Source organism: Polyodon spathula, chromosome 25 (genome assembly GCF_017654505.1).
Source record: "Polyodon spathula isolate WHYD16114869_AA chromosome 25, ASM1765450v1, whole genome shotgun sequence".
NCBI classification, from domain to species: domain Eukaryota; kingdom Metazoa; phylum Chordata; class Actinopteri; order Acipenseriformes; family Polyodontidae; genus Polyodon; species Polyodon spathula.
In genome coordinates this window covers 7,230,843-7,375,021 of record NC_054558.1, presented here as the reverse complement: position 1 = coordinate 7,375,021, position 144,179 = coordinate 7,230,843, and the positions used below count along the sequence as shown (strand labels likewise).

The 144,179-nt window shown below is 39.4% G+C and overlaps 5 protein-coding genes and 1 pseudogene across 14 annotated transcripts; 1 reads left to right on the top strand and 5 right to left on the bottom strand.

The window, feature by feature from the left end:
- Positions 1-36,939: 36,939 nt before the first annotated feature.
- LOC121299521 (transcription factor EB-like) lies at positions 36,940-73,286 on the bottom strand. Of its 9 annotated transcripts, none has more exons than XM_041227286.1 (12): positions 73,067-73,285; positions 70,993-71,145; positions 70,338-70,607; positions 61,182-61,272; positions 51,775-52,018; positions 48,881-49,135; positions 47,388-47,480; positions 43,189-43,306; positions 42,662-42,718; positions 41,909-41,984; positions 41,371-41,518; positions 36,940-41,002 (listed from the first exon to the last, which is right to left on the bottom strand). In XM_041227286.1, the coding sequence occupies exons 5-12, from the start codon at positions 51,967-51,969 to the stop codon at positions 40,568-40,570; spliced, it is 1,377 nt and encodes a 458-aa protein (XP_041083220.1). In that variant the 5' UTR covers positions 51,970-52,018; positions 61,182-61,272; positions 70,338-70,607; positions 70,993-71,145; positions 73,067-73,285; the 3' UTR covers positions 36,940-40,567. The 9 variants fall into 9 exon arrangements, with proteins under 9 accessions (XP_041083220.1, XP_041083221.1, XP_041083218.1 ...); XM_041227287.1 differs by having other exon boundaries at positions 73,114-73,285; XM_041227284.1 differs by lacking the exons at positions 70,338-70,607; positions 70,993-71,145.
- Positions 73,287-75,849: 2,563 nt separating this feature from the next.
- LOC121300232 lies at positions 75,850-80,934 on the bottom strand. Of its 2 annotated transcripts, none has more exons than XM_041228729.1 (5): positions 80,627-80,934; positions 79,889-79,967; positions 79,402-79,511; positions 77,968-78,020; positions 75,850-77,495 (listed from the first exon to the last, which is right to left on the bottom strand). In XM_041228729.1, exons 1-5 carry the CDS (start codon positions 80,895-80,897, stop codon positions 77,325-77,327), a joined length of 684 nt encoding a protein of 227 aa, XP_041084663.1. In that variant the 5' UTR covers positions 80,898-80,934; the 3' UTR covers positions 75,850-77,324. The 2 variants fall into 2 exon arrangements, with proteins under 2 accessions (XP_041084663.1, XP_041084664.1); XM_041228730.1 differs by having other exon boundaries at positions 79,889-79,964.
- A 2,052-nt stretch (positions 80,935-82,986) lies between these two features.
- On the bottom strand, positions 82,987-89,360 carry LOC121299964 (prolargin-like). The gene is made up of 3 exons (XM_041228257.1): positions 89,121-89,360; positions 84,496-85,446; positions 82,987-84,023 (listed from the first exon to the last, which is right to left on the bottom strand). Exons 2-3 carry the CDS (start codon positions 85,433-85,435, stop codon positions 83,854-83,856), a joined length of 1,110 nt encoding a protein of 369 aa, XP_041084191.1. The 5' UTR covers positions 85,436-85,446; positions 89,121-89,360; the 3' UTR covers positions 82,987-83,853.
- A 10,438-nt stretch (positions 89,361-99,798) lies between these two features.
- On the bottom strand, positions 99,799-105,665 carry LOC121300206 (annotated as a pseudogene).
- Positions 105,666-116,545: 10,880 nt separating this feature from the next.
- On the top strand, positions 116,546-120,174 carry LOC121299965 (fibromodulin-like). The gene is made up of 3 exons (XM_041228260.1): positions 116,546-116,776; positions 117,277-118,207; positions 118,942-120,174. The coding sequence occupies exons 2-3, from the start codon at positions 117,301-117,303 to the stop codon at positions 119,091-119,093; spliced, it is 1,059 nt and encodes a 352-aa protein (XP_041084194.1). The 5' UTR covers positions 116,546-116,776; positions 117,277-117,300; the 3' UTR covers positions 119,094-120,174.
- A 1,241-nt stretch (positions 120,175-121,415) lies between these two features.
- LOC121299962 (acidic mammalian chitinase-like) lies at positions 121,416-126,142 on the bottom strand. The gene is made up of 11 exons (XM_041228255.1): positions 126,077-126,142; positions 125,587-125,616; positions 124,385-124,586; positions 124,154-124,210; positions 123,885-124,050; positions 123,468-123,592; positions 123,021-123,144; positions 122,683-122,868; positions 122,285-122,404; positions 122,035-122,176; positions 121,416-121,757 (listed from the first exon to the last, which is right to left on the bottom strand). Exons 1-11 carry the CDS (start codon positions 126,099-126,101, stop codon positions 121,486-121,488), a joined length of 1,449 nt encoding a protein of 482 aa, XP_041084189.1. The 5' UTR covers positions 126,102-126,142; the 3' UTR covers positions 121,416-121,485.
- Between the last annotated feature and the right edge of the window lie 18,037 nt (positions 126,143-144,179).

Below are 144,179 nucleotides of genomic sequence, written 5' to 3'. Positions count from 1 at the left end.
CACTGTACATGCTCTGGGAATGGGCTCCGTTCAATAGAGAATAATATTTTGGTTATCCTGCTAAGGGACTGAGTTGCAATTTGGCAATCTGATAATGACTAGAAGTGAGTTGAGGCTACGATTAGGTTGATGTGTAGATGATCTCCATACGAGAGCTCCTGGTATTTCAGAACTTTGTATGCTGAATGGCGTTACAAGTTTGTTTGTAAAGGAACCAACGTATCTTATTTTTTTCATAGTTTTATTTACATCTCATGAGTCAAGTCAAGTAGAGAAACATTTCGGCTCATGTCTCATGTATGCTTGTAGTATACGAATAAATTACTGAGAAAAATAAGTAAATAATTGATGGCATATTTTCTCAAATTAATAAATCGATACCCAGGTAGTAAAATTGGACCCAGGTCATGTCCGGTAATTTAAAACCCAATGGGTATCCAGTTTTCATAGAATCAATGCCGACCTCTATCCAATGTTACATTCACATAGTCTCGCTGTATGACCTACTTGGAAACCCACTGCATGCCACTGGTGCATGATATTGTATAAGTCATGCCAGGTACTGGCTGCTGTAGACTGCAGACGGAGGACAGCGTATTGCAGCCAAAGAGCAAGATGTCTGCTAAGCAATACAGTTTTTGTCAATGTGGCCATCTGTGATATTGGCTAGAGATGTTGTAATGACCACCATGGCCAATGGAAGGCATGTAGAGGAGTATCCATTACTCATGAACCCATAAGGCATGCTCCTTGTCTGAAACCATGTACAGGCTAATGTGTGACTTACAGTAGCCTGTCATTGATTCTGTTATCTTCATTCTCTTAAGGACAGTAATGGTGAGTCCAATATGAAGCAATGCATCGGTGGTTCTTTATTTAGATTAGTGGTTGACTTGGTTTATAAAAAAATAATAACCTTAAAATGTATAGAGTAGCATAGATCTACATTATTACTCCTATATAAAGCTAACTGCGAGGATTGCAATTCGTATGTGACAGTATGTGTAATAGACAGAATCGTTGGCTTTTATGAAGGTTTTGTCCCAATGATTGACATAAATTAAAACATATGGTACAGGTGGAGGATGAAAACAGTATTTAAATCAGCTTTTGAATTGGTGTGCAGGTCCTGTATATTTCATTTAAGTTTAATGAGGACCAGTGGTTGGGTGACAAGTTGCTTTAAATTGAGCAGAAAGAACCTTTCTCTTCTTTTAAGTACTAATCGGTCTTGTCTTGCAGACTCAGGTTAAGGTTGGCTAACTTTGTGATGAGGTCTATTGCAGCATGCAGTATTACTGCCTTACTTTAATATGGGCTTCAGTGGCTTTGTTGGAAACAACCCAATTAATAGAGCTATCCCTGTGTTTATAAAAACTCCTCAAATGGGTTATGCAATTACAACAAACTGTATAGTAGCTTAAAAGACTGATGTAAAGCCATTGGCAATTATGTGATTCTAAAACTGCTGAAATTGCCAGAATCAAATACAATTAATAAACCCTTTCTAAAACAGTTGAAAAAGGTTTAATGAACCTCAACAAAAAAAATCTTTCAAAATAGTTCTTAACGTTATGTGAAAATGGCCCTTTATTTCAGCTTTATTGACTGTTTCGTTAACATCAGTTTGCCGAACACATAGAAAAAGGTGCTGGAAAGATGTCTGCAATAGACAGTATTTAGATAATTAAAACAGAGTCTATTGTCACTATATAGTCAGTGAAAGCTTGTCGTGTTGCGCTGCGGGTTACCTGGATAAAAAATGTGATAAATGCTGTATGATTATGGTCCCCATTACTCCTGCTTTCAGTGAGGTTAAAGAGCACAGATCTAAAGTATACCTAAGAGAGGTTTATGTTTCCTTCTGCCACAGTTAGACAGCTGCTATTTGTCACTGTGTTTGAATGGGACTCAGACAGATCTCTCTTTAGCACCTCATGCTGTGAATGCAGCCCTACCTCCCAGCCCATCTCCATGCAATAAATCTCTGGCATTCTGCCTTTTTTCCTCTTTTATCTTCCTGTTTTACATCTGCACTCTGCTTACAAGACACTAATCTCGGCATGCAGACAACAGTGATGAATGCCTATCCATCACCGCACACACAGATTACAGCCTCTCTAAACACGGATTCGCTCACTTTCATTTAAACAAGACACAATATCACTGGCTGATGGAAGACTATAGCTGCTGATTTTTCATTTACAGTACAGTAGCCCAGGGAGGAGTGGTGGAGGGTGTGTGTGTGTGGGGAGGGGGCGTCCTCTCTTTGTCAAATAGGACAAACTCAACTTAAATACATAAAAAAACAAGGCTTTATTTATTAACAATGTGAAGCTGTTAGAAAAACTAGTGTCGCACCCAGTCCTGGGTTTTCAGTGCAGACCTACCATTGTTTGCAATAGGCAGATTTTTCTTACACTGCATGAGCCTTCAATGCTTTTCCTCCGCCAGTGGATTTCCTTTTGGCCAGGTGTTGATGGCTGAAGTGTAGTGCTGGCTGCAGGGAGCAGTCTATTTGTAGCCTCCCTGGTGCATCAGAACACACAACGCCAACGATGCTGGCTTCAGGGATCAACCAAAGTGTGGCCTCACCAGCTCCTCAGCATGGCAACTGTCTGGAATGGGCTGGCAGATTATTATTAAAATGATAAGGCTGGTGTCAGAATTGAAGCAATCAGGGTCTTTCAAGGTCTGCTCTGAACTGATCACACTTATCACAGCATGCTTAAGTCTCACCTGGAGGTTTACTATGAGAAGTTGTGAAAGCAGCAACTGTCCAAGGAAGGAATTGATTCCTCAAACTCCTGGCTTTTGATCCTTTACATAATAGATTTTAGTACATTGAGTTTCTTGCTCTGTGTCAAGCAAACTTCCTTGAACCAGAGAGGAAAAAGCAAGGGTGACTTTGACACACTTAAAATACATGTCAATTTGAAAAGCTGTTATTTACAGTATATAAAATAAGGGAACTGTTATAGGACAGTGTGACTGAAAATGCGATTGCGCAGAATTACTTAGACCTGTATTTAAACTCTTTACCTGTCACCTCTCTCGCTGCAATTCATAATCATTTCTCCAGCTCTGGTTTAAGCTCTCGGGTCAGAATCCAGAGCAAAATGAACAAAGGAGGTAGCCCTCAAAACAGCAAGCAGCTGTTTGTCTGCTGGTAACAATTTGATACCTTTGTGCTCTTTTTTCATATTGGCATCTATTCAATTGATCTAAATGATACATAACAGCGGTATGTATCGTAGATCATCTGCTGTAGAGATCAGTTGAACAGACCCCTTTGTGTTTTTATCTTTTTTTAAATTATTTTACTTTGTTCAGTAAAAAGCCTATTTTTTGAGAGTGGACGAGGTGGTTTGGTTTTGTTTACAATTTACAACAGCGGTACTTTACTGCAATACTGTTGTAATTATGAAATGTTTGTGCTTGTTGCACTTTGCCATCTAAGATCACTGGTTCCTATGCGTTAATATACAGCTGAACTTCAGCTGTGCAGAAAAGCTGCTCATCTATAGAGCCATGCATGCTCCCACTTCTGGCTAGCTGTGGTATTACAGAACAATCCAGCCAGTACTCTAGTATTCTGTCCCTTCTCTCTCACTGCTCCACTTGCTAAATAATTAACAGTAATGTTGGAGATGCATTTTATCCTGTGTTTGATTAAATAATTGATAGCAGCTTAGAGCCTATATCAGTTCCCACGAAAGCTGAACAAGATGCTTTATGAAAAGCCAGTTATATTACAATCATATTTACACCTCCTACTCGTTTCAAGGAGCAGTTGTTTGAAAATGTAATGTAGTTTCAGTTTGCACAGCCGCCTTACCTTTAATGATGTGAGATGCTATGTGTGAGGGACTGCTGATCTTATTTCAGTCCTTCGGAAGGGTACTTGGGCTGCAGTGAGGATGCGAATTGGGCATTTCAAATTAGAAAGAAAAAAACAGGTGTAAAATTCATCCTATTTTTAACCCCCCCCCAAAAAAAATCTGTTAGCAGCATATATTTCCTCTTTTTTTATTCTTCTGTAGTTTATCTGAAAGCACCTCATTGATAATCTGAGCTGTAGCAGGTAAAATTTGACTTTGGTTCATTTTAATAAACGGGAAGCCATTTCTTTACATCACAATTACTATAGCAAGGTTTCAACAAACAGCATTCTACTGGGGTGTGATTTAGAACATGTCCTCAATCAGTAACCAAGGTGATGTTCAATAGTACTACAAGTCACAACATACTGTACAGAGTCAAGACTGCACAGTACAGGTACACTGCTGTGAAATTAAGTGCTGTGTTTAGATCAGTCCACCTGGCTTAATAAAGCTACAACACAAAAACAAATAAAACAGGAGTCTGGCTGAACCGTTGGTTTGTTTGTTAGGCCTAGGGCCTCATTATAGAGTGTAAAGCTTCTGAGGGCCTGGGGTTCAAATTGTCAAGCTCCAATTAAGTGTGTCATGGGCATTATTGTTAGGGTAGGTAAACTTCTGGAGAATAATTGGACGCAGCTGTCAAAAGCAAATGTCTTCCAGAGCTGCCAGGTTAATTATGCTGCTTTCTCACACCGGGTCAACCCCTGTAAAACACACACACAAAAAAAAAATTAGCCCACATCATGCCATGTTCACAACGGCAACATCACAGATGAAGTTTTGCAAACCCTTTCAGGCTGTTTTTTTTTTGTTGGTTTGTTTTTAATTATGCTGCTTCGATACAACCTCTCCTCCAACAGGATCATCATTCAAAATCATGAATGAACAGCGACTGTCAACACAACAAACCAGCATTGTTTTAAAATGAAACCTAATAAGGCATGTGCGGCCAAATAGGACTGTTAACCATTATCCCCACCTGCAAGCCAGTAAGGATTGGAGGAAGTCATAGGATATGAGTGGTGTAACGACTACCTGATGTTCATAGCACAGCTACCGAATAGAAGAGTCTTCATATCAAGCTGTCAAACTGGCTGTGCTCCTGCAGCATCACAACAAGCCCCTTTATGGTTAATTAATAATGAGGTCAATAACAGTTAAAAAGCACAAGTGCCATTTAACTTACAGGACCGTCTTTGTGACAGCTGGGCCTGGGTAATTGGCACGTGTAAAAGTCGTTCAAATGGAAACAGAGGCTTGGCTGGTTCTGTGTTTCTAAACTGCAGATCTTCCTTTCTTTTTTTTTAATTGATTGTCAAGACTTTTAAAGCTTTTGCTTCAGAAGCAGGTTCCCCAGAGGTCCTTGAGAAACGCTATAAATCAAGCATCTCCGTTTCCCCATTCCCACACGCACACAACCCCACTGCAACCTGCTGCAGTGTATCCATTATCTTACTCAAGCACTGCCTAATGGTTTAGAGTTTCATTGTTTAATCGGTATTCCAATGTTAAAGGTTTACGACTGGTTTCATGCAGTAGACTATGATTAGCCCTGATCTTACTGCCTTACCTAAGGCTGGGTTGTCCAAGGCTCGTGCTAATCTGAAACCACACCTTAGAATTTTATCAAAACATTAAAATGTTATGAGGAATGTGCATGTGAAACTTGGATGTTGGTCTTAGTGTTTCATGCGGTGTAAGGATATTTATTTAATATTCCGTATTTAATCATAATCTATTCCATGTACACACCAGTGTAGTCGTGCACACACTAATGCCGTATTGTTCTCTTGTTCTGTGTTGTCCGAGCGGTTACCTTACCTACATTCCAAACATGTTCAAGTTGAAATGTTTAAAGGGAATCTAGCACCCCTGCTGTCTGCAGGCGAATGCTGCACCTCCAGCATCCTTGTAGCTGTTTATTCCTAAGCTAAGTAAATGATATATTGCACAACTTTTGGTCCACCCTGTCTACAGCTATATCTATATTGTTAACACTGTGACTATATCTCTCATCTCGATTATGGCTCTAGTATACTGTACTTGACTGCCTTGAACATGCAGGAAAAGATGGTAAAGATACCCATTCGATTGATAATGTCTGTTATCCACACACTCACAAGCCCCAACCTTCAGCTCTGTTAATTAGCCTGCTGTTACCCTGTGCGGGATTTTGAATAGAACTCACTGGGTTAGTCTTCCATCCCTTGGGGAAAATATTGTAAAATATTACAATAAGGGATACAGAACTCTTTTTATCCCCCCCCTCATGCTCTCAATCTAGGTCATTGCTCCTTAAGGAGAACCAATATTTTATAAGGCGCTAGTATGCTGGCAGTACTGATACAGTACAGTGCTTGAACCCTCTACACCTCTCTCCATCCTCTTCATTTCCCAGTCTGGGACGATTTGAAATGATTTCACACCAGTCTATGGTGTTGCATCCATTATCTGACTCAAGCACTGTCTTCAGTTTTCTTTTATTGTTATATTTGTTTTAATAACCAATTCTTACTTTAAGAATGCGCTAAAATGTTTTAGGCCTTAAATATTACTAAGTCTGTTTTTTTCAAGGAGTCAATTTTAAGAACAGGCTCCTACAGTTTAAATGTATTTAAAGTTATCCCAGTACCTCACACATTCTCAAGCACGCTGCCTGGTGTTTCCTGTTGCTAAGATGTCAGCAATGAAATACATAATGCTTTTCAGTGAAAGAGAGAAGGTGAACCTTGATACGTGACAGAACGGTCTCCTGCACTTTCAGCAAAGCCTGAGAGTAACTCACCGGCTTCATTTAAACACTCTTTTAGCCATAATCATTTTCATATAATTCACTTTCATACAATTCTTTCTCCTAATCATTATCAGAGCCACTAACGTCTTAATGACTTCATAAATTTAAGCTATAAAAAGTAATGGAGAAAGACAAATGAGATAATTAGGAATAAATCTTAGTGGAACCCCATTTATCAAAACATCGAGAGCCACTGAATATTCAAAATCATTAGGCCCTGTCTATAATTAACAAAGCCCCTCAGTTATGAAGGAAACCTGTTTCAGAAGATATTACGATCCAAACGGCTCTGTGTTATTAAATTGACCGATGAATCTGCTCAGTATAATATGATGTGGATTATTAGTATCATTTTTAATTAAAAAATGTGTTAGACTTTTTATTTAAATTTTTAACGCTTTCATCGAAAGGTTCCATTTAGTCTTTTAATCACAGTGCATGGAAACTAACTAGCAGGCACCAGCCCAAAACCTTTTCTTTGCAGGGTAAAAAAAGAATGCCAAACCAGGTCTGCAAAAGCCCCTTTTTGGTTTTTGAGCCCAAATGCATGATCTTATATTCAATTTCTACTAATGATAGTACATACGGACAGCAAATGCCTTTTAATTTAACACACATTTAATTTGTATTATCCTAAAATGAGGCTCTTATTATTAGAGTGATGAGCTCTGATTAAGCAAAGTGAAACTGAAAATTTCATTTTTCCGAATTAAGGTTATTTCCCATTTGTTAGCAATAACAAGACAACGATGTTTTAATGACCTTGTTTCAATTGGCTTTTTAAAATCAGCTCTGAAACTGCTTAACTTAAAGGCGAGGTCATCTGTACGGTTTTTAAAAATACGATAAAGAACTATTAAAAACACGATTAGTGTTATAGGTGGTTATGTGTACAAAGAATGGATCCCCTGTGTTTTCATTCTTGTTTTGCTTCCCTGATCTTTAACAGATCTTACATGTGTTACTCATACCCCCCCCCATGCTGCTGCAGGCATAGCAAGTGGGTGGCTCTTTCATTCACAGAGTAGCCAGAGTTTCAAGGAGTAAGGAAGCTTGAGAGATGCTAAAACTACCTTGTAAGCTAACTGGATGCATCCATGCAAATAAATATGTTTAGGTAAAGAAAACAAATAGAGTAGACATGAATTTCCCTAGGGTCAGGAATTGAATATAGATCGAGTAGAGTGGGGTGATAAGAACAGGGGTTTTGACAATAGCATCTCTGTTAAAATTCAAATGCACTAGACCATTTAGCGAAGCGCTAAAGCCATGGGTCCTTGAAGTCACATCTCCAGGACCGCTGACTGGGTTTCCTCCCTCACCCCCAGTGCTACCCAGGCCCTGCCACAAATGAAATAATATTTCATCAGCCGGCCTATCTCTCCATCACTCTCTATACACACAGATTATACGTGCTTATCAGCAGAGCACACAACAGTCCGTCATTAGAACGATAATTGAAAAAGTGTAATTAATCCAGCTTTATCAGGTGACTGGACCCTTGCCAGAATTGTGTAAACAACTGAAACATCTCAACAGCTGTTCTGGGGAGAGCGTGGATGAGCAGAAAAGATCTGTGACTCGAGATTGCCACCCGCTGTCGTAAAACAGAGCTGCAAATACGATTGCATGGCACTGATAAGAGCAGGGTGCAGAGATATGGAAAGGGCAAGCCATGTGAAGGAAACAGCAGGAATGTGCAGTATCTTCAGCTGTACCTTACAAGTGTGGCATTGGTTCATACACTATTAATTTACATGTCGGTAAAATGCATTCATGAATGTGGCTTCTTTATATACTTACTGTACTGTATGTCCAGGGTTCCCAATCTGGCCCTGGTGTTATGTGTTCCACCAACACAAAAATACTGAATTGAACCAATTTAACCAGGTCTTAATTAATTATTTTTACTTATAGCTATAAAACCTGGATGATTCCTGGATGACAAAAACTTTTTTGTCTTTATCTCCCCCTGCAGGAGGTTCAACTCCACACACCCACCCTGCTGGACAGTGGAAGCTGTGGGCAAGGTCTTTGAGTTCAGAGTAAAGTCTGGGTGAAGAGAGGGTCCTGTTTGTGGGTTTGTATCATAGCAGTCTTCATCAGGAAACGATTTCTTTTGTTAGCTAAAAAGTGACAGGGTTAGCATTAGCATAATCCAGAGGTGTCCAATCACAGTCCTGGGAGGCAGATTCCACTCCAGGTTTAACAGCTAACATGAGATAATTAACTACTTCAGGGTCTGAATAGAGGTTTTATTGGTTCAATTAAACAGCCATGGCTGAAAAAAAAGAAAACCAGAAGTGGAAGAGCCAATGCTGGCCACTCCTGATCCATGCTGAAACATCGGTTATAGCTGTTTTATTTTTTTATTGTTTTTATTATGGAGTGTTTGAAGTTATTTCAAGTCAAATTTGTTTATTTATTTTTTTTTAACCAGGATCAGATATGAAATCTCATTTCAAAGAGGTTGTGAAAGACAGCAGCAGTAGCAGCACACAGTCACGCTCAGTCCCCAAGACTTGACAAGTGAATCCGAAGTGACTGTGAAGGAGGTTAGGGGTGTATGCTTACTATACAGTAGAAGTTCGAGGTAGTTATCTTGTTCACCTTTCTGACAGTGTTCACCTTGTTGAGTGTGAGTCATGGCTAAGTGTTCACGTTTTAAACTAACTCTTACAAACGTACAAAAAGATTGAACAAAACCTGTAAGAAATCATAATCACAATAAAAAAAAAACACCATATTCATTGCTGGCTTTAGTGATACTGTTGAAAGTGTATTACATGGAGGGCAGGAGGCTAGCTCTATTATTACTATTATCTGCCGTGTTAGCTCTGTGATCATGCACAGAGACTTGTTGTTTCTTTATGAGTTTGAGGGTGCAATTTACAGAGAGTCTTGATCCATGAGACCTGACCTTTGTAAATTGCCTATTAGCATGACACCAGAGCCTAGTTGCGTTCTCACGTACTACTTTTAATTCGTGCTTAGTTTAGGGATGCCACTGGCTGCTATCCTGATGCCTAATTTACACTGCATAAACCAAAACATATACTGGATATCTTCGTCCGTTCTGGGATGAGAGCTATTTAATTGCTTTAAAGTGGGGAAAGCTCAACATCTGTCCCAAATCACACTAAACATTACTTAGTCTTGCCTGAAACATGTACGTCTAGAACTTAGTGTTTTGGAAATCTGCCTGCTGTTGAGTATTTTAAAACAACATAGCAAATTGGAAATTCCGATTCTTCTTCTTCTTTTTTTTTTTTTTTTTTAAATGATTAGATCCTTATTTATTTTTTAGTGGGTAAAGTTTTGTTTTTTTTTGGGAAGGGGGGGGGGGTCTAATGATGCTTGGTCCTGTAACCCCCCCCGCCCCCCCCCCCAGTCTATACCATGTATTTTAGGTACAGTATAGGCTGATAATGCATGAAACAGCTCTAATAAAAGCAGGATGGTGTACAGTACAGTAAAAAAAATAGATTGCTTTATAACAAACAAGACTGACTGCTGAGGCGAAAGCAGCACTGCGGATCACAACCATGCAATTAGATAACCGTGACATCTGACGAGACTCTGCTTCTTGTCTTTCTGTAAACTCAAACACAATGCTGTGAAAGTGTAGCAGGAATGGCAAGAGGTGTTTCACACTGCACTCAAACAAGGGAGCCCAGCTGAAGTTCCATTACCGTGTTCAAGAACTCGTCCTGTTTCAGAAATACTAGTGGATGCAGGCGATAGAAGAGGAAGGAGTCTTTGATATCCGATGCACTCCAAAGTACTGCACATTAGCAGAGCAATTCAAAATGCACCTAAGATTAGACTTACCTACAATGTGTTTTAAGATATTAAGAAATGGATAGGTTGATTGAAGAAAAACAGGATCTGGATGTTTTGATGCCAAATCTCTAATTTTAGATAAAAAGCGTCTGTTTTATAAATATTCATGAAAAGCCATATATGGTCCACCTGCCTTTGGGCGATTTTAGTTCTAGTCTTATGGCAGTTCCATATTCTGGCAGGCAATAAACTGAATCTGACATTGATGAATGAAAGCAGAACAGACAGCCGATACTCTACAGTATTTGTTAAATTAGGCGTGTTTATAATAGCTATGGATTCAAGACCAGCAGAGGGTATTTTTGTATTTTATTACTTCGTTTTCCTTTTCGAGTCATTAACCTTTAATTGCTGACATTCATTAAAAGACACCCATTCATTTTGCAAATCCGGAAATGCAAGGATTTTGCTCTGATTTCATGATTGGTGATATCATAATCTGAATTGTAGGAGACACAGCGATTGGAAAACTCTCAAAGACAACTCTTCATGCGTGGCCTGCGTTTGTCATGCTGTAATAGGCACCTGGATTTCACCAGGAGCCACATTTCTCAGCCACAGGACCTCAGTTTATTGCTGATATTCAGACTAAAACAAAGTTCACAACAGTAACCTGTGATTATTTTCACCATAGCTATAACAAAGCTACCCCGATGACTGATCATCTTTGAAAGTTTTATCACAGGTCTTATTTTACAACCTCGGTGAGGATCCAACGGAGGCTGCTGCTGGTTTCTGAGTGAAGTTTAACAGCGAGTCTGCTTTCATTGCAAGAACCCCATAATAAAATGATGACATATAGCGCCTTTACCAGGGCACCATGTTTAGCAGGCATGAGCACTGTTGCAAAACTGTGGGGAAAATCCACTATTGAAAACATTGTTGCAGCAGCTGACATTTGAAAACAAGTGCCAAAATCTTGACTTGGCAAGTTATACAATGCTAAGAAAACTATTGAATGACACAGTAGTGTATAGATGCCCGATGAAAATAGTTTAGCAATGCTGTTTCTAATTATCCATGTACTCTATGCAATTCTCAATACATTCCAACTATGATTCAAGGCTGATTCTAACCTCAGGTGTATATTTTCCAATAGTAATGTATTTTCTATAATGATATGATGTGTTGGCAAAAAAAAAAAAAAAGGATGTGACTTTTGCCTACTTTTGATGTTCTTACCAAATGTTAGCTTTTAGCTTTAGCAGACAATCAATAAAGGATCTCACATTTACACAGGCTCACACTTACAAACAAAAACACACACACAAGTACGCACGCACACACACACGCGCGCACACACGCACACGCACACACGCACACACACACACACACACATGCGCACGCACGCACACACACACGCACGCGCACACACACACACACACACGCACACACACACACACACACACACACACGCACACACACACACACACACACACACACACACACACACACACACACACACACACACACACAGTGTCTCTAAATCAGGTCATTGAAAAGCTTGATTGACAAGCCAAAACAAAAAAATGGTTTTGAGCCAAGGCTCTCTGTCATTAATTGAGTAATGGCATATTTATGACAGGTGTCACTTCTTTTCAAAACCTGAAGGACAGCACAGGCGGGAATGAAGGGGAGAAAAAGGCAGATGAAATTAATGATAATCTTCATGACTGAAAAACACATCTCGAGCCATTTTTCTTTTTCCCCAAAGAGTCCTGTTAGGCAGCATATGTCTCATGCCAATCAAGGAGCCTCCAGCCCCCATAGCTCGCTGATGAAATATGGACAACGGGGTACAAGGTGGGCACAAGGGGAGGAAGAGAACTTAATGAGGCAATTTCTCAGATAATAAGATTGGAGGATATGCTAATATTTCTACCTTAAGGAGATAATTATGATGTAGCAGATACAAAAATCACCTTCCTTAAAGCTGCAGTACCGCTGACTGCTTTTGGAGCATTTATGTGTGCTACAGTGCTGTATGATTGGGAATACCAATAAGAATACCTGTTTTAACCAGCATACCTTTTCTGTCTTACATTTTCTATTCAGCACTAATATGAACCATATATGTGTATATTATGTAAAGAATATCTACATGTTTGTAAGTCTTTAAATAACATGTTTTTTTTTTTAAAGAATATATTTTTAAAGGCTCTTGCACGCATTTTGATAAACGTTTCAAATAGAAGTGTTTTCAGTGCCTTCTAGTCAAAACGTTTGTCTTTGAATTGAAGTTTCTTTCAGTATTTCTATATTCAGCACTAATGTTGAATTTCATACAGCGTTGTGTTGTTTGTATACGTTTGCTGTGTCTTTGCCTGTGAAATCTGAAATAGATATTAGACAGTAAATAGACAGTATTGAAATGTATGCAAAGTCCTCACAAAAGGCAGTTCACAGATGCCAGAAGCGGCTAATAGAAATTTGTTGGAGGAGTGAACACAATGCCCAATTAATCACAATCTCTGAGGTGTCACTGATACTGCAGCAATCCTCTGTGAAAAATGAGCTGCCTGACAGATCTGTTTGCAGAACCCATACGCGCCATGGGGTTTTGAATTAAAGTGAACTCCGAATCCTTTTAGCAGACTGTCTAGTCCCTAACGCTGACCCCGTCATTCACCGTAAGTCACTTTTAATCATGTTAGTATTAACCCATGGTCTTGTCAAATCGTCTTTTTTGACCAAAACTCAATTCTTGGCTCACATGGGTATTGAGTTGATTATAGTTGATCAGTTATTTTCAAAGGACAGAGAATACTGTCTATCTATCTATCTATATATATATATATATATATATATATATATATATATATATATATATATATATAGAATAATAGTTTGAGCTTATCATACATTAAAAGTGTTCAGCGTGTTAAAAATGTATCAAAAGGTTTTTAACAAATTGAATTTGTTAAGTTAAAAACAAGGGTTAGAGAGCCTACTTTTCAAGTTTCAAGATCAGGTCAAATGTATTCTTCCAAGATGAAGACCATAGAAACCAGAGACCTCATTTACAGCAGGGTCTAGGGTTAGACAGAGGCTGTAGAAACGAGGACAGGCAATTGATGACTGTAAGCACAGAAAAAATACATTTAAAAAAAGAGATAATTAGATAGCATGAAATAAACAAATTCTGATGCAAGGATGTAAAAAATGCAATTAGTGAATATTTCATGCAAATAGTGAAAATCCATCTCACCTTTTAACAAATGGATCACTGCCAGCTAAGGATTATTCAAACATATTATATTAAAATGTAATTCCAATTTAACATAGGCAAACAAAATTATCATTTCTTTCTATAAAAAATAAATAAATAAAAAAACTTGGCTCTTAAAGGCTTAGTAAAATACCATAGGTAAGGAGGTATCCACTTGGCTTAAGCAAAGTGTTTATGTGCCCATATCATCAACACTGCATTCAATCCTGATAATTCTTTCTGAGGAGTTCTTCATCACTGCCAGGTATACTCTTTCCAATATTAGAACAACTTAAAAACCTGTTCGCACAAATGCCATCAAATTGAAATCATGCATTGATTTAGTTTTAGGCGAACTGATCTCCATCATGTTAGTAAATGGATATCCCCCTCTAGATGTAAATGGAAAGCCTTCGCTGTGCGCTGGCATGTTGCTTTGTGATACCATATACATGAAATTCATGTATATTTAAAATCCATGCATGCTATTATATCTAATAAACTACCCCTTTATCCTAGCCGCCACATGCATAGCTCCAGTCTGTGAAACACACCCTTTCAAAATCAAATTTATTTAGTTAAAACTGGTTTCAAAGGCATTCTTGTAAGCTATCGTGTAACACTGTGATTTGAATACAGACAAGCAAAATCTCATTCATTTAAAATTCAAGCAAGCCTCGGTGCCTATTATACTCTAGTATCAGTAAATTGTAAAACCTCCGTTGCGACATTACAATGCAAACAAGGCTGGTTTTCAAACACCTGATTTGAATAAGCTCAACAAAAAATCAGGGAGAACCGGCTGAATACCCTTTGTGTCAGGAGAGAGAGGAGGGGGGAGGGAAGTACTTTCGGAAGCGATTGTCCTCCGATAACGACAGAGAAGCGGCAGTTAATTTCAATATGGCACCTAAAGCACAATTATTATTATCATTGCCGAATCAAGGAAATAAATTAAAAGGGTCTCCAAAAATAGCTTCCCCACTGCCTTTTGTGCTCAGCAGGTACCCCCTGCAGGAATTCACAGTGATGACTTCTACTCATTATTAGGGGGCTCAGAATTTCATTAGCGTGGCAATACTGGTGCATTTTCATGTTTTCTTACAGGAAAAGAAAGGGGACCTGTAATTGTAATGACAGTGGGGGGTAATTTAAACAAGCTGCTGTCAGATAAACCCAACACTTTATGTGAGGAGCTGATTAACACTGGACTGCTCAAAGGGAGGCCTCAGTGTCTTCACCTCATTGCTATGTGGAGAGCCCTCTGAAAATGATTCACAGGAACATGAACCGGCTCTCAGACTGAAGGGGTTTGAGAATGAATGTGCACAAACCGGACACAGCCTTTCGAAACTCAGGACTGTTCGTGTTTTGGAGGGGAAACCTTTTTATTATTATTTCATTGGTGGTAAATGCAAGGCTCCTAGTTTATAGGTTGAAACACGCCACCTGTATCAATATACAGGGATGATGGTGTGTGCAGCCTTTTTTTTTCCAGACTGAATTACATCTTGTGCCCCAAATTCCAATGCTTTTTGGAGGTGGTGCTTGTGCAGCACAGGATGCTGCGAGTGTGGGCATGTGGATGGAATAGTCTCACAGCCGTTGACTGTTTGACCCAAACCATTGCCCATATGTCATTGCCCATTATATTGACCACCTCTCTCGTATCTGCTACATGGTGTTGTATACATTTTTTGTTTATTATCATATTGCTTTGAATACCACGCTATTGTGTTTTTATTGTGCATACAGTTGATAGCTCTGAGTAACCTTATTTGATTGTATATTTGATTGGCCTGATTTAAGAACATTGTTAGGGTGTTGCACGTATTAAATCAGACCCGTTCTGAGAACCATTTAAGTCGTTTCGTTTTCCACAGGGGTTAAAAACAAAGAAAGCAGGCTTCTTAGGTTTTAATCTGGTTGGAAAATGTTAATATCAAAAACCAAACAAATACTGGAACAAAGCCCAGCTGGCCAGATGGTAGGATTCCTTAGAAATGGAACTTCTCTTCCATTATGACATTTCACATCTCGCTCCCATTCTCTCATGATTTTTTTTTATACTCCTGCACAGAAACGTGTCTGTTTGCAAGCCCCCTGAAGGTATACTGTGACTCATCTTTCTTCTTGTGATTCATACAGTGCAGGCCGATCTCCCTGGAGAAATTAACAGCGATTTTAATTGCAGAGACATCTCCAATTCATTACCGCACACTCACGCAAATTTCCACCCTCTTAGGTGTCAAATGGCACTTAACATCGCTGCCAATCACAGTCTCCAGAGGAGACCTGAAGGATAAGGTAAGCACATTTAACAAGCCACTGGAAACTACACAGACACACACTGACTGCATTCTTTCAACCATCTCCAGAAGGCATAATGCTCAGGAGTGCGTTTGTGCCTAAAACAGAGAGGTCAAAGAATGAATCATTTTAGTCACTATCACGTGCCTTGTAAAGGCAACAAAGGATTTATTTAGCGGTTTAAGACAATTTCAGGTGCACATTACATATGTTTACAGCAGAAGTCTTTCTCGTTTTAATCACCAGTCCTTTGTCATGACTTCAATTTGTCTTTCACACGTTTGAAGTTATGCTCACACCGCCACTTCAGTGACATTATTTTTTCAACCCAGTCCTGAATTTTTTTAATCACAGCCTTCCCCCTTGACCTTAACCCCCACACCAATCATGAGACGTTTATTATCCATCTCCCTCGCAGGCAACCTGGGAGCAATTAAACACATTTCAAAACCCGTCCTCGGCGTAACTCAAATTCCCCCGTTTCAGATTAAAAATGCGGCTGCATTTTTTAGTCTTATTTCACATGGATCTGAATTTAAATGTTCTGCCACTATATTTTACAAGCTTGTGTCACAGAATGTTAATAGCATTCCGTCTCTGTTCAAGGTGAGGAGTGGCGAACGGAAACGATACACTTTAAATAGACAGAACCAGTACTGCGCAGAACAGAGCAGTTTTCTGGCAGTGACACGAAGAGGTCTCGGGACGAGCTGCTCTCTCGGTCTTTTTAATGTCCGAAACACATCAAAGGCAGAAGACAGAGTTTGATAACGCTTTGTACGCCTTCCTTAGTTAATCAAAAAAAAAAAAAGAAACCCTCTTGTCATTAGTTATTTAACAATAATACCTTATAACAACGGCTTTATCATACGTTGTCAGCTTGAAATTTTACAATTATATACGTGTACGAAATTCAGTGGAAGAAATTGAATCTATTACATCTCAAAAGAGCCGGCAAAAACAATATCAAATCGCATATATTATTTCACTGCACCAGTATAGCTCCTGCATCACACAAAACGTAATACAGTTCATGTGCACCAAACTATGGTAATATTTATTTGCATTGTTCTGGTAGTGTGATTGGACCCAACTCAAGTACACTGGTCTTACAATTCCTGTGCTCAAGATCCAGAGCCTTCCTGGTACCACTGAACCCCAATTCATTTAATTAGAATGACATAACCACCGTCCAGGTCTTTAACAATACCCATGCAAACCCAAGGGCTGTTGAAACAGACCCCAAGCTTGCTTCTGCCGTCATGTTCAATGGCCGATGCAGGGAAAGAATAGATTTGCATTTCACAGAGTATTAGAATGAACCCCATAGAACTATAACAGTTACAGCAGGAGTCTCTTTCAATCTGCAGGGAATGAGGAATGCTGTTCTGGACATTTGCCAAGCACTGGGCCAAAGTGTGACGCAGACCTTCACTGATTCCGTGCTCGTTCAGGGAGACGTAGCTTCCCTTATGATCCTTTACCTTAGCTTGCTTTCTTTTTTTTTTTCAAATCAAGGGAGATACATCTTTGTGTAAGTGGAGTTCCTTTACAATGCAAGTAGTAATGTTATGATGGAAATGTATATCTATCAAACAAACCTAATGCAAACAGCACTTAGTCTGTACAGGGTAAAAGCCGCCTTAGTTACATGATGGATGTTGTGATGAAACATGTTGACAACAAGCAACATTATGTCACATCAACACGCAGCTAACAGGGATTTCAAAATAAGAAACATGAAAAAGTTCAATTGTATGTCTACAAAGAACACAGCCCTGGAATGGAGAAGCAACTGTACTTCTAATAAAGTATAGCACATCACAAAACTTTTGAGGAATGTTTTAAGCCCATTTTGCAGTTCTTGAAATCTTTTTGTATACCTTTTAATGGTTTTAAATAACAGCTTAACCTAACTTAAGTGAATGTTTCTAAAACCTTTTAAAAATCCAATATAACACTTGCTTTGTTAATATTGGCCATTTTCTTTACCACTGTAAATTAAAAGATACATTGGTTTAATTCAGGTTTTGCAATTTGTTTCGGTAAAATAACGCCGTACCATAGATAATCTCCTGCTTCTAGGCACCCAATCATGTCTTCAGCTGCAGGTCACATGGTCTTATCGCCATTAGATTCTACTGGACAAGAAGTAATTAGGTTCAGTGCCTGGAGGAAGCAGGAGCTTTTGATCTATAGAGTTGGATTTTAAAAAATAAATAAATAACAATTCTAGAAAGGTATTATTTCAATAAAGAGCTTATTGCATGTTTCATTGTAATTAACTCCACAATTTGTCTCAAGTACTAGAACGGATGGCTTAAAACAACTTTTAGTCAATAAAAAAATAAAAAATATTGACTTTGCAGATAACGCCAGTACAGTAAGCAAAATCAATTGCTGAGACCGCTGACTTTAGTAAACGAGGTGGAAACATTCAACTTGGCCAGCATCTTACCAACTACAGCTGCAGCAGCAGCAACATCTATCTGGAGCCATGAGCAAAGTTATGCTGAAAATGTCCTGCCTGCAGTATATTTATATATTTGTTTTTAATGTTCACGGTTGCTAAGAAGCCAAGCTTAGCAGCCTTGAATGAGTGTCTGTTTTAAATACTGGGCTCTGACTACAAGGACCATTCACAGCAAAAGAAAATCTCACCTCCTGGCAAAGAGCAATTATGGAATTGCAAACCCATGATTGATTACTGTGAAAACTGGAAAATGCTATAAGCATAAGTGGATTTCAAAACATTCCTAATGGGGACGTTTCTCAGGTACTGTACATGTGTACGCATGAATAAAGATGCATGAAGCATGGTTTGACTGTTGAAAAGCCGCACTTTGCTTATGCCATTTGGAGAAGGGGGGTGTGGGGTGTGTGTGTATTATTAAGTGCCAATTGTGATGGCCTCCAAAATACAAGAAGCAGGGAAATAAGACAGAAACCAAATGAAATGTTCAGCATAAGCAGATTCATTTGTTTGTGGTTTCCTGCAATCATCCCTCTTTGGTCTGGTCAGTGCATGGATGGGAGACCTCCAATGAACACCATGTCTGACAGATTTGAAGTGGTATAGGTGGTGTAGTTGGAGTAGACTACAACTACGCCCCACTGGAGGTGCCTGTGCCTGGGCAGGCTAACTCAGTATCCGCTCGTACTGTCCATTTCACCTCTGGAGGGCTGGGTTCAAATCCACCTCATGTATCTTAGTTTTCAAAACACACCACACCATGAGGTCCAGGATTGAATGGATGGGGCTGTTCAAGTCAGGATTGAGGTGCACTCACACAGCTAGAATGGGAAACTGTTATGTCGCCTAGTGACGGTATCCAGAGCTGCTGTCCTTCACAGGTTAAAACAAGGCATCTGAATGCATTGACATCATGACTGCAGTCCTATCCCTAGTAAAAATGAGAATTATAATAGATTCTGTTACAAAGCTACTATATAGCAAAACACAACTGAACCTGCGCAGCTGTTTTCATTCACTGTGCAGTGTTCTCAATTCCAGAAAAGGTGCAGAGCACAAAGAGGAGCGATGTAGTAAATTGGGGATAATGTCCTTTAACGCTTTTTACAAGCTCCCATTACTCCTAGAGCAGCTCTTTATTCTATGAGGTATGACTGCCCAAATCCCAGTACAAGTTTAAATAGCTTTTGTTCCCCACCATGACTAATTGGTAGTATACTATCTAACTATACTCCCCACAAGCTCTGGGTTATTGTTTTAACCAGTACATTATGTAACAGGTTAGTACCCTTAGTCTGCCATCCTCTGCATTATGCACAGTGCAAAGTAACTGAAGAAAGTCATCTGATGGAATATGAAATGCAATCAATTTCTCATTGAAGCGATACCAGGTACCAAATCCAATCAAAGAAAAGCTAAATATAAATATTATGATGTCATTTCCAAATGCACAAACTAGATATAATAGCTTCCCAGGTTTCAACATTTATAATAATCAAGAGGAGTAAAGCTAGAATGTAATTGGCCATAATGAGTGGAATTTGTCAAGGAAGAAACAATTTTCTTGACAGCTTGTTTTTCCGTGCAGATGTGTGTCTGAGCTCGACGAGCACGACTTTACAAGCAACTCTTCCGATGAGCCCAGATGGCTCTCGGGTTTCACCAAAGCAGAACTTTTCAGCATGTGCTAAAGATTAAAAGGCAGCCAGAGAACAATCTGCAGCTTACACAAATGTTATTAGTTGTGCACCGAACAATCACAGTCCTGTGCCAGGACTGATTGTTTAACACGGAAAGAAATGCAGTAATTACTAAATTACCACTGTTATTACTGTTCCCAAAAGAAAAGAAGCGTGAAGATCAAGCTTTCTGGGAGCCCAGTACAGTGTGTTCAGTTTGTACAAAGAATGAATGCCTCATATTAGAGGGAGGATAGGCGATCCATTTAAAAATATTGTTTTTGAGAAAGATAAAAAGAAAATATGATGTTTCTGCAAATACAAACATAGAATAAGACATAACAACCGAGACATGAAATCAAGAGTCGTTATTAAAAATAAATAAGGTTTATAAGCTATTTTGATTGGCTATGGCTCCAGTCGGATTGGCGGAACGGATTGATGGATTTCAATACATTGAGTGTGGGTAGCGGTTTATTCCACCAACCTCAGACCCGTACACTCACAGTTAATTCCAAGCCGCCTCTTTTTGCCTGCCAAAGCTGCAGTTCATTAATGCTTGTATGCTCTCAAATACAATCTGCCAAGCTGGAGTTTATTTTCACATGACTATTCAATGTGTTTAGGGTGGCATCTTTTCAAAACACTCTAGCACTATTGCATTTGATGACAAACAATTCCGTGGAATAGACAGCGCACAGTGTGAACTGCTACAGGTGTAATTGCTCCTCTTCCTTCAATGAAGTGCCAAATAGGTATCACTTGTAGCAAAGCACCCTGTGTCCTTCCTGTAGTGCTTATTTTCTGATTTGCTAAATGAGAGGATTTGCCCAGTGGGTTACCAGGAATATTAATTACCTGGCAGGTTGGAGTGTTTGACATTTCTACATTAATAAGGCTTTCAATTGGATTTGTTTTGTGGGCGCAGTTACAGCATCAGTGATAGTTATTCTTTACGGGGGAAAAAAATGGTTAAGAAAAAACAGATTGCATTTGTTTATTTAAAAAGTTCCCACATTCCTGTATATATTTATAAAACCATTAGGTATTATACAGTCATGCAGACAAAGTGCAGCTGTTTATTTATTGCCACTGACATTGTTTTAGGTCTTCAGATGCTGGCTGCAATACTTGCCTACAATGTTTTAAGCTTACAGCTAACGAGTTTCCTGCAATTTCTTTAAAAACACGTGTTCAACATTTGATTAGTGTGACTCATGCACAAGAAAAAAAATGGTAAAAAAAAACCCATCTAAAATGCTACAGAATACAATTCATACAATTGGAAATTCATCATCACCCTTCTTCATGTGAATACCTCCCACACATGATCAGCGTGAACTGTGCCTTTTAACCACATCTCAATGGAGTTTAACCAAACTGTTTCACACTCATCTGACTGGGGCTGATGATGTGCAGCTGGGATGAATTATGTATGCCACCAAAGAGCTAATCAAAGAACAAATGGAATCTGGTTCAGTTAACACAGGGAGAAGCCTCTAACATTAACAGTCTTGTTCTAACCCAATTACACTCACTGCTGCTCAACCTGATTCAATTCAACTGTAACCCAATAACACCATATAAAACTTGATGTACTGGGTAAACACACAGGGCTCTAGTCAAGAGAGCGGAGGATCACAATATTGCCGTGCACTGTCTCTGACAACGCATGCGAGTCTCTTTAGTTCGGGTATTTTGTGAATATAAAAGAAAGCACCTACATGATTGCCATACTGTTCAACTTGGACAAATAGATAGATAGATACAGCCATTGGTAGGTAGGTAGGTAGATCGATAGGCCCAAAGTTGAAGAATATATAGAATGTATTCATGACTTTTGGGACATAAAAGCAAAGAGTTTTCAAGAATACATTTTTAATCACACCTTGTCATGGTAGAATCAATGTGCGTTGCAAAATAAATTAGACAGTTAATAATAATAAGTCATTTAGCAGACGTTTTTATCCAAAGCGTCTTACAGAGACTAGGGGGTGAAATGTGCTGCTGCTGCAGAGTCGCAATAGGTTCTCGGTTTTACGTCTCAACTGAAGGGCTGAAGATAGATCCTGTACATTAAATATAGCAAGTATGCTGCACTACTATATAAAATTAAATTAAAGTAAAACTGATTTCTACAGAATATCGAAAAATTATAATAACAGAATCCTTTCCTTGCATCCACGGACCCGAACAATACCAACAAAAATAATAACAAGCACCAGCACAGTAGCAACAACCCTTTTAATAAAAAACAAATTCATAAATAAAGCACAAACCCCACAGCCAAGGTCACGACGTGTCGCTCACCCCCATTAAGAGATCACACAGGCTTTCAGAACGAGTGAATAATATCCTTGCAGCTATTTTCAGCCCCAAATTAAAATCTATAGAACGTTGAAATGAGTAGAATGTGCACTGGGGGTATTCAAAGTAGACACTAATGATGCTTATTAATGACGTGAATGAAGCCTTGACAGGTCGTGTGTCACTTTACGGGTATGCTCCAGTAGTGTAATGGCTACCGTAAGTGGATATAATTATATATATATATATATATATATATATATATATATATATATATATATATATATATATATATATATATATATTATACCCTGTCTTATGGTATTTTGGCAGCAGTTTCAGAACAGCCAGGCAGTTAGAATGACAGTCAAGGCAGTTAAATTGCAATAGAGCTGTGTGAAATGAAAAAGAAAGAAAAAAAAAAACTTACAGGATATTCTTCAAGACCTCAGCAGAATTAATTATTGCAGCTTAAAGAAACACGACTATTTATACTTTGCCATCTACTGTACGTTTCCAAAATTATATTAATGTCACAATATGTAATGTCCTATCTGCAAATAGCTAATTAGCTCATGGATTTTGCCTTACCCCTTGCATCTGTTAGCTAATGAATTCATTAAAGGCAGGATCTTTATACATAGACTAGTATGTCATGGGGAACACTGACTTATAAAGCACAGATACACTTGTGCTTTTAAATGAATGGGTTGTCATGCATATCACTTTTTTATATAACATATATGTTCCTGATGATTTTAGCTTCTACAGTACAAGTCAATTAGGTTGTTTGAATTCCCCAAAGTTACAAAGTGCTACGTTCATTTTTATTATTAATATATTGTTATTGTATACATTACTGGTCTCTCTTTGTTATATATAGTATGTATAGTAATTGTCAGCTATTTTTCAAAACAATTTACATGTAGAAAAACAGCCAAGTTAGTAGATAATGCAAAGTTAACAAGACACAGTTGGGACTAACTCAAACATCTATTTTTAAATGCAATTTTTTTAATGCCTCTCAATGCCTGAATTCAACTAAAATGATCTGAATGTATCCTGAAGAAATACAAAATATTTCAAATAGCACACAGTTCAAGGAATGTGCATTAGACTCCAACATTTGTCATCACATTGTTAGATTGTTGACCTCCACAAGACAACCCTCCACATTCTCTGCATGAGAAAGACTGCGGAGCGCCGACTGTAAGGTTTACCGGCAATCGCTAAAGACGATCACTGCTCACTACTCAAACGAGGGAGATGGGGTCTGAACCAATCAGCGACCCCTTCAGTCTGGAGGCAAGCACTTGACATGCAGATCTGGAAGAAACATACTTTTATACAGTGACTTGACAGGCTGGTTCATAATGCATTACATTTATGGACAAAAATGTAACTAGTGCTTGAATGCATTTGGTTTTTTTGTGTGTACTATTTTCATTTTGAAAAACTCCTGGAATTGCGTTACTGAATGAAATATCTTCAATAACTCTAACACCAAAGACTAGCATGGAGATCTTGTACCATAGGAGAGATTGCATAACTAAACAGTAACAGTGAGAATAATGGTAGGACTTGATTTTAAACATTAGCTACCACGCCTTGAAGAGGCATGATATAATTTGTGTAGGCAGGTTCTGCATGCTTGGCACCAGTAGAAATTGTCTGAGCTGCACCTACTTTGTAATCTTTACAATGATGAGAGTGCTCTAGAGACTGTATTGAGAAGCGAACCCTATTCATTCATCCAACAGCTGTTCGATTTACATAGATTTTCATTTAATTCAGTCTGGAAATTAACAAGAATGTGTTATACCTCCAAGCCTCTGATAAAGGGGATGTGAGTGTGGCTCCTCTATTAGAGAATACGTGATCTCATACTCTTGTTGGTTTAAGATGAAGAATTAGGCACACTGGGAATTAACAAAGCACTTAGTAATTAAATCTAAACTGCATTGCAGCAATTAGCCTCTTAATTACAAGGAATAACACAATTAACCACATACTCTTTGCTAATTGTTAATTAGCACCAGCAGAATGATTGTGTGCATGTGGAACAGAGGCATGTATGTGAGGAAGTGTTAATCTCCCGTTCAGATGCACAGCTTCGTAGACAGTGTCGCCCTCGCTGATGAACCTTGGCTTGCTGCTTGTTGTTGTTGTTCCTTGGCTGGAAGTGGAGCTTAATTATTTAAAACACTTCTGAGCCTATGATCATTTCATTGACTAAAGGTCCCATGTTTCATCAAGTGGAATGATGGTCCAGGGTATTTGCTGCTGATGAGCGTTGGTGTGTGGTGGGTGAGTTTGGACAGTGGGAGTGGTGAGGGATGGGTGGAGGTGGTCGTAGGGGGAACGGGGGGGGGGGGGTAGTGAGTTGTGGTGGGGGGAGGGATTCCCCTTCCTCGAGAACATTTTGGACAATGATTAATCCGACCTAAATTATTAAAATTACATTTCAAATCAATAAAAGAAAACAACAACATTGGTTACTTTTAAAATGATGTAATTTGCAACTTGAATTAAGAGCCAATGAATGGAGTATATATACAATGTTCTTCTCTTCAGTTTCTGCCGTCACCCAAACAGGGACCTCAGATCTAAGTTTTATTTCGCGAGGTATTCAATAGCTGTCGCGGGTCTGTGAGTTTTTAATTTGCTGGTCTGACCTATGGAATGTGGGTCACTCGTGTGGTCTAGGATCAATAGACTGATAATGGTTCATTTAAAAATACAGGAAGTTTAGTTAATTTCATTGACATTTATAAACAGCCATTATAAAAGTTTGTCTAGCTCAAAGGGAACTGTTTTAAGCTTGAAGAAGCTGTGCATGTTAAAGCCAGTCCTTCTGATTCTAATCAAGCTTCTTCCTTTCATTGAATTTGTGAGCTGGATTTAAGAAGCTATACCTCATTATATTAAGCGAATCATGCAAAGCGAATTTTAAATACCTACACTGTGTGAAGTAAGACAAATGTTGGCTGAGGCCTGGTTGTTAGGGAGACTATTTACAGTGACGCTTATCAGAGGATGATACGCTGTATTAGCAAATTAAAATTCTACCCACCTTGTGTCAAAATCATTTAACAAAGTTTGTTTGACCGCGGCTTCAATTGAATACAAGTTTACACTAGTATAACCTAGAGTTATCTGAAAAAAAAAAAAAAATTACAGGAATGGATGCCTTTGTAGCAAATTCTCTTCCAATACAGTAGACCACAAACACTCTGTAGTGAAAACTTGATGTCTTTATCAAAGACACACAGCAAGAAAAGGCTAAGTGAATGGGTTGAAACAGCCACGTGGGGTGGTTTGTTGCCAAGCCCTAAGTGAAGGCTTTCCTTCAAATCCCAGCTCAGGCACACAGTACAGTGCTGTGAATTAATTACCCATGTGTAGTGTAAGCCAAGGTGACATTAGCCATTTGAAAATCCTCTGGCGGTGTTGTCATCTTGCAGTAGAAACTGGAGGCAGCCCCATAGTTTCCAAGCCCAGTTGAGCTCGCTGTAACTGCGCTGCCCTGATTACACTGGTGCAGCCCCACGGCTAGCTGAATCCCTGGTAGCTGGTGAAGCCATGTGAAGTGGAGGCCTGTGATGGGATGGAAAAGGCTGTCAGAGTCACAGGGGCACTGCTATAGCATCAATAATGTTTCATGTACAGTAATTAGCAGTCATAGGCCAGACTTATGGAGGTTTCAGGCAGTGCCAGTCCCTTTAGAATGTGTGTAAAGCACAGTTATAGTACTTTAACTTGCACTTATTTGCTCCCTGTTTTACTGTATTTAATCCTGCACTGAACCCAATCTGTAGTATTTTGTATCGTACTGTGTTTTGTATTTGCTCTTACTAGGACTGAAGTCATTGTATTTTGTATCTTGCTCTTAATTTTACTGTAATTCTTGATATGTATTTTATTGTGTATACAAGTGTAATTAGCCCTGGGTAAGGGAATCTGCTAAGAAATACATAAGAACATCACTGTGACAGACTAAGCAGCACTTAAGAGCTTTCAAAAAATCACCCAAGAACTTTGTCAATGTGCACTAAGTCATTTGCCCAAGCCTATACCTTTGTATGGAGCGGGGACTAATCCCTGCCTTGTTTTGACATCAAATTAACTTTTTACAGAAATGTCTGTAATGATTTTCTAGGGACCCAGTGCCGACCCATCAAGGCCCCTGTAATTCACTGCAATGAAAGACCGACTCCATTATCTGGGGAAATAGTGTAGCAATGTTACAAGAGGCATCACTGTTTGTGTGGAAGAACCCTTCTTTATTCCCATTCGGATTCTCTGCTGACCAATGCTGACTGAACTCTGAGTTAACAATTCCCCCAGTTTTAACACCGTGCATTCACAGTTACAGCATGTACTGCAGACTGAGAAACCAAACCCTAATCGTTAAGTGAAACACAGCAATTACAAATTACTAGCCTGATTAGAGCTGACCCCTACATAGCCCAAATGCATGAATATTCATTAAAGGCAGTCCACTTTCTCAAATATTAATTATTTTCTGACTGGACTGTGAATAAGAATGATTAATGATTTTTTACACATAGAAATGTATCATTCCAAGTAGGGAAAATGGCAATAAGGATCCAATTAAGGCCACAGTGGGGGTACGGCTGCAGGAGGATGGCATTAAGCATCCCGCACTGGTTAGACCAGGGCTCCCATGGCACCACTCTGACTGCTGTAGAAATATTTCAGGACGGGGCTCGGGAAATTAAGGGTATTTAAGGAGGAGGTATTTAAGCACACACACAAATGGCAGTTTCATGTGTATCATCTTTTTGTCATGGTTCCAGTTTTTATATCCCCTTTGTTCATGATTTTTAATATAATTTTTTTAACTATTTATGTCTATGGATGTACATTAATAATAAAAAAAAACAATAAAAAAAATATATATATATATATAGTAATGACATCATCCACAGAATTCTTGAAAAATAATGTTTACTGCAATGTGTTTATTTATTTTTTCTACACAGCTGAAGAAGGGCTTGAAAAGTCCTGAAATAAATAATTTTTCTAAAATCATTTAAACCTTTTGTGTACATTCAAAAAAACCTTTTCATTTGTTTCATTTTTGTACACTGCAATTCCAATTTGTGTTTTCTATTTTTTTTTCGGTCAGATTTGCAGGTCCATGTGTCTGTTTGTGTAGCTCAGTGATTTGCAGGTCCATGTGTCTGTTTGTGTAGCTCAGTGATTTGCAGGTCCATGTGTCTGTTTGTGTAGCTCAGTGATTTGCAGGTCCATGTGTCTGTTTGTGTAGCTCAGTGATTTGCAGGTCCATGTGTCTGTTTGTGTAGCTCAGTGATTTGCAGGTCCATGTGTCTGTTTGTGTAGCTCAGTGATTTGCAGGTCCATGTGTCTGTTTGTGTAGCTCAGTGATTTGCAGGTCCATGTGTCTGTTTGTGTAGCTCAGTGATTTGCAGGTCCATGTGTCTGTTTGTGTAGCTCAGTGATTTGCAGGTCCATGTGTCTGTTTGTGTAGCTCAGTGATTTGCAGGTCCATGTGTCTGTTTGTGTAGCTCAGTGATTTGCAGGTCTGTGTGTTTGTTTCTGTAGCTCAGTGATTTGCAGGTCCATGTGTCTGTTTGTGTAGCTCAGTGATTTGCAGGTCCATGTGTCTGTTTGTGTAGCTCAGTGATTTGCAGGTCCATGTGTTTGATTACACTATGTAACACAATTTTTGTTCCTGGGTAGTAAGTATTATTTCCTAATTGCTTATGCCTCAAAAGTATAGAAAATGGCTATTATTCCCCACAAACTTTGCTTTTGTGACTAGGACAGTGATATTTCAAAATATCACTATTTCCAATGGGAAAACGGGCAAATGTGTGTCTTTTCGTTCACATAAAGTCAGAAAAAAACAACATATGAATCCAAATTAACATTTATACTAAAGTAATACAAAGAAAGAAGATGTATAGGTCATTTTAAAAAATAAAAAGATGTATAGGTCATTTTATTATTAATCAACAAATCTAACTAAATGCAAAGTATGGAGATTTTTATTTTTATTTTTTTTTAATATCCTAACCCCAGAGGTACGGGTTTGTTTGAAACACCCATTAGATTTTGCCGAAATACTTAATTGCACTGGAATGCTTACCAAGGTCAGAGAACAGCATGGCAGTGCTTGAGGAACTGTGGAGTTTATAACAGCGCTGGGGAGCACGGACTAAACCAGCAACCCGGGACTCAAAATGAATGCACAAACTACGGCTGGAGGCTCCCATTTTACAGACGAAAAAAGTAATGCCTAATTTGACTTTGATCTCGAACAGCAAAGTACACTTGCTGTGTCACATTCAAGAGACTTTGGTCTTGGGACGGGTGATTAGGTGGCCACAGTTATGAGAGAAGAAAGTGTGTGTGTGTGTGTGTGTGGTGGGGGCGGCGGGGTGTTAGAAGTAAAGAAATGAAATGTCTTCACTTTTCTTTTAAAGTAGGACCGGTGTAAGTGAAGTTATTTATGTTGTACTCTTTCACGTGAGATATTCTACAAATGTAAGGCAACTGATCTGTATAGATCTAACTTAAAGGGTAGGTATATCAATACCGTAGGCCCTCCCCCTATATATATATATATATATATATATATATATATATATATAGAGAGAGAGAGAGAGAGAGAGAGAGAGAGAGAGAGAGAGAGAGAGAGAGAGAGAGAGAGAGAGAGAGAGACTGATTCTGTGGTTGCAATATACAGTATGTCTTCATTCTTCACTACACTGTTTTTAAATAGATAGATAGATAGATAGATAGATAGATAGATAGAGATAGATAGATAGATAGATAGATAGATGTATGTATGTATGTGTATGTATGAATGTATTATATGTACTCAACATATTGGCCCAGAGAAAATGAAAGCTTGTACAATATAACAAATAAAAAATAAAAATAAAATGAAGAAGAAAATAATTTTGGGGGCAATTTTAGCAGTCTAGCATAATAAAAATCATCTCTATGAAAGTGTTATTTGGAATTGTATCAAGGGTTCATTGGGTTTAGTTGGTGACACTGCTTCATACGCTTCCCCAGATATATAAAATATGGAACAATAGCCATAGAATTGCATTTTATAACTGCTCTTATCTGTAATGTGATATTTTTTACTGTGATATTTTATAACAACTGTAAGTCACCCTGGATAAGGGTGTCTGCTATGAAATTAATAATAATAATAATAATAATAATAATAATATAATAATAATAATAATAATAATAATAATAGTAATACTTTGCACAAAAAAAAAACAATCAATGAATTAAATTTACAAAAAACATTCATGAGGTCACTGAGTTGAGTACCCGTCCAGTGTCGCTAATAGAATTGTATGCAGGTACTCATTTTCTTTAACATGTAATATTTTCAAAAAATCATACCTGGAGTTCAAAGGTATAAAACCCTGGAGATTTAAGAAGTCTTTTAAAGGTATGTGTTCACTTAATCACTCAAGAAAGGCCTCCCTTGAGCACGGATAATATTATAATTAATTAATTCGGCAAAAAAAGGGTATTAAATTCCCTTCCTCTAAGGATATTATCAGAATTCATTGACCTTTCGAAAACCACCCTCTAATTGTAACCAGGTTCTATTGCATTTCCAGACTAACACATTTTCTACATTAATAATAATACTAATAATATAATGGAGGGGTACTCCACTGCAGGGCTTTAAAGCCTCCTTCAGTCTACTTAACACTCCGTTCATCTCCCAGTTCCAATGCAGCATAACAAAGTTTTCTTCTTGCAAAGGAGGACAAAGAGCATCCTTCTCCAAGCAGCCATATGCCTTGTGCAGTGTAGATTCTTCCCAGGCTTTGTGCTGCGAGTGGAACGTTTTGGGGAGACTGCGTCTCAGCTTGGTCCTGGGTAAAGTGCTATACAGTGATCCTTTGCAAACTTCAAGAAAAGACTAGAAGGGAGTTACTGAAAGTACTGCTCTGTGCATATAATTAGGTGCAACCCCCCCCTATGCTGCCTCCTTAGAAATGTGGATGTTTGAAGCACAGAGAGGGTCATGTTTAAAATTGAGTTTGGGCACTTTTTTGATGGTGTCGGTGCTTCTCCTGGTAAACTGCCATTTATGCCTGTTATAATGTCTTGTGGTCTTGCTGTCAGGCTGTCATGTACAGTGTGGCACCGTGGATTAAGACAGAAATCCAGCACAGGTATAGTTATGTGGTGTCAGAGAAACAGTATGTGAGAACACAAGGGTTAAATACAGTAGCATACAGAGCAGGCTGTTCTTTAAGAGAGGTATGTGGATTAAAAATGATCTTAGGGACCTGCACCTTTTAATGAAGCTGCAAAATTGAAAAAATAGGATTCCAAGAATTGCACAGATAATTGGAAATGGGGGTTGCTATAGTTAACTTTTAAAAATGGGTGTTTTTGTTCAGATCAGAAGGTTCAAAGTCAAGGAAGCTGAAGACTGTAGGAAAACAAAGCCACGACTTTCACTGTGAGAGTTGTGTTGACAACACAGGCCCTAGCTCATCCTGACCTTGTGCGTTCTACAGGCGCGTAGGCAGCCAAAAATTGTAAAGGTGTCTATTATATTAAAAAATGAGGTAAAAGCAACTCAGACAGTGCCATAAACAGTAAGAGACAAAGACAGGACTATGAATTCAACACAGGCTTATAATTCGGGGATATTTAATGAAAAAATAAAACTTTTTGCTCTTGGATTGAAAAGCACTTTCATTTTCTTTGGCACTGGGCAACAGCGGAATGTAATCACTAAGCTTTTATCTGTGCAATGTCAATGACATGTCAACCAATCCTAACAAGAAAAAATGTCCAGTTAGAAAAGATGTTTTCTTTTTTTTTTACTGCTGCTGCTGAAGACGGCTCATTGCTGTGTAATGCAGTGCCAAGAATTGAGTAATATAAAGGGAGCAAATCTGTTTATTAGGGTCTTTAATATAGACGTGGGTTTATTTTAGCCAGATATTTGTATTGTGATACAAAGAAAAATCTGATTTGCTATGATATTACAGCTATGGCCAAAAGTTTTGCATCACATAGAATTTTAGGATTGAGATGTATAAAAAAACATACCAAAACAAAAAAAAACCCTCTATGAACAGAATCAAAGAAACTACAAAATGATCTCGCAAAAGTCTACTTTAATAGTAGAGTATTTCATGTTAGATTTTGAAATGTCACGTTTTTGTCAGTTTTTTTCGTTAAGTAAATGGAAAACTAGACCGCGGTATGTAATTCAATATGTTAACGTAACATTATTTAACAGGTTTCATTTGACTTTATAAAGCAAAATCAGTTCATTCTATAAGGTGATGCAAAATGTTTGGTCGCAGCTGTACAACGTGTGCTAATCAAAGAAAATCAGTTATAACACTGGAAAAATCCAAGCTATGATTTCTTGTATTTCTTAATTCTTAGAATATTTAGTAAGTCTTTATTTAGTGGTTATAAACCACCTATAAACATGTTATTATTGATGTGATAAACAGTTACATGCATGTAAACTGCTTATAACCCATATAAAGTGTTAACGGATATTAACCAGATAAATCTCTTAAGAGGCCCGAGCAGACTTGGCCCTGCTCCTCTGCCCCTTCACTGTGATTCTTAATGAATCAGCACCAAGTATGCCCGCCCCCACTGAGTGCTGCTTTATCTTGTAGCATGCAAACACTGCAGCTGTTTTCAGTACAGTGCGTTGGTGTGTAGCTCGGATGCGAAGCAACAGACCTCTATTCCTTTGGCTCAGTCTCAGGATTGGTTTTTTGCCAGGGTTAAATCAGAACACTCTTGTTTACTGGTTATCCTGTGCTTCATTCTCAGTTCACAGAGCCGCAGTAGGAGTATTTAGCCCCTGGGATATTGGCAGAAGCAGCCTTACGTAATGATTCTTCAGCTCTTTGCTCGGCCCTCTGGGTCAAGCACCAAGTGAATAAATATGAGCCTTTTTAGACTAACAGCGGGGTCAGGCATGTTCTGTTTAGATTGGATTGCTTCTCATGTCACTTGCTAGCTACTGAGAAACGTTTTGACCCACTTAAGGAGCTCTCTTTTTTTAACCTCTTTACTGCTAAAGTTTAGCTCCTTCCTTTGGTTCTGTTGTTGTTGCAAAGGCCTTCCTGTTAGGTGCAGGGGCTAACAGCTTGCTGCGTTGTTGCAGAGGAACCCCCAGCTGAAAAGTCAAGGTAGTGGCCTGTAAACAGAAAGCATTCATTAGCCTTCTAAAAGGTTTCCATGGTCATTTCTCTGTCTAACTCTGTCTTACCCATGCTTGTACCATATGTTTTATCCCATACCTATTTTGCCACTCTGTAGTTGCCAATTTAATGTCAACGCCAACGATCAACGATGTTGTTCTGCTGTGTAATCAAATGTCGCTCTAGGCTGTCAACGACAAGTGAAAACGTTCAGACTTAATTTTGTACAACCTGATTAGTACATTACCCATTCCAGATGAGTACAGGGGGATACACGACACAATTGAAACACACTCCTATCTCTTTGAGGGCTTGTGGATTTTAAAACAAAGTTGAAAGGAATTTGAAAACACATTCCGGTTAACAATAGAGAACACAATATATCTGTAGCCCGGCACTGTTTGGAAGAGCCGGTCCTGTACAACATCGATTTGTGGATCACTACCGCCCCCTGGAGGCCTGAGAACAAGGTGCAAAGTCTAAATAGAAAAGCAGAATGACGGCTGGGAACAACACGCTCCAATGCTAAGCTTCTGCAACAGCAGTATCTATCTGGTTATAATTTCTGATCACTTCAGTTTATTTGGTTTAGGGGTGGGTTCACAGTGATTAACGTGTAAAAACAACACAGCTGGAATGGAAAGTTGAAAGCGGAGGTCTCTCGGAGTCAGGACAAACCTCACTAAACAAAGAAGCAGTCTTAATTCCATGGCTAGATTCTGTCCACGCCTATCCAGTATTCGGTGTACAGTACAACGTGTGTAGCTCGATTGTATCACAGAAAAGTCATAGTTGGAAAATAGAAAATCTGCATTTATTAGGGTTGCACCTTAAGCTTTTCCAATGAATGATATTTGTACTGCTGTAATCTTGTCCGCTGTTTATCTGTTTTTTTTCCAGCAATTAATCAATAAGAACATGCAATAAGATGACCTGCAAGAAAAGAATCAGTTTGATAGGCCAGTATTCTGGCTGCATTACAACAAAGGGTTAATGTCAGGAGATTTCAGTAGTTGCTTAAACTTCATTTGCATTTAGAGAAAGCACATATACATAGATTTGAGTGCCCTTTTATTCTCTTGTGAGTAATAGCTGAGCCGGATATTATCTGCGTCTCAGTTCGAAATACAAAAACGTCAAATAACTTTCTTATGTTAGGTTGTAAGGTTGCTATATTAATTAATTGGTACTACACTTCAAGGTCATCTTCAGTTGCATATGACCTTCAAGTTAATCCTTTATGGCTCTAAAGTACGGTATTAAAATGAAGGCCTCGATATCCTCAATCTCTTTTATTCTACTCTCTCTACACATTAATTGCTCCTGAGCTGATTTGATCTCCCCATTTTGTGGGTTGTAAATTGGCCTCTTATTTTACCATTTTCATCCCAGGTACTTAATTAGGCATATAAAAAAAAAAAAAAAAAACTTGAGCCAGAGAGGTCGCAGGCCGCATCCAGGGAATAAATTTTGATCTCTGCCTGATAAAGAGCCAAGTGCAAACCTAAGCTTGAACAATGTCATCTATTCTCTAGACGTGGAAAGGCCGTCCATCTCCCATAGCGTTAATGTAAAAATTATATATATATATTGTAAGAAGGTGTTCTAATACAGTATTACGAATTCTGGATCCTATGAAAGATTTGGGGTTAAGCGAGTCAGTTTTGAAATATTTAATACGTGAGGCTAAGGCTCTTAAAGTATATCAGTGAATGGTTGGTTAATCTAATGCTGGATCTGTTCCTGGGAAGTTTCATGCCTCCCAATGTAAATCTTACTATCACTCTGCTATCAGCTGCACTAGTGCATCAGCTCTTGTAAAAATGTGTGCATCACTAGCACTTGTGTTACACACACACACTTCTGTTTTAGTTTCACTGTATATGAAAGAGCACCGAGGTTGTGATGCTTAATATGTGGAATGGCTCTGTACCCATTTGAAGTGAGTGGCTGTGTTGGAGGAAGATCATTAGTTGCTCTTGGCACTTGTTTTTATAAATACACTGGTCTTGCCTAGGTTCCATATACTGTATCTGAGGCAAGTAACTTCCTGCTCTCAGGTGAAAGCACATTAGCGCCGCTTATAAAGGGTTACAGTGGTGTTTCTGCACAGTATGCTTACACTTTTACCATGCTTTTCCTATGATTACACTATGCATTTACCTCAGCTTGTCCTACTTTCTAAGGGGACATAAACACAGGCACTTGTAAACCTCTGCAGACAAACAATGCCTTGAATCTGCTGCCTGGGACTGTAATTGAAATAAAGCCACTGAAACAGAGGCATCATTCTAAACAGCCCCCCCCCAACTCTGGCAAGAGGAGCGGCCAGCAATTTGAGGAATGCTTTAAGAAAAAAAAAAAAAAGTTCATTTGACATAATCTAATACTGTTCACATTCCCCGCCGTGAATGACCGCTCTGTTCTTTGTTTGTTGGATCAGTAAAATGATCGGCCGGCTTGTTTTCTTTTTCTCTCGCTGTTCGCAAATCTCCTGGCAGATGTGCTCCTTCCTTCAGCCAGCCTGCTACTGATAGAACCCAAGTGAAACAAGCAAGGGAATGTACAAGCTGCTGGCTGCTAGTCTGGAGCGGACACACCTTTTACCTCTGGCATTCAAACCAAAAGACCCTCTGTGCAAGACGTCCTCTCCTGGCTCTTAATTTATGTTTATACATATTCAAAATATTTATATATATATATATATATATATATATATATAAATATATATATATATATATATATATATATATATATATATATATATATTTTTTTAAATGAAACTGCTTTAAACGATATGCAAGGCAAACCAATTCTTGCTGCATTGAGAAAATGCAAGACATAACATTCGTGCCGCTGCATATCTAAAGGGATTTATTAGATACAGAGCTATTAGCATGATAAAGAACAAACGTGAAATAACTTTCTACATGCAGGAAAATATGAGTCACAGCAATCGGATTGCAATCGAGGCTAATCAGCTCTCATTAAAGGGCATTTACAGTGCATTTGTTTTTGTATTTATTCGACGCGGCACTGTACAACATGTGTGGTTATTTTTTCTGATTGCTTGGCATGGCTTCCATAAATCAGAAGAGACATTCTTAATGTCTCATCAATTTTCTTTAATCAGTTCTCCTTTTCACTGCCCCCCTGAACATCGTGTGGTCTAAGTTTCCATTGCTGCAATAGAGCAGAGGAAATAAGCAGCTCTGTCATTAAATGGGTTCTAGCTATTCAAATGAAATTCCACAAACCTCACCTAGCTGCGCCCTTCAATTTGCACCGCATACATGGGACGTTTTGAACAAAAGCCAACAGCCAACATGTATTTTTAAAAAAGACAAACTGCATGTGCACAGTGAATGGAAGGAGGATTTCTATATTAGCTGTAATAACCCTTTCCCTCTCAGAGTGGCGCATTATGTGCTGTATGGGAGAAAGCATGGGGGAACTGCGTACTCTTCAGTGCTGTACCCTCAGAGACAAACAGCAAGAAGAATGCCCGCTGCTAGATATTAAACCATTATAAGAGGGGCAGTGAAATTGATACTGAATCTAATTGAAGGTTGGGAGATGCATTACAAACTCTCATTTACTGCAGCTTTAGCAGACTTTTTGATTGGACTACTGTCGTTTCAAGAACTGTTTTACATTAAGACTATTTTTAAACACCCGATTATCAGGCAACAGGGGTTTGCTCAAATAAATGGGTATTTTAAAATAGGCTAATTGCCGTGCAGCCCTAGTTTATTTAATTGTCATAAAACAAATTAACTTAACATCTTCTTGCCCACGTTGAGTGACAGGCGTATTCGTGAGATGGATAAATGAGAATGCTGGGTCTCTGGGGCCCTCTAGTGGGGAGTTGTGGAATTACAGAGGTGGTTGGTTCTTTTTACTGTTTATTATTAAAACACAAACTGTATATTATCTAAGAGATATTGTCAGCTTTGTTGCTGTTGGATTTTTTATTAAAAAATGTAGCACCCACTTATGTGGCTTCAGACATTATTGCTCAACCTTCAAGGTAACAGTTCTCCAGTCATATGTGTATAATGTTATGCAGAGACCAGTGTCTAGAATGAAACAATTCCTAAACCCTTGCAGGAGGATGATAATAATAATAATAATAATAATAATAATAATAATAATAATAATAATAATAATAATAATAGAATTTATACAATACAACAGAACACATGAGGCTTGCAGGCTTAATCCTTTGGTGAATGGCAAAGTTTATTTCAGTTATGTCTAGCACAGAGACTTTGGGGTGTGGTACAGTAGATCCATCTTTTTTTTATACAAGTAACACAACAATAAGCAGAAATAATACACTCAAAATGACTGCATTTTTAAAATGATTTGACTGGGAAATGTCTTTGTACAGAGTGGAGATTAAAATTAGGAGCAGCTCCCTGTTTAGTATTCACTGCTGCTCTGTGGGGACTGAAAAACACTGCAAGTCACCCAACACTGCTTTCCTGGCAATAACTAATTCAAACTTAAGTGCTGTAAACAGTTGTAATGTTCCAGGGCTTGGCTGTTTTTTTTTTCTTTTTCTGGAGAAAAACAAAGCCCCCATTGCCTGATCTGTTCTTTTTTTGTGAGCTCGGAATTGTTTATCTGAGATATACTTTTTATTTGAAATGCTTACAGTTGTTTCCCCATTGCTTTGTATTTGCTGACCTGAGGCTATCATGCATTTGCGTCTTCCATGTGTCCCCATATGAAGACTAGGAGAGGTTTTTTAGGCTCCGTCCCTTTACGAGGTCGCGGTGCATGAAGGGTTAGTGTGCTATCTAGAGGGCTGAGATATTACAGGACAGCATGGGACCTGATACAAGCTCTGGTTTACAATGAAATCAGCTTTCTCGTTTTGAGCTCCAGACACTCAGTTCCAAGACCAACTGTGTTCAGAGCAGGCACCAACCATGCACTCGAGTGCATTGAAGGAAGAATAACACAAGTTCTGATACCTGATCATATATCAGAGTTGAAAGAGGAACAGCATGTCCAGTAGTGGCTTCTGTGAATCTCAACCTGGCTCTTTGATCCTGGGTCTCACAGGTCTTAATGCCCAACCTTCATTTTAAACAGTGCTGTACAGTTCCATGCCTTGACTTTCATCAAAGGGCTTGCTAAGTACAGTGCCGTACGGAGACTGCAAGATATTTTGTTTTAACTTAGCAAGGATTACAATATGCAGTCAGGAAGGCTGTAGTTAATTCAGTCTGGGTAGAAGACCCAGGTGTACATCATTAGCTCAGTGTAGGTCAGATTGTGGAAGGAAAGCTGAATATTGTTGCTAACATTGCTTTGAGTTCTGGGTCGTTTTTTCACTGTGTGCTTCCTAACACGCCTTTAGTTCTGGAAGTGCAAACAATGACTAAACAACCAAATGTTATTTTATGATGGGGCAATGATCATCCAGTGGGAATTGCCTCTCAATGGCTCACACAGTGTAGCAGATAAGAATATTTCTAGATCAAAGCCTTTTGTTGTAAAAAAATGACACTGTCCTCTTCACATTTCAAGTCACATTTATTAATTCACACTTGTCCAAAAGTTGCCTGGCTAACCTGAGCAGAGAAGTTAGATCAAATACTGTATTTAAATACACTGCCAATCCTCTAGCTCCGAATTTATACACTGACTACAAAATAGAACTCCATGAGTAAGAGTTACAAATGAGCTGCACTTAATAATGAGCAGGGTGTCACTCACGAGTCATGCAACTGGATTTGACTGACAGCGTTAGAAAAGGCTCAGCTTCCACGCAGACCTGTCACAACAGCAAGTCGCTGAACTGGTTGGATGACTCTCTCTCTCTCTCTCTGTTATTCTTATCAACTCAATCCAAGGGGTCAGTTTGTCAGCATGCTTCTCCTTTTTGTTTGTTGTTTTATATATATTATATATATATATAAAGACTAGCAATATTTAAAACCTTTAAATATAATATACATCATTTAATATATTAATATTACAACTCGGGCTGATGCTGTCAAGTCAGATAACTAGATTACATTCCAGCACACCTAAAAACTCTTTATTGCTTTGCAAAAAAAAAAAAAAAAAAATTAAAAAAATAACCATATCTCCAAGATACACCAAGGCAGTTAATATAAATGTGCAGGGAAAGCAAAAAATAGAATCCGGACTCCCCTTTGAAATGTTCTGTTGCCACAACAAAATAAACTTGGAAAAACATTTAGCAGCGATGCTAGTGAACTGCATGCAGTGAGGCAAACTAGCCACTGGGTGTCACTGTTGCTACAAGAAAACTAACAGTGGTTTAACTGGGGACTCTAGTCAGTTTTCAAAGTTGTTGTTTTTCCCCCCCCCAAACATTTCCTTTTCATTGGCATAACATTTATTTTAACCACGTGTATTTTAAAGCTCGGTATTTTCGCCCCTTTAATTACACTGCAGCTCAGTAACTAGATCTCCCCAGCCTGTCTTTCACAGCTGTACATAATGAATGAGGCTGTTGGTTTTAAGCATGGAGTGTATGAAATGCTGTAATACTTCAAACATTTTTTTTTTTTTTTTTTTTTAATGAACAAATTTAAAAAATAATGTTGCAAAGTATTTTTCAGATGCTAAATTAAAGATATGTTATGTTAGAAAAAAAAAATATTCTGAAAGAATATCCACATTTTTGTTTGCCTGGGATGCCTCGACACCACTCGCTTCAACTGGTCAGTAACTAATAGTATCGTAAAAAGTGTCACCTGCTGTACAAGTGACAAGTTGATACGTACTCTAAATGTGGAGTTACTTATTACAGAATCTTTTTTGTGCATCTCAAAAATAAAAACGGGAAGTCTTGAGTACTTGGGCTTCTAGCAGTTCTATCACGAAACTTTTTGTGCTGTGGTGCAGAACCAAGAAAAGCATACTGTGGGTACTTGATTCCAAAATCTTAAGCTATACCTATTGCAATTTGATTGCTATCTAAAAATTTACATTCACAAAGCACATTTAAAATAGAATACGATAAAATAAAATTTTAAAAAATCACCCATTAATAAATTCATTTAAATATCTACAGATCGGATCAACATAAAAATAACTAAAAACAAGTTTCCTGCAAGGCATCTTCTTGCCACATGAGGTCATGGTCCTTTGAGGGGAGGGGGGAGCATTATGGCTACCAGAGCAGCAGCTCCCCCTGCTGTTGAGCGAGGGAACTGCGGACTAGCGAGTTTTACAATGGCAGTCAACGAGATTTAAAAAAACAAAAATTACCGAACATAAAAATGAAACACAATTAAAAGTGACACACCAGAGCCTTTTTTGTACTTTTTTTTTTAAACAACTGGATAGATATAAAATGTCTTCTGTAGTTTTTTTTTTTTTTTTTTTTTTTTTAGATTTCCAGTGCTTTGGGAGAGAAATGCTATAAGGATTTTAGGTCCAAATAGGTATATATAATTAAATGTATTTATATATATATATATACACACACTGACCACAAGGTACATGTTACCTACTAATATCCATTATTTTGACTTCAGCTACCCAAACTATTTATTGTAATCTATGCTTACCCCTACAGAAAGTAAAAACAACAAATAAATTAATTTATTCTCGAAATTGACTATTGCCTTGTTTCCACATTCATGATTTGAAATCAAGTTTATATCTTGTAAAATTTGGACATGGAACCTTTTAAATGTTCACCTTTTAAAACAAACAGTCTAGTGTAAGAAAGCATACCTTTTTTTAAAAATTTGTCAAAGTGTCAAATGAAAGCGGTCAATGGTAATTGCCCTTCAGTGCACGCACACACACACACACTTGCGGTGGGAAAGGGTGTGGAGGAGGGGTGGTGGGGGGGTCACTGGACATCAGAATCTTCCATGCTGAAACTGCTACGGCGGCTGCTGACAACCGAGGGGTCGGGGGACATGGCAGAGAGGAGGGGGTCCCCTCCGAGGGGGGACAGCGCATCCTCCATGAGCATATAGTCGTTTTTGTGAGGGGAGGTGAAGGTGAGGTCGGTGAAGTGGGAGAGCGGGTCCTGGAAGCCGATTGCGCTGTCACAGAGCTCCAGTGTCTGTGTGAAGTCGAGGTGCTGAGGGTACTGCTGCTCGTGATGGGAGAGCTGCTGCTGCTGCTGGTGGTGCTGGTGCTGCTGCTGAAGCGCCTCCAGCGATGCCTTGTCCTCCAAGCCGGACTCCTGCTTAATAAGTGGCCCCAGCATCTCCACCCCGCCCAGTCCCGAGGGGGAGCTGGAGGCGAGGCCGTGGACTCGGGCTTGCATTTCCAGCTCCTGAAATTTACAGAAGGTCGTCATCAATGGAAGTACACTGATGTGCTGAAGTGCACTTGCTGAAACTAGTTTGATACTTTAACCTTAGAATTCCGATTGAGCGCTTTCAAGTTATGGATGATCCCTTTAAAATCAACACTGTGTCACTTTTTTTTCCCCCTCCCGTTATAAATTAAATGCTTTACTTTTTCTTTTCAGTTTGCAATTCTGTGGTGGAATTCACCCTTTTGTTTGTCTCATCCTGACATGGCTAAGAGGCGCGTGGAGCTAATGTACAATATTTCAGTGAATACAGAACAGCAGCAGCAGTGCGGTACTCGGAGAGTGGAGGATTGCCGCGCTGCTCACCCCTGGAGCAAGGCCCTTACCTGAATCCGAACCCACAGCTGCTTGTTTGTCATTTCCATTCTCTTTAAGTTGGTTTCTACCTCCCTGGATCTGTGCATGTCTTTCTGCATCCTCTTGATGTAATCCACAGATGCCTTGAGGATCGTCCCCTTGTTCCAGCGCACATCCCTGGAGGATGACAGATTCATTCGTTAAAATGGACCGTCTCAATTCAGCATCTGTTCCTTTACTTCTTTATGTAGTTTTTTTTTTTTTTTAAACCAAGATGTTGGATCGCTGTGGCCAGTTGCATAAAACACAGAGGTCAACCCGCCCTCCAACTCAAGTGCTCCTTGAGTTTAACAGTCTTACTGAAAGCAGCTCAACACATTTAAGTCAATAGACTAGTTAAGGGAAAATGTGACCTTAAGTCTTATCTTAAGCTTAATACTTAAGGCAGGGCTACCCAACCCTGGTTCTGGAGGGATTCTGTCCCTCCTGGTTTTTAAAAAAAGTAACAATGCATTCAGTGTCCTACAGTATACCATGAAAAAATAGATTATATTTACTGCAACTCACAGTTCATTAGTCTTTGGGATCATGGTTCCTAACTCCTTGATGCGATCATTGATGTTAAATCTCCGTCTTCTTTCAACTGATCATTGTAAAAAAAGAAGAAAAACACAGAAATAATTACGATAAATATAACCATGAAACAGCCATGGTGGCAGTAACTGTTTTCCTTACAGTGGATTCCTTGTGCATGTTCTGGCATTGCTTAGCTCAGACAATGGTAACTTTAGCATAACTGAGTGCAGCTAAAACCTGGTGTAGACTGTACCTGTGCTGGGTATTGTATGGCAACACTTATAGTTTTATTCTCCTTGAACAAAATCCTGCAAACGGTTACTTTGGTGTAAAGACCTTGGTATATCTGTTCCAATGTCCTGTAAGGATTAGCCTGGTTACAGCATCAGAAAAGGTATTTACTACACCGGCACTTTGAAAGCAAGGTGCTTCTTTCAATGCAACTCATACAGCATTTTAAAACATAATGACATGAAATTCAAGTTCGTTTTTAAGTGCTGATAACAGCTTGTTTGGAACATTTCATTGGACCCTGTCCCTAAGTTAATAGTGCTATATACACAGTTTTTTTTTTTAATTGTTGTAAATAAAATGTATTTTTGCAGCTCTTGCAAGTACCCTGGGTTAACTTTACACCAAAGTGCTGTATATTGCCTGTTAAATATTTAGGGAGAAGTAGAATGACATTGCCAAGCCCTGTCGATGGCAATCCTTTATACGGTAGAAGGCAATAAAGAAACTCACTCTGGTTGTGATTATCTTTCTTCTGTCTCTCCTTGGCCAAAGCACGGGCTTCTGCATCTTGACAAAAGAAAGTTCAGTCAATCAAACATGCCTTTCCCAACCTGCTGTTACACAAAGAAGGTGATCAGCGGCTATGTGTCCATTAGACACACGAACACCAATGGTAATCCCAGCATGACCAGCTCTTCAGTTCTGGGACTCTCTCCATCTGCAAGACATGCTAGCTGTGGCTGTGATAAAAACTTGTGCCGCTACCTTTATAAAAGTTTACTACTGTATTTTTTGCAGTTTTCCCATGCTTTTCCCTTGGTTATACTATATTATGCATTTTTTTTCAAATGCTTTAACATATATACTCAATACTCACCTGTGCTAAACACTATGCTTTACTACACTTGGCAATGCTTTTACTATACTTTTATAATGGTATCACTGCATGGTTTGCATCTCATGGCCCACCTGCTTCTTCGTTCATGTCCAGGATGTTTGATCTGCTGCCTGAGCCGACAGCAGTAAATTGTGCTTACCTGACATTTCCCTTTTGATGGCGATGTTCGCTGGGCAGGAGTTGCTGGTCATGCCAATGGTGGGGCCAGCCATCCCAGGGCCAGTGTACACATCTAAGTGACTGCTGGAGAGGGGCAGCTTGAATAAAACAAAAAAGAGCATGGGTCTCAACGGTCAGTGCACTGTATCACACTGTCTACTGATCCAGCTCAGAGCAGTGCAGGGTCCCACACAAAGACATCGCTGTGGAACCAGAAAAGGCTGCAGAAGCCACTTTCCCAATGAACCCCACATTCTAACACTGTGTGTTTTTTTAAATGTTTTGTTTAAGATATAGAATTTTAGTGCACCCTTTCTATACCCTATCTAATCCATCATCTTTATATACGCTATTCAGTATCTGAGCAAGCAATAAAACAACACGATAAAAACAAAGCAATCTCTTCTGCACCTTGCCAGAAATGTAATGATTTACCTTCAGAAACACTGTGAAATAAATACCATTGCGCCAGACCTTCAAATAATACTGGGAGGCAAAGAGAGGTGAAGAGACTTTCTAATAACAAGACGGATAGGTTTAATTTTATTTAGTTTCAGTGGTGCCAAATAGATCATCTTTCAGATGATTGAGTGTGGCTGGCTGAACATCACTCGGAATGCTGTGGTCAGATTCCAGCATTCTAGCACAGTGAACAGAGGCAAATAAAATACCAGAACTGCAGCTTATAACATGAACAGAGGGGGTGGCCACTTTATTAGGAACAACTGAGCCCTGCTAAAGTGGCCTGACCCTGCAGCTGTGTTCAAGTTAAGATTCAGCACAGTGTTCTTCAATACAGATTAAACTACTGAACCATGTAAGAGTATTAAGGAGCTTTAATCTACCAGTGATAAACACACAGATTTGAGCAATTAAGTCATTTCTTAGAAATAAATCATACATATTTTTCTCCCTGTATTTATTCCTCTTATTAAAAACAAATCGTATTTTGCAAAATTGCAGCGTTGCTGAGAAGTGCAACTATTGTGAAAAAGTGCAAATCCCTGCCACCAAACAAACAATAAACACAATATTAGTGTATTTAATACAACAGGATCAAGCCTTTTCAGAACCAATGCAAGGAAGCAGATTTTATTAAAATTACAAAATGCACACACAGCTTCAAAAACGCATCACATTTTCTTTACAAAAACGCCCTTAATGCTTTTTTTTTTTCAGTTCCACTCAAACATTATCCTGGCCCCTTTCTGCAGACCGTCAATTCAAACAGAGGCAAACAGGACACAATTATCATGCAAAGCTCTCACTGAGCAATACATCTCGTCTAAAAACTACCAGAAGAAACTCAAGTCTTTCAAAAGGAGCCACTGGCAAGCGCACATCATTACAAAGACTAATGCAAATTACAGTATGCAACCAGTTTACCAGTACATTACTGTGAACCTGTGATTTTGAATTAGTGTGAATGGAGTACAAAACTAGATCATCCCATCTGTACCTGCAGTTATTTGCAGTAATTTGCAGCATTAGTACTGCATGCTTACCAGCTGCATTTGTTGCCCATCAACAACCTCCACAATTGCGTAAGATTTTCCTTTCATAATGGCTTTCTGCTGGCTCACTTACTGTCTCCTGCTTGTCTTGACTAGACTAAGAAGGCGATCAAACCCAGATGCCTGTTTTTTTTATTTTTTTTTAGAGAAGAGAGTGAACTTTTCCCTCATTGGACTTTCAGCTGGCCTTGTTTGCATCTTGGGCCAATTCTCCCCTTAAAAAAGTGTCTTGTAAACAGGTTTAACCTGCGCCGGTTTAATTGTTAATTTTGTTAGCAGTCAGTTTAAAGCTCCCAGTCAAAGAGCAAAGTACTGCACTGAGATCGCTGAATTTTCTTTATTGGGAAAGCACACCGTTTTGTTTTTAGCAAACAGGTAAGACTCATACAGCAGTGTAAACCAGTACAGGATTTACTTTGAGCTTTATCAGGCACACCGAATGCAAGAGTCGCACACAGTTTAAAGCTACTCATGTTTGTTGGATGCGTTCCTTTTAACTAGAAAGCATCAAAAAGAAACTTTCAGAAGGCTAAACTACATTCGCCAAAGACTGATATCTTAGTGCAAAACTGTACGCGACTGTGGGGTTCTGCTGCTTTAATCAAACACTTCAGCCATTCTAAGGCAGACACAGAAAAGGCACAAAATTATACCATATGGGAGTCAGCTGTTTTTAAATATTTTAGCCACAGATTTTTTTTTTTAATTCCAAGGGTATCCCGGAGAATGAACCGACCAAAACCATCAGCCATCAAAAATATGCTATGGCAACAAAAATGGCAAAATTATTTTTCATCAGTTACATATTAGATCTGGGCTTTATTGCTTTTGCCTCCATTTTAAATCTATGATTAGTCTGTTCGACAGCGGTATGCACTCTTAGCGCATCCAATCCGTTCCATTCCAGCCCTGTGTTCCGACCAGACATATAACTACTGAAATGACCTCCAACAGGGTCAATTCAATAATTATGCACCGAGCTGGAACAAAGTCCTGCAGTGGAATGGATTGGAAGATCCAAGGCTGCCTAACCCTGCTGCAGGCAATCAAAGTAAGACAATTATCCCAGGCAGTACCGGAGTGGAGCGCACTGGGGTTCAGCAAACATTAACGCACAGCTCCTTATTTCCTCGTCTTTAGCAAGCCATTTCAGAGAAAAAAAAAAAAAAAAAAGAAATGCATGACTTCACTAAAGGGTTGCAATCGGAGATTAGCCACAAACAGGTGGCTTTCTTGAATCTGTACCCTGCGGTGTTATTAATAAGTGACAGTGGTGCAGCTGAACGCCTGTCCTTTCTGCTCAGCCGTTTCGGAGAATGTGTTTAACGATTACAGTCGCCGCTACTGCTGTTCACATTCCAAACAGGCAACCAATGAATTACCACAAGGGTCTAAATACTGTATTTATTGAGTATGGAGAAATAGCTGGGGTCTGAATTGTCCAAGTGAGTTCTTTTGACAAAGGGTGTAACGATCCGCAGGTTTTGATATGAGCTGCATCTCAATCAGTGGTACAGACAAACCAGATCTCACATAATACTCAGCAAGCGAAGTCACATAAACCCGCGCAACTGCCTGACTCAGTCAGCAGTCCTCTTCATGCAACAAGAGCATTAGGAACTTCTTCTATTACCAACTCTTGCTTTAAGAAGGCTGAAAATGTGCAGACGACAGCAACAGAGCAGCGACTACGACTGCGGACTCAAACACCAACACAGCCACTGACACACAGAGTCTTACAAAGCATTCTGACAAGACGGAGAAAGACACTAAGGCAATACTTATCAATTCATGTCATAAATTCTTATTAAGTTAAATACAGATTTTAAACATTAGTTAGTAATAGTTAAATATTAAATACAGATTAAAATTTGTATTTTAGTGGCGTTCCAGTACCTTTCTGGTTGAAAGACTATTTGGTTGAAAGACAATTATAATGCTGTACATGAATAACCAAGTCACACAAGATAAATGGGACCCATATTAGCACTTCTCAGAGAATGAGCAAGACAGAATCAACACAACCTGATCTCTAAACAGAATGGAACCTGCATCGGTCCCCGTCACTAAGGCTGCCATTGTTTTCATGGTTACCAAGGATTTCATGATTTCCATGAAATTTACCCATTGCCATGTAATGTGTAGTTCTTGTGAAAATTCCCATTTCTGAAAAAACATAGTGTAAATATACATATTTTGATCACTTAAAAATAAATACAGCAAACGTTTGCCTTATTGATGCACTGCCTGTTACGCTGCATTTAGGAACCCTGCTGTCGGTTTAGTTTGCTTCCGGTAAATGATTGAACACACACTGCATAGAGCTGCACGATTTCTTTAAAATGTCTTCAACGAAAAAGCCACCAGGTTTCGGAAATATTTCTGCTGAAGAAAGATCGCTCTGTCCAGACCAAGAAGGGGACATTTCACGTGACTGTTGTTATTTTTACATTTATTTATGTTTTTATTTTCTGACAAATCACTGATCGTGAAAGTAGAATGTCTCTTAAGTTGGATGTAAAAAACATTGTTTTACCGTGAACAAAACCCAGCCCTAATCATCACATCAAAAACAACCCCCCTATTCAGTGATTGTAGCCAACAACTCATCCTTCTAGTGTATGTGTGGGGGGAAAAAAGGTGTAGGATTTTCAATGTTACTTACTGTGTTTGGCATCTGCACAGGGTCAGTGTAAGCCAGTATATCGTCATTATAGCTGGACTCCAGACTAATGATGTCATCGATCACATCATCCATCTGAATGGAAAGAAAAGTCATACTTTAATTGTATTTCTTTTTAAAGGGTTTGGGGGAGTATTAGGGTCAAATTATCATTTTATTTTTGTATATTTCCTGTACAAATAACTCTGTATAAATGCAACTGCCTTTGCCTTCAAACATAAAAATCAAATCTGGGCGATTAATCACAAACATGCTGAAAATTAGAGGCAGAGTATGTGACACAAATACAAGTTTTAGCTAAAATGTGAAGATGCCTAACCAGCATCGGTATAGACAAAAAACAAAAGTGTTACAAATAAAAACGAGCCCTGTTCTCATACAATAAAATAAACCCACAAGTAGAGAGCTGTTGAACCATAAAATAACCAAACCTGGTTTCACACACATTAATGCAATTGCATAAAAAAAGACAAAAAATGTACACACTTCCTGCTGAAGAGATACAAAAGTCCCCTGTACCAGATTTAATTAACAATGAATGTGTGCCACAAAACAATTAATTTCTAGTGGGTTCATGGTCTACAAAACCTTGATCAATTTTAGTTTTACAGACCTTCAAAACACAAGCACAGTATATGTTTATAATTACTTCCATCATACAGCTGTAGGAGAGTCTGCTGTTCTTAGTTAAAGCATGTCCAAATACTGTAAATAAAACACTGCCGTTTCGTTGTGAATTATAACAGGAGTCACATGTAACCGCATGTGCAAACAGCTGCATGTACTGTAAAATACCACAATGCACTTAAACTGCAGGCAAAGTGCTCTACAGCAACACAGACACAAAGACCAACACAGGCAACACTGCAGCTTCACTTTTAGCTAAGGGGGAAGAAGGAAAATATAAATGAATTCAATACTAAAAAAAGTACGAAAATGTAAACCAATTTTGATTTTGACTCGCTTCTTAAAATGCCATTATGTGCTACTACAGCTGCAATACCAACAATAGTACATCCTGTTACTAATTAACATCTCAAAATGTAGCCATTCAAGCATCGGAGTTACTCAGTTATGTGTGTTACATATTTACCCTGCTGAAGTGGTAGTAGCTGCAGATATCCACCAGATGGTGTATACAAAAAAAGGGCTCTCCCAAGCTGAGGGAACACAAACCCACTTTTTCGGGAACAGTGGCTTGAAACCTGGTTCCAGGAAACCAAGAGACCTAGTTTGAAGCCATTTTACTGTATCAAAACCCCAAGTCTCCCCAAGTGCGCCATGCAGTGGCCTGAAAGTAAGTTCCAAGCCATAAGGTAACTTTGTGCTCCCTCAGCTTTAGAACCAGATTTGACACTTAACATGGTCTAGAACTGCACATATCTGGCTTGTCATCTCAAATGAGACACATGAGGATGCTGAAAACACAAACGCATTCATAAAAACACAAATGAATGAGAGCTTGTAGGAGCTACCTCTCTCTCGGGGTTGGAGCTGATGTTGAGCAGGGCCATGGGGCTGTTGGGAGTGCTGTTCCCAGCGGAGGTGTTGACTAGGAGGTCCGGTCTCATGTGGGGGGAAGGGACAGGGGGCGGAGGGGAGGGCTGGACTCCGCTCACGGCCTGCAGTGTCTGCTTGTTGGCGAAGGTGGTGGACAGGTACTGCTTCACCTGCTGCCTCTGCGACTGCTGGATGTGGTACTTGGTGGGGTTCTCCAGGTGAGTCTGCACCTGTCAGCCAAGACACACAGAGGACACTCGTAAATACAGAGCGACGCACCCAACCGAAATATGCCGTCCGGGTGTAATCATTTACATAAGCCCATATTTAAATGGCAAATCACGCGAACACAAGTAACTCATTTATATCTTCCGATTTTAAAAAGATAACTCACTTTTGATGCAGTGTCATTCCAAGGCATTGTAAGGTAACCTACATCCGATTACTGGTTTCCAGTTCATGAGCACAGGAGAGTTACTGGTAAACCACTGAAAATGGACCTGAGTATATTGGTAGCATTGTAAACTGGAAGCCTCTTTTCAATGCCTTTAAATAGTCCCGAATCAATAACTATGACATACATATTGAATAGAAACGTGTGTAATGAAATAAGGTTATTCTGATAATGTTCTTTGATTTTGCATTACTGGAACATATTGCATTATTGGTTTACCTGACATAGAATGCATACACTCCCATATTGTAAATATGCCATCAATTAACAGATGACTAATCAACTCCCATGCTGTAGGTTTTCATAGCTTCAGATCAAACCAAGATCTTCAAAGATCTGGGCACTAGCAGACAAGGACCACACAGAGTCACAGACTGACACAAACGCTCACAAACGCAGTGCAAGCAGGAGTGACCCAGACAGTTACCTAACCCTCAAGTTTCAAGCCCGGTGCTGAGAAAGCAGTAAATCCCAGAGCCGTCACCTCAGGGATGAAGGGCTGGGGGAGGGGGTTATTTTTAAGAAAACATTTTTATTGTTTTTTTTTTTTATATTTACTTTGGCTCTTCCAAACCCTCTTTGCTACAACAAAATGTTGAGATAATGTTGAAGTTAACACCGGAGTCAGCAGTAAAAAAAAAATCGAACACTTTAGATTAACACGCTCCTTTTATCAAATTCAATTAAATGACCTTAAGATACCTACAGCATACATGTAGGACATTCAGTCCTGTGCAAATAAAATCCCACAACTTTGCCTTATAATTTTTTATTTATTTATTTTTTTAAGTAGTGCAGTTGCATAAGGAAGCAACTACACTGCTAACACTACAATTCCACAGTACGCATTATGGAAGAAACTTAATAAAAGTTCCCAACTTCCTTACCTGGCTGCTAGTCCACCGCATGTTCCCCAGTGAAGTGCTTTCCCTGCAACAAGAAGCCCTGCCTTTGTCTAACGTGTAAGCAGTCTGTGCTGCACTGAGCTATGTGGTCTGGTCTAGTGGCAGATTTCCCAGGAGTGGGAACCAGCTTTACCACCGTGGTTCCTGCTTCTTAACTCACATGGTGGGGACACCCCGCTCCAGCACATGAGGGATTACTGCCCAGTTAAACCTCCCCCTGATCCACAGCTCACATTGTTACTCAACACCAGCGCTTTCTTAAAAGCTAGCTTGAGAGAGGGGGGCTTGGCAGCACAGTGGGTTAATGCACTAGCCTTTCACTGCTGGAGGTCCAAGCTGGTAACATGTGGCGCTGGGCATTGGTCTCAAAAACATGGCCATGGAGACTGAGCTACCCCACCGCTTCTTAAAAACTGTCATTCATCCTGTGGGTATGAACTCTCATTCAGTCCCTTAGCTTGTCCTGTCAGTGGTCCGAGAACAGAAACTGAAGCAGCAATCCTGAGCACCAAAATGCTTTCACATATACTGTTCACAAAATCACAGCTGTTTCACTCAGTCAGTCAGTCACCTCACCTCACCTCACCTCACCTCACCTACTCAATGCATTCCTATACTTGTAGGGACTTCTTATTGACTCGCACTATATTTTTATTTACTATTTCTAACTCCATTCAGACAAAACGCTACACAGGGTGAAAGTCTACAAACTACATATTTTGGCACATTTATTTATTTTTATTTTTTTATGTATACTTAGTTCTTAGAAACATGTTTTACAAAGTTGGGACGTCCCCACAACGTTGTTTTTTCAGGAGTTACTATCTTTGTGGGGACATTTTATCAAATTTTGTCCGCATATTGAAAGTAACACCTGCACCACACAACACACACACACACACACACACACACACACACACACACAACACACACACACACACACACACACACACACATTTTCACTCTGTCTGTTATTTAATGCAATCAGGCAGGGGTGATTAAGCAGTGATTTAAAGGAATGCATTTTCTCAGTTAAATGAGGTGTGAGCAAAGGTTTGGACACGTTCCCCCTTCGCCGCCCCCCCCATCATTTTCGTATATTTTCTTTAACTTAACCACTTTGTAAAATATTAAATTAAATAGGCGTTTAATATTTCCAATTGCTCATTTTGAATTGTTCTAAATCTAGTTTTAACAGTTCTGCCACACATCATCTCGAGCAGATCAGCAGAAACCGCAAGCTTGTACACTGTGAAGAAGTGATAATGTGATCCTCACACCTCCATATAAACCTTCAACGCGCTTCATTTGCACGGCCATTTTGCAGCTGACTAAGCTTGTATCAACCTTGTTTCTGATTACCTTGCATCTCTTATACTCAGCCTGTGCTTTCAGTATACAATTGTTATACATTTGCCATGGCATTTCACAGCTTTTGCAATCAGTCTGTTCTCTACCATGCAACATAGATTACTGTAAGTGTGCAGCACAAGCACTAAAGCACACCTACCTTGAGCACCTCAACTGGGACTTGCATGGGGGACTGGAAGTGGACAGGAGTGTTAATGGCAGGGGTCTGTGGGACAGACATGCGCTGCTGCATGTAATGCATGGCTGCCTGCTGCTGCTGCTCCCTCTCGCGTTGCTCCTCCTGCTGCAGCTGGTCGCGCATGAGCTGCAGACGCAGGCCGATGCGGGAGGACATGGTGCAGGAGACGGGGCGGGGTGCAGAGTCCTCTTCACTGGCAAGATCACTGAAAAGAAACACACAGCACTGAAATGAATAGGATTCCACGTGGCCAGGCCACAGAGCACCTTAAGGAACTGCGTCACCCTAATATCCCTTGTCCTATTTTATGTCAAGCTGATCCCTTCTGTACCTTCACTAAACAAGTTGTTTTGCACTCTGGAAATATCACAAATGCAAAACCTTAAGTTTTAAGTCCATGATTATATTTTTTGCAGCTAAAACAGACACATTCTTTGGCAATAAGCGCTTGAGACTACTTTATGTGATTTTTTTTTATTTTCTATTAGTGTGTGCAGGTGTGTTTTTCCCCACTGTACAGTTTGTTGGGAAATTGCTTGATGTGAATGGCAAACGGCATCTGTTGCTGGTGTTGTTGACTCCAGCTGGTTAATATCCAGTGGTGTATGGGGCACGTTTAGTAACCCTAACCCTAACTCGAGGTAGGTGGAGCAGTCCTGTTTGTACCACTCACTGGATCATGTTAAGTTAGCAGACGTATTCCTAGCTCTAGCAGCAAGGCAATTGTTGCTCTCTTCCACTCCCTGGTAACATACACACAAGTTTCTGACTAGTTCTACAATGGCTGCATCCCCTTGCGATAGCAATGCTGTGACACAGCAGATCCTGTTCTTTCCTGGATTCCTTTACCACTGCCGACAATGCGGTCGGCCAATGGCGTTTCTGCAGTTTTGGGTTGATAATGTTACAGGTGGGTATTCCCAGTGCTGTAGAGCAGGACTTTCAGCCGTGCGGTTTGCAGGCGAGATCCCCGTGAAGGGAGTTCCCCAGTGAATTCTGAACACAAAACTGGAAGCAGTGTAAAGAGACATGCACGGGGGAGTCGAGTGACTGTCATATGATTTTCTAACTTCAACAGTAATTTCAACAAAATTTCTGTGTTGGTAAACAGGGTTTTTACCATCATGCTCTTGTAGTTTCCAAACCTTTACCAGCAGAATTACCAGGTTTTCCTATCATTTTAGAAATCTTACAGCTATGGCCAAAAGCACCCTTTAGAATTAAATAATTTAGCTTCATAAAGTCAAATGAAACCTGCTGAATAATGCTATGTTAACCTATTGAATTACATAGCGCTGCTTTGTAGTTTTCCATATTCTTAATGAAAAACTGACAATTATTGAAAAATTAGACATTTCAAAGTCTATCATGAAATACTCTACTACTATGATGGCTTCCAGTAGACTTTTGCGATATCATTTTTATAGTTTCTTTGATTAGAAGATGTTTAATAAAATGTGTGTGTGTGTGTGTGTGTGTGTGTGTGTGTGTATATATATATATATATATATATATATATATATATATATATATATATATATATAGTCTCAATACTACAATTCTAGGTGATGCAAAACTTTTTAGCCATAGTTGTACTTCTCTACTAAAGTAACACAAAAACAACTCTTACACTATATAAATATTTAAAATATTTAGCATCATTAAAATGTTACTGCACTGAACTGTTAGTCCTTGTTATTAAATCATCAAAACTTTTACATGTATAGATGTTTTATAAATGGGTCCATAAACTAAAGGCTGGCTTAATTTTCCCCAGGGTGAAAAATATTGAGTTTTCCCAAATCCATTTTAATTACGCATCTAAATCAATCAACAGAAAAAACAACGATGCTAACAGGGAGGTCCAGGTCCAGTTTCAAATGGTTACCAACTACAGAACAACAGAAGTTTTTAGGCTTTATAACCCAAATACAAGCCTAGGTCTAATCTAATTGGGCAGCATTATTTGCGAGAGGGAATCCATTAGAATTGTAAAATGAAGCCTACCTAAATGATTAGCAATCAGATTAGGTACCCATCCCTTACTGGGGCTGGAAGTGCTCAGAGATTCTCCTCCCTCTTTTTGTGCAGCACATGTAAGAGGGAGGAGGCTGGGCGTGAACTGACGACCCCGCGCACCGCAAGAGGGCAACTTAACCACAATGCCAAAGAGCTGGGCTCAGCTGCATCCATGGTGTTAGAGTTTTCTCTGAGACAGGGGACAGGACAGAATCTACATCACACAACACTGCCCGTTACACTTAGCTGTAAAAACACCCTAAACAGCTGTTGATTACCTGAAAGAGATCGCCTCATGCTACCGCATTTCTTTACAGTGCAAAGAGACAAGCCTTGTTTACTGAAAAAACGCAACGCATGCTATAAAAGAGCTTGTTAGAAAAGTGTATTTTATGAAGGTACAATAAGAAAGCCAGCTCCAATTGAAATGCAGTGGAGTAGCATTAACCCTGCGGTGTGCATTAAAAACCCAACACAAAAACACAGCAACCTTTGTCTGGGTTTTCCATTCCCTGGCTGTCGCCAGATCCCAGTCCACTGATAGATGGTATTCAGCCAAACAGTCACAGCGGGAGACTAAATCACAGATGTGCATATAATGGATGGCATGGAGTCCATTATCAGATAATAACAAAAAGACAAACTAGGGTTTTGAGAGACGTCATAAACCTCAAGACTGAGTAACGCACGGTTTGCGGTCATTCGAAATAGCGTTGATCATTCTCTTAGTAATGGACATCACTGGCTATATCCGGTATTATAAAAATGACAAATGGATATTCTGCCTTGATCAGTTTTATATGAATCTACAATGAAAGGCCTTCTTGAATACCAACATCGCAAACTTTAAATGAACACTGCCAATTACTCAAACTAATTATTTTACAAGCTAAAATGGACATCCTGGGGTTAGTAATTATAATTAAATTACTGTAGAAAATAAATAAATGGAAAACCAGTGTCCAGGTGCAGGTGCAGCTCTCCCCCTCCCCCTCCCTCTCACACACACATGCACAGTACTGTATTTACATGCACCACTGCACTGAAGCAGAAACTCTCTGCCCTCAGCCTGATGCACTCTGCACTCCCCCACACTTATCTGTCCTGCAGCAGCAGCGGCAGCAGCAGCCCCCTCTGTGTTTCACAAGCACACCTGGGTGGAACCAGGCTATAAAAAGTCCTGCTATTTCTGTCTCACTTTCACTGCACAGGCCACGTCACAAAATCAACAGCTAACAAGAAGCCAGCACACAACCAGCAGACCGATTTCAAAAAACAAAAACGAGGGACCACATTTACTGAGACAGGTTTTTATTCAGGTGGAGACAGTCCTAATAAAGTTGGTGTGTACAGTAGGTGCCAGTGCCAAGCTTTTCAGCCATGGGCCAGCTGAGAGAATGTGAAAACCCAGTTTAAGATTGAAATAAGCCCTAACCCTAATCCAAAACCTATTCTTAATTAAAGTTAGGGTGAGGGCAATGGCTCAAAGAGAACATTTCATGTGTTCTAAATAATGTGGTACAGTTTTACATTGGCCCGTCTTTCTGCACCAGGTAGAGAGAGTAGCCTTTCTCTAACCTCGCTCTAGCTTTTGCTTCAGTCTGCAACATTTTAGAAGGGATAATAGTGCTAATACAGCATGCAGTGTTATAATCTAGAAATACACAGCTTGGAATGTTAACTCATGGGTTTCCTTTGAGTGTTTCTTTTTGTTTTTGCAACGTCCAGTTTGCCTTTTCCATCCCAAGTCATTCAAGCATCCTGGACCATCCCACTCATCCATCCCTGAGTACGGCATTTAATTTCACAAAGGCCTTATCTGTTTCGCGTGGGTGCACTGGATACAACAGTCTGACCAAATGTAATTTGGAATGTGACGTGCATACAGTGCAGTCACAGCACAGTCAAAGTTATGCCGCTCCGTGTATATTTTTGTAAAGGCAAATCACTATGCATTGTTTAAGTTCCAGTAAAGGATTTTGTAACCCAAAATACATGACCGGTGCAAAGATCTGACTAATCGAAGACGCACTGTTTGAACTAAATACAATTGCCTGAAATGAATCACAAGGCCCTATCTAAATCATCCTTAACAAGACACAGAAATAGCAACTCGCTGCACAAGCATTACCATCTGAGGATTAATACAAACCAAGACCTGCCATAGGAACCGTCCTTCAGGATTTCCATCGACATGGTGTTCCATTCTCTACATGCTCGCTCTTTACTCTCACTGCTTTCTACCTTTAGGACCGAAAGTAACCAATAACGAACGGAGTACAGAAACTTTGGTCTACAGTGTTTTCACTGCAATTTCACGTCAGGCACTTCTGAAACATTTGAAAACTCAATGAAGCAGCATCAGTTATAACCAGCATGCTGCACCGGTCAGTCCCACAAAAATCATTAAAACCCAGGGAGGCTGTTGGTACTGTTCTGTCAGTGCATGAGGCACCCGAGTAGCTGCAGTGAACACTGCCACCGGGGTCCTGCCAGTGAGCTTTCCTGGTCAGATGCCAGAGGGGCCTCAGGGGTCTGGAATGCACAGTGTTTATTTATAAAACCTGGCTTACCCTTTCTAAGACAAGGGGGCCCTCAAATCAAAGCTCCTTGCCAGGGATGATAAGGAGGTACGGGGGAGGGCATACTGTCATGGTGTGGCTCTGACAACAAAACTCTGGGGTCTTGTGATCTGGAACTAACAGAGGCTGGGGTGAGACCCAACTGGAGTCACGTGGGGAGGGGAGTGGATAGCACAGGGGCTTTGATACTGAGGTTTTGCAAACTGTATGCATGTGCTCTGAGACACAGAAGACATCAAAGCTATGCCATTCCATGCTTTTACGGTAATTTCATTACGAAACTTTAGTCGTTTTTGGGAGACTTTTATAAGCGATCACAAAAGCCTAAGCTGAAGAGAGATAGAGATCTCCTGTAAAATAAAACTTCAGTATTTTCACAAGAAATATTATATAGAAAATAAAGAAAAATAGCCAGAATGTGCAACACATACTCTTCCCACTCTTAGTAAAGTACTGCATTCATAAAAACACGCATACATTTCAAAATCCTAGACAAGACAGCATTGTGAGCCTGGCCTATGACTTCAGAACAGTACAGTCTCTCAGATTAAAGAAGCAAAACATGTAATTTGTTCAGCCAGGGGGTGGAGGGAAGGGGATAAGGCTCAAGGAAACAATAGAGCTTTAACAATTCTCACCACAGAGCGTGCATTATTGAAGCTGCTCCTTCTCTGTGTGCTTTGCTTGAGTCTTTTTATAGCCACTCATTGTCAGATTCAAAATAACTTTTTTTTTTTTTTTTTTAAATTTGCAGTGCTGCTCACACCAATGCTGCTAAATCGGGAATAAGGGCAACAGGATCACTGGCAATCTGGAAAATAACTTTTAGTTATTTTTCTGAGCATCAGCTGTACATGCAGGGAGACTGGCTTGGCCCCTCACTGTGGCTTGAGTCAAGTCACATTGCCACTTCTGTGATATCCCTGTCAGATCTATCCCTTAGAAAATAAAAATGAAGAATTAAAACACCAACAATTAAATAAACAAAAAAAGCAGCATGTGGCTCTGGTTCTAAATCAGCACTGTTCTTAGAAGGCATGTCAGTCTTTAGTGTAAATCACTGAGACCCCAAGATTACAAAACATCGAAATCAGGTGACCGCACACTCTTATAAACAGGAAGTTGTATGCAGAAGGCATGTGCTTTATATATAAGTTTTTATTCAAAAGAGCCAACTTCCCAACGTTTGGGTTTGTTTGTTTTGTCAAGGGAAAGTGCGTTAGAAAACAAACAGAGAAGGTACTTGCAGGCTTTTCATGCCATTGCAACTACATATGATCCGTTCATGCTTTATATTTATGTACATAAATATTTTAAAAAAATACTGACTGGTTTATTAAATGTAATTAGTCAGCCGATACAAGTCTCATGGTAACAAAGATGTGACATGAGCACAGTGAAGGGACTGAACATTGAAACCGAGAACCTATAATTAACTTTGTAATTTGTATTTTTATATAGCGCCTTTCATAGTGGATCACCATCACAAAGCACTTTACAAGCTACAAGACTAGGGTGTGTGAACTATGCATCAGCTGCAGAGTCACTTACAGCAACGTCTCGCCCGAAAGACAGAGCACAAGGAGGTTAAGTGACTTGCTCAGGGTCACACAACAAGTCAGTGGCTGAGCTGGGATTTGACCCGGGCACCTGCTGGTTGCAAGCTCGTTTCTTTAACCACTGGACCACACAGCACCTTACAGTGTTGTTTGTTGCTATGCAGGCCTGCATGTTCTTTTAAGGGTACCTACAACCCTCCATGCTAGGGTTACCAGCCCCACCTTTCAAACCACTTTCACTTTCTGTTCCTCTTTTTCAAGAAAACATCTTTACAGGCCTCTCAAAAAAAAAAAAGAAAAGGCTAATAACGTCTAACATTCAACAAATGTATTATACCTCATACAGTGCTAACCATAGATGAGTAGCTATTCTGGCATCCAAAACAGTAGATTTCTATGGTAGGTACTTAAGACTCAGCTTGATTATAGCTGGTGAGCTTTATACTCTCTCAACAGCAATACATTTTCTCCACCAGTTCTCACAATTATTTCACACTATCTTTCCCCTCTAATTAGGTCTGAATATAGTTTTATCAACCTTTTTTAGCCCTGATGACCCAACACCATATAACTGGGGACCTGCAGTCAGAGAGCTCTGGTAAGAAACATGAAGAGTATGTTAAAATGCTCATATTCTTTAACCCCTTAATCTCAATCTGATTCTGACACAGAGCCCAGACTGTCCTGAAGCAAGCAGCAACAACAATCCTCAGTCTTCAATCTTCGAAGCCTCCTGCACCGATCTCTGTACAAATGAATGACTTCATTCTATAGAAAGACTGTATATAAAAGGTATTGTAGAAAGTAAATTGTGTTACCTTGCTGTTGATCTATCGGGGTTCCAGCAGACAGAGTGAGAGAGAGTGAGACCTGACTGCGTCGAGTCTGTAATCAATCTGCCAGACTCTCAGAAAAAAAATACCTTCCTCATTTTAAAGCGCTGCAACAGTCCTATAACAGCTCACAACACATGTGGAGGAAATGGCTAAAAATCACAGAAATTAATTACTTCAGACCTTATTGTGTCAATAAAGGCCAGCCTGCAGGGGTTATCTGAGTGCTGTTTTCTGCAAATGAATTACCAGCCCAGAGTCTAGAGACTTCAGTGATCCGTGACACAAAATGTTTAAATATCGGGGTTTTTGGGGGAGCCCCCCCCCAGGACTAGTACCCCTCTTTTAAAGCAAGTGCAAAGTCACATTTTGAGGTAGGGACTGTTATAAATGAGTTATGAATGCATGGAACAGCCTGTCAGGTGAAGCAGTGGGATTTAAAACCTTGGGAACATTTAAAAAAAAAAAAACAACTAGAAATGTTCGATTATAGATGAGCCTTGATGGGTCGAATGGCCTTTTCTCGTTCCCAATTTATTCTTATGTTGTTCTTATAAAACTAGCAAGAAAGAAGTACTCAGAACAACCATTGAACTACTTCTTCCCACAACAAGATTCTATTGCAATTTTAATTTTATTTTTTTTTCTAATGTTACAATTTGCCTTTGACAAAACAGGACCAATAGAGCACAATTCCACTCAATTCCCGGAGCTAGCCATATTCCTGGTGCGTTATACCCAAGGATTTCAAGTTACATGCCCTCGGAACAAAAAATCCAATGACTGCTCCCATTCCCGGGCATCCACTTGTTGTTTTCCAGAGGGAGTGTACCTTGAGACTCGTGCTGTGTCTCAATGAGCTGCATTAACTCATTCTATATAAAGCAATTATCCCAAGGCTGATAGCTCTTAGAAAAGGCAGTCTGTCATCAGGTTAATGTTCTAAGCAAATTAATCGACCTTTACTGACAGAATTGTCATTCTGGTCACAGATCAACCCCTATGGATTTGAATGGACTGGCCCAAAAGCTCTGTACATTTCTTGGTTGAGTTTACTTTGAATGAGCTATATTAAGCCTCACTGTACATAGGTGTGGTGTTAAGATCCTGAGCCTTAAACAAACAAATTTTTGTGAAACTCTGAATTTACATACTGTGTACATGGGAAAGTACCCTTATTCAAACAGACAAGTGTGCTGTAAGTTCAACTGCATCCTCCCTTTAGCTTAATAAACCCAGTTACACGCAATAAGTAAACAGATCATGACAAGACAACAGCAGAGATCAGTAAGACAGATACAGTGGGGGGTAGCTACTGTTAGTGTACAGTATTAGTTTTAAAGTACTATTACAATCTCAGCAGAGAGTTATAGAAAAAGCAGCACTTTTTTCAATTCAGTCAGTAATATGCGTGTAGACAGTTTACACGGTTTACCAGGAGATGCTGTAGAAATGCTGGAATCGAGAGACACATCAGGATGCTGTCGTGTAGTTAACACTGTGCTATGCAATCGATGAGACTAGGTAGGCCCTACAGTCTCATCTAGACCTACTGTGGCTGTCGCGATTACTCAGCCAGAGATACAGCCTGAAGCAGCCTGACCCACAGGTCATAAAGTCAGTGGCTTCACCCAACATTAAAAGGCAGATCTGCACAGCACAGTGGTTGCATATGTTTTCACACATTCAAGACTTTTGTTAAAAGGAGACAGGCAGGTTTGAGGTTGTTTTTTTGGGGGAAATTGAATGTAGCGTTCACTCACAGTTAAGGTGTACCTCAGACTCCTGAAGACACTGAAAACTGACTCTAACCACGACATCAACAACGCTGCTATAGTTTCCAGCGATATCGTATAGTCAGATAGCCAATCCCTAACTGAAGTTGACCGATCTTCACTTTAATAAACACAAGACAGCAAGGCCTTTGGTTACACCCGCAGGGCGCTCCCTTAAACGACACGGTGTCTCCTGTCAAAGTGCTGGTGCACTAGCGGAATTCTGAGAAACCCAACACTGCTGCCTAAAATACAGCCCAGCCATGCCCAACCCTGCTAAGCCTATGAGGTCTGATGAGATCGCTGTGAAAGGTAGTATGTTATGCATCGCCATCGCCAAGACTGACATGGCTAAACTTCACAGTACACAGGGTCTGTTTCTATGTAAACAGAGGAGCAGCTGTATTGTCTAAAAAGATATATCTGACAGTACAGCCCACACTAAAACAGCAGATAAAAATGGGTACATAGTGCAGCAAGGGAAAGCAAGGCTAGGTCAGAGGAAGGAGGGCTATGATCCAATGTAATGGTGTATTCTGTAGCTGCTGTTGTGTTTTTTCTTTCATAGGGAACAGGGAGTATGACAAGTGAAACAGTTACCTCTTTATCTAAAAACGCTGGACTTGATCTCAATGTCTTGAATGTGTTGAACTCTACATCTCAAACGGGGAGGATCACAATTGTTAAGGCACTGAAATAAATAACAAATAAAGAAAATATATTTTTTTGATTGGCACAGAGACATTCGTATTTTAACAAAGTACAATAACAGGTTGAAGCAAGAACCCACAGCACAGAGGGGGCGATTCTTTCACAATGAAAAAAACTTTAAATATCATTACATGCAATAATATATTATATATACATTATATAATATATATATATATATATATCTATTATATATATATTAGATATATATATATTTATATATATATATATATGGATTATATCTCCCAAAAATTCCATGGATTCAGATTTCACAATACACACTGTAGTGGGATGACCAAGCAAGATCAAGAACAAGAATCAGTTCCTCAAAACGAGAGTAAGTGAATAAATTCCTGTCTCAAACCAACACTTTTGTGTTCAGAATGCCCCATGATTTCCTCTAATGTCCATCCTGCTGCACAAATTAGGTATCCCGATCACAAGGTCAATTATCTACGGGGAATGGCTGCTGTGGAGGATGTCAATCCTCTTATTAAGTCAACAAATGGTTTTGTGTACAAAGACATTTTTAAAATCTTCACAGTTGTTTTTTGGTCTGGATTTCTTAAAGACACATTTTGCCTTAAAACATGTTCTAAGGAATGTCAGGTGGAACCTGGAAGTACCTGTTGGATAATGATCGCTCTTTTAGCAACCTAACTGACTGATACCATCAGGGTTAACAGGGCAATTTCTACAGGAGCTGTTCATGCAGGTTGCTCAAATTGCCTGCTTTGGATCATTTAAATGATACACGCAATTGCGGTAAGCTGCAAAATGCAGGAGTGGGAGCAAGGCTAGTGTAAGTTTCTATAACTGATAAACATGCCCCCCCCCCCCCCCCCCCCCCAATTAAGCCATGTCTGTGGCAGGAAACAGCCTTACAGTTTAACTCACAATGAGTTATTAACTCCTTTATGATTAACAAAGAGGTTATCACAGGTAATTAAGTGCAGAACCCCAAGAGTCTACAGTAATGTGAATGCACGGTTTATTCCTGGAAATTCTGGGCAGCAGGTAATCGTTTTTGCTTGTCTTCCTTAATGAGTCACGTTCCTCAGTCTTCTTTTTGCACTTCTACTCAGGATATACAGCTATGACTAAATGTTTTGCATCACCCTACAGAATGAAGTCGAACGAAACCTGCTGAATAATGTTACAGTAACATATTTTCCCATATACTTCCATGTTCAAAAATGGAAAAAAAAAAGTGACATTTTGAAATCGAACATGAAATGCTGTACTACTATTATGGCTTTTGGTAGATTTTTGCAGTATCAGTTTGTAGTTTCTTTGATTAGAGAATGTTAAATAAAAAATTATGTACTAAAAAAAGAAAAAAAAAGTCTCAAACTTCAAATTCGTCCCTCTCTACCAACAGACTTTATTCACAAACTTTAACTAAGCCAGTTTTAATACAATTCCTATTTTTACACAAAGGCATTGACGTAATGTACAGCAGTCCCTGTGAAAGAACAGGAAAGGCTTTCAATCAATAGTCAGATGTGCTTATTTTTGGTTTTACAACTTCAAAAATAAATACTGTTGTACTTTCACTCTGAGTAAAAAGCAAAATAATCTGCATTTATTTAAATGTGTTGCTCCCAAGTAATAAACTGCAAACAGAGTACCTCTTCAGATGTTCTGTAGTATTTCTGAAGTATTCCCACTCTCTTCTGCTTCAGACAGTCCTTTAGGCTTGCTGGTGCATTTCCAGAATCATTGCCTACCAGAAGCCCTTTCCTTTAGCACTGGGATGTGTATGAGAATAGGAAATCCCAATCCAAGTGGACACTGGTAGCGAGCGCACTACTCTGGTAACAAAGTCACTGAAGGAAGACAAACTCCCATTTAAAACTAGCTTCTGAGAAACAAGGGAGGCCTGATCTGAATTTCAAACGATCGCCAATCATCTTGGATTCCGTGAAGGTTTATTCATCCTGCTCCTTTTGAAGAAACGCAAACCAAACCAATAAAGTAAAAGAATGGGTCTTACTTAAACTACACCACAGCCTTACTGGAATATTACCTCCTGATCCTTTTTCACAAACTCGGCAGCATGTTTTTAGTTTTTAGTTTTTTTATATTGATACGACACGCCTCTGCTCGTGACCCCAAAGCTTGGACAGTCACAGGGAAACCCTTAGTCATGCAATTACCCAGTTACCACAATACTGCTCGTTTCTGCTGCTTCCTCCTCCGCTTCTCACACACGAGCCCTCGAATGCCATTCATTTGCAGGGAACAAGGCGCTCTCAGTCCCAGCTCTCTGATCGCTGCTCAGCACGGGGGGTGGGGAGTGCTTCATGAGAAGGCAACCCACACAGCCTTCCTCTTTCCATCAGCAATTCCATTGGATTTGATCACGGAATGAAAGGAGGCTGCACTGGACACAGTCATAGTAAAGCAACAATGGGGCTGCACTTTCTGTATGAAGATTTCTTTTTTAAGTCTTTGAACACTGCAGATCTGTATACAGACCGCTCCAGCAGTACAGGTGCGGTACAGTAACGCCACTCTAAACAGCATCCCGTTCTAATAGTTTAGGAAAGATAACTTTACTTACAATGGAAAGAAATAATATGAATCTATAAGGGCTTCTGTTTTTTTTTTTTTTTTTTTTTTTTGGTTTTTATTAATTTCATTTTTCAGTGCTTATTTTTAGCAATTTTCGTGTTTTATGGAAATTTTTTTCGAGGATTTCGCTTTTTACATACTGTATGAAATTATTGTTTTAGTTACTTTTCAAAAATCGTGGGCATTTTTTTTTCTGTCATAATATGTACAGTAAGTTGACAGTACTGTACAATTGGGCAGTTTTTTTTATTTTTTATTTTTTTGTAGGTTTTTAAAAAACGAAAACTCACAGGGAAAGGGGTCAAGTCAGCATGAATTGAGTGACCATTTCTAGTGTTTTTTCCGATATTTATTGGATATACACCGATTTAATTTTTTGTATCGTGGGTGTTTTATCATTTTTTTTTTAATCTGTAAAAACCAAAAATCAGAAGCCCTACTTATATATTTCAATTCCCCTTTTTTTGCATTATAAGAGACTAGGTTATGCAATGTTATGTGTCACGTGATTGGGCAGATGCAAAGATTTATGAAAGTTTGGGACATCATAAAGAGTACCTGAAAAGGAGCATCACTATCCCAGCCACGAAATCCAGGCCCACCCTGTCAAACATCTCGGAGGACAACTACAGCAACACTTGGTCTATCTGTGACTGGAAACGGCAACTACTGACTTCACATAATAACAGTAAGAACAATTACAGTGATTCCGAAACTATGTCAGGTCGGGTCTTAAAGGATCCCATTTATTTCAATACCTTCGCTACTCTTTCTGTATAACTGTCTCCTACCCTCCGTCTCCACTTAGTTACAAGCTGCATCCTTTGGTTCCTGTTTCTGACTCAGGAGCAAGCCATCAACCAGAAGAGCGCGCAGAAAGTTTCAGAAGATAGATTAAGGGGTTAATGAGAGACAGTAATCCGTCGTAATTCCTCAAGCCACGAATCGCCCTAGCCGTTCATCCGCCATGATCACTCTCTTCATCAACGCTCGTTTGTTATTGAACAGAGAAGATCAGTTCAGAGAATCCTGTGTTCTGTGTGCTCTGTGTGCAGTGCCACTGCTGGTAGTGTCACCTGAGCTGTTCAGTGTGTTGATATTTAAATAAATCCTGTTCGCCTGCGGGGGGCTTATCAACCTCCGTCTCCATCTCCTGACTGCAACTCACCAGCAAATGCACGCACCAATGCAGCAAATGGCTACCCTGTCACAAGCATTAATAACCTTATAGTTCTAAACAAGGGATGTTGGGGAGCTCCCTAGTAAAAGATATATATCAAAACAATAATTGTGAGAATACAGTAATTGCTATAGCTGTGTGTAATGGTATTTAAAACAGGATTCATTCATCTCCCTTTTTACATATCCGCCCTTACTCTGGTCCCACTGCAGTCGGATATGCGATGGATTGCTGTATAATCAAACACACTGGGCTGAGCACAGCTGCAAGGTATGTTGTTATCAACAGAGAGTGGGTTGTGGGAACTTGTCTGACCTTGGCTGCAACACTGAAGCTTGAATAAACAAGGTTTAGCTTCCCACACACGTTTGGGTAAGACTCCTCTCCTGACAGCAGATATCTCTGTACCTGAGCTTTCTCCCAGAACATTAGGATCATTACCTGATTTCTGTTTATAACTAGGTGCCACATTTGTTGTGCCTAAAGATAAATGTTTACGCTATAGTAACTTTTGAATATGGCACTCAATAAATGGAAACCAACTAAAAAAGCAATTGCAGACATCCATTTAGTTTCCTTACATAGATTATCTCCAGTTATCAAAGTATTTTTAATAAGAACCTCCATCCCTAATAAGTGAGCCACACCCTGTGCGTGCAGAATTTCCCGGAGCAGCTGAACCTGGAGTTTGGTACAAAACCACAGGACATGTTAGGGCTTGTAGCTGTAGTCTACCCCCAGAAAAGCTTTTTACATTTCCTGACAAGGGTGAAGTCACTTCCTCAATGGAGTCCCTGTATCATGTGGCCCCTGGAGCCATCATGTGGTGAGACAGCTTTTCATCGACAAAGAGAGGAAATACGGGTGTCTGACTCATTGCTGATCGTGTGATTGGGAAAGGGGTGTTAAAAAATTGCCCAAGATTTTGCAGACTGGAAATACAAGGTGTTTAATAATCAGCTTGAAACTTCATAGAGTGCACCATACAGATCCTTACAGTGGGGTTTTACAGTTCCAAGATCGGTGCGCGATTACTTTCGATATACAACACAAGCAGGGCATGCTCACAGAGACTTCAGCCTGTGACTGACTTCTTGAATGCAGCGCTGAATTCCTGGGGTATATGTACTGTAACTGCAAACTGGTAAGTCAAGATTAAACACTTCCACAGAATTTGGAATGATTTAGGCATGCACGTCATCCCAACCAAGAATAAGAATAGCCCAGTACCTAGAGTAGGATACCCGAACTGGGGTTAAGGAATGTCCATACCAAGTTTAAGAACAATCGGATGAGCAATTCTCAGAATGTGACAAACATATCTCCACTACTGGGGACATTTAGCGGAGGACTTATGACAATGTAGAGTGGCTTTTAAGGAACTGGTGGGGGGTAAATAGTTAAAAGGGCCTGGAATGGGATTTAGGCATCTGCTAGTGCCCATACTTTGTTGTAGTATTAATTGCATGTTGACCTTTATAGTGTGATGTGATCCAACTTCCTCATTTTGAACAGCTTGACATTAGCACACAACTTCCCCTTTCCCCCGTGGTTAACATGCACCCCACACAAAACACGGCACTGCTTTTCCACACTTTCAATGCAAAAAACAAAACATTCACACTCTGAATCAAGCAGCCATCATGAGGTTTCTTTTCTGGTAAGAAGCTGTGCATCACAATCATGTTTGAAATGTTTAATAAAATAGAATTCCTGGAAACATTTAGAAAACTCTTACAACCCACCCTCCTGTGCATTCTACTCCATAAGAGAACAGGCACTGATGGGTGTCCAGTTTGCTTACATTCCCCAAATAATTTTTTCATTCGCAGCCCCTCAAGCTGCCTCCCTTATTGAAGTAATGCTAAAAGAAACGTATCCAATTCAATTCCAAACATTTGGACTCTTTCTCAATGTCTTTATTTTCACACCATTACCTAAACAGACACGTTTCTGCCACCATATGCCAGCATGAGCTTATAAGGGCTGCAACCTTATGTACAAACTATTTTTAAAACTGTATACAGAATACTTTTAAGAAAGTAGTAACTCCCATTACAAAATAAAGGCCCTTCATATTCAGACTCAATACAACTACTGTATTGAGCAAACCTCTGCCAAATTCCCTGCACTCTGAACTATAATAAATATTGCCGCAGTTCGTGTGTTGCTAGCTGACAGAGATGCAGAAGCATCCCTGGCTCGCGTCTGTAGCATGCCAGCTAGGTTGAAGGCTGACGCCGTCACCCTCCTTTAAATAGCTCTCGGTGGAGCCCTGAAACCACACAACAGTGAGAGCGAGAGACGTGTTCAAAACACACAGGAATCCAGAACCTAGATTTTATGACTTCACGGCCGAGCAGCCGTTCACACGCACTGAGGGCAATGCGTTTAATCAAGCAGATCAACCGGCAAGCTGCGTCTGTACGGGAGTCTCAGGCCCAGCAATGCTAGTGGTTTGGAAGGGAATAAATAAAAAAAAATATTTAAAAAAAAATATATATGGTAGGCTGCCAGGATTTGTAGATATTAAAGTATGCATTGTAACCGAGATATACAAAAAAAACCCATCAACAACTATGTAAATATACATGTAACAAGAATATCAATAACACTGTAAAGTCTTTCAGTAACATGATCTACATTCACAGTGTGTGTAAGTCCACACAACGCCTCGGCGAATCAGGCTGCAACTCTATATTTAATAGATGAAATGCTTAAACCTTCTGTGTACACCTTTAAATGAATTTTGTTGTTTTTATTGATAGCCTACTACAGTGGTTTCCAGGTCATACGATAGTCTTGTATCTTGTAAAGCACTTTGTGATTGTGGTCCACTATGAAATAAAAATTAAGATTATTATTATTATTATTACTATTATTACCAAGATACTATAAACTGTGAACATTAGTAAATTAGACATTTACGGTTTTAATTTCCGGTTATATTATTGAACCTTTACAGCTTTACTCCAGAGATAGAAATACACCTTCAATTGCAGATTCAAAATTAAGGTAAACCCTGGCGTATCCTGCATGGAACTTTTCCAAACCATCACAGCACCCCATTCATGTCAGTAAATTCTACCAGCTGTAACTGTGGTTTGGTAGTGCTTCAGGCAAACTCTGTACGATATTAAGGCTTTTTCCTTTTTTGCTTAGTGCATATTCTGCATTGCGATTGCTCCAATCAAAAGTGCACTGTTACAATCAAAGTATATAATGTAGCCAGGACAATGTGGTGTAAAACCCTGTCCTCCTTTTGATTATGTAAACATTGCAGGACAGCAGGCAGTCAGGCCACAGAGAACTGGGATAGATACTTGTGGCGAGCTTGAAGCAGACTGTCAGAGAAATAGCAGGACACACAAGTACTGGGATCCAAAAAAACTGTACCTCCCTGCTTCTCTTTTTTTTTGCTTTCTATTTATTCTATTCTTTTTACTTTATTCTGTTGTTTTTTTTCTGTTTCCATACCATGAATCATGAACACCATATTCTACAAACTATTTGTTAAGAGCAAATCAATAACAGTCGGGGATGATTTACACCAAGTTAGCAGGGGTTACCTCTCCTTATCAATAACTCACACACAACACTTGTAAAACACATTACACCGTTCACTAGACTAAGAAGCTTACTCTTGCCCCTGCTTGTTAAAAACAAACCACAGCACTTAAATGAATCTATGGAGAGAGTATTTACTGTACGAAATTACAAACACACAGTAACACTAGGGCCTGAATGACACTAAAATGTAAGGCAATAAGGCCCTGTCATTGCTTTACTTCATAACAGCTAATGGTGTCTTCTTTAAAAACAGTTTCATGAATAGCAAGCTTTTATTTTTACCATGTCATGTAGAAAATAGTATAAAACACTTGTCGATACACTCTGCAAACATGCATTCAAATATCAGGGATGGAAATAAGATTCCTATTGCATAGCAGTTTCCCGATTACCAGGTTTTATTATGAGATTGATGAGTCTATAGATACAGTAACAAGCTCAGGTGTGTCGTCTTAAATTCAAAGTAAAACCAGGAATGGATCAAACTGCTATGCAATGGGAGTTTTCATACAAATCCATGAGGATCTAGCCCTTAGTTAAAGTCATGGGTGAAAGAGTTCACGGATAGCTGCAAAAATCTGGCCCAGCAGCTGTGTCTTGTATGCCAGAATAGGCAGGTAAGAGCAAGTTAGCACAGGCTGCCGGGTGCAGAGGGAAAAGTGGAATGGAGCTCACATGAGTGTGCAACACAGCGGGGCTTGTTTTTCAGCAATAAGTGTGCATCAGCAACATCCAGTTACCTTCTGCAAGAGCTTCAACTCACAGACTGAAGTGGATTTAAAGTGTGATAATTATTATCTACAATGCACCAAGAGTATACAACATGCAATATCAAAAAAGGAACCCGAGATTTTTGCAATATCACTTTTTCCTTTTTTTACAGTAGCTTACATCATCAGATTTATACAGCATCCAGTTAAGAAAAAATCCCATGAAGGAACTAAACAAAGTGGATTAAAAAAAAAATATATACAATCAAAGGGAAAATATACAAGGATAAAAAACAGCAGCGCATGCTTTAATTTAAGTTAGTGTGAGCTAATAAAATAAAGCTTTTAGAAAAGGTTATGCTTTGTGCTTCTGCTTTATGGGATTTTTGAAACAACTAAAAAAAAGAGATCTGCAGACCTGGGAGTCTGCTCTCTTGCTGCATGGCAGTGTATCAACGTACTTAATGCTGCCCCTCTTAGCGTAGGAATGTACTCTAGGGATTAGATGTGTAGGAATGTGATGCTGGCACCAATAGTAAGAGTTCGCTACCAACCCCCACCTCCAAATAATAAATACAATAACACACGCATATCCCCCCCCCCATGAAGTATCATTTGATATCTAAACTTGTATTCAGAAAACACGATTTGCACTAACATTTGACTACTAAATGTTACCTTGAGTATGGTCGCCCAAGACTAGTGCTAATCAATATCTGTGAAACTAACATTTCTAAACTTTGCTTGCGCAAAGACGCAATACCAAAACCAAAACCAAAAAAAAAAAATCAAATATCTTGCTGAGGAAAATTACAGAACAAAATGAGAAGACTAAACCACAGTGACTTTGCAACTACTGGTCCAGGAAATTGCATTTGATCTTACAGTAACAAAGACACCACCAGCCACTTCTCACTGTGATTCAGACCCGTGTATTACATTACAGCACCATTCACCTTGTTTCAATACACAATGACAATTTGCTGCACATCCCAAAAGTGAAAAACTCACATGGCAGGTTTCACATAAGGCACAGGAGGAGTCTTTCTCCCCCGCTCCCCACCGCCTCCCTTCTGGGGGGGTATCAGTGGTCTTCCTCCCCCAGCCTTGGTTGACTGACCGTTCGGAGGTTGCACCTCAAATGAGGGACGCTCTTGCTGGACCAGAAGTTGAGATCCTTGGCCAAACAGTTTAATCATCCCACACTACGTTTCATACTGCATTTAGAGATAGTGTGCCTCGATCTTTGAACGACTGCAGCAGCCCAGCAGCCAGCAAGCCCTGTGATTTACATAACAGATTGTAATTAACTCCAAGACGTAAAATAATAGATCATTCAATTGCTCTGCTGGGTCTTCTGTAGATAAATGACTAGTATTAAAACATAATTATCTTTATAATTATAATAAAAACATCAAACGAAGAGGAAATTGCCTAAAATGCCCAAGCAAAATATTACTTATTGCATTTGGCAAACTTGAGGCGCCAATTCAAGCGTATTTGCTCAAATTAAACCCATTTGTATGAAATGGAGGAATAATAGATATATAGTACTTTCACTTTTATTCCAGTCTTTGGGGTTTAACTGGAGGGTTCAGTGCCCGGGCTGGGGAGGTCCATTATTTGTTGCCAAAGAACACAGTTAAAAGTCAGCAGAGTGCTTTACCTGCTAACCCTTGGTTGATCTCAGGTGAATGCTATTAGCATTACTTCTTTCAGGAAGGAGGATAACTCAAACAAATCAGTAAATTTCGTGCATGTTCTTCAGTTGATTATTGTCATATGTTGTTTCAGACAAGCCTGCTTTCTGCTGCCTCTGCTAAAAGCACAGTACAAGGAATAAAAACAAAATGCACATCAAAAGGGAAGACTGATGATACCACCACAATCGTGAGGGTTTTCATATTTTACATACACCCTGTGTAAGTATTAGTTTATTAATCAGCTGATAATTTATCTGCCTGATTCCGTGTAAATAAGTTTAGTGGCACACTTTTACTGTTGGTTGACACTTGGGTTACTATATGACTTCATGTACACTAGAACAGTTTGTGCCAGTTCAGGCTTTTCAACTCACACCCCAACGTACTCGGGTATATTTTACCTGCATCAGGTAGCTTTCACAGCACAACAACACTTACCAGCATGCGTTGGGGTATGAGTTGAAGAGCCTAAACTGTCCGCATGTACATAGAGTTAGAGACTAGTTGACACAAAACAAACAAGAGAAATACACAAACAGGGAGCAGCCGCTTACACCACAAGACTGCTGCAACACACATCACACGTACCACCACTTCTCCACCTAGCACCGAGCAGAAATCCAAATACAGCCAGGTGGTCAGATTGAGTATTTTCCATTTAAAATGGTTCTGCTTGTTTCAAAGAGTCCTAAGGAGGTGGGAACATATTTCAAACAGGCTCTGTGCGAAAATAAATTACAGTATGAAATGCACACAACGCCGAAGGTATACCCCACGGGTGTATTGTCAAAGGGCCACCTGTTTAAACCTTACAGAAGAGCAAGTGCTACGATATTGTATTTATGTGATGAACTAAAGCCCCTTTCACACTGGCATGCTCTACCCGGGTCAGGACCAGGTGTCAAGCGGGTCAGGTAAGCGATTTCGCACTGCTTGTGATAAAGCCGGGTTTACCTGGGTGACGCAATCAGTGCCCCGGAAGCAGGTTGTTACTGACGCTTCAATCCAAGCTTCTCCGGATTGAACCATCAGCCAAATGTTGGCTAGAGCACATGTTTTCTTCAAGCAACAAAAATATGGCTAAACAGGCTAAAAATATGTCTAAATGCGAACCAGGTACGTGGTTATTATTATTATTATTATTATTATTATTATTATTATTATTAGTAGTAATAATAATAATAATAATAATAATAATAATACATTTACAAAATTATCTTACAATAAGCTCTCTAACTTTATTTTTCTTTGAAGTGCTTGTTGTATTATTGTGTTCTATTAAAAGTATCTTCTCTTCGTTCTCTGTATCTCCTGAAACACACCCCTGTTTTGTTTTTCTCTCCGCCTTTACTACAGGTCAGTCTAACCTGTGATGATGCCCAATCGCCCTGCTGTGTGCCCGCTGATGCTGCTGGGGGTGCGGGAGTGGGGGCATTGGTATACAGGCCGTTAACTTTCCAGTTTCACCATCAATGTACACGCAAAAATCAAACTGGAGATCTGAACCAAAACGCACGGCCGATGCAAGGTGTTTCAGAAACCATCCTGTGAAAACGCTATAAATAGCTGAGTAGTATTATTTATACCTTGCATTACGCAAACAACAAGTTAAGGAGAGAACCGCCGCAGCCATTATCACTGTGGCTCCTGAACCTTCTGGTGAATGATACAGTCTGGCAAAGCTGTGAAACATTATTATAAAGTTAATTGAGAACGGGTCGTGCGTGTCCTGAGAACTGGTATCCTTGACGTTGTTTTAAAATAGGTCCCGGTAACTACAGTTCTGTACTTCGAGAAGTTTAAAACATGTGTTACCAATACAGTACATATAATGTAATGCGCAGAAAGCGGTTCTGTATGGATAGTGTTCTACATTTTTTTTTTTTTTTTCGTTCACGCCTCTTGTCCGGGTATATTCCACTGTACCGTAAAGCTTTTCCAACCGTGGCCTTATTCTAGAGTCAAAACAGAAGCTGAAACGAACCCCCATACATATATACATCTGAAGCGTACTATAAGCAATTGGAAAGCTCTTACCCAGCTGAAGGTCATAAAGTGCAAAGTTATGTACAAGTTCGCTGCACCTGAGTATTTTGCCGGCGAGAGTGTTGTTTCCTTGTCCGGTAGTTACAGTTCTGTCTTTGTCGGTCGAAATTATAAATAAAAAGGCGTGTAACAGATCCGTTTCCCAAGTTCACAGTCGTATTTGTTTTCCTTCGGCTCTGCGTGATGTGACAGCGTAGCTTGTGTTTTGAGTCACCTGTGCTCTCTTGTGACAACAGGGCAACCAGTGACAAAGGATTATGGGGAATGTAGTTTTTTTTTTTTTTTTTTTTTTCTTTTTGTACAGTATGTAGCGGCCAGGCAGTGAAGCGGCGGGCTCTGATGATTTACAGATAAGGCACTACGTTTACATTGTATCGATTCCGTATGATATTAAAGATGACACCTAGGAAAGTATACTGCATTGAGGGAAGCAAATGTATATTTTTGGAACGTTATTATTTCTGGGTGTATAGTAATTGAAATCGTTTTATTGTTAAAATGCTATTTTACATTTGCCCCCTCCAGACGCCTGCATTACATCATGGCATGACAGCTTAACCTCTAGGTAATGCAAACTTAAATGGCTGAAAAAGTATGTTAATTTAACAGCTGGCCTCATATTTATTATAAAAAATGGGGACTGTCCGAATAGCCTACTGGTGACTGCACCACAATTACTAGTATTAATGTACTGGCATTAACTGCAAGGAATCAGTACTGACTGTTTCCCCCAGCTGACAGCTTCTAGCTTTCAAAAACCCCCTCTGCACCAATCACTTACACCAGAATGAATCATGTCCTTAGCTATCTTCAGTGCCAGACAGCAAGAGTGCTGTTTCACACTGTATTTTGTGTTACTGGGAAGGGGCATTTCCTAAGACTTATGTAATCTCAGTGATTATAAAGCTGTAAAATATAAGTAGATACATTTCCCAGAATAGCAGTTTGATCCATTCCTGGTTTTGCAAGGAGTTTAAGAAGACACACTTGAGCTTGTTATCTATGTGCCGCGGCTCGAGATTGAATTAAAACCCGGAATGGATTAAACTAATATGCAATATTTCCATCCCTGCTTTTTTTTTATGATGAAGTGATAGAGAGGAGTGATGGAGTCTAAAATGTTACAAAGCCTGACTTCTATTATATGCAAACTTATGGAAACTATAATAAGATCCAAAATGGAAAATTACCTATATGGTAACAGGGTCCTGGGAGACAGTCAACATGGTTTTAGGAAAGGGAGATCGTGTCTAACTAACTTGCTTGATTTTTTTGAGGATGCAACTTCGATAATGGATAATTGCAAAGCATATGACATGGTTTATTTAGATTTCCAGAAAGCTTTTGACAAAGTCCCGCACAAAAGATTAATTCTCAAACTGAACGCAGTTGGGATTCAAGGAAACACATGTACATGGATTAGGGAGTGGTTAACATATAGAAAATAGAAAGTACTGATTAGAGGAAAAACCTCAGAATGGAGTGTGGTAACCAGTGGTGTACCAGAGGGATCAGTATTAGGTCCTCTGCTATTCCTAATCTACATTAATGATTTAGATTCAGGTATAGTAAGCAAACTTGTTAAATTTGCAGACGACACAAAAGTAGGAGGAGTGGCAAACACTGTTGTAGCAGCAAAGGTCATTCAAAATGATCTAGACAAGATTCAGAACTGGGCAGACACATGGTAAATGACATTTAATAGAGAAAAGTGTAAGGTACTGCACGCAGGAAATAAAAATGTACATTATAAATATCATATGGGAGATACTGAAATTGGAGAAGGAATCTATGAAAAAGACCTAGTAGTTTTTGTTGATTCAGAAATGTCTTAATCTAGACAATGTGGGGAAGCTATAAAAACGGCTAACAAGACGCTCGGAGACATTGTGAAAAGTGTTGAATTTAAATCAAGGGAAGTAATGTTAAAACTGTGCAATGCACTAGTAAGACCTCATCTTGAATATTGTGTGCAGTTCTGGTCACCTCGCTATAAAAAAGATATTGCTGCTCTAGAAAGAGTGCAAAGAAGAGAGACCAGAATTATTCCGGGCTTACAAGGCATGTCATATGCAGACAGGCTAAAAGAATTGAATCTGTTCAGTCTTGAACAAAGAAGACTACGTGGCGACCTAATTCAAGCATTCAAAATTCTAAAAGGTATTGACAGTGTCGACCCAAGGGACTTTTTCAGCCTGAAAAAAGAAACAAGGACCAGGGGTCACAAACGGAGATTAGACAAAGGGGCATTCAGAACAGAAAATAGTAGACACTTTTTTACACAGAGAATTGTGAGGGTCTGGAATCAACTCCCCAGTAATGTTGTTGAGGCTGACACCCTGGGAGCCTTCAAGAAGCTGCTTGATGAGATTCTGGGATCAATAAGCTACTAACAACCAAACAAGCAAGATGGGCCAAATGGCCTCCTCTCGTTTGTAAACTTTCTTATGTTCTTATGTTCTAAAGCTGGAATGCAAAGTTTGCCATCCATTTATAGCAAGAAACAGATTTTACCCTAGTAACTTTACCCAACACTGTACAGTAGATACCACGCGTTTCTATTGGCATGATTAAAACTAAGCAGGCATCTTAATCCTTACAGCTAAATGGGAGCACACAAATTGAAAAAGAAACAGGCACATTATCAGCTGATGTTGTAATAATAATCTTTATATAGCACCTTTCATACCATCACAAAGCACTTTTCAAGATACAAGACTAAGGTGTGTGAACTATGCATCAGCTGCAACAACATCTCACCTGAAAGACTGAGCACAAGGAGGTTAAGTGACTTGATCAGGGTCACACAGTGAGTCAGTGGCTGAGCTAGGCTTTGAACCGGGGACATGCTGGTTACAAGGCTGTTTCTTTAACCACTGGACAACACAGCCTCCTGTTGTACTGTTTCTCTGTGTGTAGTAGTTCAAGATAAACTAGATTGTATCAACAATGTTAATTAGTTCTTCAAATATTTGTTTATCTACAGTGTGTGTACCATTTCAAATGTAGGTCGCTGGCGTTTATTGATGTGTTTTTTCCTCCTCATTAAACCCAGCCTTTTTGTAACAACGCATTACTGCCTGAAACACTCTGCTCAAGGAAAATCGATTATAATGTACCGCTGAACATGCAGACCAGTAACCAGAGCAGATTCTAATCCGTGCGCAGGGAGGCTGATGTGTTAAAATACTGTTAGACTTGGGTGTTTTAGTTACTTATGGCATATGATGTGTTAATGCTTACATCATTGCGTAACTCTACTCAAAACGGGATTGGTAATAATCAGACTGTGAAACCAGTCTAAAAATCGTAAATCAGTTCAGAAGTAAAATGCTGTTTTTTTTTCAATCTATGGCAACTCCTTTTTAAACTGACTAAAACCAAGGTGACAAAAAATGCTGAATGTTTTGGGAGTACTGTATTGTAGCTGTCTCATTTACACCAGAAGAGGGCATATTCACCCAAGCAATACAAGTAACATCAGAGATTGCCTTGCAGAAGATATGTACAAGTCACTATTTTTCTTCCTTTTCAAATTTTTTAAAATGTTTTATTTGAATGTATTTTTTTTTTATTTTACATCCAACCTAGTGCATAGTACAAACTAAGAATAGGACTGATTTTATTATGTTGCATTTACAATTGCTTATTTCCGTATAAATAATAAACAAAGTGAAAACACTTTATTTTTCCATGCTTTGTGCTCTTTCCAGTTTGTAGTCAATGTTCCCTGTAAATGAATTCACCTGAGTTAGGTTTACCTTTGAATGAATGGAACTTGTTATCCAAGCAGAGGAAGGGGCAGATGTGTGTCAGTTCAACTGCCAAAACCATTTAAAACAAACATCAGGCTTTTTGCCTCAGGGTTGTCTTTTAATTCCATTATTATTTTAGAATGTAGCCTTCCTGCTTTCATTAATCATATTTTTTTTTATTTTGAAGAAGAGGACAATTGCATTAGTCAAAAAAAAGTGTTCTTCAGTCTGTTAAAGGATACTATTATAATTGGGGAAATATGTATTTTTCTATTGATTACCACTGCTTTATCAGCAAGGTTGGGTTCAGTTCCCTTTTTTCCCCAATCGCATTCCCTTATAATCAATTTCAAGATACCATTGATCAAAAGTGCTGTTTGCAGTATTGTATTAAAACAATCTTCTTATAGCGACAACACATTACTTGAATCAAAGTCATTTTCAATCGTTTAAATTGGCTTCAAGTTTGAATTGACCCAGTCCTGTTGGCCAGTCTAGAACACAATGGAGGAGTACTCCACAGCCTCTGTTTGCTGATGGGGCTGGTCGCTGCTCTGTCTTTGCTGCATGTTGGCGTTGCTGCTCTCTGCTGGTGAAGCTGGAGAATGCAGCGTCAGAACCGTGTAAGTGATGTCATCTACCGTAGTCTCGGTTCCGCTAGAAAACTATAAAGCAACACAAAGCTGACTTGTCATTCCAGAACATTCTGGTGGTTCCATTCAGGAGATAGTGTTACTGATCTTCCAAAACTTTGTATCTCAATCTCTATTGTTTTGTTGAGGCCCGATTTCTTGCATCAATGAAAATATTTGCTTGTCATATGCCTAAATTCACTTTTGCTATGGATGTTCGAATGTGCTTTGTCAAACAAGAGAGGGCATGTCAGGATATTTATACTTCATACTTAAAGTATGATTTTTTACTACGCTTAACTATACTTTGCTAAACTTTTATAAGGCAGGACTGATAAAACTTGCTCTTCCCTGAATTAGGGTGAGAAGGGGCAATGAAATTTAGGAAAGAAATTCGACTAAAGGCCTGTGAGAGTCAAAGAACAATACATTAGGAAATTAGATTTTGGATTTAAAAAAAATAAATAAACAAATAAATAAATAAATTTAAAAAATCAAACCTTACCTTGCACATCGTAATGGAATCCTGGGGAGGGAGTGGAACAGTTTCTGTATCGCCTTATACAAAGAACCAGCCAAAGAAAATATAATAAGTACCTGATACAATGTTCAACTAATTATGTTGAATTTGGAACAATGCCTTGCCTGAGTATTCAGGTCTCAAATGCAGTGAACCACCATTTTCAATGCATGAGGTCATTTTTGGAGAAAACCCACAGTTTACCATTACTAATGGGACCAGAACCCTTGCAGGGTTTCTCTGTGATGTAATTTTAATAAAACACACACTAGGAGCCCAGGCCAACAGAGTAAACGAGATCCCTTGCATTGCATCCCTTTATATAAGTTACTAATGCTCTGATACAAAACGTTCCTGTTTCCTGATCTCATATCTGTGCTTAATTTAAAAGGGTTAGGGTTTAATTACGGTGCACCCTGCTAATTGAATGAACTTTTGTGTTTTGATTTAGAGCCTTGTTCACAAAACTTCTTGTGACTTATTTACCATGACATGCTTCTTAGGCCGTGAAATGCTTCTTAGGCAAGAGCAATAATGACATGAAAGTATTTAAGAGAAACAACAAGAAACAACTAGACTATATATATATATATATATATATATATATATATATATATATATACACACACATATATATATATACACACACACACACACACACACACACATATATATATATATATATAGTAAGATAGCAGGGAGGGGGTTAAAATTCCTCCCTGCTAAATCCATGTGAGAATGCACTGTGGGTGAACAGGCTAATTGTTTTAATTGTTTAGTGATTTAGTTAGTCCCCTGCACCTGGTGATGATTATAAATTAGATCCAGGTGCAGGGTATTTAAGAGAGGCAGCCAGTTTGATCAGGGCTGCTGAGTGAAGAGCCCGACTGAGTGTGTGTCCAGTCGTATCGAAGGCGAAGTACTGAGTGAAGCCTGTTTGTGTTTGGGTGTTGGTGTCAGGTAAACGGCTTAGCCGTTCTGAATGTTTAGTTATATTCCTGTTAATGTTAGTTAGAGCTCCAAGAGAGAGCTAGGTGTTTGTTTCTGTTTTGTTTGTATTCATGTGTGTTTATTAAAAATAGCGCGTAAGCGCTTCAAAATCCATTTCCGTGTCCTGGGTCTGGTCTTAAAGGGGCAACAAACTCTGAAAGTGGCGCAATCTTTCACTCATATATATATATATATATATATATATATATAGATATATATATATATATATATGAAGGGCTTTTATCCAAAACATTCTGAAATAAATACATTTTTAATTAATTAAACCTTTCCTGTACATGCAAAAAAACAATTTTATTCCTTTTTGTACACTGCAGTTATACCCCCTTTTAAATTGCATAGATATATCTGGTCTAGTTGTTTCTTTTGTATCATATCATATGTATATATGAATTTCATATGCGAGCTTACCCGCTTCCCTTGCTCTCCTGAGTATCCTAATGGAAATAGCGAAGATCAGGAATGGAATGAGCACAACTGTGGCTACAAGCAGGGGGATGATATTCCAGAGACTGATGTTGCTGAATAAGAGAACAAACCAACACACACCGCTAATAAGCAGCTCTAACCCCAGAAACACAGAGAGTTTTACATTGAGGGCATGGCAGCTCTCATACGGACCACCCATTCCTTGCTCTTATTTAAACAAAGGTATTTTGAAAGAAAAATAACCCAAAATAACTCATAGTCTTGGTGAATAAGTAGAAGAAGGTCGTTCAGATTTGAGTCACACACATAAGAGGTCACCTTCCTTATTTTAACTGCACTGGTCAGGATCTCATGATAACTGCTTCATTGTTAAGCGTGTTCAATAAGTGAGTCACAGGTCTGAGGGGAGCTGCTCAGAAATCATGGCTCACATTGCTTTAACCTCTTCAGTGCACACTCTTCCTCTTACCTTTTCTGTTCAGGGGCAGACTCAGCAGTGAGGTTAACTAGAGGGATGTGTTCTCTGGGAACACCGGAAGGAATTCCTGCTGTAATAAATGAAATTCCATCTTTAGCACATGACTCTGTCGTAGGTGGCTTATTGTATGGAGCAGCCTTTAATAATTTGATCTTATTTTCTACTGATTTGACTCTACTTTATAACTGCTCTTAACTGTAATGTGATATTTTGCAATGTGACACTTTGTAAGTCGTCCTGGATAAGGGCATCTGCTAATAAATAGATCAATAAATACATTAATTAATTAATTAATTATAATAATAATAATAATAATAATACAGCATCAGACATCTAAAACACATGTGCCCCCTGAGCACGCTGCAATATTGAGCGCTACTGCTATAATCCCTTATCAATATTTACTGTGGTAAAAGTATAGCAAAGTGTGGAAAACCATAGTAAAAGTATGGTCATTTATAAAGAAGTATGGTAAAGCATTGTAAAAATAATTTGCTGTAGTAAAACCCAGTCAATTCATATGCATAAGAAAAGGCAATGTTATCTGTAAAACTACCCTGGAAATTAGGGCTAGAGCTAGGATTAGGGTTAGGTAAGGGATTGAGTTAGTGGTATGTAGAATAGATGATCTTTGGTATGTCGACTTGGGGTATGTTCCGAACTCAAAGCATTAGAAATGTTATCTTGATTCTTAAGCAAATCCTACTTTGGAGGAAGAAGACGGCTTACCTTTCAAAACTCGAAGAAGGATTTTTTCCGCAACGTACTCTACATTTGGGCTGCCGTCTAGAGTCCAGATTCCACACCAGTATTCCCCAGAGTCCCTTTCAGACAGGTGTCCAAGATACACCGACAGTCTAACCTTACTTCCTGTCACATGTGCAGAACCACTCACTGTGGGCATACATGTGTGTTCAGTTATCAGTTTACAGCACGCTATGGTCGGAGGTCTAAGAGCCGTTTCGTATTCGCATGCGATTTGGACTCCTTGCCCTTCCATGCCGTTGATCACCCTGTACGGGGCTTCTGATCCGGAACCTGTTACACACAGCATTCATTGAAATATCTGGAAACACGTTATATTAACTACACTGTGGTATCTCAGTCAATACACATATGACTAGGGTGAAAACATGTTGATAGTTATTATACTGTATTTACACATGAGGGGTTGTATTTACAGTGTAACTACTGTGTAGTTAGACAGTTAATGTAAAGTAGTATCAAATATAGGTTCACACAAATTCCACAAGTAAGCATTTAACAGGTTATGTGGATGTATTATTCATATGTTATGTACATGTATTACAATATCATTCTTTTGACATGCTACCATACGCTTGCGTTATACAAAATATTATAACGTTTCACAAAATGTCTAAGTTGCATTCTTTATACCAGTAATTTTGCTATAGCCTTAAACTAAAGTGCAATTAGTAGTTCCAGCAATGAATTTAACATGGTTACAAACACGTTGCATTTAGTTGCCTGTCAAGGTGGCAACTCCAGTGAATGAGATTACATACACTGGAATATATATTTACGACAACTGTATGAAATGTATGTTTTAGTTGTTGTTAAAATTGCACAAGAGGTCAAGAAAATGCTGCTGAAATATGAAATCTTGTTACTAAACAAATCACCAATACAGAGAGAGAGAGAGAGAGAGAGAGAGAGAGAGAGAGAGAGAGAGAGAGAGAACTAGTTATTTGACCCAAATATAAGTCTGTTCTTACCTGTTAAGTAGAGCAAAAATAAAATTGTGGCAAAAAGCATCATGAAATGCTGAAGTGAAGTGAAACTGGCTGTACACAGCCCCTCTATCTCAATTGCCAACCCTTCCTGTTGATGAGTGTGAATAGCAAGATTGGGAAAAAAAGGGGAAACGTTCACTTTGACAAGACAAAAAAAAATAAAGTTGACGCACAGCAACATCACCAGCAATGGTTTGCAACTGAACCTTCATCAAACTGCACTCTTCAGACTGCTGCGCAGAAGGAGAGATTCAAAGGTGTGTCAATGTGAAGGGGTGACCACTCTCGACAGCATGGCCAGGGGAGTTTACACTGCAGCCCCCTTCCTCTCTATCAATCCCCACCATGATGCAAGCCAAAACTTCGTAGCAATGTGTACATTTTTGTTTATTATTAACTTTAAAACATAATTTCTTCTAACATGTGCATACAAGACCTAGGATTATTATCATCATCGTGGGTGAGATTCGATGGAACTGGTTAGTTCTATCTTCTTTAAAGGTAAAGGATGCTCTGATCTTCTAGTTTCAGTTGATCTTTAATGTGATTTGGACACCATCGTTGCAGTGCAGTATCATTCTAATAGCTACACAACGACCAATGGGTTCACCACTGTGTAGCTGAATTTAGTGGCTCTCTAATTATGCGTGATAAGGACTGTAATTACCATGGGCATTCCCATTGTGTTTAAGGATGGAATTAGTAATTCTCCACCTCTAGAGCCATTACCTCCCATTTACAAACTTCAGAAAATAAAAAGCTAGACGGTTCACGAAAAAGTCCACAGAAATGTCATATCAGAACCCAGAGGAAAGCTAGTTCAGCTGGTAATATAGAGAAGGCAGCCTCAGATCTCCTATAGGGGTATTGCTGGTTTTCTAAAGTGCTGATAAATGACTCATACTCTGGGAAGTATTAAATGCTGAATCACAGTGGCCAGGTAATTCCCAGATCCAGTAGTATAACAATCTACTGGACAGTAAACTGCTTTTGCATCACTGTCATGTTAGAGAGGTCAATCTGGCAAGCTTGCAGATGGCTGTACCCTCTGTTAGTCTGAATACAAACCAGGAGGCTGGGGGTCAGAATCTCTAGCTCCTTTATGTAAGGTGACAGCGGCTGAATCCAAACCACATCCCATCCATTATACTTTCATTCTGCTGCTCTTGTGGATTGTAGAGAGTAATCTATTGAGAATGACAGTACAACCGCACAAGAGAAGAGTGGGCTATTAGGAGTATGAGATACAGTAGGAGAAACCAAAAGAAATTTACCTGCAGTGATGCAAATCAAGAACAGAAATATTTATATACTCGAACCAAGCTGAACCAAAACTAGTTTTCAGGTGTTATTTATTTCATTTTTAATATTGTGCTTGATCTGACTGTCATATGCAGTCTTGTTTTTAGCATATAGGTTGTGCTAAAAAAAAAAAAGTTTTCTGTGGGTCCATGCTCCATCCCATTAAGAGATCAAGGACCATTTGTCATTTTTACATAACGTTCAGCTATGTATACAATCTAATAGAGCCAGTCTCCTTTACAAATATACAGTGAGATTAAATAAGCCATCACTAAGAGCTAGTGACTAACTCTTCCACTTGTTAATGTACAATCGACCACTGAAAACTTTAGTTTTTCATTTTGTGCAGAACATGTTCTAGCTAAACATCAAGCAAGCTACTTACTGCACTATACTGTACTTGAGTCTTTCAGGAAAGTTGCTTTTGTCAAACACCTTTTAAGGTCCAGCTTTGCATTAGAAATGCAGATAGAAAACTGTACTAAAATACCAATCAACTTCAGTACAGATTGAACCTGCTGTTGAGGCCACTGTACGCCTTCTGTTTCTGCAAATGTTTCTAAACGGCATGAAATAACGCGTAGTACATCTTCATTACTTTTTTTTTTTAATTAAAAACAAACTTTCAAAAACAATAGTAAATAAAGCTCATGAATGCATGGGCTGTTGTCCACACTTTCAGAATAATTTAGATATTAAGACAGTTGGGTTCTAGAACGAGTGAAGCTGTTTATGAATGTGGTTTGCTTGCATTGTTTAATTTTTATATCTGATACATAATGCGCTCAAAAGGCTTCTGTTTCTGGAAGTATAGTTCCAAAGGCACTTGGCCTTTAGCAGAGAAAGTTTTCAAGAATAAACAAGTTTGTCGCTTCTTAGAAAGCAGAAGGGATGTGTGGTTTAGATGACGATTGATTTCAGATGTCGAAAACACATGATCAGGTCCATTGGAATGGGATCCTGAACTGCATTCCCATCCATCCTCAGGTAGCGCAGACGAGGGACACTGTCCTCATTACTCATATCAATGGTCATGATAGGATATGGGCAGATCTCTGTGCCATTGATGCCTGCAAAGAAAAACAAAACAGTGTTCATGAGGACTTGTACTACTTGCCTGGCATATGGCTGTGCAAATATTCAAGTTCTTCTGGTTTTTATTAAGAAAAAAGTAGTAAAAAAAAGTCCTAAATGTCAAAGGTCAAACTGAGGAACGAAGTCAAGTAGACACACTTTTAGCTAGTGAGTTCCTCAGTTACACTAGGTAACAGAATGAATATTCAAATTTAGCCGGGATACTTGAAACAGACTCATAGCATGCCCACAAAGTACATCAACCCTTGGTTTAACTACTGAACAGTAAAATGACACCAGAAGTCATTCATGGAAGATAGAAGACGCCACTGTGAGCCTACAGCACAACTGCATTCACTTGGACAGTTGGTGGTACTTGGAGATCTCAAGTACTGACCAAAATACAAATTAACTTTTACATTGCTTGCAAGAACATCCCATAGGCAAGGAAAAGCCTTATGAACTTACTTTTGATATTATTGTGGTTGATATACAGCTGCTCCAACTTGGAATTAATCATGGGAACACTGTTGAGTTTATTGTAGGCAAGGTGAAGATCCAACAGAGTGGAGATGTTAAAAATCCTCTTGGGCACCCCTTTGTCGGTCAGCTGATTGTAATTAAGCCTGATGAAGGTCAGGTTTGGGAACTCTTTGAAATAATCTTTGGGAATGTCCTCAATGTTATTCCAATCCAGAAACAGCTGGTAGATATTAGGTGGCACGTTCTGAGGCATCTTTCTCAGAATGTTGTGTGCCAGGTTCAGCTGAACCAAGTTCTTGAGGCCCTTGAAGATATTTTTGCCCAGGTCGCTGTCGCTCAGCTTGTTATGGTGAAGGTCAAGCATGGCCAGGTTTTCCAGCTTATTAAACGCTCCGGCAGGGATCTTGGAGATCTGGTTCCTGCTCAGACGAAGCTGCTCCAAGTTGGGAGGCAGGAAACCGGGCACCTCTTGGAGATTGTTCTTGTCCATGTACAAGAAGAGAAGGTTCTCCAGCTTCTCAAAGACCTGGAGGTCCACCTTCTTGATCCGGTTGTTGTCCATGTTAACCCATTTCAGCTCGGTAGCATTCTTGAAGGCTTCTTCTGTCACCTCGTCTATGTAGTTGTTTTGGAGGTAGAGATAGTGGGCCCTGGGTGGGATGATGGGGATCTTCCTCAGGTTGCGTCTGTCACAGTAGAGGGTGCTGGGGAAATCCGAGGGACAGTAGCACTCCCTGGGGCAGTCTTCAAAGACAGAAGGAGGACCCAAAATGGGCGGAGGGAAGTCAGTGGGCTCTTGTGGCTCTGGCTGTGGTGATGGTCTCCTCTGTGGTTTTGTTGGTCTAGGAGGTTTTCGTCTCTGACCACACACCACAGCAATCAGAAGAAGGCTGAGAAGGAGGAAATATCTTAGATGGGCTCTCATGGTACTGGATCCTGTGCAGGCAAACGAAAAGGAATGATAAGCAATGGGTGGGGAGAACAAAGTGCATATCTTGAAACGTAACGTGGAAACCCTATTATAAATACATACATCTATAAAGATGTTATCCCAGTGTGCCCTTTAGGATGCCTTGGCTAAGTGTCGTTTAGTCTTGGAAAAGAACACCTACCTAAAATTTGGAATTAACTACTGGATACTGATGTCAACACTGGAGAAATATACTTATGAAATATAAAATATGAAAATATGTTCTCAATGAGTGAATTGTTCAAGGCACGGGCTAACAGCCAAAGCCTGAATTAAAATTTCTATAACACAGAAAGAACTGGCTACAAAACACAACGTAGATAATTGTTTTTGATAATAGTATCTGAAATACCATCATCATATTATTAATAAAGCACTATTCATTAATATGTTTTTATGTTGCAAGTTATTCGTTCTGTGCTGCAACCAGACATCTGGAAATGAGAGTCTCGGACAGTTTTTAAAAAAATTAAAAAAATGTTGTTTTGATGCTGTTTGTTTATTTTTCTTTCTTTTTCGTGAGTTCCAATGTTGTCTCAAGTGTGGCTCCTGCTATGCTGTACAATAAGCTCACTGCAGTCAGATGCATTTGCAGGAAAGTTCAATGCTTTGTACTCACAGCATACTGTGCTTATTTTACTGTCTCAGCCACTGCTGCAGGCCAAGCAGCCCTGATAATGGAAACATTCTATTGGGGCTGCCAGCAGTGTTTTGACAAGGAAAGAGTTCCGAGGGGAGGAGGAGAAGCGAGAGTTTGGTTCTGTTTTTAATGCATTGTTGATGCAGTGCTCAGTGCAAGTAATGTGTATGTGTTGACCATTAGCATGCTCTGTCACCATGTTTTCAAGGAGTTTCTATATCAAGTTGGGATGGACTGCAGTTTAAATATAGAAAGACAGAAAGGCAAAACTGAGACTTTTTAAGTGCATGAAACACATGGTGACTTTTAGTCTTTTTTTTCTGGCAGTTGGTTGCACGGAACCTTTTCCAACATTTTTTCCCATGTTTGATGAGGTAAAGAAACAATTTTAATTTGAGCAGCTTGGAAAAAATTACTCGAACATATTCTGTCTGCACCATATTTCTGTGGCAGGGAAACTTTTCTTAGAATCTACAATATGGATGCCTCCCAGACTTTCTCGGATCTCAACCTATGTACTAAGCAGATTGAATTTAGCAGCTACTATGAATGTAGTGCAGTGTCTTTATCCTTGTAGAGTGTGGGACATTGCTACTTGTATTATAAATTGAATTGAAACTCATCTATGAAAAATGTTCAGGTATGTTTATGTTTAGCAGTTCCTGGGTACAATCTGTGTGATACATAATAAGTTAATATATCATGTGTTTCAACTTCTCTTCATGGTCCTCTCACCCAAACTGCACAAGGTGACATTTCTACTACAGTAAGACACCCTGCATACAACGTGTTAACTTGCAGTATGGGAAACATATCACATTTTAGCCGAGAACCCCGCCCCCGCATCATCACAGGCTCGAAACCCGACCGCTCCCCTGCAATGACATCAGCTATGACCTCATCGGTGATGACCTCATCAGCGATGGCCTCATCAGTCCACCCCCTCTCCAAAGCACACGGAATGAGCCGTGTACAGTATTCCACTTCCCAAGGAGGGACCCAGTTCTGGTGATGGCTTTACCATTGCAGTGGTATAGAGCTCTACGTTTCATTTATTAGGATTTATTTTTCCTGGCTTGTAGAAGAAAAGGAATTTCAAGTTGTAGTGATGTCTACAAAGTCAATGTTGCTTTATTTGAGGGTTGTCCAAAAAACATAACATGAAAGTCCTGAGCAAGGCAAAAATGGTGTTTTGAAAGCACTGAACCAAAAGTTAATTTAGAATGAAATGTCAAAAGGAAAGATATAAACTCAGGGACATGTGATACATTACTGGCCAAAACCAGCATATGGGGCCAAGTAAAATAAAACAAGTTTGATTGCACTGGCATTTTAGAAAGTGTTCTAAGGATTACAGGTTTTAGGCTGCAGTAAAAACACATTTTGAAGTTTGGCCACCAGTGTTACTGTGTGATATATATATATATATATATATATATATATATATATATATATATATATATATATATATATATATATAGCGCTTCCCCCTTATAAACACATAGTATAGCGATTCCCCTTATAAACACATAGTAAAAATAAAGTTGCCCCTTCTGATGCTGGTCTCCACATTCAGCCCTAAGCTCAGCCAGGCAGAACGTGTATCCATGGCTGACCATGTGACTACTGAGCACATAAGCCAGCTGAATGCAGGCTGGAATAGCGCTGCAAACAAACAGCTAAAAAGAATAGATGTTGAGGGGATCCAGCAATAAAAGTGGACCCAACTTCTTTAAAACGCAGTTTGACTATGGATGCTAGCCATGACTGAATTAAATCCTTTTCTTTCTAATCAAATCGCAGAACAACAACAACAACAAAAACTAAAGCAGGAGCTATGACCACCCACAGGTAATGCAGTGGGGATGTGAATCGGTCGGGCCTGTGGCACTGGTAGAGCATTTAAAAGACAAGACCATGCAAGGAAACCCAGACACTCCAGAGTTTTATATTAGGAACCGTAGTCAAAAACACATCACTCCGTTTAACATGTGCCCGCGAAGAATCTGAAGATTGATGCAACGCTTCCATTAAGCGAGGGATACATTACCGTCTGAGGTACAATACATCAATTACCACACATTGATTCACAGCACTTTTTAAAATTATTATTATTATTGTCTTCTATGATTATTACTATTTATTATTTTTAAATAAAAGTTTTAGGTCACATGCAAGATTTATCTTATGGGACTGGACTTCTAAGAAATGTAACGAACACCGCTTTACCATGTGTGCATCCAAAAGTCATTAGACCATGCACTTTGTTATCCTTGCATAGATTTCTCACTGCCAAAATATTATGACATAAATCAAAAAGATCAAATGCTTGATTGTTAAAAATGAGGGAGCCTCGCAGGCAGCTATAGCGCTGTAGTGGTGAACACCTGTGCACTGTATGTTTGTAATGGTTGGCAATAGAATACTCACGCGGGACAGGCTAGTATTATTAATACCACAGGAACGAACCCGCTGTTTTAGAATCCACTAACATAAAAAAAGAACGTGCTGGAATTTCAAAATCTATGATATAATAAAGGTATAAGCAATTGCCATGGTAAACTCATATCGGTGTGTTCACAGGCTTAACGGATTGCCATATATATATATATATATATATATATATATAATATTATGATACTATATATATAGGATACAACGTAGTTCCGATGAATGTATTGTTATTAATTAATTAACCATTAACATTAACTTAAAAGTCCAGATGTGATTTAAACAAACGCAATGATCCTATGATCAATGCAAAGATATGGCTGATAAATATGTATATTTCAATAAGGCTATACAGTTATCGTTTATTAATCGATAATATTCTGTACCCAATTAGAGAAACTGAACTCCTCACCCTCTAGTCGTCCAGAAACTGCGAAACTTGAATAAAACGCAATGCAAGTGTATGCAGCAAATTAATATGAATACAATTTTTTTTTAAAAGGTAGTGGTACAAATTTTATTGCTACTGTATTTACCCGCATTTCGTACCTGTGTTAGAGTGGGCGCTTCTGGTCTCTTTCTCACTCCCCTCTGTCTTCCTTTCACCCTCTCTCTCTTGCTGTGTGTGTGTGTGTGTCTCTCTCTCTCTCTAGCTCTCTCTCCTCCTCCTAAACTGAAGCTGCCTGTTGAGGTTTTCCCTTCAGATTCTTTGGAGGGTCAACAATAGCGTCTTTGTCAAATTTCTTAAAATGTAAAAATGTAATCCTCACGCCCACACGCTCTCCCCAATTGAAGAGATCCTCCTGAATAACAGAATCAGCACCCTGCTGCAGACTGTGAGATTAGGATTGGGCACTGAATAAAAATAAATAAATAAATAAATAAAAAACCCAGCCCATTCTCAGTCTGTAATGTGGCACTTAAAATGTCCAAAAGTTTAACCTGCTGCTAGTAGTATAGTTCCCCTGGGATAATTAGGTTTTATATTTGCTATATTTAAAAAAAAAAAAAAATTCTATCTGCCTTATAGATGAAAGCTTATTTATAATGTGCTGTTAGCTCTATATACTGTATACTGTATCAAAGGTATGATTGGCTTGCGTGATTGATTTGGTGCCAGTGAGAATATTCTTTGATGATTTGATGATTTCCACTACATGAAAGTCAGTGTTAAAACTTCATGCTGATATTGGAGTCGGCTCTCGCCAACATAATCACCAGCTAGCTTCTTTTACTGTAAACTAATGTGATCTATCTGCGTTTCCTTCCATCTGATGATGCAGATATCCTTCTGCCTGCTGTTGATGGGTGAAGAGTAATGTTGGCTCCAGGGATCAGCATATTTTGCCTCCCTGGCGCATCAGCACACACAATGGCTGCAATGCTGGCTCCAGGGATCAACCATAGTGTGGTCTCTGCAGCTCATCAGCATGACAACCGTCTGGATTGAGCTGAGTAGGGTACTTCTCTGTGGTCTTCAAGTGGGCACCTTCCTAGGTGTTAAGTCGTCAGCTAAGCCCAGTTTACTTACCTTCCTTTTCATCGACATTGCTTTCTTTCTACTGTGCTTGAGGTCCCCAACCAGAATCTTTTCATCTCAACCAAAGCCAGTTGCTGCTCCTCTCTGCTGCTTCACTGCTGCTTTCACTATGCTTCGCAACTCTTGACCACTGAATCGGGTGTCTCTGAGAAACCGGGTTGTGGAGTGTGCCACAAATCCTCAACAACCCACTCCCATTGGGAAAACCTGAACTTTCCATCCTCGCTGTTCCGCTTCATTAGCGAGTTGAGTGCACCAAAGTTTCTTCTTTTCATACGCCTCATCCACAGAATCCTCCCATGGCACTGTTAACTCTACCAGGTGAACAAGGAGTGCTGATCCAGACCACAAGACAATAGCAGGTTGAAGGTTAGTAGTGGCAATCCCAGGTGATAATAAGCCGTTGTCCAACATCCGCCAGCATTTTCCAGTCTCTAGCAGCTTCCAGTTGTCCTAGACGAGTTTTGGTTTTAATACCCTTTCTTGGTGGTTCCATGAAAGACTTGTGAAAGAAAAATGTTTCTTTTTTAAAAGAGACCATTGTTTTAATAACTTAAAAAGGCTGCAGGAGTGAGCAATTAACCAGAATGGCATGTATCTGGAAGTAATAGGACGTTCTGGCTCTCACTGTGAACAGAAAGTATTTATTTGTGCATGACTCTTGAATTCCAGGGTCGTAATTATTTCCGTAAACATCCAGCAGGCTTTTATGAATTGAGCTTCAGACTTCCTGATGGGAGTGCAGGATAAACCTCTGGAGACGGCAAACACCATGTCTCAATTGGAACGTACTTCTGAATTTAGTCTCGAACTTTAACATGTTTCCTCCTGTATGTTGGGTTTAAAAAGCAGTCGTCACAGACCCAAGTTCTTCTCTTGTCTCACTTGGAATGGTATATTAGCCAAATCACCACCAATGATCCTCACCTGTGGAGAGAACCAAATAACCGGTTGGTGCAGCACTCCTCTCCTGTTCACAAAATCCAGAAACAATCATATGCATATCAGATTTCATTATTTTATTAATTATTGTTACTCAGCAGCAGATAATGGATTGTACTACGTTAGTTGGCACTCCTTTAAATTCATACATAGTGCTGTAATACACTGTTATACCATATTCTTTTTTCATTACATTTTGTACAGAAATATGTCTACTGATTGGTCAGCGATGATGACATGATTTAGAAGAATTAATTACATGACATTAAAAAAAAAACTCTGTTATGAAGAACTGTTATTTTAGTCCCAGAATAGCAGTTTAGTTTTTCCATTCAAAAGCCAACAATTATGTAGTTTATAATACAAGACCATGTCATGCTTTTCTAATGGACCCCATGCCTCAGTGTGTCTTGTCATTTTTCATAATCATTAAGCTGTATAGACTAACAGGAGTCTACAAATCCCAAGTAACATGAAAATATTTCCAAACTGGCAAAAATACTACCATACTAATCATAAACCTGAATGTTGTAGGATATCAGATTATTGCACAGACGTTCAAGTTTGATAAGTGCTGTTTTTTTTTTTTTTTTAATTTAGGATAATTAGGATGTTAAACTTATTGGTTTTCTGTGTTTACGGGACTTAACCTATTAACAATTATGTGCTCTAATATATAAATTGTGTTAATGAGTTCTTAATTGTCCTGATCTGGCAGTCGTATGCCTGCTTTAGACAGGAGATACCCTGTAAGTACTTGAAAATCATTTTTAAATTTCTTTAATCAACACAGTCATTGCAGACAGCATTACTGGACACGAAAGACCAGATTCTGAAAGTTATTAATCCAAATTGTCATGTTGCGCAATTTCTGTCCTAAGGAAAACATAAATAAAAACAAAAAAACTCTATTTATATTTCTAAAAACAATAATGAGCAGCTCTAGATGACTCACAAGCCCCTCAATTCAATGCTTGTGTTGTTTATGTCTGGTTTGGTAGCTTTATTGGGTGTGTTTCATGCGCATGATGATTTGAAGTAAGTCACTCTGAGAATGTAGACCAGAATGCGCCAGTGATGATTCAGGGTACATGAGAATCTAACCCAAAGTCTATATGCACTCTGGCAATAAAAGGTGTTACAGCACTCATATATTTACTTTCAAAGCACTGACCATGGGTTATAAACTGAATATTAGTGTGTGCTAATAAATGCACTGGGCTCCTTACTGTTTTTGTTTAGCCCTCATGCAGTCCTGTGTACCATGTGCTTGCACCACTCATTTAAGTGCCTTCCTGTGCGCATTAAGACACAAGCATATTTAGTTTGCTATAGGTCGGCCCACACTACGATCCATTCCTAACAGACACCCTTGGAGGGGCTGTAATAGTGGTTAGGACCATGTACTGTAGCTCCCTGCACATTGAAGGAAACAGATGGGTCTTGTTCGAGGCTTGTGTGATTTGGACTACTGTAGCCCTGCTGTTGCTGAGAAGAGTCCATCATGACCTACTTGTGAGTTGTATTTTGATGGTTTTCTGCAAACGTTGCCATTCCAGAAACACCTGGTCGACCAAGGGTGTCCTGTCACGGTCCTGGAGGGACAGTCTACCCGTGGTTTAACAGGGTTCAACTTCAGGGTCTGGGTGGAGGTTTAATTGATTCAATTAAACAATTTAGAGACGGGTTAGTACAAAGGCCAGGAGTGGGAGGGGCAACTTTGGCCATCCCTGCATGGACCACTGTCATGCCCCTTGTGAAGTCACTGAGGTCCTTCTGCTTGCTTATGATACTGTAGTTGTTTACCCTCAAGCATTTGCACACGTTGCAGATTTAAAGTTTATGCTTGCATTCTTTTATGGTACAGTGCAGTCCTGGGGTGGAGATACTGACTTTAAAAATAAACTCTAGTTTGTCTCTCAGACTCATGTTCCTTCAGTTTGTCCTTTGAGAAGGTTGTTAAACATGTTTTATGTATCAGTTTCTCTGTAAAGTTCTCGCTGTTCAGACATATTTATGTTCCTGATTAATTCTCAGTATCCTGTTCATTGACTTGCATTTTCCATTGATGAGCTAAAAAAACAAAAAATGAATAAAGTGATTGTTTAAACATCAGCCAGCATGAATTCAACAATAATTTTAAACCCAACTGCCTCATTTTGTACATTTTTATGAACAGTCTGCATTTGAACTTCTGGCAACTCGGGCTTCAGTCATGAGGTCATTTTGGTGAGAAGGAATGATAGGCTGGAATACAGTATGGAAGGGGTGTCTGTAAACATAATCTATCTCAGTTTAGCTATTACCTATCAGTCCTATTCCAGCATGCATGCCCAGCTGTCCATTCTAAATCAGCTTGCATTTTCTACTTGCTTAGGTTAATGACATTACAATGCACCCACTCTTTCTGTAAATGATGCCATCACAATGAAGCGTGTCCTTGATTTTACAGATAAAGTCAGCATCGACAAAACAAGCGCTAATTGGCTAACACCCATGTAGAGTAAAAACCCTGGAGCAGTTAAAGGTTTCCCTAACCTAATAAAGAAATTATACTCTATTCCTCACCATAAACGTAGACATGTGAAAGTTAACTGCAAAATAATGACATGCATTGTATAAAAATACAGTACTGACAAGTGTCTCAAAGTTCTTTGGACTTTTTTTTTAAAAGGATTTTAATTCAAATCATGTTCTGTTTGAGTCAGACTGCTTTGGAATTGGTCAATGGCAGGTAGTGCATTGTTGTGAAGGGGAGTCTGTGATGTTTGTTTATTCAAACTGTACTGTGTCCTGTTATCAAGACTAGGAATCCCAGTGAAAGTGAATGACAGAGACATGCCACTTCTCCTTTTGTGTAATAAGCTATACAATTCAAGGTCTTATTTTTGTTTTCTCATTCTGTAACATTTCATTTTCTCCTGTCAAAAACAGGAGGTAATTGCACGGGTAATTACACGGGCCCCTATGTCTCAAGGTGAACATTGTGGGTTCAAGAAGAAAGAAGAGCTGCACAAAAAACATTGACATGATCAAGTTACGGAGCAACCCACCTGGGACAGGAGTTTCCTCTGGTTAGGAAAAGAAAACTGGGGGCTATCAATCACCTGACCATAGCAGTAATGAGTATACCATCGCTGCAATATAAATAATGGCATCTCCTAGTTTATGAAGGGTTTGTAGCAATGGAACTGCACTGCACACCCTGAGCCTAACAGCAATGCAACAATACCAATGCCAGAAAAGACCTTTGCACCTCACTGTGTTTCTGACAGCATTTATGGCACTTTTAACAGCATATAGTAATGCACTCTCAAAATGAGCACAGTTTTTGCAAAACTTTATGTCCAAGATCGACATGCAATAAATTAAAGGCATATAGCAACTAAATTATTTCTTACCTGTTTAAATATCTTATTATGTGTGTAGTCTTTATGGTAACACATTACATTGTGTCTAATTACAATGTTTTCATGCATACTTACAATGTACTTTTTTTGCATGACATAACCTTAACCCTAACCCTAACCACCCCTCAGCTTAACATATATTGTGCAAAAAGATTTACACTTTAAGTACATTGTAAGTAAGTAATCCAAAAATCTACCTTGAGGAGTCTTTTTAGAAGCAATATCTGCTGAATTAGTTATGGGAAATAATGACCTAAAATAAGCAAAGATTCAGACAGAACACACAGTATAATTAAATGTTGCACAGAAAGTACAATTTAAATACTTTTATGAAGACGTAATAGTTTACAAAATATCTATTCTAGAATGAAATAGCTGTTAGCAAACAGGAACAGCTTGTATTAATGATTTATCTTTTATGGCGGGATCATATTTCAAATTGTTCTGGGGTTCATATTTTTTACTCTGGGTGCTTTGGACCCCACCGTGAAGAAAGCCCTGATGTAAAGAGTAGAGAGCTGCTGGCACTGCAGAGGAATACAAACATTCTTCCATTAATGAGAAAGCCAGGCAGTAACAGGACTCTGAGAGAGCCAGAGAAGCTGATGGGCAGGGCTTTAGGGATCTGCCTGCAGCTCACATCATCAGCTTGCAGACAGAAGCAGGAGTGTAATCAGAACGGCCCTGGTGGGAATAAAAGGCTAGAGGCGGGGCAGGAGAGGAAGCCTGCAACTTCCAGACAGGTCACAGGTGCAAACAGACAATGCACTGTCTGTTTAAACTTATGCATTTAGCAGACTGAAAAGAGTGCTAACCAATACTTTAAACGTTGTTCTTATTAACTTTATTCCCACTATCACTTTTTTTATATTGTGCTGCAGGTCACATGGTCTGATTGCAGCTCGATCATTGGAGTGAGCTTGAACACACAAAGTAATGCTTTACTTGGAAGAAGCAGCAACTTTTGTATCTATGTATTGCGTTTTGGATTTCTACATATCCCAGATTAGTAATAAGTAGCAACCGATTTTCAACCAACCCCAGGGATCATGTTGCAGATGGGTTAGCACGCCTTTAATAAGGAGCTGAGACTTGCATGGAGGGGTTTGTCAGTATTTACAGGACACATGCATGCTTCGTTTGCTCACAGACTTTAGTGTGCCTTTAAATTGCCTGCCCATTGTTTTTAGAATTTTTTTTTCCCGTCTGATTTTATTAAAAATGATGCAACCTGTTTGCTAGCTTTGGCAGGGTTTGCAAGTTTTATGAAGCCAGTAAAGTTTTGGTAAGTGTGACTGTCTGGGTTTCAGGCCATACTTCAGACACAGCTCTTGTTTAATCCAAAATATTGACTTTTACTACATGAAAGTTTAAGCTGATGAGCAGATGATTGCTTCTGGATGCAGTGAGCAAACCCATTCATCACTCAACACCTTCTACCAGCGCTCACTCAACACCACAGTAAGAGAAGGGTTGCTATGTTGTTTGGGAACTGGCATCCAAAAATCACACTGTTAATTACACCAGGTAACAAATATTTTTTTTTTTTTTTTTTTTGGTTCCTGGGTAGTAAGTGTTATTTCCTAATTGCTTATGCCTCAAAAGTATAGAAAATGGCTGTTGTTCCCCACAAACTTTGCTTTTGTGACCAGGACAGAGATATTTTGAAATTTACCTATATTCCAGAACATTCCAGTTAGATTCAGTGCTGAGTAAACTTGGAGTAACTTCTAGAACTTTCCAGTAATATAAATAGTAGTATAAATACAGGGGCCTTAAGCCCAGCAGTTCAGTTTAGTTCCAGCTAAAGTGGATACATATCTGCATTTTTCTGAGATGGCATCAAGAGGCTGCAGTGGTGGCATTCCTGATGGGTCTCCAAGGCGGTTTTACCAAGTTTCCCTGCTATCTTTGCCTTTGGGACAGCAGGGACACCAAGGCGCACTACCACAGGCGGGACTGGCCACAGCAGATCGAGTTCTCTGTGGGGAGGAACAACGTCAAGTGGGAGCCATTGGTGGAACCCGGAAGGTGCTGATGCCACCACTGCACATCAAATTGGGCCTTAGAAACAATTTGTCAGAGCTCTAGATAAGGAGTCGGCAGCCTTCAAGTACCTTCAAGACTTCTTCCCTAAGCTGTCTGAGGCAAAGGTCAAAGCCGGTGTCTTCGTCGGACCACAGATAAAGAAAATCCTGGAGTGCAATGAATTCCCCAAGAAGCTCACTAGTAAGGAGAAAGCAGCTTGGAACAGCTTTGTCGCAGTGGTTTGGGGCTTCCTGTGCAATCACAAGGGCGAAAACTATGTGGAGCTGGTTGAGACTCTGGTGAAGAACTACGGCACAGTGGGCTGTAGGATGTCCCTCAAAGTCCATATCCTTGATGCTCATCTTGATAAATTCAAGGAGAACATGGGAGCGTACTCGGAGGAGCAAGGCGAGCACTTCCACCAGGATATACTGGACTTTGAACGCCGCTACCAAGGACAGTATAATGAGAACATGATGGGAGACTACATTTGGGGGCTGATTCGTGAAAGTGATTTACAGTATAATCGTAAATCCCGAAAAATTACTCACTTCTAAATCTTTTGAAGTCATTTTTGTATTACTTTAGTATAAATACATATTCATTTGGATTCATATGTTGTTTTTTTCTGACTTTATATGAACGAAAAGATTGTTTTCTCAATGGAAATAGGTACATTTCAAAATATCACTGTCCTGGTCACAAAAGCAAAGTTTGTGGGGAATAATAGCCATTTTCTATACTTTTGAGGCATAAGCAATTAGGAAATAACACTTACTACCCAGGAACAAAAATTGTGTTAAATAGTGTTATTAAACCAAGTAAGAAACAAGGCCAGTTCAGGATCCAGCTTTAGTTTTTTGCATCTTGGCAGAACCGGACAGCAATTGAAAAAATAAGGTCCTAATAGAAGTGCATCAGGTTGGCTTGAAAATTCCTGTCTCGTCTTCGCACAAAGATGTCCACGGAAAAAATTGCATTTTGTGTGTATCAAGTATTCTTTTATGTAGCAATCCAGACAGATTAAAAAACTATCAAATGCATTCCCTCAGTGGAATTCATTACAGCTATCGACACACAGGTTCTGTAGTACACTGACAACATAAAACAGTGATGCATTGCAAACCTGGGGATGTAATTATAAAAAACACAGTTGCCATGACAATAACAGCAATGCCAGGCAGTTGTGTAATCATATTAAAATGCTATGATGTCCGGAATGGTTTTTTATAACAATTTTTTCCAAGTATACTTGGAGAACAAAACCTGGAATATGTATAACTGAATAATGGCACTGTTTGCTAATTTTCTGAAACATAACAGTCTAGTCTGATTGAGAGTGTGATGAGTCAAGAAAGGATAGAAGCCTTTCTCTACTGAATTCTTATAAATGTTTAATTTGTGCTCTGTGAATAAATCCAAACTGTCCCTCTAAAAATATCTCAAATTAGGTTTCCAGTTTCCATACTCAATACTGGTACTCTGTTTCACAGCATGTTATTGTGCATGCAGTGTACCACCTAACAGCAGCCTAGTTTTTCATTACCCATATGCTGCAAAGATTCTTAAATATTTATCACACTAGAATTAATCACTCACTGCTAAAATTAAATTGTGCATTAACAGTAAGATCTTATATAGTATATTCCCTGTTTTGGATGTCGTTCGTAGCAGTTTAATGAGTGAAATGTATAATCACTCCTTCCATTCTGGGAGTGATCCTTGAGAAAGACCCTCATTAAAATAATAACACGATTCCTACTTTGAGAGATTTTCCCCTTGAGTTGCACTTGAGTATTTATGAGGTGTTAACACAGGCAACCTTCTAAGCTGTGCCTCTCCAAACTAAAACTTAACACCAGCCCCCCTTGGACACAGGTTGCACAATGGAATATTTGCAGAATGAACTAAATACAGCTGGTGGTCTATGCACAGCTTGATTGAGTCAAATGTCTCCATAGATTCTGAATTAAGCTCAATCTCCAAGGTTTTCACATTCCATGCATTTGCTGAAGCATACAGATTTCCAGTGCGCTCTGCAATTTTTTTTTCTTTGCGGAGAGAAATCAATTGCTTCTGAAAGCAACAACGCAAGATTAACTCAGGAGACTGGGTAGTGAAACCAAGTCCTCTCCTCTCAGTGCTCAAAATGTTTAAGGAGAAGCTTCAGCATTTTTTTATTTTAAATGAACCAAGCAAAACAAGTTTTAAATATACAGAGGCACTTCCACTAATGCATAAAAAAAATCACCTAACAGTGGCAATAACTTCTGTACTAACTATTGCAAAACACCGTATTTTTTAATTAAGTCTTTGGCACTGTATTGTAAAGTAGGTGTGTAGTGTACAGACAAAGGATGCTAATTCTTGAGTGTGCTTTGATGCTACACTTGTTTCTAAAGTGGCTTGAACTTGGATAACTAAGCTTCCCAAGGATTTTTTAATGTGCACTGTGAATTGTGTTGGGTTGAATGAGTGGGCTCTCCTGGTGCCAGATTCAAAGGTCAGTGATGGGGGCTGATCATGCAATGTCTCGAGCAGACGTGTCCAAACTTTCCACAGTGGGCCGCTCTTAATTCTCATTTTAACCGCTAACAGGGTTTATAATTCGGTGCGTAGCTGCCTCAGAGAAATCCACTCTGGAGTGCAGCCCCAGTCGGGTTTGGACACCACTGGTCAAGATAAACCTCAACGCTGAAATGCACCTTGATAACACCCTGCAAGGGCTGGAGAATATTCCACTTCCACAATTAAGAGGACCTCAATATCTATTCTCAAACCTGTGGAGAGGCAGTTAAGGACAATATCTTTGTGTTTTTATCTCGGAGATATACACTGTAAAAATGAATACAGTAAATGTGAATAATTTTGTTGAATAGAGACAGATTTGAACACCATCGCTCTTTAACATTAGTTAACACTCCACCTGCTGAGAGTCTATTTTCAGTTTTGAAAGAGACCAGACCATTCAGCAACAGAAGCCTTTACAGGGAACAATTTACTGTAGAGGCACGATGGAAAGTACCAACATCAGAGCTTGGTATTAATATACTACTGTATGTGTCTGCTGCTAGGTTCACTGTAACAGCAGTTCAGACAGACTGCTCGGGGAAGAGATTTTCAGTATCTGGAAATAATTTGGAGAGTGCTATCATTTAATCTTAAAAGTGAGGTCAGTCTTCCTTCCTGTGCTCAAAAACTGGAAAAAACCAGAAAAGCGCTTTGCACAAATAGTTTCTAAGCTGCCCTGGCTAATGTTCAATCACATTGAATCATGTTTTTTTAATCTTTTGAGCCAGACTGAGATTCTTTTTTACCTTACATTATTATTTTTTTTTTTTTAAACTACAATGTTAAATTTGTTTATCTGAATATATGAACATTAAGGCAGCATCCTTGGCATTTTGTCCGTGAAGCTAGAATCTAGAAATGTGATGAAATTGCTACAGGCTGAATGTGAAAGGGACATGTTTACTAAGATTTACTTCTGCTGAATTTGAAATAGAGCAGCGGGACTTGTTGCTCCAACCAGGATGTTCATTTTTTAACTGGAACTCAATGTCCCGGATTAGAATGGGCTTGGAGAGCTACCACATTCTAGATCTGATTTTAGTAAACTTGTCCCCGTGCCTCAGGCTTGTTCAGTTGATTTTCTGCGCTAGATGTAGATGTCCTTCAGCACTCTGAGACACAGACCCCACTCCAAGAGCAGCTGGCCGTAGGAGAGCTGATTCCCATCCAGGCGAAGGATCCTCATGCGGGAGAAGTCAACAGGGCTGACCTTTCAGCAGAAACTGGTGACGTTGAACTCTGGAGAGAAGAACAGATGAATTTAGGATAACACTTTACATGAACTGCCTCTAATTGCTGTGTATTTACATGTTAATTACTTAGTAAATACACTGGTACTTACACATAATTGCAATGTTATTATGCATAGTTACAATGTACAAAACATGTACATATTTCTGCATGATATATGTAAGTACCCAGTTGGATCAGAAAAGAGTTAGGGTTAGGGTTAGGGTTAGGGTTAGGGTTATATCATACAAAAATTACTTATTAAGTACATTAGCTATGCATAATAACATTTGTAGGTACACATGTGTTTACTAAGTGACTACTATGTAAGTACAAACACACAATCTAAAGTGTTACCAAATTTAGATCTTCGCATGTTGGGGTCAATTCAATCAAAGATTCACTTTTTTCTTATTGAATCCCCCTTGCATTGTATAGTTTTAAGAGCATTATTCAATAATGTAAAGACATTTGGACCTGGATTCAACCAAAATGCAAAGGCTTCTACACCCATTGTGTTGCTATAAACATTAAGTGTCACTAACTGCACTGTAATTACACTGCAGTAACACACAGATCACACACATGGTTGTGTAGTTGCAATGCAGCAGCTCTATTACAAAATTCAATAAAAGGTAGTTGCTATTGTCTTACACATGCGGGTGTATATTTACAGGGTAATTATTATGTAAGCACATATGCAATTGCATTGTTATTACTGAGTAGTTAGACGCTAATGTGAAGTCCACCAGTTATACAGCACATGCAATCATTGAAAGACAGTAATAAATGCATCCAAACTACAGGTCTATTGGTAGCAGTTCCCCAGCTCTTTGTAAGAGTGGCTTGCTGTTTATCTTTCTGCCTCCTGATGTTTGTGAGCTGGACCAGATCGTTCTGCTTTAGCATCTTCAGACAGAAGATTTGAGGGGATTGTGCCTTGCCAGTCATGTCTGCCATAATGACCACAAGCCATGTGCTTGGGGTCAGTGTCTGACAGTTTCCACTTTTCCTGATCCAAATCAACACTTCAGATGGTTTTGTCATGTCTTCTGGATGCTATCTTGGAAAAAGCTGCTCTACCTCATACCAGATGCATTGCTACGTTTTCCTATGAATAAGGCACTGTAGAGGAAATATAAACTGTAGTAACAATATTTGCAAATGCTTTAGACATATTGAGCATGATAAAAGACAACTGATCAGCCATGTCTTAAAGTGTTCTTCTAGTTTAAGCTTTGCCAGCAGATTCATAGTCACACTACCTCTAATCACATATTGCATACTGAATTCTAGTTCTTCACCCAGTTAGATGGGTGCTCTTGTAAAGATGTGCCTAATTAAAATAGTGTTAGGAAGCATGTGCATTTATATTACCACATCACTATCTGAGCTACACATGCAGATAGCAGCGTCAATAGAAAACTGTGTTGCAAACTCTTTTTCATTTGGTTAGTGTGCGACCCAGACCAGCTGTTTCACGAATGGGTTGAACACAAGCAAGGCCCTTGTGAATGACACACAGATGTTCCCTAACAATTACTCAGCGCTTGTGAAATATCATGCGTTTTTTCAATGATGGGTGCTTTTCCTTTGTTGGAAAGTTGAACAACTAAATTAGAAACCATACTGTACAGCATTTTTGGGAACTCGCATCATATTACATGTTAGAAACTAAATAGAACTGCATTACATCACAATATGGAGCCTTTTATTTTATGTTGACCCTAGTTATTGCATCTTTTTTAATAGACTTGTATTGTTGCTGATATGTCCTACATTAGTAGTCAAATTGTTATGATTATCCTTACAATATTATTGCAAATTATACACCTTTACATCATTTCTAACCAATCAGATCTCTCAACATTCATCACAACCACTGGTTAGTTAATGGAATCTAATTAAACCCTTTCCTATACTATAGGCTACAAGTGGAGTTAACGTGCTAGAATTAGGTAATGTTATATATATATTAGCATTAAAGTTGTTCTTTTATAATAGACTTGAATCAAAAATCCCTCCAGGGGGCGCCTGAAAGGATTAGTTTCATATAGCATTAATACCCCCCAAAGTGGGCATTATCTTCTTAATAATTGACCTTGCCTGTTGCTTTCGGCACTTATATGTCAGTTATCTTGCAGGTAACACCCCTGCATCACGTACTCGTGCATCCGTACCCTGGATGTCATTGGCTTCCAGGTAGAGGTACTGCAGAGCCTGGTGCACGGGAGGGATGGAAGAGAGCTGGTTGTAGGACAGATCAAGCTCGACAATGGAGGACACGTTGAAGACGTCAGCAGGGAGCCCCTGGCTGACCAGCTTGTTGTGGCTGATCCGCAGATACTGCAGCCTGTCAAAGTAAATCAGGCAGTCCCAGGGGAGGGAGGCCAGGGAGTTGTTAGATACATAGAGCTGATGGATGGAAGGGGGCAGATTCTTAGGGAATTCGATCAGCTTGTTGTGACTGAGATCTAGGAGAATGATGGACTGCAGACCTGGAACAAGAAAAAGCTCTTAAAGTTTTAAAAGCCACGCTGTTACGCACAGAGACATTTTACTGATCTGGATTCAGATCTGAATGAGAGAAGTATTTTTGGCAAACACTGCAGTATTTGTTTTTACCCTTTTGTTGGAAACAGGAGAGCTGTATTTTCAGAGGACCTGGTTGACAACCAGAGTTCTCATGAAACCTGAACCATGAAAATACCCAGAAAAGAACTTCTATTTTTCCACTGACCATTGGTTTCAGTAGTAAAAACAGTTTTGTGTTTGCCAGCAACTGAGAAAAGAAAGCGCTGAGCTGGGAGAGCAGTTGCACGGCAACCAATGGTCTTTCAAACAAACACAATAATACCGGTGTCAAATTAAGAAGCAAAATGCTAATTTAAAAAAAGGAGTTTCTATAGAGATGATCTTTTCATTTAAAAATAAAAAATGTGCAGGAAACTACAGCTGAAGGATTTTTTTGACATTTTCTTTATTATTTTATGGTGTCTGCAATCATTCTGAATAGAATTGGGTTCTGTTGTTCCAATATTGAGTTATTATATTTTTTCTCTAAATCTGATTTACCTGGCTTACCAGAACTCAACAAACATTCTCCTTCCATTCAAGACACGTTACAATGTGAGCTTTCAACTTGGCCAGCCCCACCTGGACTCTGTCTATATAAATGTAGAGTGGGTAGGGCCAGAAGGGTTGAATGATCACATTGTCACGTGGTATTGAATGGAATGAAGAAGGACGCTCAGTTTAAACTTCCAATTCCAATACAAGATTAATAAGAAAGAAAGAAAGAAAGCACCTTTGAAATCAGCCTCTCCGATGGTTTTCAGCTGGTTGCAGCAGCAGTAGAGTCAGGTTCTTGAGGTTTTCGAAAGCGTTTGGGGAGATTTTGCTGATCTTGTTGTGCGCCAGTCAGAGCTGCTTCAGGCTATCGGGCAGGGGCCCAGGGATATCAGTCAGGTTGTTGTAGTTGATGAAAAGGTTCTGCAGATGGCCCCTTCAGCACTGCCCCGGAGATCTGACTGCTCACCATCTCATTGTGGTCCAAAATGAGCCAGCATATGAGAGTGGAGTTCTTAAACCCCTCTTGGGGGAGGCTGGAGATGCGGTTGCCCTGTAGGAACAGGTACTGCGTCCTCGGGGGCAGGGAGGTGGGTGCGTACGTGAGGCCCCTGTTGTCGCAGTACATTGCAGAGGGCTACTGTATTGGGCAGTCGCACTCCAGCGGGCAGCTCTCGCTATTCATGACACGGTACCAGCTGGCATCCACACGCCCTCGTAGACTCAACACGCTGGGCTATCCCACCAGTCGGTTAATCACGACTGGCATCCCCCCATAATCATAGCCGTTGAAGCTGCCCAGGCATGGTCCAGCCCCAGCCAGAGCCAGTCACAAGAGGACGATTCGCTGCTCCATGGGTTCTATTCAAGGAGATACGGAAAGATCACTGCAGAAATGCGTTAACATACTTGAAATGCTGTTGCCCTTAAGTTCAAAAATGATTTATTGCCAGCTGGACTGAAACCTGAAGAAATACTGAAAAACCCCATTGCAAAGACAGCCCCTGTCTGGTATTGTGATTTTCTCAGCACTGACAAGGGTGTAAAGTTGCATCCAAAATGTAGAGTTCGGCCTGTATTTTAATTGACTTTTCAACACAGCATAACTTGGTGAGGCTGCCAGCAAGCCGCACAATAGAACTACACGTAGTACTTTCAGACGAGAGAATCCTATTAAAAGGTTTGCACCTTTTGAACTGGTTACACGTTTAGAAAAATGTATCCCTTTTCATAGCATTCATTTTTTTTGTCCTATTTTAAAGCCCCTTTCCTCTATTAGGAGGAAGCACTTCAATCAACTTTCCAAACAGAAGGAAGATGCTCCCAAAATGGCACTGTGTTTGCAAAAATGACGGACTCTGATTTCATAACTAAGCCTTAAGCCTTTAAATTAAAATGCATATACCGTATATGTCACACCTATGGAAATTTGATTGAATGTGGCCATTTAACAGTGAAATAGTGCAGGCGTTGTATTTATCGATTGATTCTACCTCTTATAAACCTATAGCTTCAAATTGCTTTCAATACTGCACATCTGGTAGACATTATTACCCATGTCTTTGAAGTGAAATGCACAGCTGCCAACTGAGTTCTTTCACGTACATTATCTATTTGATAGCCCCTGGCTAACATTATATCATTTCCTCTAAAGGAGTCCTCCATAGGCATTTAATTGTGGTCATTTGTTTTTTTTTTTGTAGTTTATGGAAATAAAGAGAGACAGACAGACTTTTATTCTAAGAATTTCACAAGACCTGGTAGTAACAAAAAATGATAAAACTTTGAAATATGGTAAGATCATCAGAATATCTGTTCCATTTTAAATTCATACAGATTTGTTGTGTTTCTGACTGTGTTGATAAACTTTTCCTTCATTAAAACAAGGTGCATAATAATCTTTATATAGCGCCTTTCATAGTAGACTAGCATCACAAAGAGCTTTACAAGATATGAGACTAGGGTGTGTGAACTATACATCAGCTGTAGAGTCACTTACAACAACATCTCACCTGAAAGATGAAGCACACGGAGCTTAAGTGAGTTGTTGCTCAGAATAAGACTATGCGTCAGTGGCTGAGCTTGGATTTGAACTGAAGACCTGCTGGTTACAAGCTCGTTTCTTCAACCACTGTGACTGTTTGTCCATTTTTAATAGACACATTTAGCTAGTTTCATATGCCAGTTAGTACTAAAAGGTTTTTGTTAAACAAACAAATTAATCAATTTCAGAAGATGTGATCTGCCGGCTTCTTTTGTCATGTTAAAAAACTGCCGAGCTTACAAAACCATCTGGAAAGGCATCCTCATTGGCAATTCTTATTACTAAAAATAAGCATACCAGCTCAGGACCCAACCTCTTACTTCATCTCCCCCCCAACACATAGAATTCATTCAGCAATACCCATTGCAAAAAATGCAGAACTAGAAAATGTTCTTCAGTTGCAAGTTGAATAAGTTGCAGTACATACCTGGTGCCTCCTGTAGCTCTATAAAGAAATAAATAAAAGCAGACTAGGTTCTGTTTATAGTTTATTTCACCTCTCTACTGTATAACCAACTTGCGGCCTGCAGACAGCGAGTGGTAGAATTTAATTAACTGGAGACCTGTGCAAATGTTTACTCTGTGATTGAAACATTCCACATCCCATCATGACCAGAGCCCCAGACTACTGATGTGCTTTGATTGAGCTGGATTCTGTAACATCCCCCTCGCCCCCGTCCCATCACAACATTTGTTTGTAATCTGTTCCACTCTGATAGGAAACGTCTCCAGCAGCAGAGGAAGCATTGCTTCAATTAGAGCCTTATTATTTCAGGAGAGCTCACAACAGTACGTACACATCAACAATGATAACCCTTTCCACCCCCCCACCCCCCCACCCCCACCCAACACATTCAATCTACCTTCACAACTTTTAACCCCCTGGGATTAGGTTGCTCTTCACCACAATGTTCTTGTTGTAGGTGGGAGAACGGAACTGGGCACAATATTCGAAGTGGGCCCTCACCAGTTACAAACAATGAGGAACATTTTAGTTGTCTTGCATTTCTCCACCATTGACCCCCGTAATGGCTGATGACACACACAAGTACATCCAGTGATTCCACCAGCAGGTGGAGTAGAGTACAGACAGAACGTTATGGGTCCCCAGTATTGGGGACTGAGTCAGTGTCCCCATGTAGAGCTGAACCCAGGTAACTAACATGAGCACCACCTGCTGGACAATAAGCCCTTGTTCCTCAATCACATTGAGACACAACGGGTTTGTTAGTTTAAAATGCTGTTGACATGACAAGCAGTATTAAGCCATCTTGTGAGTCATGTCAATATCAATGTATCTTTTTTGTTTGTTTGTTTAATGAACAGTATTTTAAGAAACACTTTATATTGTGACTTTAATTATTGTGTATTTAAACAGTAGTTACTTAGTAAATACATGTGTAATTACACATAGTTAAAATGTTTTACACAGCATAACCCAAACCAGAACCATAGCCCTAACCCTAACCCAAACCCTAACCCTAAACATAACAGTAACCATAACCCTAACCCTAACCCTAACCCTAACCTTACACCTAAACCTAACCTTAACTTTAACCCTAAACCTAACCCTAACCCTAACCCTAACTTTAGTTCTATTCCTTGACTAACTCTTTTCTGATACAATTGTGTACATACATATATGTGCGAAATGATTGACACATGAAGTAACTACTATGGGGAAAAATACACAGTAATTAGAGACGCTTAATGTAAAGTGTTACCCTATTAAGTTAACATTGCAGTTGTTACTTTCAATTAACCACTGGAAAAAAAATGGATGTCTTGGGGTCTGTTTTCAACAGCATCCTTCCCTAGCTTAGCATTCAGCTTTAAATCATTTCAGTCTGATGTATTGCCAGCTGGATTGAAAGCCCAGGAGAAAATAATAGAAGAATGTGCATTTGAGCGCAACGCTGCCAAGTTTTCCAGCAGTCTCTGGTATAGTCGTTCTGCTGCACAGACAGGGGTATAAAGATACTTAAAAATACAGGTTTGAGGTTATGTTTTATATCTGTAGCTACAACTCATCACTCAATGTAATATCCAGCACTGACTGACATACCTTCACAGAGTAGTTATCCACATGGCTGCCAGTATCTCTCTATACTCCAGGTTATAGTCTATGAAATATATGTGTGATTATCATTAGAAACCTGTGCTGGAAAAACAAACTTAAATGTTAGAAAACCAGTAAGAAACAATGGAGCTTTGCATTGAACCCTTTAAGCCAGTGGTTCCCAACGCTGGTCTTGGAGACCCTCTGTGTCTGCTGGTTTTCATTCCAACTGAGCTCTCAGTTACTTTATTAGACCCTTAATTAGAACTGATCATTTGTCTTAATTAGACCTTTTTAATTGTTCTCAGCTTGTAAAAAGCTACAGAGTTCAAGTTACTTATAAAATAGTATAGCTAACTTAAGAACATAAGAACATAAGAAAGTTTACAAACGAGAGGAGGCCATTTGGCCCATCTTGCTCGTTTGGTTGTTAGTAGCTTATTGATCCCAGAATCTCATCAAGCAGCTTATTGAAGGATCCCAGGCTGTCAGCTTCAACAACATTACTGGGGAGTTGATTCCAGACCCTCACAATTCTCTGTGTAAAAAAGTGCCTCCTATTTTCTGTTCTGAATGCCCCTTTGTCTAATCTCCATTTGTGACCCCTGGTCCTTGTTTCTTTTTTCAGGCTGAAAAAGTCCCTTGGGTCGACACTGTCAATACCTTTTAGAATTTTGAATGCTTGAATTCGGTCGCCACGTAGTCTTCTTTGTTCAAGACTGAACAGATTCAATTATTTTAGCCTGTCTGCATATGACATGCCTTTTAAGCCCGGAATAATTCTGGTCGCTCTTCTTTGCACTCTGTCTAGAGCAGCAATATCTTTTTTATAGCGAGGTGACCAGAACTGCACACAATATTCAAGATGAGGTCTTACTAGTGCATGGTACAGTTTTAACATTACTTCCCTTGATTTAAATTCAACACTTTTCACAATGTATCCAAGCATCTTGTTAGCCTTTTTTATAGCTTCCCTACATTGTCTAGATGAAGACATTTCTGAGTCAACAAAAACTTGTAGATTCCTTCTTCAATTTCAGTATCTCCCATATGATATTTATAGTGTACATTTTTATTTCCTGCGTGCAGTACCTTACACTTTTCTCTATTAAATGTCATTTGCCATGTGTCTGCCCAGTTCTGAATCTTGTCTAGATCATTTTGAATGACCTTTGCTGCTACAACAGTGTTTGCCACTCCTCTTACTTTTGTGTCGTCTGCAAATTTAACAAGTTTGCTTACTATACCAGAATCTAAATCATTAATGTAGATTAGGAATAGCAGAGGACCTAATACTGAACCCTCTGGTACACCACTGGTTACCACACTCCATTCTGAGGTTTTTCCTCTAATCAGTACTTTCTGTTTTCTACATGTTAACCACTCCCTAATCCATGTACATGTGTTTCCTTGAATTCCAACTGCATTCAGTTTGAGAATTAATCTTTTGTGCGAGACTTTGTCAAAAGCTTTCTGGAAATCTAAATAAACCATGTCATATGCTTTGCAATTATCCATTATCGATGTTGCATCCTCAAAAAAATCAAGCAAGTTAGTTAGACACGATCTCCCTTTCCTAAAACCATGTTGACTGTCTCCCAGGACCCTGTTACCATATAGGTAATTTTCCATTTTGGATCTTATTATAGTTTCCATAAGTTTGCATATAATAGAAGTCAGGCTTACTGGTCTGTAGTTACCTGGTTCAGTTTTGTTTGCCTTTTTCTGGATCGGTATTACGTTTGCAATTTTCCAGTCTGTCGGTACCATCCCTGTGTCAAGAGACTGCTGCATGATCTTGGTTAGCGGTTTGTAAATTACTTCTTTCATTTCTTTGAGTACTACTGGGAGGATCTCATCCGGCCCAGGGGATTTGTTTATTTTAAAAAATTAAACTTGAAATCTGCAGCTGTTTAAGAGCTGAAAACAATATATTTAAAAAAAAAAAACATTCTAATTAAGCAAATTATCAGTTTTAAGTAGTTTATTTTCAGTAAGGATGTGTAGGAAAGAAACACATAAAGAACAGTACCACCTGGTGGAGAAAAGTTGTATTTACAGTTTCCTTGTGTACAGTTTTGTTGTGGCAAGGAATAACTATAGTGAGCTGGGGTTTAAAATATTAATCAAAAGGCTATTGCACTATGTTGTCAATGCTAAAATAATAAGTGAAGTGTTAATTCACAATGAACTTTGTTTACCCATGCCCTCTATATAAATCTTCAGTTTGCCCCTTTTTGTGAAAGGAAAATACAGCTGCTGAGCTTTTATTGGAGGACACGAGTTTCACCAAACTAGATTATTAACATTAATGGGATGTTTTCCTTCTCAGAAACATGGTTGCAAACCATCGTTGACAACTCTGATGACTTGTTTTTGCTGCTTTCAGAATTCATTGGATAACACATTTTATAACAGTAGCAATACAAACAAGTAGAGGATGTCTAAAATTAGACCAGGAGATTTTTACATTGCAGCATGAACTGAAAGAACAGGGCCTGCAGTGAGCTGTGCTTTGGCTGTGTGTTCTTGCATGGGGAGCTGCATTACATATGTGAGAGAACCTAGGGAGCCAAAGAGACCCTATGCTGTTTACTAGAGCAAAGCAGTGTTTCTGCACTTTGATAAGCTGAACAGGGAACGGCACAGGGAAATCACAGCATAGTTATTCACCAAGCTGCTGTGAAAGGGCAAGGATGCCAGTGACAGATACACACATGAGCTCTACAGCAATTGGCTAGCAGTGAGACAGTGCAGGGTTACAACACCTCCAACCACCCAGCCTCAGTGGAGCTGTGAAGTTATTACAATAGAAGTTCCAGTGCTGCTTTACTCTGAGTGCATTAATGAAGTATTTCATGGAAAAAGTGATGACCTGTTTATTATAGTTTAGTTGCATGTTAGTCCACATTCAATGGACGTGAAAGAATAGTAAATCTAAATATTATTGTATAATGTATTATTCCACAACAATAGGACTGTTGAACGGCTGGCATTTTCTTGGACAAACACACACACACAGATAATTAAACTTAAAAATGTGAAATTTTTCCAAGTTTATTATTTTCTTACATGTATTATTGCTTTGTAAAGTTCCAGTCCATTTTTACAGTTTCTTTATCCCCACAGATTTAATCAGAAAGTTAGTCAGTTATTCCATCCTGCAGGCGCATGGAAAAACTTCTTGCTTCTTGCTTAATTCAACAGGAACAAAAAGCAACAGGTTTCTAAAATCAAAAGGATTTTCTCTATCTGTCTGGTTCAGCCCCTTTCAAATACACTCTTCTGTGTCTTCCCTTGCTCCCCCACCCCACCCCAAACACAAATTCCAAATGACCACGAGGGATTGAAGTTTAATAATTAATGTCGTCTTCCCTTTGTATTCATTGTGTGGAACTAAAACAAACTGTTTCTAGATACATTTAAAACACATGGGCTACACACACACACACACACACACACACACACACACACACACACACACACCAACATATATAGAAATTGTTAGTGCAGTACAGAACATCACCACAAGGTGGCATCACGGAAGCCCTCTCATGTAAAGTTCTCTTATGAAAACACAGCAGTTTGTCCCATGGGTGAGATGGGCAGGCATAAAACCCAGGTCTCATATCCTGTGTTTATATATACACAGTGAAACCTAGGAGAGTCCACACTCACTTTCTTTACTTGTCAAAATGACAAAGCACTGTGAACCCGTTCCAGAAACACATTATATCATCATTTTTATAAATTGAAATATTTATTCAGTCTACTGAAGAACAGAGGCATGGTAGCTTATGTCATTGTGTTTACGATTCTTGAACGACATTCATTAAAAAGAAGGAATGCTACCAGAGTCTCTGTTTTTTCCATGTTGCTGCACATCTTGGATTAGAACTGTGGAAAAAAAAAACAAATCCATATTTCATATGTCATTTTAATATGGGATCTAACCCATATTTTATTCTATTTTGTAACACTACAAATAATTACAGATACTAGAATACAGCCCATGTTTCTTAAAACTTTCATTAAGGCAAGTCACACTGAAAAAGCTGCCCTTTTGCATTCATTTTAAATTGGGTTCACAGTTGATGCCATGATGTTCCAGCAGGCATCTACTGTCTGATAGATGCCTGCTAGAGCTGGAAGCTGATTGACTGATGGGACTAAATAGGTTTTTAATAGTCTAAACAGAATTTATGAATAAGCAGTTCAGACAAGCAGCTACCTTTTTTCCACATAAACACCAGGAAACGAAAAACCAGTCAATAGTAAGTGGGAACACGTCTTATTTGCCAACAATAACGAATCTTTGAGGAAACTTTAAAAAATGACTCAAGCAATGAAGTCAACATTTGTACTGGCTGTTTGTTTTGTAGAAAATGCTAGCTTCACCATTCACAGATTGTAACTGAGGACATTCTAGATCTTGTTTTTTTTTTTATCCTAAAAGAATTTAAGAGCACTCAGATCTGTATTCCAGTAGCAGACTGTGCCAGGGAGCGTATCGTAAGCACTCACATCTGTATTCCAGTAGCAGACTGTGCCAGGGAGCGTACTGTATTGTTTGCTTTTATGTTTGCGATACTGAAAGTATCTCAGTGAATAATACTAAGTCTCTGTTTCAGTGTGAAGTTTGCATCATGGGACCCTATACACACAACTTTAAGGACGGTTTTAAGGAATGTTTTGTGAAGGACTGTTTTCTGAATAATTAAATCAATAAAAACTTAGAAGGTTAGAAGTTGTGTTTCTCATTTATAAAGCACTGAGATAAACCCTCTTAAAAAAAAAAAAAGAAAAAGCAGCTACGGCACATTTTAAAGACTCCTTAGTGGTTGATTTTTTGGTCGTTTAGAACATAAACAATAGCTTTTCAGCTCATGGATTTGAACAGAGAGAAAGCGCTGGAGATGAACCGATAGTCTCACAGTACAAAGACACTACAGTGTCTTACTCCAGAACCAGCTGCAGCCGCTAGGAGGAGATTACAAGGTGTTCAGAAGCTATGGCTATAGACGTGGTCCATGCATTGCTATGCAGCTCCCACGTGTTTCCAATTTGATGTTGAATACCTCCTCTTTGTTTGTTTTTACAGAATCAGCAGTCTTAGATTGCCTTGACTTCAGAAATGCTACTCAGAATATAAAGCAGCCCCCACCTGTGAATCAATACTTGCATGCTTACTGTTTAATATTCCTTATAAGGCAGTGAATACAGGACCCCATTCATGGCATCAGAATGGTAAATGCCAGTATTCTTAAACGCTTGGGTATTGCATTTTCTTTTTCCATGTGTTCAGTAAAAGTTTCTGAATGGGAACTTGTGGTACATGTTGATGGGTTGTCAAGCTACTGTGGTTGAAATAGCATGCCATTTAGAGAGAGCTGTGACTCACAGAAAATATCAGTCACATTGTGGTATTGCCATTCAAACAAACAGATTGTGTTACCTTGTGCTGAAGATACAGCTATTAGATCTGTAGGGCTGTAAATGTTTCTGATATAGCAAGTAGAAAGATGTGATCCTCTTTTTAATAGGCTATATTGGCAGGCACATGCCTACACTTTGAGTAATCGAAGTATATTTGAAGATAGTTATTCTAGAGAGACCCACGGAGACAAAATCTCTCATTACAAAATGCAATTGTTGTTCTTAAAAGAAGACATTGTTAAAAGGCTGCTTGTCGAAATGTTTTCTTGTTGAATTAAAATTTCTTAAATGTAAGTTTTGGCTTTCTTTTATGTTGGATATACTACATAAAAGCCTCCCTCTTTCTTCTTGGATCCAATGAAAAATCATAAATACCTTCATGTTTGGTATGGTAGAAGTTTTGGGTTTGTGCACATTGGATAACTTGCTGGTCATCTTTTTTGAACCATGGTTACAAGCACCTTTGCTTATGAGAAAGAGTGCTGCAACTTGAACTTAGTAACTGCTACCTGTTTGGCAGGGGGGGCTGGTACTGTAGGCTTAAAATCTCTATTGGAAACAGAATTGTCTTCTAAACCATGCACCCTCTTTATCATTTTGTTTGCAAATCAAACCCGACAACACTTTTTTTCAACACATTTTTCTTTTTTCTCTTGTAACATTTTAACTAACAGTCAATAAGCTTTGTCGAACCATAAATGCATTGAATTTAAGATAATGCTACAACACATTGGTAGGCTGGTAATGCTCTTTGTGAGTGAGTCCAGCTTCAGATAATAAAAGATTTAAAAAAAGGAACGCTGTAATAAATAGCAAGGAATTTTATTATGGTGTAAAAAAAAAGAACCTGAAAGTAAGACAAACCGCAAATATTTAAACCAGATGCATTTCTTTCTGGTGGTGTTCGTTCTGCGGTTTTGCTTGGATCCAGCACATTGATACAGTACCTGATATTAAAGACGGTGGCTGGAATCCCATTAAGAAAAGTACTTCACCATCTGAAAGAAATACACTGCAGATGAATGTCATCCCCCCAGTGCTGACCCATGATGGTTCCATTAAAGGAGCCAATCTTTTCCGTGTGCAAGACATACTAAACAGAAGAGGGGGTCTGTCTGTAAACGGGACAGCTGCGTTGAATTATGCTGTAATATTAAGGGAGACAGTGCAGTCCGTTCTTCGCTGCAACAGTAAATGAATTACACTGACTCTGTAATTAGCTTTATGCAAACGGCACGGGGTAGTTCTATAAATGCTGGAGTGTATAACACTAGGAGGCCTGGTGCTTTAGCACATCAAAGCACAGTGCCGATGAATGATGACCAGGACAGCTGACCCACAGTAGTTTCATTAAACAGCTCGAGTCCTCGTGACCGACTTCATGTTTTTCTTTGATTATTTTCTCAAACAGGATGGTTGATGCAATTCTGTTATGTGATGTGAGTGAGGTTTGGGATACAGCACAGATTGGACCCATGTCAGGGGTTTCCAAACTGTAGGCAGTGTCGTCGAGCTGCTTATAGGCTTTTGATGCCATGGTAGCTATACTCACTTATTTTTATTTAAATATCTCTCTCTCTCTCTCTCTCTCTCTCTCTCTCTCTCTCTCTCTCTCTCTCTCTCTCTCTCTCTCTCTCTATATATATATATATATATATATATATATATATATATATATATATATATATATATATATATATATATATAATAAAATAATGTCCTCAGGTTTCAATCCCTGCTAATTCTGTAGTCATTATTACAAAGCCTGCTGCAATGCTGCTAACATGTGTTCTTCACATTTCTTCACACTTATTCGATATAAAGAGCTGCATGCTTTTCCAGGAATGGCAATAAGATAAGAAAAGAAAGCAATCCACACACTGGAGATTAGCGAGTCTGGCAGTGTTGTGTTCCAGCTTCACAGCTACTGAATTACCGTATGTGTACCGTCATTGTTATAATGTAACTCCCCTTTTCCTTTTCTCGTGTATTGAATTGTACAGAGTATTTCGGCAAGCTGTATGCAGGGTCCATGCTTTATTCAAGGTGTACATTATCATTCTAACAATGCTTTAAATTGCATGGTGCTTTTATTCATTTAAATGAATCACCAGTTTTAACTAATACTTCACAGAAAATAATTCAGCTTTAAAAAGCATTCTGCCAAAATAAATGTATATCGTTAACACTGCTCTGCTTGTGTCAGCTCCCTATTTCCTGTAAATTGCAGGACTTTATAGGTTATAAAACCAAATTTAAAAGACCTGTCTGGTGTTTTTAATGATAATTGAGGCTGCATAAACGTCAACCAGCCTTTTATCGTGAAGCCACAAACAACACAGTAAGCTATAATAGGGGCGCTTGAATTCTCACTTGGAACTACCTTCCAAGTCCACCCAAGGCAGAAGCATTCATGTTCTGCAAGGCCAGGATGTTCTTTATTGGACATGGTGATCTTATATAGTCAGAGAATAAGAGCTGGAAATGTTGAAATGATCTTTATAAAAAAAACTAAAAAAAAAACTGGTGTAGTGTTTCTAGGGAAACTACATTAAAATTAAACAAAAATACCTCAAAGGTAAAGTGGTTTAATGGCCATGTTATCTGTTGTTTACCATTAAAGCGCCATTATGTGACATATATTAAACATGGTCATAAATAGCTTGTGTTAATTGAAAATGTATTGTATTAATTCAATATGAGTTAAATAATTTCAAATGCATATTTTATACATAATGATCAATGATACTATAATTCCCTTTAATTTGCCTCTGCCAAGCACAAAAACAAAACTGGCTAAAACCCTGATGTTGCCCTAAAGAGCTCTTTGAGTCTCTGTTTAAGAATTGCATTTATTGCATTTTTTAGGAGATGCTTTCACTTTTCTCTGGTATCCTTTGCCAGAGTTTTACATAAGCACTGCTTGTCTTGTGATTCTCTCCACAACATTTTGAAAAAACTGTAGTTTCCACGAACGGATGAAAGCAGCCTCTGAAATTTCACAGAGATGCAGCCCTGGAGATAACAGCCTGGCTCTCACGTTTCTCACCGAGGACAATTACAAGATAAGAAGGGATTAAGCCTTAACCAAGGCGTGAGAAGAGGATTAATTCACCTTGTCTTCCCTCAATAACTCAAGCATGCTGAAGAAATCAGACAACACGCTTATCAACGCTTGGAGCCAGATCCAAAAGAGAATGGACTTAGACAGGAGAGTTCAAAATCTAATAAAAGACATCTCTGTTACAAGCATTGGAGAGTTTAACAACTTCTTACCTGAATACTGTACAAAAAGGGCATTGCAAGACAGCTAGTGTGGCTAAAACAAAAATCACTTTCCCTTTAAGATGTTATTGTTTGCCTTCAATTTTTTTTTAAATACACACACACGCGTGTGTAGTGATAACCGTTTCATATTACATAAAGACAGCAAAACAAACTCCTGTGTGAAAGGGTGTTTTGATTAGGCATCTTGGTTGGCGAGGGGTTAAAAATGTCTGATGTTGGTCTAAAAAACGAATTAAAAAAATAAGTTAGCTAATTTACACAGCAAGATACATCCCCCTCCTGCTCTGTTAATGAGAAGGTCCTGCTTGATCCACGAGTCTAATGAGAAAAACAAGGTCGTCATTAAACAACAGCTGTCCCTCAGCTGTTTTGCACATGGGTTTCATACTGGCACATAGCTGTAGGTAACAGAAGTCAAGAAGCCCACACTAATGACACTGGGTCTCTGTAAAGGAAGTATTCAGTAATTGGACAGGTTGAGCTACAGCCTTGAAGGTATTTACAAAGAGTCTGAAACCCAAAAGCACACAGTCTGAATAAACCACTGACAGAGCCAGGACAGGACAGGGTTGATAACCTGAAATAGAGGTCGGTACTCATGCTTCATTTCTAAAAAAAAAAAAAAAAAAAAAAAGAAAATAGGGATTTAAACAATAAAGGGAAGAATTAACTTACAGGTTCAGGAGCCTAAGCGGGCAACTCATAGCTGAAAACTTGGCAAATTATAGTGTGACACTGTATCCACGAAACTAGATTTTCTTTTCATGACTTGGCTATAGAGATCAAATATCTATCTATCTATCTATCTATCTATCTATCTATCTATCTATCTATCTATCTTGTGTAGAAATTGTGTTTTTTTATATTTGTTATTTGCATTTTTTTCATTATGCATTTTTTTGGATTGCTTTTAATTCATATTATTGTAATTGGTTTTGCATCTCTAGGATATGTCCTGCTTTCACATTAGTGTCTGAATGCTTATTCATTACTCACATATTATAACAAATACCTATCGATATTTGTATGACCTGTTTATATTTTTATAGCCTGTTTGAGACGTGTTTGTGAATCTGGTTTTGTTTTAGTAATTCAGAAAATCGTCTGCTACGATGAGGCTTGTCCCAGTCCTGCTCATCGCTGGAGCTTGTGAAGTAGTGATGTGCCAGGCACAAGACAGCTTCTTCTGGCTGTCTTACCTGCAGCGCCAGTTTGGTTACACCGATTACTCTGGGCAGGTGGCAGCCAGCTTGCGTGCCAGGGATTGCCCCCTGGAGTGTGACTGCCCTCCCAGCTTCCCGATCAGCATGTACTGTGACAGCCGCAACCTCAAGCATATCCCCTTCGTGCCTTCCCGGATGAAGTATGTGTACTTACAGAACAACCGGATCAGCTCCATTCAGGACGGGGCTTTTGACAATGCAACCGGGCTGGTCTGGATCATGCTACACAGGAACCAGCTAACCATGGACAAGATCGGGAAAACGGTTTTCTCCAAGCTGCAGAACTTGGATCGGCTCTATCTCGACCATAACAACCTTACTAGAGTGCCCACCCCACTGCCGCGATCCCTGAGTGACCTCAGGCTGTCCAACAACAAGATTAACAAAATCCAGCCCAACACGTTCGAAGGACTGGAGAGCCTGACTTCCTTATTACTCAACAACAACCAGATCCCTGACATCGGAACAGCTCTGAAGGGGCTGAAATCACTGTCCCTTCTGGATCTGAGCAACAACAAGCTGAAGAACCTGCCGGGGAATCTTCCAGGCCGGCTTCACCAGCTCTATCTGGAGTTTAATAAGATCAACACCATTCCGCATGATTATTTTAGGAAATTCCCCAAACTGCAGTATTTGAGACTCTCAAACAACAAGTTGACTGACGAAGGGATTCCCTCCAACACTTTCAACATCACCAGTTTGATTGAGCTGGATCTCTCCTACAACAGGCTGCAGAAGATACCCTCGGTGAACACCAATCTGGAGCACCTCTACCTGCAAGCTAATGAGATCACAGGTGAGTGACAGCAGAGCATCGCCACTGCATACCGTCTGACCTGTAATACTGTTTTTAAGAAGCCCTCAGTGTTTCGGATGCAGAAACGCTGATCCATCAAAGAGTCAGTTCTCTAGGAACATCCACATCTCCATGAGCTAAATCTTAAACACTATTTTTTAGGGCTGTGCCAATACTCATATTTTCAGAGTAAGCACTGCCAAAATGTTATTGATTGAAACTCAATAATTGCGCAGAAAAGGGAAACCGAGGGACTCCATTATTTTGTATTAAGTAATGAACATGTTTTATTCCATTTAATTAATACCCAACAGCTTCAAATTTCTTAAAGGTAATTATTCGGAATATACGAGTATCAGCACAACTCTCTCTACAATTTTAACTATTTCACTTGTCCTTATGAGATTGCAAAATTGATATTCATCCCCCCCCAGGGTTAAATATAATTTGCCCATAAACATAAGATTTTCAAGGTGTGGATGTTTCCAGAGTGTAAAGCATGCAATGAATGAAATCTGTATTACTGTAACCTTTACAAGCTAACAGCCTGCCTGCTATATACCAGTACCCCTCTCACCAGTGTGATGGACCTTCTCCCATGCCTTTGTTATATTTGAAACCGGTCATTTTCTCCAACACTGCTTGCTGTAGCTGTCAAATATACTCCTGCAACACGGCCCTTATGCACTGCGTCCAGCACAGCAATGACTGTCTTCTCCTGTTCGTCTTACCAGAGTTCTCAATCAACAGCTTCTGCCAGGTGATTGACATCATGAGCTTCTCTCGGCTACAAGTCCTGCGACTGGACGGCAACAAGATCGCGCACAACAAGATCCCACCAAAGGCGGCGCTGTGCCTACGCCTGGCCACCATCATCGATGTGTAGACTCAGAGAGACGCTGGGAGGGGACACAGCTTCAGTCCCAGTAGAGCTATTCCAGTTCAGCATTCTTTTTACAGCAAGCTGCGTCTGAACCTGAATGCGTTCTCTTTATTGATCGAACGTATCTAACACATTGCTTGGTTGCTTTAATCCCCTGCAAGCTTTTCTTGGCTGTGAAAGCTTTCTGTTTTAGTGGGCTAGGACAGGAGGAGGGATAGTGTGTAACGGGATGGTTTTAACCAGTAGTACCTGGAGCATTAGAACAAAGTCAATCAAGTGCATGTGAACAGTACAAGCACATAAAGTTAAACGAAAAGTATTATTGTCTTTAAGTTTAGTTTTTCACTAAGAAAGATACACACTTAATCATATGTTACACCCTCATTTTGTATACATATAAGCTAATTTATGATGTTAACAAAAAACACATTTGAATAATGCTTTTAAAAGCAATGCTATTTTAAATGTAACTTTTGTTGAAACAGCTGGTGCAGACATTCATTGTGCTTACCCCCCCCCTCCCCCCCCCAACTCCTTTAAGTAATATTTCCATAGCACACAGTGCCACCTGATGAGGTTGCAGTTAGGATCTTAAAAGAAAGTCAAATGAGAGTTATCTAAACTGCCTGAGCTAACAGACTGGATTTTTAGGAAAGAAAGATACTGAACCACTCGAGTTAACATTTCAGCAGGCTAATGCCGAGTCTGAATTCAGGATACCAACAGACTGGGAGGGTACAGGAGCTGGGCTAAAGCCAATGCAAAAAGGTCCACAGCACTGGAGGTGGAAAAAAACATACCAGTGGCTGCTTTATTGCGTTCAGGGAAAAGGTTAAATAAATACACACACACACACACACAAACAAATCCCTTACCTAATACCTTAGTTAGCTTAAATAAAGAAGGCCCTTCTTTTGACATGTATCCTGTCAGCAGTTTCTTTCAGGGGTGTGAAATCCCATCAGAAATACAAACGTTGGTTCTTTTGAGCTTTGCAATCTCAAAGAAACTGCTTCAGCTCCTTCTAAGACTAAAAAAATAAATACATGCTGTTTATGGTTTTGTTTCATGAAAGGGACGCCAAATATTTTGTTTCCATATTTTCAATGGCATGTTTAAAATATATATATATATATATATATATATATATATATATATATATATATATATATATATATATATATATATAGACATATGTATATTTCATACAGTGATGTGAACATATAGGTTGTTGTCAAGCCAAAAACAGTTATATACATGGTCATATATGTATTTTTAGTTTAAAAAATCTGTGTGTGGGATGGTGGGTCCCATTATTAATACTTATGCACACGTGGCGGTATCTGTCATATATGCACCGTTATATATATATGCATACGTGGCAGTCAGGCTATGGATTCCTCAAAGAGATAATTATTATTATTATTATTATTATTATTATTATTATTATTATTATTATTATTATTATTATTATTATCACATCTCACACTAATGCTGGTGGTTTTAGGTTGTGTATAACTGCTCATAGAGGAAAACTTGTCTAAAGCTGTATAAGTTTATGTCTATATTACTATGTCACATAAAGAAATGTATTTATTTTTTAAAAGAAAAACTTTTATAAATAGTCTGGACTTACTGCACTGCTGCATTCTGTGCATTGAGTTTACAAAAGCAAATTCATGCATTCAGAAGATTCAACAAAATCATTACAAAAAAATATACACCTTTTTTGTTCTTTGTGTGTATGTCTATTGCAGGCTGGGGAGAAGGTACACTGCAAGAAATCTCCGGCTCTCTTGTGGGTGTTTTTTCCAGTTCTTCTGATTAAGCTCTCCCCTAGTGGAGGATTGGTGAATTGGTTGGATGACTGTTAACACCCACTACTGTGCATCAAGAAGTGAGAATCGCATATGCACATTCTACCACAATATAAAACAAGGAGCTGGGGAGTCCAATGAAAGTCCCCACAGTGAAATTGTAAAGCTAAAAGTGTGGTCAAATGCCACCCCTTGAAGCTAAAATACTAGCAATCACTGAGAAATCCACACGGCTCTACACACGGCATACTGGTACCAGACCTCTCTGGTTCTTGTTTCTGCTGTTCGGAGGTTGGCTACACAGCTGTATATAACAGCCATAAGGCATCAGGTGCATAGTCCTTTCTCATCTCTGTTACTGCAGATGCAGTATCTTCTACTGCCATAGAAAAGTGTTAACTCATAGTTTATAATATAGTTTTATAAGATATGGATAAACAGATCAGAGACTGGAAAGTTAGATTTTTTTTTTTTAAAGTGATTTTTATTCATTCTTGATTGAGTGTTTCAATTGCTGATTACACTTTTGTTTTTAATTAATGGTAATCAGTGTTGGGCGGAGGGGGTGCTGTCTGTGCTCAAGCCCAGTTGCAGCAGGAGCAGCTGGTGTCGAAGACCAGGCCAGCCCCACAGTGCTGGTTGTAGGTCTCTCCGTTCACGCAGTCATAGAAGTGGTTCTTGTTGGATGCATCAGGGTACAGGCCACTGGCTTTGCCAGCACAGAAGCCGCTCCCTCCACTGCTGCTCCCTCCACTGCTGCTGCCTCCACTGCTGCCTCCACCGGAGGGAGGGTTGGGCTGTGCAGGGGCCTGAGTCACGGGGGGCAGGGGGTTTGCTGGAGGGGTACAGCCTGGGAAACACAGTGAGAAGAGCGACATCAGAGCCCTGATCACAAAACTCACCGGATCTACTGCACGGAACACCAGCTAGATGAACGAACATACTCAACATGACCTGTGACCTGGAATATATTCCTTAAAGGAATGGAATCATAATATAACAGATGGAAGCTTAACAGAGCTGGTGTTAAGAGGTTATGTGGTTTAGATCATATACTGTACCCTCAGGTCATCTCAGTGTGATTTTCTGGGTCACTACCAGACAGAGAGTAAAAAGACAGAAATTACTTGTGCTGCCTGTTCCCAGTGCGGTCTTCAAAGTGTTGATCAGGGGGTATTTGCCCTGGTTACAGAAGGTGCCGCTGAAGTCATCCAGATCTATAGTCCAGACCATGGCGCCTCCAAAGTTGTTCTGCTTCAGCCACTCAGCCTACAGGGGGCAACAGAGAGATAGAGCACAGTGTTGAATTGGTTTTCAGGGAGGTCAGTAGAATTCCTATTCCCTGGGGTTTGAAAGCAAAGCTCGGCTGAGACCTACCTTGATGCTGAAGCTCTTCTCGTTGTCATAGCCGACCCATAGGTTGTCTTTGTAGGCATAGGGGACATCCTGGGGGGCATCCCAGGCCTGAGTGGCTCCTTGACTGATGAAGGTGCATATCTGGGGAGAAGACAGAGACCAAACGGGAGTTAAACAAGGAGATAGGTCTATTACCAGCACTTAACTCCTGGCTAACAGGAAGTGGTCTAAAACCTGTAAGCTGAAATCAAAACACTAAAAACAGAGAAAAAGTCAGTTTGTTTTAATATAGCATTACCTAAAGAAAGGGGATCACTTTTGCAATTTACTAGTATATGCAATATAATACTGGGATAAGAAATGTTTGGAAGGAGGAAAAGCCATTGGGCCCATCAAGTTGGCCTAGCAGGTCTGTGTACCTCATAGTAGGCCCAGAAACCTGATTGTCTGGTGTAGGGTCCTGCAGGGCCAGCGCCAGCGGTTGGGGCTCCCACACCATGGTTGGAGGGGTTTGCCAAGGTCCAGGTGTGTCCATAGGTGGGGAAGCCGACCAGCAGTTTCTCTGCGGGGGCACCACTGCTCTTCCAGTAGTTCATGGCATAGTTCTGGGAACGGGATAAGGCAAACCAAGGGTTAGATTGAATGCACAATGTGGTAGTGGAGATCCGTTCCAAGTAATAATCCTAATTCGTGCAATTCTAATCCTAATTCCTATGTGATTAGATCTGGTTCAGTATAGTTAAGCAGCTGTTCTCACCACGTTGAAGTCGGTCATGGCGCCCTGGTCAGCAGGTCCCTTATACAGAGGGCTGTTCTCACCAGTCTGCTGCTCCCAGGTTCCATGGAAGTCGTAGGTCATCACGTGAAAATAATCCAGGTACCTGTGGGAGGCAGGAAGACACTGGTTTAGCGGCATTGGATCCAATTGCAGTATCTTAGAACTGTTAGGCAGTGTTAGGGATTTTCTTCTTATTTACAACAAGTTTTATGAGGTTTATACAAGCATCTTGTGGGGAAGACAGGGCACTCTATCAAGCAGCTTGTACAAAGGGGACACGATTCTCAGTGGCTAGGGCAGCCTCATAGCCAGGATTCAGTAAAGTTCCTGCTAGCAAGGATGGCATGGTGATGATTGTAATCACATGGCTCAGCTGTCTCTATCATCCAGGGTTCTTATGCTCAACGTTGGCTTGCTGATACTCACTGGGAGACCTGGGCGACCTGGTATCCAGTGTCGATGGTTCCCTTGGCGGCTGAGACAGCGGCGGTCACCATGAGACGAGGGCGGTTGCTCTTCTTGGCTTCAGCCTCAAAGGCAGCCTGCATTTCCTATGAAATGGAGCGGAAGACATTTTAGGAACAGCCTATGAACAATAATTAGCTGTCCTACACAGTGTGACATATGTATCAGATAGTGGTTCTCAGTGATCTAGATGGACCACTTCCCTCTGTGTGTATTATTGACAAAATCTTAGATGATAATTTCTAGTTTCACCATGTTATGCTAAAGTAAGCTACATTAAGATTCTTAGTTCCTACATTGTCCCCTTCTGCCTTTTAAGCAAGCACGTGTTTTAGTTTGTTTGAATTGTGGGATGGTGGTCAATGTTTTTCCCAGTACCTGGACCAGGGTGGTGAAGAGCTGCTTGTCCTGGGGGGGACTGCCTCTGGAGCCAGGGTATTCCCAGTCAATGTCCAACCCGTCAAACTCGTACTGCCTCAGGAACGTGATCACAGACTGGATGAAAGTCTGACGGGTGCCAGAGCTGGCCACCATAGCAGAGAACCTGCAGAGAGAGAGAGAGAGAGAGGAGGGTTTGTAAGAACAGGACTGTGAGATTGACAGAGAGAGAGAGAGAGAGAGTGAAGAACACACAGAGCAAAACTCACTGAGCTGTTCCAAAGTTCCAGCCACCAATAGCCAAGAGGGTCTTCAGGTTTCCGTTCCTGTGAGGGATCAAGAGACAGACGTTTAGTTTCTACACGTTTCAGGTTCTTACCTTGTGGGATCTTGATTGAAATATTAACATGTGCCATTGTGTAATAGTTTATCCTACTCTGCCCCTTGCATTCCCTTATCCCTCCCCTTGCCCTTGTTCGGTTTTGGTCTTTCCCACTCACTGGTTCTTGAGGCCGTTGAACTCCCCGTAGAGTTTGACGTCATCCCACTCATAAGTCTGGATCTGGTTGTTACTCATTCCAGCAAAGGCATAGATCAGGTGATCACACAGGCATGGGTCGATGTTGGTGGGGAAGTACTTCCCAGCTCCTGGTCTGTACTGGGCCCAGTTGGTGAAGTAACAGGAAAGGATGTAGGAGGATCCTGGGATTACAAGTTTAAGAAGATAAATGTATCATATATGCATTACATTGTGTCTACAGTGCAGCCAACCCATTAACAGTGATATTTTACACAGAACTAGATTGAGGTGTAACTGCTTGTTCAATCACCATTCATTTTGCTGACATTGTGATCCACAGTAAACATAAACAGATCATAGACACATGCATGGACATTAAAACCTGTAAGAGCACATGTAAAGTATGCAAAAATATTTGCAAAGATGAAAGTGAAATTACAAATAGTGAAAAAAAAATTTCAGCCATAAGAAACACATCATGCAAAAATACAACACAATAAAATACATAGGAGAGACAGGTACCGCATTATATAAAAGAATGCAGAATCACTTATCAAAAATAAGACATAAAAAAGTAAATTAACCAATAGTTCAACACTTTACAAAAAATGACCATAGCATGAATGACCTAAAATCTCTTAGTTTTAGAAGAAATGAAATTGGATTATGTACAACACAGAAGAATAAAAGAAAACTAAAGTAGGCAGCAACTTTTATGGCTTCCAGTACCAGTAACAGTACCAAACACTTTAGCAAATAGTGCAGAATGCTATACATAGGTTAGTATACGTGTTCCATAGTAACCATGACCCTATCTGCACTCTCTCAGGAGTTATAAATTTGACCTAATGTTGAGAATGTATACCTATAAAAATGTATACCGATATGTGTGTGTGTGTGTCTATATATATAACAAAAGCAGCAGCTATAGAATTATGGGTAAATGGGATATGCAAATTTCAGTATTACAAGAGCCAATCAAATCTATATAAAGTATGGTAAAACAGTTATTGAACAGTATTGTTCCAGATTTCACATAACTGAATCAGCCTATATTGAGATGCAATTTTGTAAGTGAAGCTGTTCCGGTGCATTGGTTCTGCTTCATTGATAAAGTCCAGGTTTTAGTGCTAAATGCAGCGAGCTGGTTTGTGTAAGATGTGAGTGTTGAAGATGACTTACCTAGCTGCAGGTGCAGCAGGAAGGCCAGGCCTGTGAGAGAGAAGCAGTGTGGATTAATGACATTGGAAGTGACGCCAGCCAGGTGCAATGAATAATACCTACTTTATAGATGGGAATATATTCTATCAAATGCATTAGAAAGGCTATAAACTGTAGTATCAACACTTGATTAATAATAATAATAATAATAATAATAATAATAATAATAATAATAATAATAATAATAAATGCATTGTTTTACTGCAGTGTCGAAGTAGAAGTTGAACACCTGTATTATATATATTATTACAAGTGGGTACAATATGCAGTACACTTGAAGCTCAGAAAACTAGGTACTGTATTAATATAATAGCACTGGCTATACCTGAGAGTAAAGAGTAGAGCAACCTGAACAGATGTGTCGTATAACATTATACAGCTTGATCTAACATGCAATAAGCTGATGCAGTAATAGTTATCAGAAGCAGAGAGCAATGGGAGCAGTACTTACCAGTCCAGAGCAGTAGCTTACCCATCTTCAGCTTTGTACATTAAACTGAGGGCTGGACACTCCTTATATACCCTTAAACCAGAGGCCAGCACTCTTATCGACACGAGAGCTGTTTGCCCACGTTTAAATTATATCACACTTTCCAACTAAATGTTACAATCCATGGTGCTGGTCAGATAACAGGGTTAATGTTAATGTATATGTTAATATTGACACATTACTCTAAATTCCAGCTGTAGGCACATCCGCATGTAAATAAAAAGCCCTTATTTTCCAGTGTTGATGACTTTGTCTCAAGGATATCAGCTTTGGGACTTAATGTTTCTGATTAATGGAAAATACAATAATCAAATGCCAATGAATTTGATATCGGAGTATCTGTGGACTGTGGTTAATATAAACAATATGCTTTTAACACCTTCCTTAATTGATTATTTCTGTTTTTCCTAACAGTCACTGGGGCTCATTGGAAAATAATGTGCCAGGTTGCTAGTTCTGAGTTAATGTTTCTTTTTCTAATTATCTAAGGATATCTTTTTTCATGGTTATCACGGATTTAAAGATTTTCATTAAATGTACCCATAGCCATGTAATATGTAGTTCCCGATGAAAATTCTCCTTTCTGATAGAATAGAGTAAATACACATATTTTGTAGCACTTAAAAATAAATATAGCAAACGTTTGCCTCATTGACAAAGTACCTGTTAAGCAGCATTTAGGAACCCTGCTGTCGGTTTAGTTTGCTTCCGGTAAATGATTGAACACACACTGCATGGAGCTGCACGATTTCTTTAAAATGTCTTCAAAGAAAAATACACCAGCTGCATCGAAGACGGGAAATATATCTGCAACTCGCTCTGTCCAGCACAAGAAGGGAACATCTCACATGCCACTTGTATTTTAATATTTAATTCTGTTTTTATTTTGTTTGATAACTCATTGATGGTGAAAATAGAATGTCTTTAAAAGGTGGACATGAAAAACGAAATATTCACAAATTTACTGTTTTTCAGGTAAGCGTTTCAATATTTAGGAAGATTTGTTCTATAATTACTGAAGAGAAAATGGTCAATTTTGAAAGTGACAATGCTGTTTTTTTCTTCTTTAATGCATATTATGGTTAAACATGAAATATCTTGTGAAATGCCATGAACTAAGCAACTTTTTACCGTGAAAGAAATGCAGCCCTAATCGTAACACTTAACAGTTAGAGGGCAAAATGATTGACACATCTTTCTATTTGATCTTTTTTAGCCAATCGGAAATTGTTTGCCATATTACGGACAAATATTCCATTTGTAGGTTATTAAAAGAACTTGAAAACAACACTCTGAAACAGCCTATCTAAAATAGATTGGAAAAAACTGAACATGGATTATCTTAAACTAATCTGTCTCTGTGTCAATAACAGAGGCACTGTTGCAGCCACCATAACGTTCGGTCAAGGTCCCTTTGCATTGCTGTGTCGTAACGTTTTAGCGCCCAATTCAAGCAACGTTGAGCTCGAAAAAAAAAGGGTTGTAAGATAATTCAAGTTTGTTTAATTAAACAGAGAAAATACGGTACATGCTTTTTTTTTTTTTTTTTTTTTAATTCATCACTGACTCTCCAGGAAAAACATAAAAGTTGAAAGCACACTTGGTAGTTTTGCAGTGTAACTTTAATTAATCCATGTATATGAGACAGTTATTATAGTCCATACAGAGGTGCTAACGTTTCGACGCTAAATATATATATATATATATATATATATATATATATATATATATATATATATATATATATATATATATATAATGTAAACGGTCGGTACTCAGTCGTTCGTTGCACCTTTTAAAATAGACCCAAGACACAGAAATGAAAACAAACAAAACAAAATAAACACCTGGCTCAAACGTTAAGCCTAACTTCACTTTGAACAGGTCACTTGAGACGCTGATCTTGGTACCCCATGGAATTCGGGATCCCTTGGGATTTCACGCCTGCGCGGAGGCGTTTTTTCTCTTTTTTTCAAAAGACAGCTGAATTGGAATGTCCAATATATCAGTGTGTACGCGCCACACTATTAGTTACCGTAATGTACTCAGGCTTATTGTTTTACTTAGTTTGAGGCACACAAGCGTCACATTAGATGTATTATTAGCAATTCTATATATTGTTTTTGATGTGAAATTCTGTATCTGAAATGTAAACTAATTAATGAGGTATCACTGCCCAGAAAGACTTTGATAATATTTGATAAGCAATTAATAGAAGTCAGACCAAGTAAAACATAACACAAATACTGGGCAGTTTGTCTTTTGATATATTTTCTCTTCTGTTTGGTTAAAGCGATATTTATCCCTCGGTGTAGACTGCAAATAAATCTTTGGCTGCCGTCGGGTTACTCCTAGGAAGTCCATTCCATTTTAACACAGCACGTGCTTTTATATTGACTGCTTGGAAGCAGCGCACACCTCCTACCTCCTTCTACTCATCAGCCCTGTGCAGACTGACTGCTCTCCTTAAATACCCTGCACCTGGCTATAATTATTCTTTGCTATTTGAGACTCTCCTACAGTGTGGTTTGCATGAATGGGGTTGAATCCCTCCCCCCGTCCTAAGTAGCTCGTGGGAATGTGGCTGGAGCAGTAATAAGGTCATTATTTAGTGGATAATTAAGGCTCCAGCCACAGTATAAGAGACCCACTCTGCCTCAGAGAGGAGACGAGAGAGTTAAAGAAGAGTGAATGCTACCAGCCAGCTAACAAGGTACTGGTTTTTAGAGTAAGAATTATTTGTTGATGTTTATTTTTACTTTGGCCAGTGTGCCTTTTATTTTGTGTTTTGTATAAACTATTTGTTTTTGGTTCTTAATAAAATACTGAGCGCTGTAGCGCTTCAATTTCACCCATACATCCTGTGCTTTTGTTTTTCTTTTCCTGGTCTGACGTCACCACAGCCCTCAGTGTCGCAATCTATAATATGTATTTCAGATAACAAAATACTGTTGCCGCATTGCTATGAAAATGTGCACCTTTTCAAAGAGAACCGCTTTCAGCATTCAGTACAGTTCCTTTTAAATTACAAATTATTTCTTGTTTCTTTCTCACATTTCAACCTGCTGCACCATCCTCCACATTTAAGGATGCATAGTTCTCTTTTGTTTTACTAGGGATTTACATTGTTAAAAATCACAATTCACAGCCACAATAGGTAAAAACAAAAGTCATGTTACTTTAGGCTCAAGCAAGGTTATAGTTTTGATTTGGTTAACATGGGATGGGACTTGCACCATCACAAATGTGCTGCTAGTAATGCAATCAACACATGAGTTAGTGAGAGAGTGTTTCCTGGAGGGAATGTATTTATAGTAACACAGTTCCACCCTCAGTAAGAAAGTGGCTTGTTGTCTGTGCTCAGTTTTAGTGAACAGTCAGTGAGTTAATGCTGAATATGTGTTGCTGGACCCTCATTAAAGTCATCTTGTCCAAGACGGTATCTGCAGTGGTCTTGAATGTTTAAACCTGTATGTTACACAGTGATGTTCCCTTGATTATTCCTACACTTGAGGTTCATAGCCTTCCTGTTGTGGTTAGGAGTGGGGGTGGGGGTTGCCTGCCCCAGGCACTTAAATTAATAGTTACAGCTCTGCATACAAATATTAAAAATATTAAGGGGACAAGGAAAAACTGAGGGATCCTTGCAGAGTAAAGTGTGTTGCACGGCTTAACTATGAATTAGTTGCATTTGTGAATTAATGAAATGTGAAACAACAAGGGAGAACTGAACCTTGAAACATCTGTACTGTAAAATTCTATAAAGCAGCTAGCACAGAATGGACAGGAAAATATATTTGTTCGTTACAATGGTCAATCTTTTTAACCAAGATACTGTATTACTCTACTGCTGTGTCCATATTTCGATATGGCTGTTTTGTGTATGGCTATGATGATACCGTGTTTGCATTTGCTATTAAACGCTGTGCACAATAAAATGACAAACAGACGCAAAAGATTGCTTTTCATTTGAATTTTAAGTCATTCTTGATTGGGTGTTACAATGCCGTTCTGATCACTGAAGGAATTTAATCAGAGGGTGCTGTCTGTGCTCAAGCCCGGTTGCAGCAGGAACAGCTGGGGTCGAAGACCAGGCCAGCTTGGCAGTTCTGGTTGTAGGTCACTCCGTTCAGGCAATGCCAGAAGTGGTTGTTGTTGGATGCATCAGGGTACAGGCCACTGGCTTTGCCGGCACAGAAGCCACTCCCTCCACTGCTGCTGCCTCCACCGGAGGGAGGGTTGGGCTGGGCAGGGGCCTGAGTCACGGGGGGCAGGGGGTTTGCTGGGGCGGTGCAGCCTGGGAGAGAAAGGAGGTCAGCTGATCAGTCTGTAAGCCAAGTACTCAACAAGTACAACATACAACAACTACCGTAAGAATCTAAATCTAAAGGTCTTTGCCAAGCTGGCTCATGTTACTTGTAAAAGAGTTTTGTTTTGCCTTTAAAAAAGAAGGCGTTACAGCATCATATGCATGGTCTGAACCTTCCAGAACTACACCATTACATTGAACCCAGTCTATGATGCAGTCGTCTTGCAGCATGTGAGACTGTCAGCCCTGGGTTCAATATGGTTAGGTTTCCTTGATGTGGGTTAGTGTATCTGAGATCTGAGATGAGTGTATCTGCTTTTGACTTTCTATCAAAAGCATGGCATCTACAAAAACGAGATAGACATACAGACAATTACCTGTGCTGCCTGTTCCCAGTGCGGTCTTCAGAGTGTTGATGAGGGGGTATTTGCCCTGGTTACAGAAGGTGCCGCTGAAGTCATCAAGATCGATAGTCCAGACCATGGCACCTCCAAAGTTGTTCTGCTTCAGCCACTCAGCCTGCAGGGGGCAACAGAGAGATAGAGCACAGGGTTAAACTGGTTATAAGAAGGTCAGTAGAATTTCCACTCTGTGGGGCTTGAAAGCAAAGCTCAGCTTAGACCCACCTTGATGTTGAAGCTCTTCTCGTTGTCATAGCCTGAGTGGCTCCCTGACTGATGAAGGTGCAAATCTGGGGAGAAGACAGAGACCAAACGAGAGTTACACAAGGAGATAGATCCACTGCCAGCATTTAACTCAAAACACTAAAGACAACAAAGAAGTTTTAATATAGTATTACCTAAAGAAAGGGGATCACTTTTGCATGTTACTAGTATATGATATATGATTTTTGCATAAATGCAATATAACACAAAGGTAAGTAATGTCTGGAAGGAGGAAAAGCCATTGGGCCCATCAAGTTGGTCTAGCAGGCCTGCGTACCTCATAGTAAGCCCAGAAGCCTGACTGTCTGGTGTAGGGTCCTGCAGGGCCAGAGGCTGGGGCTCCCACACCATGGTTGGAGGGGTTTGCCAGGGTCCAGGTGTGTCCATAGGTGGGGAAGCCGACCAGCAGTTTCTCTGCGGGGGCACCACTGCTCTTCCAGTAGTTCATGGCGTAGTTCTGGGAACGGGAGCAGGCAAACGAAGGGTTATATTGAATGCACAATGTGGTAGTGGAGATCCGTTCCGAGTACTAATCCTAATTCGTGCAATTCTAATCCTAATTAGAATCCTAATTAATCCTATGTGATTAGATCTTGTTCAGTACAGTTAAGCAGCTATTCTCACCACGTTGAGGTCGGTCATGGCGCCCTGGTCGGCAGGTCCCTGGTACAGAGGGCTGTTCTCACCAGTCTGCTGCTCCCAGGTTCCATGGAAGTCATAGGTCATCACGTGAAGATAATCCAGGTACCTGAGGGAGGCAAGAAGACGCTGGTTTAGCGGCATTGGATCCAGTTGCAGTATCTTAGAACTGTTAGGCAGTGTTAGGGATTTTCTTCTTATTTACAACAGGTTTTATGAGGTTTATACAAGCAGTCTTGTGGGGAAGACAGGGCACTCTATCAAGTGGCTTGTACAGAGGGGAGAAGATTCTCAGTGGCTAGGGCAGCCTCATAGCCAGGATTCAGTACAGTTCCTTCTAGCAAGGATGGCATGGTGATGATTGTGATCTCATGGCTCAGCTGTCTCTATCATCTAGGGTTCTCACGCTCAATGTTAGAAGAGAACTAGATTGAGGTGTAACTGCTTGTTCAATCACCATATTAGTCAAACATTTTGCTGACATTGTGGTCCACAGTAAACATAAACAGATCATAGACACATGCATGGACATTAAAACCTGTAAGAGCACATGTAAAGTATGCAAAAATATTGATGAAATAAGATGAAAGTGAAATTACAAATAGAGAAAATAGATTTTCAGCTTTAAGAAACCAGTCATGCAAAAATACAACACAATAAAATACATAGGAGAGACAGGTACCGCATTGTATAAAAGAATGCAGAATCACAAAAATAAAACATAAAAAAGTAAATTAACCAATAGTTCAACACTTTACAAAAAATGACCATAGCATGAATGACCTACAATCTGTAGTTTTAGAAGAAATGAAATTGGAATATGTACAATACAGAAGAATAAAAGAAAACAAATGGATAAACAGACTCAATATCATGATGCCTGAAGGTGCAACTGGAAAGGTATAGTCATTAACTGTGCAGTACATGCCATCACAAACACATGAATGTCTTTGAATAGGAATAAGTGAGCGCACTTGCTTTGGCATCAAAAGCCTATAAATATTTTCACTGTTTTTAGGGAAAATGCAGGGAGGTTTTCCCTTTTGAGCAAGAGCATAGCAAGAGAAGTACGTTTATCATATCAAAGATATGGAGTGTTGATGTGCTAAACTTAGTTCCAGGTTTTAGTGCTAAATGCAGCGAGCTGGTTTGTGTAAGATGTGAGTGTTGAAGATGACTTACCTAGCTGCAGGTGCAGCAGGAAGGCCAGGCCTGTGAGAGAGAAGCAGTGTGGATTAATGACATTGGAAGTGACGCCAGCCAGGTGCAATGAATAATACCTACTTTATAGATGGGAATATATTCTATCAAATGCATTAGAAAGGCTATAAACTGTAGTATCAACACTTGATTAATAATAATAATAATAATAATAATAATAATAATAATAATAATAGTAAATGCATTGTTTTACTGCAGTGTCGAAGTAGAAGTTGAACACCTATATTATATATATTATTACAAGTGGGTACAATATGCAGTACACTTGAAGCTCAGAAAACTAGGTACTGTATTAATATAATAGCACTGGCTATACCTGAGAGTAAAGAGTAGAGCAACCTGAACAGATGTGTCATATAACATTATACAGCTTGATCTAACATGCAATAAGCTGATGCAGTAATAGTTAGCAGAAGCAGAGAGCAATGGGAGCAGTACTTACCAGTCCAGAGCAGTAGCTTACCCATCTTCAGCTTTGTACATTAAACTGAGGGCTGGACACTCCTTATATACCCTTAAACCAGAGGCCAGCACTCTTATCGACACGGGAGCTGTTTGCCCACGTTTAAATTATATCACACTTTCCAACTAAATGTTACAATCCATGGTGCTGGTCAGATAACAGGGTTAATGTTAATGTATATGTTAATATTGACACATTACTCTAAATTCCAGCTGTAGGCACATCCGCATGTAAATAAAAAGCCCTTATTTTCCAGTGTTGATGACTTTGTCTCAAGGATATCAGCTTTGGGACTTAATGTTTCTGATTAATGGAAAATACAATAATCAAATGCCAATGAATTTGATATCGGAGTATCTGTGGACTGTGGTTAATATAAACAATATGCTTTTAACACCTTCGTTAATTGATTATTTCTGTTTTTCCTAACAGTCACTGGGGCTCATTGGAAAATAATGTGCCAGGTTGCTAGTTCTGAGTTAATGTTTCTTTTTCTAATTATCTAAGGATATCTTTTTTCATGGTTATCACGGATTTAAAGATTTTCATTAAATGTACCCATAGCCATGTAATATGTAGTTCCCGATGAAAATTCTCCTTTCTGATAGAATAGAGTAAATACACATATTTTGTAGCACTTAAAAATAAATACAGCAAACGTTTGCCTCATTGACAAAGTACCTGTTAAGCAGCATTTAGGAACCCTGCTGTCGGTTTAGTTTGCTTCCGGTAAATGATTGAACACACACTGCATGGAGCTGCACGATTTCTTTAAAATGTCTTCAGAGAAAAAGTTGTATTAATGATCAGAATTACACTGATGGTGAAAATAGGATGTCTTTAAAAGCTGGACTAAATGAAATATTCTACAATATAGCATTTACTGCTTTTCAGGTCAGCATTTCAATACTTAGGAACATTTGTTGCCTAATTACTCTGTGACTGTTATTTGTGCTTTAATGCATTTCATATCTTGAAATCCCTATTTGTAGGCCAAAAAGTTCCATGAAAGAAGGCATTTTTTTTACTGTGAAAACACATATAACAGTTGGACAGAATGTCTGATATATATTTCTATGTTATCATTTTTAGCTAATCAGAATTTGTTTGCAAGTTGAACAGCACTCTGTAACAACCAACCAAAAATAGATTGGAGTCAAAGTATTATAATCCCCTTCTAAATTTAATCTGTGTGTGTCGATAACACCGGAGCTATTACAGGCACCATAACGTTCAGTCAAGATCCCTTTGCATTGTTGACGTTTTTGGGGCCTGATTCAATTAGTGTTTGGGGGGGTGTAGGATAATTCAAGTTCATGAATTAAACAGAGCAATGTGGTGCATTTTTTAAATTTACTTATTTATTCATTACTATTAATTTGTTAATCGGATCAAAATAAAAATTGCTCCAGTTTTGCAGGTTCTCGATTCTGTTGATTCATCTGTTACTAAGTGCATTTATTGATAACAATTGAACATGAAACTAAGTACAATGTTTAACAAGTATAACAAGAAGAAATTCAAAATATAGTAGGGACCTTTGAATGCACTGAAAGTAATGCAACCAACACAAGACTTAGTGAGATAGTGTTTCCTGAGATTTATAGCTGGTATGGATCACTTTTACATCGTTTTTAATGTGACTTTTGCAAAATAATTGAAGTTTTGAAGGATACTGTACTGTGCAGCATCAACATAAATTGTGATCCCTTTTTAGGTCTTCATTAAAAACCTCTCTCAAAACATGATGAACACAATAGCAGCCTATTTAAATATACTTATATTTAAATATACTGCAAAGTTGTACATGTTATACTCTACATGAAAAGTAAATTGTGGCATATGTCAACTTTGTGACAGCAGGGAAAGTTAACCCTGATTCCATTCAGCCCGTAGAGAAACAAACTAAGGCAAAACAATTTCGACATGTTCAATAAAGATTCTAAATGATTGCTTCTGGTGAAAAAAGGGTCATACTTTCCACTTGTGCAAAAGGCAACACATTGTGTCTGTTGTTGTAAAGGCGTATTCAGGTTTCAGAATCAGGTGAAGCAGTATGATGATAGAAAGTCACAATTTAAGGTCAAGAAGACACAGACTCCAGTGTTAATGTGAAAACTATTTTTATAAAGCACATTTACAGTATGTTGAAAGCTTTGCATATAAAACCCAACAGTACAAATACATTTCAAAAAGGTGCAGTCCTCTAACCCACATATCATTCTTTGTGATAAAAGCCCATAATAAAAAACCCTTGAGCTATATACTATTCATATTAAATGCTGACATATCACTCATTCCAATATGCTGTTAATTTAATATAGTTTTGTGATAATAAAACTAGAACCCCCTCCACAAAAAGAAGAAAAAAATAATACAAAGCATGAACTATACTCAAAATGTGCTCAATATTTTTTTTTATCTTTTAAGGATTTTTTTAAGAGTAAATAAAACATTTGGATTTAAAATATCATCACAACTCATGCCTGTTTTAAGAAACTGATTACCTCATCAAACATCATGGCAGAACTTTTTACTGGCTATACATGAGCCCAGCAAGGTTTACACTGGTTTTTTGTGTAGAGCTGTTTGATTTTGTTTATTCGGATGATTCCACAGTGGGTCTAGCCACAGGTGATGTAGGTGCAGTGGTGGTTTTGGGTAATTCAGGTGTCGTGGTGGTTTTGGGTAATTCAGGTGTCGTGGTGGTTTTGGGTAATTCAGGTGCATCAGTTACCAGTGACCTTAACTATGCTTCTGCAGTGCCAGAGAGGTTGTCACAGATTAACATCTCAGGGTTGAACACCAGAGGTGTGGGGCAGGTCTTGTAGAAAGGACGTCTCTTGACACACACGTAGAAACCTTCTCTGTTACCGGGGTCTCTGTAGATACCATTGGGTTTCAGGATGCAAAAGCCAAGGCTGGGGCCAGCGGGAGGAACAACACAGTTCAGGACCCTTTGATCGAAGACCATGCCCTCATGGCAGGTGAAGTAGAAGGTGACTTTGTTTTCACATTGGTAGAACCCCATCAGATCTTCAGGATCCGCATAGAGCAAGCTGGGCTTGTTGACGCAGAAGTTTGAGTTGTATAATTTGGGGTTAGTGGTGGTTTTGGATAATGTGGGCGCAGGGCTGGGGGCAGGAGGAGGAACGACACAGTTCAGGACCTTTTGATCGAAGACCATGCCTTCATGGCAGGTGAAGTAGAAGGTGACTTCATTTTCACATCGGTAGAAACCCATCCGATTTTCAGGATCCGAGTAGAGCAAGCTGGGCTTGTTGACGCAGAAGTTTGAGTTGTATAATTTGGGGTTAGTGGTGGTTTTGGATAATGTGGGCGCAGGGCTGGGGGCAGGAGGAGGAACGACACAGTTCAGGACCTTTTGATCGAAGACCATGCCTTCATGGCAGGTGAAGTAGAAGGTGACTTCGTTTTCACATCGGTAGAAACCCATCCGATTTTCGGGATCCGAGTAGAGCAAGCTGGGCTTGTTGACGCAGAAGTTTGAGTTGTATAATTTGGGGTTAGTGGTGGTTTTGGATAATGTGGGCGAAGGGCTGGGGGCAGGAGGAGGAACGACACAGTTCAGGACCTTTTGATCGAAGACCATGCCTTCATGGCAGGTGAAGTAGAAGGTGACTTCGTTTTCACATCGGTAGAAACCCATCCGATTTTCGGGATCCGAGTAGAGCAAGCTGGGCTTGTTGACGCAGAAGTTTGAGTTGTATAATTTGGGGTTAGTGGTGGTTTTGGATAATGTGGGCGAAGGGCTGGGGGCAGGAGGAGGAACGACACAGTTCAGGACCTTTTGATCGAAGACCATGCCTTCATGGCAGGTGAAGTAGAAGGTGACTTCGTTTTCACATCGGTAGAAACCCATCCGATTTTCGGGATCCGAGTAGAGCAAGCTGGGCTTGTTGACGCAGAAGTTTGAGTTGTATAATTTGGTGGTAGTGTTGGTTTTGGATAATGTTGTTAGAGGGCTGCGGGCAGCAAAAGAAATGACACATTTCAGGACCCTTTGATCGAAGACCATGCCATCATGGCAGGTGAAGTAGAAGGTGAGTTCATTTTCACATTGGTAGAAACCCATCAGATCTTCAGGATCCGCATAGAGCGAGCTGGACTTGTTGACGCAGAAGTCTGAGTTGTAGCTGACTTGACTGTTCTTATTAAAATCACATATTAACAGCTCCCTATTAAAAATAAGAGGAAATGTGCATGTGTAATAGTAAGTAGTGTTTTCGAAACACTGGTAGAAGGCAGCTGGATTTGTGCTTTCTGGATAAAGGCCATTATCTAATTTGGCACAGTAATCTGGTTCAGGGACAGCGAAAGGAAAATCACAATTGTTGATCATTGGGTTGTAGAAGAGGATTGAAGGGCAGAGAAAGTGAGTAGTGTTGCGTTCCTGGCAGTAGTAGAAAGCACCCTCATTCTCTGAGTCGCTATAGAAACCGTTGGACTTCTCTTCACAGAATTTGGATCCTTCGGTCAGTTTCGGAGGGTAGACAGGCTGGAATGGAATCTCGATTGGGAAGTCACAAAGCCAGGAGGTGCTGTTGAATAGAAGAGGAGAGCTGCAACTCTGGTAGTACGTGACCCCCCCGAAGCACTGGTAGAAGGTGGAGGGGTTGCTGGGCTCTGGGTAAAGGCCGTCCACCAAGTTGATGCAGAAGTTTGGGGTGGGAGCGTTGGATGGTAAGTCACAGTTAGAGATGAGGGGATTGAACACTAGCTCAGCGCTGCACTGGTAGTGGTAGGTGACCCCATTATCACAACGGTAGTAGCTGTCACTGCTCTTCGGATCCACCTTTGCTGCGTTGGGCTTCCCAGCACAGAAATCTGGGTCAAATGCTTTGGCTGTTGGATAAAGATAAGCAATCGTGAATGGTTATAGAACTTCGATTGAGACGTGTATATCAACGGACTGAAAGCTATTTAAATTAATTTTGGAACTGTTGTCAAGAGCATTTAAATAATATCAGTTTACCGAATTCATCCAAACAGACCCAAAGAATACAGGCATGGGTATGGCATCACTTATAATTTAATATAACAGTACAGCTTTCTAGTAACCCGGAAATAATTGACAGCAATCAAGATTGTTGGAAAATGTTACTAAGCAACTTTATTACACTACATCTAGCCCTAGCCTGACCTCTACTGCTTATTTACAGCTATTACCAGTAAAGGAAACACAGACATGTACAGGTTAACAATGGGGACGATTTTCAAAGCTTTTTTCTTGCTGTGTCTTGAATAAAATTTACCTGCTCTGTTTATTTCTAGTGTTTTTCTCCTTTTAATTAAATTGAGCAATAAAAGGCATTGAAAATCCTCAAGAGAACACATGTTTTACATGAAATTGCCCTAACATGCAGCTACAGGAACATGTATGAAATAGCCATGTTCAACAGAGACAACATATATGACACATGTAGCATAAGGGTTGGCTGTTTTTATTGGTTTAGAACAGGATCCTAAATCCCGACTCCTTCAGTCCATTCCAATCCCAGAACTTGCCCCAACAAATTCCCTATTTTTAATTTTTTTTACTAATGAAAGCAAATACAAAAGCAAGCTCTGGTGTAAATGCTTTACGAGTGTGGCCCGTACAGGCATTCATGCTCTAGACCGTCATTAGTTTATTAGGTTCATAATTGTAATATAATTACCTGAATGGAGAATCAGCAGCAGAGACAGTGCTCCTAGAAAGACAGAATGAAATCAACACAGTTAGTTACTGGAAAGCAGTTTCTCTGATTAACACTCCCTGTCCTACACTACAGTAAAAGCACAATAAAGAGCAAGCATTGTGAAAGCACAGCAAAGCAAGAGCAAAACTACAATAGCTATCCCCTTCAGTCACTGTGTGCACAATTCTACCATGCTAAGCTTCCTATCTATACATCTAGCTTATAATGCATGTATATGTTTTCTTTTTATGTTATGGCAGGGTAACTTCTCAAACTCCATAGAGTTCACAATAACTGTTTAAACCTTTCTAAAAATCTAATTAAATAAGTGCGGCTCTGAAAGGCTCTGTTAATTGCATGGACCAATATTTTCACTGAGCACCCCTTTCTCAGTTAAAAGAAATAATGAAGCTTAAATAATGCAGCATGAAAACTATTTTCACAAAACATACAGCACAAAGCATGGTAAAAAGTATCGGTGAGTAGATGAAACCAAGAAAGAAGTTGATTAAAAAACAGTCTTATTATTATTAATTTCTAACAAATAAGAGTTTTAAGTAAAAAAGAAAACTAAAACCTAGAGCACTGCACCCAGTACTTGACATCATTAACAAATATCACCCAACAGAAACGCCCTCCTACCTCTACAGACGGTCGTTGTTTCCATGTTGAAGCTGTGATGTGTGTTATGTGATGGGTACCCTGCTTTATACCCTGTTCAGGGAGGGTTTGGGCAAGTAAAGAAACAGCAGGAAATTCAGGTTAGCATGTAATTCAGGTTAACATCTAATTCCATTGCGTCGTCATTGTTTCAATAGCCACCCCTAGGCCAGATGGTGAAAGAAAACAGACTGGTCAAGACAGGGAAAACCACATGATCAAGAAGAGCAAGCTTCCTGCTTCTGATTTCTCCTGATCTGATAATAAGATGGTCTTTGTATAGTGTCTAGAACTGCACTGAATCAAAAATAAGAGTATTATTCCAACAGGAGAATGGCACTAACCTACACTTTCTATACAACTGCACCTGTATAAAAATACATACAAATGGCTGCCTTATTTTTTTAATTTGTAAGCACATTTTAAAAGGTCCAAGTTAGTCTCATCTGTGTCTTGTTTAACCTATTCGCATCACATTTTTTTCTGAGATAATGCCTTTTTTATTGGTTGATACCACATCTTATTATTGCAGAGCCCTTTGCCATTTTGGGGGGATGGTTCTGATTGTTACCTTTTACACATGAGAAACAATTCAGCACTGGTAACAACTGTAAGATGTCTTCTTTATTGAAGCACTGTTACAGTACATGGCTTCATTGTTACAGAGCATGGCTTTATTGCTACAGGACATGGTTTCATTGTTACAGAGCATGGCTTTATTGCTACAGGACATGGTTTCATTGTTACAGAGCATGGCTTCATTGTTACAGAGCATGGCTTCATTGCTACAGAGCATGGCTTCATTGTTACAGAGCATGGCTTCATTGTTACAGAGCATGGCTTTCATTGTTACAGAGCATGGCTTCATTGTTACAGAGCATGGCTTCATTGTTACAGAGCATGGCTTCATTGTTACAGAGCATGGCTTCATTGTTACAGAGCATGGCTTTATGGCTTTATTGTTACAGAGCATGGCTTTTGCTATTGCTACATGGTTTCATTGTTACAGAGCATGGCTTCATTGTTACAGAGCATGGCTTCATTGTTACAGAGCATGGCTTCATTGTTACAGAGCATGGCTTCATTGTTACAGAGCATGGCTTCATTTTCATTGTTACAGAGCATGGCTTCATTGTTACAGAGCATGGCTTCATTGTTACAGAGCATGGCTTCATTGTTACAGAGCATGGCTTCATTGCTACAGAGCATGGTTTCATTGTTACAGAGCATGGCTTCATTGTTACAGAGCATGGCTTCATTGTTACAGAGCATGGCTTCATTGTTACAGAGCATGGCTTCATTGCGACAGAGCATGGCTTCATTGTTACAGAGCATGGCTTTATTGCTACAGGACATGGTTTCATTGTTACAGAGCATGGCTTCATTGTTACAGAGCATGGCTTCATTGCTACAGGACATGGTTTCATTGTTACAGAGCATGGCTTCATTGTTACAGAGCATGGCTTCATTGTTACAGAGCATGGCTTCATTGTTACGGAGCATGGCTTCATTGTTACGGAGCATGGCTTCATTGTTACAGGACATTGCTGCAAGTGGGATGCATCACTTAAAATGCAAATACTTTTTAGAAAATCTGACATGCAATTATTTTGTTACTAATTCCAATAAGTGAGAAACTGGGCTTTTAGGGGTCAGTTGTCTGTGCTGATACTCCCTGTGCATTAATTCAATGTAACAGGGTCCATGTCAGTACTACATATTCTGAACTGCTTTTAAAATGTTCATTCCTAGTTGTAAATAAGATATGATTACCAGAAACCCTATGAAGTCCAATACATCTATTTATTTTGTTCAAAATTATTCTTAATTATTATTATTATTATTATTATTATTATTATTAATTCATTATTATTATTATTATTATTATTATTATGGTAATAAAATTTATTACAAAATGATACTGCAAAAGTCTACTGGAAGCCATAATAGTAGTACAGTATTTCACGCTGAATTTTGAAATATCACTTTTTTCGTTAAGTATATGGAACTATACAAAGTGGTATTAAATCAATATGCTAATGTAACATTATTCAGCAGGTTTCATTTGACTTTATGAAGCAAAATGAGTTAAATCTAGATAGTGTATAACTGTGGATTGTGTTTACTGCATGATCTCCCCCTCTCTGCATTCTCATTGACAGATGCTGACAGGCCGGTATGTTTGCATTCCACAAAGGTAGTTGTAGCTGTAGGGACACAAGCTTCCTCCTCCTTGAAACCTGTTTTCCACTCTGCTAGTCCAAGAGTCAGTCCTGGATCATGAACAATGCAATGCAATACAATACAATACAATCAATAAAATACATAAATATGCACGCTCCAACTTACAGAATATGAGTTTATTAAATCATATATTCAATCTACTTTTTTCTAAGTAGTTTGTCTTCATGCTTATTAACATGCTTTGTATAAATTATGGGATTTTTTTTCCAGTATAATCTGCTTTTCCTAAATTTCGCAATACCGTACTGACAATTCCAGCAACTGCTGTAGAGCTGGTGAGCTGCACTAGTTGGGAATTGGAATAAATATTTACTGTGTATTAAAGTTTATACCAGGCTGGCACTAATACTAGTTTAACATGGTTGTCTGTGCAGTTTTCCCATGTTTTTCTCATGGATATGCTATTGGTTTACCATGCTTATTAACATGCTTCAGCAAATCTCTCTGGGCTTTGCAATGCTTACCTATGTTTTACAATGCTTTCACTATGCTTTATTACACTTTGCTATGCTTTTACTATGTGAAACTTTTATAAGAGTTAGTTTGCAATGCTTTCCAATGCTTTATCATGCTTTCACTAGGTGAAGCAGTTTGATGATATAAAGTCACAATTTAAGGTGAAGAAGAAAAATAGACTCCAGTGTTAATATGAAAACTTTATTTTAAAGAAAAAAGTACATATTCAGTATCTTGAAAGCTCTGCATGTAAAACTCAACTGTACAAAAACATTCAAATAAGGTGCAATCCTCTAACCCCAGATATCAGTCTTTGTGCAAGATGCCCACAAGGAAGAGAAGCCTTAACTATTATATTAAATGCAGATGAAATATTTTATTATTATTAAAATTTTATTATTATTATTATTATTATTATTATTATTATTATTATTATTATTATTATTATATTATTATTAGCTCTATCCTTCATTTCAATATGTTTTTAATTGAATAGCTTTTTGTGATACAAAATTAGACACCCCCACCCCAAAAAAAGAAGAAATTAAAGAAATACAAAATAAGAACTACAGCTCCAAATAGTTTTTTACAGAGTTGATTTAAATCATCAAACAACTTGACAGAACTTTTTACTGGCTATACATGAGCCCAGCAAGGTTTACACTGTTTTTTGTGTAAAGCCGGTTGTTTCTGTTGACTCGAATGATTCCACAGTGGGTCTAGCCACAAGTGATACAGGTGCAGTGGTGGTTTCACGTAATGCAGGTGCAGTGGTGGTTTCAGGTAATGCAGGTGCAGTGGTTTCAGGTAATGCTGGTGCTGTGTAAATGCTGGTGCAGTGGTGGTTTCAGGTAGTGCAGGTGCAGTGGTGGTTTCAGGTAATGCAGGTGCAGTGGTGGTTTCAGGTAATGCAGGTGCAGTGGTGGTTTCAGGTAATGCAGGTGCAGTGGTGGTTTCAGGTAATGCAGGTGCAGTGGTGGTTTCACGTAATGCAGGTGCAGTGGTGGTTTCAGGTAATGTAGGTGCAAAGGTGGTTTTAGGTAATGCTGGTGCAGTGGTGGTTTCAGGTAATGCAGGTGCAGTGGTGGTTTCAGGTAGTGCAGGTGCAGTGGTGGTTTCAGGTAATGCTGGTGCAGTGGTGGTTTCAGGTAGTGCAGGTGCAGTGGTGGTTTCAGGTAATGCTGGTGCAGTGGTGGTTTCAGGTAGTGCTGGTGCAGTGGTGGTTTCAGGTAGTGCAGGTGCAGTGGTGGTTTCAGGTAGTGCAGGTGCAGTGATGGTTTCGGGTAATTCAGATACATCTAGTATCAGTAACCTTACCTATGTGTCTCCGCAGTGCCAGAGAGGTTGTCACAGATTAACATCTCAGGGTTGAACACCAGAGGTGTGGGGCAGGTCTTGTAGAAAGGACGTCTCCTGACACAAGTGTAGAAACCTGCTCTGTTGCCGGGGTCTCTATAGATACCATTGGGTTTCAAGATGCAAAAGCCAGGGCTGGGGGCAGCAGGAGGAACCACACAGTTCAGAACCCTTTGATCGAAGACCATGCCCTCATGGCAGGTGAAGTAGAAGGTGAGTTTGGTAGAAAACCGTCAGATCTTTGGGATCTGCATAGAACGAGCTGGGCTTGCCGACACAGAAGTTTGAGTTGTATAATTCTGGTGCAGTGGTTGTTTTGGGAAATGCGAGTGTGGTGGTGAGTTCGTAT

What these genes read in the sequence shown, in the direction of transcription:
- LOC121299521 (XM_041227290.1), bottom strand. Translation starts at nt 51,969, where the DNA reads ATGTCCTCCCGCATCGGCCTGCGTCTGCAGCTCATGCGCGACCAGCTG. An exon ending in CATCAAAAGGGAAATGTCAG is followed by an intron (nt 42,719 to 43,188) that starts GTAAGCACAATT and finishes TCTTTTGTCAAG; the next exon opens with ATGCAGAAGCCCGTGCTTTG. An exon ending in ATCCCAAAGACTAATGAACT is followed by an intron (nt 41,519 to 41,908) that starts GTGAGTTGCAGT and finishes GTCATCCTCCAG; the next exon opens with GGATGTGCGCTGGAACAAGG.
- LOC121300232 (XM_041228729.1), bottom strand. Translation starts at nt 80,897, where the DNA reads ATGGAAGGGCAAGGAGTCCAAATCGCATGCGAATACGAAACGGCTCTT. An exon ending in CCTTCTTCGAGTTTTGAAAG is followed by an intron (nt 79,968 to 80,626) that starts GTAAGCCGTCTT and finishes CATTTATTACAG; the next exon opens with CAGGAATTCCTTCCGGTGTT. An exon ending in ATTCCATTACGATGTGCAAG is followed by an intron (nt 77,496 to 77,967) that starts GTAAGGTTTGAT and finishes GTTGCTTTATAG; the next exon opens with TTTTCTAGCGGAACCGAGAC.
- LOC121299964 (XM_041228257.1), bottom strand. Translation starts at nt 85,435, where the DNA reads ATGAGAGCCCATCTAAGATATTTCCTCCTTCTCAGCCTTCTTCTGATT. An exon ending in CAACCACAATAATATCAAAA is followed by an intron (nt 84,024 to 84,495) that starts GTAAGTTCATAA and finishes TTTTCTTTGCAG; the next exon opens with GCATCAATGGCACAGAGATC.
- LOC121299965 (XM_041228260.1), top strand. Translation starts at nt 117,301, where the DNA reads ATGAGGCTTGTCCCAGTCCTGCTCATCGCTGGAGCTTGTGAAGTAGTG. An exon ending in GCAAGCTAATGAGATCACAG is followed by an intron (nt 118,208 to 118,941) that starts GTGAGTGACAGC and finishes TCGTCTTACCAG; the next exon opens with AGTTCTCAATCAACAGCTTC.
- LOC121299962 (XM_041228255.1), bottom strand. Translation starts at nt 126,101, where the DNA reads ATGGGTAAGCTACTGCTCTGGACTG. An exon ending in CAGGTCGCCCAGGTCTCCCA is followed by an intron (nt 123,145 to 123,467) that starts GTGAGTATCAGC and finishes TGCCTCCCACAG; the next exon opens with GTACCTGGATTATTTTCACG. An exon ending in GTTTCTGGGCCTACTATGAG is followed by an intron (nt 122,405 to 122,682) that starts GTACACAGACCT and finishes TCTTCTCCCCAG; the next exon opens with ATATGCACCTTCATCAGTCA.